We start from the raw sequence: 141,624 nt of genomic DNA, 5'->3' as shown, positions 1-141,624 counted from the left end.
CTTGCAGGGTTGGGTGAACAGGTTCAACTGAGCCGATGGCAAATTAAAAATATATCAGAGGAACTGGATGTTGTGTCAGGTGCTGAGCTGAGCGCGTTATGGCTGGGTCCTGCATGGTCCTGATGCTTTAGTGTGGCTTTGCTGTATGATCAAGCCAAGGGGGGCTGCGGCCACTACTCTCTTTAACTGCGTTGCCAAAGGACTGTGGAGGGGAAAGTGAGAGGTGGGGTCAGTGAGAATCCTGCTCTGAACTTGGTGGCCTAGGCAAAGAGCTTGGGAGAAAGCAGATCCATTTTCTCCTCTGCTACTAATATCCCCCGTGGCTTCGGGCACCTCACCTAATCTTTCTGTGCCTGCCTTGTCCCCATCCTTCTGCCGTGCGAGCTCTGGAGAGGCAGGACCGGCCTCTCCCCGTGTGTTTGTAGGGTGCTTCACACGGTGGTGTCTGTCATGGCGTGGCCTCTGGACTCTATCACAGCCCTACTACTATTAATAATCCAGAGGATTAGAAAGATAAGCCAGTTACAGCAAGACTCAGGCTTGTCAGTGCTGTCCACTGACTTGCGGTATCTTCTAGGTGGGGGAACTGCTCCGGTCTGTTTATTTACAGTCTATAACTTTGCAAATGGTATAATAGCTGCTCAGGTTTTATTTCTTTGCAAACCCCTCGGCGTAGGAGACATCTGTGCTGACAGAATTATCTTTTTCTTTTTCTTTTTTTTTTTTCTTTCCCTTCCCTACAATAGTGCCTTTAACGAGACCTGGGCTTTAATTGGTGGCTCAGATGGATCCCTTCCCCTCAGCTTGGGGGAGATGCCTGACAAGTAGTATAGAAATAATATATGGGCAGATTGAATACATGTATTTCAGCTACGAAGCACAGTATGTCATATATTTAATATATATTTCATCCCAAAGAAGCACAACTATTTTATTTATATATAGGTGAAGCACAATAAAACTCTGCCCTTTTCCACATGCTCAGCTGCCTTATTTTGGCTAAAGGCAGCAGTTGCTCCGCAGTTCAGGTGTCCCACACGGCGGTGGTGTGGGACCCACGGTCAGGCAGGCGTGGGTCCCGGCTCGGCTTGGCTCTGGCCGGGCTGCCTGGTCATCCCTTGCAAGTGGGGGGCTCCGGGCTGCTCCGGTCCGCGTGGGGATGCTGGTGGCTTTGCCACGTAGGCGGGCTGTAGGACTCCCTGGGGTCACAGCAAGGTGAAAATTGTTTATTCCATGGTGGAGGATCTAATTGAAGCTGGGGCGTTGGAACAACCCCGTGCTGACTGATCTCCCTCTAGGGGCACTTTTCCTTTTTTTGTGCAATACTAAGTGGATTTTGTCCCCTGGTTGATACAAGAGGGGTTTTTTTCCCCTCTATGAAGGGTCATGGTCTTCCTTTTGCAGCTGGGGAAAATGAGGCACACAAAAGCAAAGGACAGGGACAGGGGTTTTGAGAGCCAGCCTGATGCTCTGTTCCCTAGGCTGGGTGGTCCCTGTCACTGTGCACCACCTTAGCACGCAAAGCCAAGTGGTAGCACAGGGCTGATGCTCACACAGGCACAGATCAACTCCTGGTCCTTCCTACTACACAGGTAGAGTGTCCCAGTGATGAGGTTTGAATGAAGTCAAGCAGAAAGTTGCTGTCCTCGAGAATCCAAGGATTTATGAGACCATCCAGTTCCTTCCAGCTGCAGGACCTGACTTAGCCCTACCTGGCAGCCAAATTGTAACTCAATCACACATCTCTCTCTCTTTTCTCTTTCCTGCTCTTGTATTTTAGCACAACGGGGATTTAGGAGAGATGCTGTGTGTGGGGAAGAAGGGATGAGGTGTACGTAAAAAGGTTTATATGTGTGACAGATATTACCTGGAAGCAGCACAGCCAGAGTGGGCTTGAGGCTTTTGAGTGCTGGAGACAACCTAAACTTGCCAGCCACACCGGCGGGGCTGGGCTGCCTGTGCCATGGGGAGGGAGAGGAGAAGGAGCTGGCAAGGAGTCCATCTGGGCTTGTCTCGCTGCTGCTGCTGGAGGACTTGGGCTTTTTCTGCTGGGGGAATTTCTCAGCGTGACGTGGCAGCTCTTTGCTCTCCGCAGCAGCAGCAGCCAGCCTGGCTCCCCAGGGCTCTGGCACGGATGACAGCTCTTTGATTGCATGGCAGCGTGCTGCCAAGGCACCTGCTAAATTGTGCATGCCTAGAGCCAGCCCTCTGCGTTGCACTTGATGCTGATGTTTCTGCACCCTCTGCCCAGCCTTTGCCCGTTAGTCCAAGAATGTTCCCTGCCCCACCGGCGAGACCTCGGCTCGCAGCGCCGCTGTGGCTCTCCCAGCCGCTGTGGTCATGCTGCGTGAGGGGTTACCTCACACTCTTGGAGAACAGCTTGACTTGTTGTTCCTCCCTGATAAGCAGAAAGACAACTGTCAGCATGGGCGATGGTGGACCAGCCCATCCGTGGTGTGAGCCCCCTCTCCCCAGAGACCTCCTCTGCAGTAGCAAGTTTGGAAAGGGCAAATGAGTAGTGAAACTTGGTTGCCAAACACATTCTCAGGGAGGGATTCTCTGGTGTCTAGTCCAGTGATCACCTCACTGTGTGCACCACTTCTCTAAAGATGCTCTCGTTTGTGGATTCTCTGGTGTCTGTGGCTGAAGTCACGTGGCTGTCTCTGGGAGGGCACTGACTTTTTCCTCTTCCATGCTGCGTAAGGACTTTGTTTCTGTAAGAGCAATAGCAGGCTGCTAAACGTGGTGGAAATGGGACCGAACATTCAACAACAGTGAACAGAGGCAAGAGAGACAAATGAAGCGAGAGAGACAGGTACACGCATGCAGAGGTCATCTCCTTTCCTTAGGGAAACAGGCCAAGCACTGGGGTCTTGTTCCACGGAGGATCACACCAAGCTGGAGCCCTTGGCAATGACCCCAGGTCTTATGACCTGTAGCGCTGGATGCTGTGACACTAAGCGCATCCCTAAAAGAGAGGACTTCTCACTCACAAAACAACTCCAAGAAGGCTTTATCTAGTTCCTTATTCTGCGAGTTTGCTCCAGGGTAGAGCCCATCACCGCAGCTTTGGAAGAGCCAGAAATGCCTGCTCTGCTCATGGCTGGCAAGGATAGGGAGCGCTGCCCAAGCCATGTTTGCTTGCCGCTGTGCTTGTTGCCTTGAGGTGCTGGTGGGGTCTCTGGAGGGTAGGAGTTGGACTCTGCACAACTTCTGGACCCAGATTTTAGGGATCTTGTGGAGACCCTTCATTGGCATCTCCCCAGACGTGACTTTTCTTCACCCCACAGACCCAGCCTCTCCTTCCTTTCTCCCCAGTGTCTCCAGGCTCTTGCTGCTCTCTTCTTTGACAGCACGGGCACAAGGTAATAAATAAGCTCAGCGCTTCCCCGGTACGATACGCACTTGCCGACACCCAGCCTGACTCTTCGTGCAGCCGGCTGGCAGGCAGACCCCACGGCACACGGGTACTGTGGCTGGCAGAGATAGTCCCCTGCGTTGGGAGCCGTGTGTGGGACTCTTGTGACAGGAGCAGCATTTACATGAAGGGACAGGCACTGAGATTTTCGCGCTGGGATTTGGGAACATCTGCCCCACCCTGTTGCTCCTGAGTAGTTGGTCAGGAATGTTTATCAAGGGCTGGAAAGGAAACCTGTGTGTATAATACCCCAGACCAGAAAGCCAGAAAAAATCTCACTGAAACCACAGGGTCAGCCTGGCAGATTTGCAGTGCTAATTTACCGGTGGCTTAAACAAATAGCGGCAGATTTGCACTCCTACCTCCTCCTCTGCCATCCCACACTGTGCTCCAGAGGGCAGCCAGGGCAGGAGCCACCTTTGCTATGGAATGCCAGGTACGGTGGGGCTGTGTTCCTGGATGGGCCTTCAGGTGGGCGCCGGAAGGTAGCAACGACTCCTGGTCACTACCCTTCCCTCTGAAGGAAAAGGGGACTGAAGACATAGTCTCCTCATTAAGCTGCTGAGTTAATTGTCCCAGTCCGTGCTCTCAGCCTGCGGTCGATGCAGGGGAACAGCGCTTAACTCTGACCCCGTTTCCTTTCTGGTGACGTTAATTCGCTTGACCTTGTGTTTGCCGATCTCACGTTCCCGTGCAGCTGACAGGCGGGTGTGAAGGAGGCAGGCAGGCAGGAGGCTCGGGAAAGGCGCAGGGCACGTGGGCCCACCGTCCCGCTGCTTACTAAGCGTGCACTAAACAAGCGCTGGGCTCCAGAGCGGGAGCGGCAACTTGTTGATCCATGCTGAGGGACCCGTTGTTCAAATTTTAATTTCAAAATGGGAATCCTGATCCCGGATTCCCCTTTGCTATGCTGAAGAGATGGATCCTGTGAGGGGATACCGAGTCTCCTGGGAATTCCCATGTCAGCCTCACCTGGGGCAGACTCGCCTCTGGGTCTAATGTGGGCAGAGGCAATTTGCTGCTGTTTTGGTAGTCAGGAGCTTAATGTTTAACTCAGGTTTATGTTGATGCTTCTGAAAACTTCCTCACTGGGGATCTGTCTGTCTCTTTAGGATCGTAAACCATGTTCCCTGTTGTTCCCTTGGACCTCATTTTCCCATCTACTGTCCCTCACTTGTGTGATACAAAGATGAGTGCGTGAAGGATGAAGAGAGGCTCAGATATTTAAATATGAGGTGTGAGAGGATGAGTAGGTCAGGTCAGTGACCAGCTTTGAGCTGCTCATCAGACTGTGGCAGGTGAGGGCCGAGGTGGTCAAAGCTTCTGCCGGATGTCTTGGGTCTCCCATTGGGAAGGGATGCTGCGGCTTTGTCAGTTATGCTGGTCAAACAGTGGCTGTTTTCCCTTGAAAAACTAGCAAGCCTTGTGGAGACAGCACCGTTGGTATGGATGGCCGTGTTACGTCTCCCAAGGTGCCACGGCGTGCTGTGGGAACGGATCGGTCTTTACGGAGTTGGAGCAGGGAGCAGCATTGCCGTTGTTTCCAATGGGAAGAGTCGACAGCCCGCGTTGTCCTGGGAAGCTCCCCGGCGTGGGGTAGGGCGTGTGGGTCAGACCGCAGCACCGACCTCTGCGAGAAGGTGACTTTGGGCTTACAATGCCCCTCCGCCTCCGAGCTAGCTGTCTTTGCAAGAATTACAGGTCTGTGCCCAGATTATGTTAGCTGCCCGCTGTAGTCTCCTTGAAAGCCAAACAAAAATGAGTCTTTGCTCCGAAGAGAAAAAAATCGTCCTTTCCAGCAGAAGAGCATCTTTGTTCTCCTCTTGTCTTTTCTTTCATTTCTTTTCTTTTCCTGTCTCTTGAAATACAGCCCTTTGCTCCCTGGAAGGTGCTGTCGCTAAGCTCACTTTCCCAATTCCGAATCTCAAGAATGTGATAAACCTTAGCTGATTTTTCCGAACGGCTTGAACTGGTGTCAGGGCCATCTGCTCTCCAGGTCATTAGAAGAATTTGCACCGTAAAGCTTTGCCATGTGTTCTCCGCAGATTACATACACCTTTGGCTGTGCTCTTGTTGTTAGCTGCTCATTATTGGTTGGTTTGAAAAGCTTTTCTTATAAATGCCCTGTGTCCTAACCACACGTGTTGTATCAGTGGTTTTATAATGACCCATTTGGAATTATTTAACCAGGGAACCTTGCAAGTTTTTCCCTTTCAATGTGTCCTTATAAGATGCCCAACTTCTACAGTTAGTCTATGAATGTACCCACACTATTAGATCCACTTGTTTATAATAGCAACCAAATGTCTTCAAATATTCAAGCCTCCTTTTATTTTTTACAGCACTGGCAATAAGCCTTTACATGTTAACTCTTGGCCTCTCTGGGTAACCTCTTATTTAAAAGCAACTTAATTGACTTTACCAGGCCTGGGCTATTTTTCATTTCTTCCTAGAGGACTCATTACTGGAGATGGATGTTTATAAACTGGATCTGGATCCTTCTCTCTCTCTCTCTCTCTCTCTCTCACACACACACACACACACACAATCTCTTTTACCCCTTCCTGCCTGTTTACATTAGCAGGCCATAATCATATTCATGGCTTCACATAGTTTGGCTAAGATTTTTGTAGTGGTGAGCCAGCGTCAAAAGAAAAAAGCAAACAGTTAAATGGCAAGTGCTGAAAGGGAAGGAGAAAATGTTAAAATACTCAGGTTTTTAAGGATTTGTATGTCAATGAGATGGTCAGGATTAGAATAGAGGTTTGATTCTTTGAAACAGGTAGGTTTTATACTGGTAGTAGTCCTTTTGTGTGTGTGATACAAAACAGGTGTAACACAAAGGTAAGCTGGGTCCAGTGTTGTGTTGGATTTTTTTTCTTTTTGCCTTTTGGAAGTGGTATCATTACTGGGGGGGGAGTGGGACAACTGGAAACAGATTTGAATCAAGCTCCAGTCCTTGGCATAACAGATCCTCAGAAGTTAAGTGCCCAATAACCTGTAAAAGCTTGAGGTAGGAGTACGTTGTCCATGTCAGCCTGCCTGTCTCTGCAAGCAGGGAACACACTTAAATCCACAGCCTTTGAGTATATAATGCACCGGATCCGCAGCCCATCCTATGTTGCTACAGGTTTCCTGCTGTCACTGGATCCACTCTGATTTCCAGCAGTGGAACATCTGGTACTTTGTGCTCACGTGTTGTCCCTGGTTCAGTTTAAATCCGCAGACCTGGCCTGACAGAGGGGCTCCGAATACCCAGTACATTTGTTTGGTATCTAAGCTCTTCTGCTAACGTGTGTGTAACTGCTCGGAAAGCCCATGTTGCTTCTTGCTTTGCATCCATCTCCACATCCTGAAATGGCTATCAGAGGTGAGAGAGGTAGAAACACCTATTAGGACATATTGTTCATCCTTTTTTTTTTTTTCTCCTCCCCCCACCCCATTTCCACTTTGTACCAGATCAATTCACTTTTTGTTCATGCGCTTCTGTCTCATTTTAAGCCTCTTATCAGTGGAAAACCGCAACATCTTCCGCCCTTAGCCCCGGCAGAGCTTGTGGGGAGGATTTTCCTGCTTATTCATTTTAAATTTGCTCGTGCTTCATGGTATCTTCTCATCTTTCCTGGGCTGCTTTCTGCGGGACTACGTGCTCGGTCCCTGCCAAGGGGTGGGCAACGGCCACGGGATCCCAGATGTTCGCTGAGGAAGAGCAAGTGCCTTTTCTCTGCGTGCATCATCCTTACACTCATCCTCACAGACCCCTCGTGGTGAGGAAGAGTTATTTTCAGATGCTCCGCAAGATGCCCGTGACAGGGCTGAGAGGGAAAGGTGGGCAGTCAACGTCCAAGATTATCAGCCTCTATCCTCTCTACTGTGCTCTGCTCTCTCCTGCGTCGCTCTCACAAACTATAAGTGATCCAGCCGTAACGGATCGATTTGACGATGCGCGGCAGAAGCACAGGGTACCCCAAAAGATGTGGGGTAGCAGCTGATGATTCCTGCCCTCAGAACCAAGGCTCCTTTCTGCCCTTTGCAGCATGGGCATTTATTTTTGTTCTCCTTAAACTTTCTCTGCGTTTTTTTGGCGTTTGCCCAGCGATAGGGTGCATGTCCCTTGTATCCCACCTCCGTGTGTGAGCAGAGCTCCTGCTACGGTACCTGCCCTCCCGGCACTCCTTACTGCAAACCTCAGGCTAACCTTCTGCCCCACGCTCTCTCTGGGACTCATAATTTATTTTTACTGGATTTTGGATAAAACCACAATTGAAGAATCTGGATTTCTGAATAATCGTCCAGCCACCTTTCCCTGAATTTAATCCTCACAAATAATTTTGTACTCTTTCTCTGTCCTTTCTTTCTGCTTTTCTCTGTCCTCTTTCCCCTCCCTTTTTCATCCTCTCTTGCCTTTCATGAGTTCCTTTAACTGGGTAGCATCTGCCATTTTTATTAATGGGCTGTGTAATCCATTTACAGGGTCATTAATGAAAATATTAAATAAGGCCAGACCTAACAAAAGATCCTTGGAGTACTCTGCAAGATACCTCCCACAAGTGTAATACTTGGCTTACTGCCTTTCTGGCAGGTTTGAATCCACAAAGCAGTGTTCATATTATTATTATTATTGTTATTATTATTGGCACTAGGTGATAACTGGAAATCCAAGCCAAACCTTGGGTTTTGTGGTGATAGGCATGGTGCACATATGCTCTGATTATTTATTAGAAAACAGCGGAGTCATAGTGCGATGGGGGTCCTGGTTTTGTCCAAGAGCTCCGTGAAGAAGAGACAGCTCCTGGTCCCAGGGTGGTTACAGTATGAAAAGAGCGACCTAAATGAAGGATGGGAAGGGTGACGGCGAGATCAAGGGCGCTGCCAAAGGCTTCGCCCTCTGACAGTAGCCATATGCAACAGTCCACGCTGCCTCTCAGTCAGATAGCACTTGTCTCCATCTGCTTGATTTTACCTTCCCCGTTAAAGTGTGCGAGCGCTGGATACCTCGCGACCAGCTTCCCGTGCCCCAAATTGCCATTTTCGTAAAATTCAGTACCTTAGGAGGAAAAATAAAAAAAAAAAAGAAAACGTATAAACCAGCCTGTGTCTTCTGGGTGGCTGCTGCTCGGCAGGCAAGCTGAGTGCCTGATCCTAAAACATAAGCAGAGGGGATTCAGCTGACCCCCCCGGCACTTTGCATCGGTGCTTGTTTCTGCTGACCTGTTGTTCGAATGAATATTCGGGTTGATTTTAGGATTTCTGAGTAGATCTCCAGTTGCTACCCAAATGAAGGGGATGAAGAGGTGAGCACGGCGTACAGTAGATGGTAGCACAAAGCCATAGGTAAGCTGGAGAGAGAGCAGAGGGACAATAGAGCGTAACACCGCATGAAAAAAGATTTTGGTGGGTGATTTTCTGTAAGGTAAGTGTGAACTTGCAGAGCTACTTACAGCACTGGGCTACCCAGCTCCCAGTCAAACCCCCACTTTTCAGTCTTTTAAGAACTAAAGCTAATTAAGATAAATGCCCATATATGTAAAGTGTGGATCCGATGTGTAAAGAGGTATTTGTGTGCGCATACCCACAGATGTTTACTGCGGATTATTTTCATACCAGCACGTATATCAAACCTCCCAGATGCTGCAGGTTTAAGGCCTTCGCTCGCATTTCGGCAGCCCTACCCTAGTGCCTGCGTGTAAGATACTTTTATATAGTCTCCTTTCCAGGTGCATTTTCCACAATGTATATGCATATATATACCAGAACCCCTACGTGACTGTATAGGGCAAACAAAGTCTTTTTGTTACTTTGCAGCTCTGTCTGAGCAGCATTCGGGACTCCCAGCCTTGCGGTGCTCCTTGCAGACCCTTATGTCCAGGCAAAAACCAAACAGAAAGGCTTAGGGGTTGGAGCAGGGGAGAGGGAGATGTTTCTATTGAAAAGAAGAAATTTCTGACCACGTTAGTTTTATTGGCCTAGAGGAACCCTATAGATTAACAACCAGCAACCCCCCCACCAACACACGCACACACGCACACTCCTTCACTGCCACCCACCCCCACTCCAACCCGGAGACCTTAAACAATCCGGTAGAAGGTGTGACTTCAAACTTGGTGGTAGGGATAAAGAGAAAGGAAGCCGGAATGTAAGCACTTGTGTGATGTGATTATTCCCAGAAATGCCTCGACATCTCCCCGCTGTCCCGGCACGGCTGCCAGCGGTGCCGTGGAGCTCCGAGCTAAGGTGCTGACCACCGACTGCAGAGACACTGTGATACCTTATCGAGGAGAGGCATTGCGTCCCCTCGTAGTTACAAGCGGAAATAGGGCCGGTAGCCAGCTGAGCCTGCTGCCAGGGGCACTGCGGCCTCGGCATCCATGAGACCTCTGCCGAGCCCCTGCCTGCCGCCAAGGTAAAGGGGGGCTCCCCCGGCTGCCCCCCCTTTGGGCTCCCCTGGTCCGGGCTGCAGGGCCGTGCCTGGGGTTGGTACCAATGGGGTGGACACGAGCGGGGGCAGTTGTGATGGGGGAACGCGTGGGGATACCCGGGTGGGTGGGTGGGTGGGTGTGCGTGGGGCTGGCCTGACATCTGTGGGGCGGACCCGACGGGGTGGACACGTGGTGGCTGGGGCGGGGGGGGTGTTGGGGCCCCACCCGTGGGTGCGGAGGGTTTGGGGTGCGCTGGCTGGGGCTGTGAGTGTTTGGCGGTTGCCTCTAGGCTCGTTGCCCTCCGGGTGTCTGTACCTGGCAGAGGAGTTTGGGGGTAGGTCTGGGGCTGCCTCTGCCTCCGTGGGGTTTTGGATGCGAATGTGCCTAAAGATGCTCTGGTAGAATTTGCCTGGTTGGTTCCCAAATGCTTTATTATTAATTTATTCACCTGAAGTGATGCCCAGTTCTTCAGCTCTGATCCCATATGTCAGGGCAGAAAAACAATACGCTTATTCTCTCTTATATTTTTTCTTTTTTTTTTTTTTTATTTAAATGATTTCATTTACAGGGGAGGTGGAAGTAGGAGAGGGCTAATGTATAACAGGTGTTTTGATTTCATGTTACTCTTTGAAAAGCAAATCTTGCCATTTGGACCCCGTATTCACCCTTGGTTGGTGAAGAAAGTAATAATAGGAATTGTTTAGGAATTCATCAAAGAAAAACCCACCCCCTTTCCCCGCCTCCCCTTTCCTGCGCTGTCGGTGGGATCTGGCACCCCTTGATTATAGGTGGCACAAAGCTTCGGGTTTGGGGTAATTTTTAATTTTTTTTTTTTTGTCCGTTTTGTTTTTTAAGACGTTGTTCGGCGATGTGCGTTAGCAGCTTGTCGCGGAGGGTGAGGAGCTGGCTCTCCCCTCCCGGTGGCTGCGAGGGAGGATGGGGCGGGCGGGGAGATGCAGCCCCGGGAGGGCGGCTGCGGCTCCGCGGGTGCGGAGGGCGACTCTCCCGTGGAGAGCGCGCAACCTCCGCGGGTGGCAGGGTGAAGGGCAGGCAGGACCGCGGCTCGGGGAGCCGGGGGACACCCGCGTCTGTTTTGGAAAGCTGCTCCCGAGCATCGCCCGACCATTTCGGGGCTCTTTCCTGCATCTGCGCCTTTGCCGCTGCTCATGTCCAAGAAGTAGCTCAACATGAATATATATATTTCTTTCCTATTTCCGTCTCCCACCTCGAAAATAATGAACCCCGCGATTCATATAACCCAGGGCCCGGCCGCTCCGTCCTCCTTCTGCCAATCAAGGGGGGCACGAACGGGGACGGGGGTCCGCGGGGTGCGGCCCCCACGGCTGTGCGCCTCCGGCCCCCAGAAATAAACCCCGGGGACACGGGGACGAATAAAGAGTATTTTTTTCCCCCATTTTAGTAAAGGTATTTTCTACCGGGAAAAGCGCGTTTCGATGATTTTCTTGTTGTCCGAGAGCCGAAGGTGCCTCCCCGCTCGTTCACGAATTCGTAAAAACTTAAAAGTGGCGGTAGGGCTGAGACAGATCGTTACACGGGCCGAAAGGACGTCTTGGCTTTGTGTTAATTTGGGGTAAAAACGGTGATTAGAGAATTAACAGCGAGTTGGTTGCGCGACGGTAACGACTCCGTCACGCCGGGGTTTTCTGGGCTGGTTTTAGGTCGGAGTTTTAAATTCGAGTAAAATACGAGTTTCTTCTGGTTTATATTCTTCAATGTCAGGATAAAATGGGATCAGCATCCTAAAGGATCCTAAATCCGCTCCTTAGCCCAAGAAAATGAACCAGATATGTGGCAATTCACACCCCCCCCCACCCACCCCCCCCCCGCTCTTGCAATCGATTTCACGGCTTGTTCTGACGCTTTGGGACACCCGTGGGTAATCGCTTCTCCGCGCACATTTGTTTGCAAAATTTTACTTCTCCTGCCTGATCCCGCCGTAGATGCTTGTGCACAAATGAACTCCTGGCTGCAATGCTGCCTGCTCCAAGAAAATATATTTTCCTGGAGCCCTGCGCTATTTCCTCCATCCTTTTCTTTGCGAGGCTGCTCCATCCTGCAGAAACCCTGGCTAATTTGTCCGGCCAATCTTAATATTCACCACGATGCCGAAGGAATGAACGGGCACATTCTTCCTTCGGCTTTAAAGCTTGTTTCAAAGCTTTGATTTGAGCTCAGGGGTGGTGGGAGGGGGCTCCCCGCACCCCTTTTGAAGAGGCAGGGAGGAAATCAGAAATGAAACATCTTCCCTCCGAGATGGAGAAAGTCCTGCGAAAACTCTCCAGACACTCACGCCCGCCCGGGAGCTCTCCCTGGCAAAAATCACGGCCGTGTTTTTCTCCAGCAAGTGCATTGCGAGAGCTCTCTGGAGCGGGAGATCTTCGTGTTTTAAATTATGGGGAAAGGAAAAAAAAAGAAGTGTTTTCTGTCGGGAAAACAGGGAATTCGCCTCCTTTTCCGAAGGAAAAAAAAAAAAAAAAAAAAAAGGTGCTTTTTTGCTCTTGTGTGGAAGACGTTGTAATTTATCATTCGAAGGGCTCTGGTTTCGTAGCGATCGCGATGATGGTTTTTAATCCCGAGCCTAACGGTAGCCGGGCTTTGCCCGAGGCCAGGCAGCTCCTTCTCCTCGCAGCCCGGCCCCGCATGTGCCAAGAAAACGGGTGCCTCGCTAACGTTACCCACAAACCGCTTTAATTTCCCCCCCCAAACCCCAAAGGTTCAGTGATTCTCTTTAATGCTCCCCCACCCGAATCACCGCATCAAACCCACCCCGGCGCCACCGTTAAACCTGGATATGCTGGGATATCACTTCGGGCGCGATTTTGGGGCATTTTCTCACTTTTACAGATTTTTAGAGGAAATCCTTTTCTCTCCTATTAAACACACAGAGACACCCCTGAATTTCTCACCCCCTCCCCGGTTTGGCTGGGGAGAACAGTGTCATTTAAAAGCCGCCGTGCGCAGCCCGAACAATAGGAGCCGTAAACCGAGACTATAAGAAAGTTGTCGGCAGGGACGTAGGAACCACAAACACATTTTTTTTTTTCCCCCTAACCATACAATGTGGAAACTCTTAAAGGGCGCTATCTGTAGACATCTTGCAATCACTGGTCTTCCTTGTCATCTGAAGGAGAAAGGGGAAAATATATTAAGTGAAGACACACTTTAAAATTACTTATACATTTTAAACATGCTGGCAAAGGGAACTGTCTGATAAACTCTTGCCCAGATTTCCTTTTTCTGGGGTAAATTATTTCAAGTTGTTACACAAATATCTTCCTCCTTCCTCCCCCCGCATCGGATTTAATTCAAACGAAACCAAGCTCCTGCAGCCCCGCAAACAGCCCGGGCTTGGGGCAAGGGCACGGCCAGTCCTGTAGCCCCGAGTGGGTGCAAACACCCACCTCAGCTGGTTTTAGAGAGGGGAGAAAATAAGAGTGATTGTTTAAATTAATTAAAATCCTTAATAACAAGCCGGCACACCGCCTGGTTTGGCATCCAGGTGGGAGCAGAGCTGGTCCCGGCTGTGTTTGGGCCGGTTCCCCTGAGCCAAAAATCATCCAGGAGCGGTCAGGGCAGCAAATTATTTCCCTCCTAACGAATTTCCTAGCCCAGATTCCTGTGCCTGACGGCGAGGGCTTCAGCCAAGAGCGCGTTGCCGCCTGTACAGCCGCCAGCTCCCAACAACTCAAGCGGCGGAGGTTTGGCCCCGGAATAAGCGGCGCAATTTTCCCAGGGTGCGAACGCGCTCCCTGGCTTTAGAAATGGGATTTATCCGGGAGAGAAGAGAGATGTTAAAAGGAAGAAAGGCTCTGGCCATTTATTTGCCCTCCCCCCCTTTTTTTTTTCGTTTATCTGGGGTAACAGTGGCCTTTTTTTGTTGTTGGTTTTCTTTTTGGTTTCCCCCCCCCTCGTTAATAAAAATGGGGAAAGGCCCGGGATTGGGGATAGAAAGGGGGCAGGGGGCTGCGCTGCCTGCTCGGGATTATATCTTTTTGGAGGGGGGGGGGGGGGAAATCGGGCGGGCAGGGGGGATGGAGGCAGTGCTGCGGCTCCTCACCGGCGGCGGGAGGAAGGATCCGGCCCCGATCCGCGGCTCGGCCCCGCGGGGGGATGCCCCGCTGGCAGGACGGGCCGCCCGACCCGGCACAGCCCGGCCACACGCTCGGGGCGGGGGGGGGGTGGAGGCTGGGCTCTGCTCCGGCTCGAAAACCCTGCGGCAGGATCGGGCCCTCCTTTGCCAGCGGGGTCTCCTGCCGCCCCCACCGCGCTGCCAGCATCTTCAAACGGCGTCCATCGCACAACCTGAGGGTGACGGGGGGGGGGAAGGCTTTTTTCTTTTTTTCTCCTAAGTCTCTTTCAAGCGGAATTTATGTTTGTGTGATGAAATGCCCCTCTGTGTTTAACATTCCCAATGATCATTTGTTTCCTTAGCTCCATTACTCCTTTATGAGAGCGCCTTTCGCCCGGGCGTGTTTAATCATAACCGCTTACGCAATATTTTCTTTGGGATAGATTCACTCAGCCTTATTACATATCAATTATTTCCTTACAACTTCGTTCCACACCAGCTGCTTTGTTATCTGGGCCTGCCACCCCTTGCAACCCCCCCCACCCCCGGTGTGTGGTGGGAAGGGAGGGAGACGTTTGTTTTTCCTAGGATAAAATACTGCTAATAATAATGCAGATTGAGTGGAAGGAGAAGGGGGAAGGGGCGGGGGAGAAGCCCCGCAGCCGGCCGGGCTGGGGATGCTCCGCAATGCCAGGGGCTGCGTGTCCCGGCCACAGGCAGGACCGCTGTGGGTCGGGGGTCCCCTTCCGCACCCCAAGAGCTCCCTCCCTGCAGCGGAGCGTGGGGTGGGGGTGTCTCCCCGTTTCCTAAGGCTCTGGGGCGCTGCGCTTTTGCTCCCTACTTTGGAGCTGCTCCACCGTGTCTGCGCCTCCCAAGCTTCGTGCTGGCGCAGAGGAGAGACTTTCTGCTTTACAGTTCCCCGGGGGACCTTTACCCCCCCTCCCGCCGTCTCCTCCGGCAGCCACCTGCCTGGAAAGGACATTTCGAGTCAATTCGAGCTCCCCCCACCCGGGCTTGGTTGTGAAATAATTTCAATGTAAGTTTTATCGTAATTTTACATCGTAAATACACTGCCAGACTTGACTTCTCTCTTTTGTTCTTCTTTCCGATGCCGGCTTCCCCGGGGTGTCCCGGGACAGGCTCTACCCACGCACCCACGGGACGGGCAGCGGGGCTGCCTCGGTGTGCCCGGCCCCCGGGGGGGCTTTTCCCTTCGCCCTGGTCCCGGCTGGCGGGGGCAGGAGGGAATAACCCCCCGCAGGAGGGGAGAGCCGGGGCTCTCGGGATCCCACATCCCTCGGTTCTCCTTCCTCGCTCTCCGCTTTTTACCCTTCCTGCCCCAAAACTCGAGCGGCAGCGTCTTGTTTCCCATTTAGGGAGCCCGGCCTGCAGCACAGCCCAGTTTTTGAGGTTTTTTTGTCCTTTTTCGTTTGTTTTTTTTTTTCTATTCCCCCTGATGCTGAAGAGCCCGAGATCCTATGGTTAAGCCGTGTCTTTATAGGGGAAATATATATATTCCTTTATGTGGGCTATAAAGCTGCGCTGGGGAAGCGAGAGGGGCCGGTGTGCGTTGCAGAGTGTTCCCGGTTCACAGACGATCGTGACTCGCCGTGACAGGGACCCTGAGCCGTGCCAACACCACGACACGAGTGAAATGGGGAGACATGCAGGTTTGGAGGGTGTCAGGAGTCCGGGCAGGATACGTTGGGGAGTTGGGAGGGGGGGGGGGGGGGGCGGTTAATGCTGAATTTCCTGGCTCTGGCGAGCTGGTCTCTCCATCATCTTTACACGAGCATACGTATACGTGAACAGATGATTTGGCACCAGCAAAACACACTTAAAATAATGCCTCTGCCTCTGGCCAGGCCTGTGTAAATATCTCACTCTCCCACATGCCCGCCTAGCTTTTCCTGATGCTGCGTTACTTGATCACAAATACATAATTTGCGCGAGTGTGTGTATACACAGAGCCGCTTTGATCTCGGTGCAGAAGTGCCCCCCCCTCGCCTTCGGAGGGGCTGCAGCCCCGAGAACAAAAGCAGAGAATAAAAATGGTCAAATAACACATTTTCAAATGGGAAGCGTGTGTCGGCTTCCTCGAGTGGTTCTGGCACTTGGAAGGGGGGGGGGAAGGGACTTTATTGAACATATAAATTTAAACTTAGTTACCGCTAACAGTTGCCTTATAAAAGGGGTCCATATAACCCACATCAATTTTTTTTTTTTTTCCTGGAGTCCCCAGGCGCGTTTCCCAGCGCACCCGATCTCTTGGCAGCGCCGGCCTGCGAGGAGCGGGGCTGGCTGCGGACTTTTGCAGGGGGAGATGTTTATTTTTCAGTCATTGTTGGCTCCCTCCCCTGGATTATTTTACTGCTGCAGATTTAAGCCCTCTACTTATTTCTTGATTCTCTGGCAGCGCTTTCCGTGAGCGCTCCCAGCTCTGTGCTTTCTCCCTTCACCGTGTCTCGGGGTGGTGAAATTACAGGGTATGAGGGAAATGTGTAAATTATAGGGTTTATTAAAATGTAGGCGAGCGTGGCTCTCTAGGCGAAACAGATGCAGGATGGCTTGAAGTCAGCCGGCCTGACAAACTGCAGAGCAGGGAGGCAGGGGAATCATTAGAGGGGCATTTCCCGCAGGGAGAGAGGAAGCGGCCCCGGGGTGGGCGGAGAGGCTCTGCCAAGCGGCCTGGGGCTGCCGAAGGCTTGGGTCCCTCCGGGAGCCCCCCAAAAGCAGGGCAGATTTCTCCTGGTAGCACCGAGGAGGTTGGTCCAAGTGAGCCGGATGAGTCCTCTGGGTGCTCAGCCCCTGCATACAGCATCTCTTTGCTCCCCAGCCCCCCGAGGGGCTGGGGGGGCCTGGTGCTCCCTGGAGCCTTCCCCACCCGGCCTCAAAGGCAGTGATTTATTTAGGGTAAAGTATAATTCTCAGTTTATAGTTTGGCTTCTCCGATTATTAACCTCAGTCGCTTTTATGTTAATCTTAGGGACGATGAAGGGACTTTCTGCGGCAGGAGAAAGCTCTCAGAAGGACCTCGGGATTTGGGCAGTGAGAATCCCTTTTCCTCCTTTCCTTCCCTGTAGGGAGGAACAAACTGGCAAGAAACAGGGCTGCGGTGGAAATACAAAGTGAGGAGAGGGAGGAAAAAAGCCCCAGATGAGTTGGTCTCGGTACTATCCCAGCTCCCTGGCAGTGCGCCCCGCAGCAGGGGCTCTGAGCCCCACCGGTCCTCAGGAGCTGGAGGTGGGCAAAGCCTGAGGGTAAAGCAGGCTGAGATGCCACCAGGAAGGTGAGGGCTCATGGCAGGAGACTGTCCAGCTTTCCCCAAGGTCAGGTGGAGAGCGGGCATCTTCTCTCTGGTAGGGCTGAGATACATCCTGCATCTAGCACACCGCTGTGCTCTCAGGAGCTGTTGTCATCCTGCAAGAAGGCAGACAAATATCCAGTGGTCCCTGTCTCCTCTTATCGCAGGGCCTGGGAGCTGGCCCACGCTCATACCATCACCCTTTTGACCATTCTTCTGGCCGCTGCTTCTCCGCTAACCCACAATTTAATGGGGAAGGTCATCTTGAAGGACAACTTCTCAGCCGTGGGTGACCTCACACACCATCTCCTTCCACACCTGAGGCCTTGATGTCCCTACAGAAGTATTTGCTTTCACAAAAAAGACATTAGGAAAGCAGGCTATGCTGTTTTAGCTGCCTGGATTGAACATTTCAGTGTATGGCAGCAAGGCTTTAAAACAAGGTAGCAAGCCAGGCAACCCTACTCAGACTAGTAGGACGTCCTCTGTGGATCCCAAATGGTCCAAGGTAAATAGTTTGAGCATTGCTAGCAGCATTACGCTTACAGTCCCTCTGGGAGTTTTATCAGCCCTGCCGTACCGCAAGAAGCAGGGCACAGCCTCTGAGCTGCAGAATATCGTACAAAAACACACGTGGAAAGACCTTGCAACTCAGTCCCACAGTATCGATTGCTACCATCAAAGATCTTGTAACGGGAATTCTGGGGATCTTCTCTTCTGTCCATCAAACTACCACTACCGAGCCTTTCTGCACGGCTCTTGTTTCAACACCTCGTGCGGCTGACGAAGTCGTTACTTATTCACGTATTTTCTGTTTGTTTTGGAGGGTGTCAGGTCTTGGCAGAGCAGCAAAAAGCAGACAGAAAGGTTAACAAAGGAAAGGGTTATTTACTAATCCCTTCGCACACTCTATTTGAGGTAACGAAAACAGGGTAATAGAGTAATTAAGAAGGGCATTGAAGTATTTATTCAACTCTTGTCTCCAAGAGCCCGGTTTGGGGATCTCAACCAGCCTGTTACGTTCACCATGATGTGGTCATCATCCCCTTCTGCTCCTTGGTCTGCAAAGCAGTGAGAAAAGCTGCCCACCTCTTCCTCAGCCTTTCTCAGTTTTACAGCATTGCTTATCAGTCTTGGCTTTAATTTATGGCCCAAGAGCTCGTTTGCCATTCTTCCTCCCCCACCGCCACCTTTTTTTTTGGTTCTCGCTACTACGTTAATTTAAGAGGAACACGTGGAATAGGAAACGGTCCCTACGCAGCTCTGGGAGAAGCCCTCTGTGAGTGGAAGAGGAGACAGGTCTGAGTAGTAGAGACTGGAAGAGCAGCTGGATTTTGAATAATAAGGATGTGGAAGAGCTCAGACTGAATAGTGGGAAAGGGAAAAGAGGGCATGTCAGCGGGGAACAGGAGGAGAGAGCCTCCTCAACGAGCTCGGTTCTTCCTCTGGGGAAGTCCTTGCTCTAGACAGATGCAGGAATTGGTGAAGGCTTTGTTTTCTCCTTCGGTGAAGTTTTTCAGCTAAAATGCCTCTGAAAGACAAGCAGATTTGCAAATAAAGGACTGTCAAAACCAGCTCCTCGGTTCAGATTTCTCTCTTTTTTTCAAATAGGAATGGGAGTTGTAAGAGGCTGGTTGCTGAATGGAAATGTGCCTAATGCGATGTGGAGAGAGCTTATGCACTCAACAGTTGTATTCTCAGTGCAAATAGGGGGCTTTCGTGCTGTTTGATATTTCAGCAAAAGCTTAAGAGGAAATGAAGCAAACCCATCTGCGTTTCCAGAGGGAGTTCTGAAGCGCGCATGTTAGAAACATCTCCCTCTTTTTCCTTGGACTTTGTGGCTATTTTTATGTTACCTTAAGTCGGGATCCTGGGTTCTTTGATTGCTACTTCTGGGGTGCTATTATTATTCCTAACAGTATTTGCTTTCTATTTTTGACTACTACTTTTTTCTTTTAGTGATTTTTTTGAGACATCAAGGTTGCCCTCTCCTCTTTTGCTGGTGGCTTAGCCTGGGGGGAAGGAGACCTTTGCATAAATGTCTATACTTTGCCTCTGTGCTTATCTCAACCATACGTAATTCTTCCATGCTCTCCTGATTTCTGACACACACGCAATGTGGCGAGTGCAATGTTCATTCCTCAGTGTAGAGGATGAGGGGAGTGGGTTCATGTGTTTGGAAACATCAGGCCAGCTGGCCAGGCAGTAGCTATCAAGTGTGAGGGTGATTAACTGAATGGAGACCTGCAGGCTGGAGCAGCAGAAGTACCGGGCTGTGAAGATGGAAGAAGGCAAGTGTCAAGTGTTGACTCTCAGCTGCACACAGAGCTCGTGTTATTCCATGATCTAATGCCCAGGCCAATCACCCCCCCTAGTACCGAGCTTAGATGTTCCCCAACTAGTGAACTAAACAAAGCAAAAGTGCCAGCTGAAGAGTCTCTGGTTAAAATTGTCCTGCTAGAGCTTTGGCTGTGTTCGTAGGACATGTAGGCAATGTTTCTGACTGATGTAACCGTTGATAAAAGAGTGCAAAAGGCTAGTTGTGCGCAGGAGGCAGCGATAAAACAGGCGTTATTCAGCAGGAAAGAGATCCTACCTTGCTACTGAGCAGGTCTGAGCTTCTGCTGAAGTCTTGGACAGTTGCCTATGCTCTTTGCTTCCCTGGGCTGCTCCTTCTGCTGCAGACTGATCCATCAGACTCTGACTCTATTTCCGCTCCTGTGCTAGCCTTCCCCATCCGTGTTGTGTTCCAGAAGGAGAAAAAGGTCACATACTCATGGTTTCTCCCTTGTGCTATCTGCCTTTGAAGTTACTGCATTTTGATGGCCAAGTCCACTTCCGCTGCAATGGTCTGTGGATTCAAAGCGTCTCCGGAGCAGATCTATTGTCACAACAATTTTTCGCTTCCACGGGGCAGAAACAGTTGGCCCTGTCTGGGTAGCTCTTGCCAAACTGTGTCTCTCGCCTGGTTGAGGTGGGCTTGGAGGGATGTGAGGTTTGCCATCTCAGAGCAAAACCAGCGTGACAGCTGACACGCAAACTGGGCACCAGGCACGAGTGTCTATATGCCAATATGGGTATTCACCGTATACTTTATGCCTAAAAATGCCTTAGTCCGTTGTAACCGTCCCCGTTGAAACGAGCAACACGTCTCTCTTCTGTCTACTGCTGTGCCTTCAGTTCCTCTTACGGCCGCTTGGGACTTGAGATCTATTTTATACGCATAGACAGAAAAGACTAAAGGATTTTATTGTGCGATACAGGGAGGACGGATTGAGATGGGAATCCTGAGAATTCCCAGCCAAGGCTCAGCGCAGTAGGCGCAAATGAAGCAAAACTGAAGCGGGCTCCTCGGGGAGAGAGATTGGTGCTGGTGGGATAGCAGCAAAAGCAATACTGGCTTTTCCATTTGAAAGGAAGAGCAAGGATGTGGGAAGGGAAGAGGTATACAAGTCCACTGTGGGAGAGCAGAGGCTGAAAAGAGGCCCCAGCATGAATTCTTCCCTTCCCGCTAACTTAGAGCATTTTCTCTATTCTGTACAGAACGTGATACTCTCTTAGGAGTGACCCCGCTGACCTCCCGCCTCCTGATAGGATGGCGAGTAAGTGAGTGCAAAATAAATGGCACCGAATAGACCTTTTCAAAGAGAACAAGGGAAATAAATCAGGTTATTCTGGTGCGGCATTGACAGCATGTCAAAACAACTCCCCAAAGCGTGAAACTTGGCTGGGGAATGGTAATTCCACTGCCATGATACTTACGTGCCAGATGTATGGCTTATCATCATGTCTGTCTGTCTGTCTACCTGTCTGCCTACCTGCTGTTACTGTAGTATCAATTCTTTAGGCGCACGTACGCTATTTATGATCTTATCGCCAGTTCTGGAGCAGGAAGTGGGATCTAAACATATGAGAACTACTCAGGGAGGAAAGTCTGCTAGATTGTAGTAGTTGGTGACTCAATGTAGCAAAATAACCTGCTAGTCAATGCTGTATGAGGTTGATGGTTATATTTTATTTACTACAGAAGCTCTATGGTGTTACTGAGACGCATGGGTGCTAAGGTAGGTGGATGATAACAGAGCCCAATGGATGCTGCAGACCCAGGCTGGTATTCAAAGCTGGTATTACCCAGCCCACCTTCCTAAAGACCAGTGACAAACAGATCTAGAGCTTGTCCTGCCAGAAAAAAATGCATTGCGTTGTATTCTGCTGAGACCAAGCCTTCATAACGCACACAGAAAATCACTGCCCAGTAATTCCACCAGGAAACTGAGAAACGAAATCCAAACACGATGAACACCTCCAAAGCCCTCAACATTGATCTGTGCTGATCAGTAAGAGCTGATGAACGAGGTGTAAGAAATCGGGCTAGAGAGCTCCACACCCTTCTCCTATGTGGTTCCCTGGACACACATCGCTGGACTTGCTGCGTACAGGAGTCTTTGAGAGGGAATGCAGTTGTGGATTTCATGGCTGTGAGCTTCATGGTTACCCCAGCACGAGCAGAATAAAGACGGCTTAGAAATGCTGATGAAGTTAGTTAGTATACTGGAACATTCCTGTAGATTTCTCTAAGTTCCGAAAAACTGTAGAAAATTATACTCCCTAGTAATTTCCAGGGCTAAAGTCTGAGCTCACTTCCAGTAGTGCAGCTGCTGTAAACTTACACTAATTAGCAGTAGTCTGAGTAATTTGGGGAGTAGTTAATGTTTTGGCATTTGTGTGCTTGTTTGTTTTTCTCTTCGGATGATTGGGGGGAAATGTATCTGTGCTGCACATTGGATCTGGTAGCAGGAGGGGGTGTTTCTGTTACCAGTTTCAGACCAGATTTCCCGGCTGTGCAGAGCGCGTTTGTAGAAGTGGAGCTCAGTTCATGGCCAAGGACTAGAGCACACAGACACACACCCCCCCCCCCCTTGATCCTAAACAAGCCCTGTAGCTTAGTACCAGCAATTCTGTCCACTGGGCGTTTTCTGTTTCTGGAGGCAATCTTGAAGCTGTTCTGTGTGCTCTCTAGGTGGGGAAGTGCAGGGGTCTAAAGGAGCATGATGTGCTTTAAACAAAATCACCGCTGTCTGTGAGAGGCGGATGAGACATGAGTAGCAGAAGCACCCAGTTATGAGCTTTAGGATGATGCCTCATCTGTAAAGTATTCCTGATCCACAGGCATCGTTTATTGCCTAGGCTGAAATTTAGCAGTTTAGGACTGAGTTGCTATGTAGGGTGTCTTATGTTTGTTACCTTTCACTCCTGGAAACGACCAGGGCAACAGCAGCATTTGTCCTACTCCATCTGCATGGAGACCTTAGTAGTATAACCAAGGGTGAAACACGTACCCAAATACATACCCCTGTGTCACAGAGTGGGAGGCATCGTGCTGTACCACTTCACACCTTGTTTGGTTTCCAAGGTCTTGTACTTAACATGGATGGATCTGTCCTGGTCACCTGTTCTGTAGGAGACCCGGCTAAGATCAGACTCGCAGCCCTAAGCTCATCACATGTCTTCATCAGGGCTGAGAGATCTAAAGAGCAGATCCTTCATTTAGGCTGGTCGTTGAGTCTCTCTTTGTTATCAGTGGATGGGTAGGAGCAAGTCATCCCCACTGTTGCAGGGAGGTATGAGGACTAGATAAAACACCTTTCTTTTGACCTCAGTGGGAGTGTGGGGCAACCAGCATGGTCTAAATATCTAATGGAAGGGGTGTGAAGGAGGGGAAGGGTCCTACACAATCAGTTAGTAGCAAGACGGGAGCAGAGCCCGGGTTTCATAATTTCCCAGTCCCGGGACTTCCACCTTGTTTATTATCCTAATATCCCCTATCACCTTGGTTTATAAGCATCACACTTCAAATAAAAGAAAGGGGAGATGTCACACGTGACCACGCTGGGGATGTAATTGCCTGGTAGTTGGATGTTAGACTCCTGCTACTGTAAGATAAGGGAGGGGTGACAGAGCAGGAGGAGGGACCACCTGCCTCATCGAGTACAGGCGCTCACAATTACAGGTGACCATGTAATAGCCGCTTAATCCAGAGGGGTCCCCAGAACATCCACTGCATACGCTGCAGGCCGTAAAACACTTCCCAACACCCTATAACAAATTTAAGACCATTAGTACAAAAGACCAAAAGCCACAAAAACTTGAACATGCAGGAGAGATCAAGGGCATTGCCAGTGTCCCGGGTCCCGGCAGTAGCAGGGAAATTGTTAGGTGAAAATGTCCAGATGATCTTAGGAAGTGGACCATGGCCCACCCTACAGAGGAAAGCAAGAAAACCTTACCAGTCCCTGCCAAATCTGGCCCGAGGGGAAATTCTTTCCTGAATACAGGCCAAAACCCAAAGTAATTGCACATGTACTCTTTAAAAATGGATTTTATTTAGGAGAAACACATTGTCATCATCATCCTGTAAACTACGCCAAATGTGTGCTAAGGACTTCCCGTAGAAGGAGAAATGGAAGGGCTATAGTTTTTTGCAGAAATGCTGCGATGAGTGAGGTACCTCCATCCCACCGCAACCTGGCTGGTGCTAGATGGAGGACCCTCTGTAGATACCCCAGGTTTCTTGGGGAAAGAGGCATTACTTAGCTGGAGCTGCTTTTTTTGCTTTTTTTTTTCTTTTTTCTTGCCAGACTCCCTAGACAGCTGTGGTATATTTGATTTATGGCTTAAAATCAATCTCGGTCTTTTGAAAGCAAGACAAAGTTTTTTGGAGGCTTTACTCGAGGTCCTTGCCTGAGGAACCTTGCTCAGGGTTGGTACATCCATGGTGGCTGATTTAGCATAACGCAGCTACTCTCTGCCTCCGATGAAATTCTCCTTGATGCACAGGGCTTGTAAAAAACCCTAAGTACCACTTCAATCTGACTAACGGATACCGAAGGACTTGTTCTCAAGGCAAATTTGCTTCTGTTTCTTGCAGTCCCAACCCAGTTTGTCTCTTTTCTATTTCTGTTCCTTTTGATTCGACTTTCTGTTCTCGGTTATGGCAGCAATTGCAGTGAGAGCGATCTAGGCTGCAGTTTAACTGTGTCTGTAGAAGCAGATGGATTTTAGAGCGCTTGCCAGTAAGACTTACCCGAATTAGAGGGCTGCTGAGTTTCCATCCTTACTAATGCAGCCAGCTCTATGCTCTGGATAGAATTAAGAGTGGAACTGGGAGTGAATAAATAGAATAGACGCTCACTTGTTCTCTTCCATCCTTTTGCGAAGTTGTGCGGTGCTGAAGCCCCCCCTTCCCACAGTGGATGAGCCCACCGCGGGAGCTCAAAGTACTTGTCCTACCCAAGACCTTAGTACTGACGTCATGAAAGACATTGAACTACTCCACTATTTTACAGATAGGTCCACAATTGCTCAAAAAATGATCTTGAACTTTGCATGCTCCTGCCCAGTGTCTGAGAACCAGAGATGTTGCTTTTACTGGGTGGGGGGGATCAGGGCTGACATGACCAGTCTCCCCAAGGTACTGCTCTGGGACCGTCTGTGAGTGTGGGACGTGCTGCTGGCCCTGAGACCGCACGGTGTAATAAGGACACTCCTGCACTAGGGACTGTACAGGCACCACCGAACCAGCTCAGAAGCTACTGAACGGGATGAGCAACAACTCTTACTCCCAGGGTTTCAAAAAGCTGTCAGAAACGTAGGTATTTGCATCCCACTGAAACTGAAGCGGACGCCTAACTCTCTTGATTCCATTGTGACAACGATGATGCGCTCGGGGATCTAATATTTCCAGCTCCATGGGCGCTGCAGAGCACTCCTGGGTGCAGCCATGGGAGAACCAGTTGGGGCAGGGAGGACCCCAGCTGGGGACTTCCTTAGGGTGAGGTCTTAGCCCTGCAAGCACGGTGTTTGCCGTCGGTGGATCTGTCCTCCCTGCTCCGTCCCGGTGACCTTGTCTCTGTTTTGGCTGTGCTGAGGAGCCTCTCTGGCCCCAGGAGGGTGGCTCACAGGCAGCCTGGGCAGCGGCTGCTGGTTGGAATCCAGCAGCATGCTGCTCCTCTGAAATCTGGTGGCAGAAAAGCTTTGGCAGAAGGAGCGGCAGCAGTGTTTCCAGCATGCCTGGCTGACCAGCAGTGATGATCCAAGACGGGGCAACCGGTTCAAGCAGCCACAATTTCACGCTTCTTCCTGGCCTGGAATCTGCTCTGGGTGGACATCCAGGGCCAGTCTCCCTCTGAATTCACTCTTGGGAATCTCAGGCTGATTTCTGAGCATGCCGAGCTTTCTGGCAGCTCGGGTTTGATGGCAGCCTTGCCGCAGGCTCCCTTCTCACCCCTGGTGAGGAGGAGCGCGGTCCATGCTTGCTCAGAGCTGAGTGTCAGTCAGCCCTCCCACCCGCCAGACCCCTGCCCAGCTCCCACCAGCGTTTCCCACACAAGCCCTTGCTCATCCAGTTGTCACTGCAAAAAATAAAATTTAATGACAGCTAACCTGTTAAAATTGAAGAGCCAAGTGTTGCTGAGAGTGTGTTGGCATCTTTTTTTTTTTTTTTTAATAGGAGGATTTAATTTATATATATTTGGAAAGAGCAGGTTAAAAGCAAAAAAGTCGATGTTAAGTTAAAGCGTGCATGAAAGATAAAAATAGCCCAGGTAGGACTAGGTGGGGAGAAGAGAAGGTTGCACTATTTCCCTTAAAAATGACATTTAAATGAAGGGTGAGCTTGAAACTTTGACAAGACCACGTACGTCCGCTCCAGAGGCTGCTCCTGCAGAGCCAGGGCTGCACAGCTTTCCCTCCTGATGGTCACTGGTTAGTGTGTGTGCCCCTTCTGGGTGTGGGAAAACTTCACTGAAAAGAAGAGGGATCACGGGATATTTTCTGAAATACTCGTATCAGAATCAGCTCCTACAGACAAACCTGCTGGAGATTAGATTTGGGAACTGACGTGCTCCTGTTTATTCTTCTCTGTGAGGAAAGGAAATATTAAAGGACATGCTCAGGTGCCACCCCTGTTTCTGAAGATCCCTGAACGGAGCATGGGGCTTTTGTCTGGTCTTTAACAAATCTCAGTTCCTCCATGCTTCAGCACCTGCTGAGCCTCAAGGCAAGGGCTGGAGCACATTCGCTGGGATGTGGGTCCCAAATCACTGCACGGTGGGGTTGGGACTTTGCCTCTTCCCACGGGGCTTGGCCTTGCCCCGCAGTCCCGGCTGCAGAGGCTCCAATGGGATGTGAACAGCTGCTTCTCCTTCCAAAACCACTCAAGGGAAATCATTACCAAAAGAGTCATGGAGAGGCAAAAGCATGCATGAGCACGAGGAAAAAAATACAAACTAAACCAAACCAAAACAAACCTCCGTAAACCCGCCCGCCTTCTCTCCGTGACTTTGAGTGGAAGGTTTAAAGCAGTGAGACCCATTTTGACCCAACCAAGCAGGCCCACCCTGCCGGTGTTGCCGTAGCGGGACAGAGCCAGGTCCATCCCCACGGGCTCCACGCCGTGGGGCAGCTGTGGTGGCTGTAACCCCAACCCAACGGGCCGGGCAGAGCCTTCACGAGCATTAATAACCCGGCGGAAGGTTCATGCTGCTCTGGCCAGAACAGGCTTCGCTGTGCACCCAGCCCCGAGCCAGTCATAGGGGTCAAGCCAACGCTGACACTGGGGCCTTTGATTGTCTTTGATTCATGTGCGTACACCACTGGTAGGTCAGATGGGCCGTTAATCCCCGAGTCCCTTCCCCCTTCCCCAGGAAAAAAAAAAGGAAAATGAAGAATAAGTTTAGTGGGTGACTGCCCGGCTTGCTTCAGGGCAAGCTGGCTGAGAGGTCCGGGTGTTCAGAAATGTGTTTTCTCCATGCTTTGGTGATTATATATTTTTTTTTTTTTTGGTAGCCTGGTGACTAAAACACATCGGAGGGGAAAAAAATCTCAGCTGATGCGTGGAGCAGAGCCGGGGCTGGCAGCAAGATGGTTGTAGTGTGTTTTGGGGGGACCTGGGCTCCCTGGGAAGCCATGGGAGAAAAGGGGGTGACCCTGCTTTGCTGTTTGTATTTAATCCTGGGGATTAAATTTCCATTTTATCTCAGCACCCGGTGGGTTGCCGGAGGCAGGGTCAGTGCAAAACCGTGTACATCTCCGCCCGTTACCCGTCCGTAGGAGAGAGCTTTTGCCGTGCTTGAAGGTGTGTTTGTATGTGATAGGGAGGTTTTCTTCCAGTTGATAAAATGTATTTGGGGGGGCGCAAAAAAACCCTAATATGCAGTTTGTGGGTGCTCTCCGCCAAGACATAGAGGGAGGTTAGTGGGACTGGGCTCCGAGGACAAGCCCTCCTCGGTGGGTAATCCCGAGGGAGTGATTCCTGCGGGAAAGCTGGGCCTGGAAAAGTCTCCCCGGAGGCCCTAATCCACCCGGCGGCTGCCCCGGAGGGTCCCCCCGGGGTGTGCGGGGGGCCGTGCCGGCAGCTCTGCCCTTGTCCGGGGGTGCGGAGCTTCCCCGTCTGCTCCAGCCTCAGCGCGGGGGAATGAGGAGAAGCGATCTCGGAGGATTTGGGAAGGGAACAGGCCGGGGAGCAGCAGCCGAGCCGGGAGCCCGGCGGGGGGGGGGGGGGGGGGGCACGACACCCCCTTTGGAGGCTGAAAATAGCGTCTGCCGGGCCCCGGGCTGGGGAGGCTGCTGTGGGCAAATGACCAATTAGGGAATCTTTGTCAGATTCGGGAAAGCCGAGATAAGTCTCTTTTATCAGCCTATAAAAATACCACTTTCACTTATCTGGAGCTACCTACGCCGCCCAGCTGCGGGAGCCGGGAGGGGGGAGAGGAGCCGCTCCGCAGACAGAGGAGGAGTTACGGATGTGCTTGACAGCGAGGGGGCTTTTGGAAAACCATTTTCTGCTGGAAAACGAGCCCTCTCCCTCCTTTCCCCCCCCCTCCCCGCAGCCCACCCGCTCCCTTGCCGCAGCCTGCCCGGGGCGGGGGGGCCCCTCTGTGTCCCAAAATCTTGCCTTTCCCTCTTATTTTCCACCCTTTTCCCCAGCATCTTGCCGGGGTGTGTGTGTGTGTGTCGGGGCCGGCCAGGTGACAGAGAAGCAGATGAATTATTAGAGCGTGGAAGTAGCACCCGCGGGCATGGGTGGGTGCTGTGCCCACGGGTCTGTTAGCATGAACCCACGGGGTGCAGACAAATACAACGATCCGAGTGGGTAGAAGTTGGCTCTGTGCCTGTTTGTGCACATATCTTCCCGTGTTTATATCGAAATACTCAGATCCACGCAGCTATCCTCACCTGTAGCTGCATCCCGAGGCCGTGGGCTCCCACGTCCGTGGGTCCGGGTGTTTTCTGGACACTCAAACGCGTTCCGCATCTGTGCAGGATGCGCCCTGAATGCATCTCCGTATGGATACCCACACGCAAACAGAGGATCAAGACGTGGAGAGAGTGCTAACATGCATTCCTACTGTGGGAAAACATGCCGCACTTTGATTATTTTCCCTGTGGTTTCCAGTCTATTTGGGCTGTAGGAAAGCGATCAGATAGAGCGTGGAGGGGAAAAAAAAAAAAAAAAAAAAATTAGGCAACCCAAACCATCTTAATGCTTTCTAGGTTCTTTGGGGGGGTGGGGGTAGGGAATGCGGGGAAAACGACGTTTTTCGTTAAAATACCCCTAGCAGGTTTGCCCAGGTAGGGCCGTGGGGTGGGAGCAGCCCGGAGAGGTGCCGGCTCTCCTTTGCCCCTCATCCCCCCAAGGCTGGAGCCCGCAGGACACACACACACACATACCCCCTGCTAGTTTATTTTATTTTTTTTTTTTTTTAGGCAGAACAAACAATCTGGCTGGCGGAGCAAAGTTAGAGCCTTTCCACGAAGCCTTACCCCACGGGGCGGGGTGGGGGGGGGCGTTTGCTTACACCTTGGCCATCGTGGCTGGGGGTAGACGGGGGTGAAGTGCCTCTCAGCTTTGAGCAGGCGAAGGTTTGCACCGGAGTTTTTCTTGCGTCGTTTCTCTTTCGAGGAATAAACACGCGGGTGGGGAGTAGGATGCTGCCACCGGGGCCGGCCCCGGAGCGTGGGGCGGCCCTGGGGGGGGGGGCTCAAGGGAAAGGGCAGCCCCCGGGGAAGCTTCTCCCATCGGGCCGGTACCTTTCGCACAGATTTGCTGGAAGGGTTTCCAAATTCTTTTCCAAATATAGCCCCGGGGCGGCCGCCCGCCTCCCCCGTGTGCCCTTCACGGCTCTGAGCCGCAGCCGAGGGACAATCGCGACACACGTATACTCCCCCCCCCGCCCCCAGCCGTGCCCGGAACTCGGGAGGAAACCTGGGGAGTTGTGCTCCCACGCAAAACACGCGTGGAACCCGCGAGTCCGAGCCCGGTTGCCTCCCGCGGCTGCGCGGAGCCGATGCCCGCCGCGCTCCGCTTTTCCCGGGTTTCTAGCAGACTTTTTGGGGAGGGAGTGGGATGTTCAGGTGACTTGTCCCCTGCTGTCACCTCCGGACCCTTCCCGGCGGACGGGACCTTCCCGCCTGCCCTGTCACGGGGACGACGAGAAGGGCCAAGGATTTCTTCTCCTACCCACGCGGCCTAACCCAAACCTGGGCATTCCCACCCAAAATTTCCGCCTTGGCAGAAAAGGGGGCACGCTGCCGGTGGGTCGGGAAGTGCCCGGAGAGAGAGAGACGTACACAGCCCCCCCCCCCCCCCCCCCCCCCCCCCCCCCCCCCCCCCCCCCCGCGAATTCCCGTCCCCGAGTGGAACTTGGGCTGGGGGAAAGGAGGCAGAGGCCGGGGGGCTGGATACCCCGACCGGTATCTGGGGTGGGGGGACCCCTCCCCAATGGGCTCTTACCCCAGGAGCCTTCAAAGATCATTTTAACAGCGATAAATGTGATTTCCCTCCCCCCTTTTCCATTATAAAAGGCTCCGCCTGGGATATTTCTCCCCCATCACGTTTTTATAGTGAGATCAAGGACAAGCTCGTTGCGTTGCTGTGGCGGGTGTTTGGGACTTTTTTTTCTTTTTTTTTTTTTTTCCTAATTAATTTTTTTTTTCTTTCTAAATGCTCTTCGGAGTAAAGCTCGGAGAAGTTTGCAGTTTTCCCGCTGCAATTAAGAGGGAAAGGGAGCGAGATCTTGATTGCTTCTGCTCGTTCTGATCGCTTCGGAGGTGGGGAAGCGGAGGGGGGGGGGACGGGCGGGAATTGATTTTAGATTTCTCTTTTATGTCGGGTCTGGTTTCTGGTGATTAAATTTCTCTCTTATGTGGACTGAACCTAGGGATAACTGATTAATAACATGCCACTTGGCGCCAACACGGGGTCTTGAGGCCTTTAATCGGCAAGATGCACAAGAGAACAGAGAGAAACACAGAGCAGGACAAAACTCCACCAACGATTTTAGCCTGCTGGTCTCTGCCTCGGCGGAGGGTTGTTGGGGTTTTTTTTGGGTTTTTTTTTTTTTTCTTCATCTTTTCAGTATTTCCTGCTAAACTCGTAAACTTTATTTGATTTACAGCTATTTCATGAACCTGCTTAAACTAACATGTGTTCCGTCTTGTCCAACTGAATCATAAAAAACAATCTTGGATCCAAACGAGATTTTTTTTTCTTTTTTTTTTTTTTTTTTAAATAAACGAGTTATTAATGACAGAAAATAGGCATTGTCTTCAACGGCGGCTACTCCGGCCCCCGGAGCGGGGATGTTGGCGGCTCCTGCGCCCGGCAGCCGGGGGGGGGGAACCGGGCTCGGCTCCGCAGGTACCGCCCGGGCTCCATCGAGGGAGGGTTACGCACGGAGATTCGTGTTTTGGTTTTCGGGGTTTTTTTGGTTCCCCCCCCCCCCCCCCCTAAAAATAATTATCCGTTGGAAAAGAACGATTTCCAAGCGTACAGTATCCAAAAATATGCTCGCAAAGGCATTACCCCACAGCCCCAGCGCTGGCAGCCTGCAGACACGCAGAGCAGCAGGTAACACGCAGGTTTGTCTAAAAAACCAACCAACCAACCCCCAAACCCCAACAGTCAGGCACGAAATGAGCTCCTAGTAATTTCTCAAACGCGTGAAAGCAGGATTTTCTATCCCCACAACCGCTTCTCCACCTAGATCAGAACAGACAAGCACGTACCCTGCATGAACGCTTAATGTACACGGAACAGGTATAAACCTACAGCGATTTATAGATGGAGGCGCACACAGAAAATCGGCTTCACCAAACCCAGTGCCAACACCAGCATCTATCCGCACCCAAATACTCAGCCCCGTTCCGCACCTCTGTTTGCGTGGAAAAAGCTACCTGCGAGGCTCAGGATGAGAGCTCTGCGCTGCGGGCAGCAGGATACGGCCGAGGCCCGCTGCTGGCAAATATCGCTGGTACTTCCCCGCACACCCGTGGGTCTCTGCCCCTCGGAAACCGATTTCTCTTCTGCGTTGGTTGCCGCGGAGCCACCCGCGACCGCGCAGCGCACTGGGCCCTAAGATTTCCAGCTTGCGGGGCCTCATCCAGCCCTGGCACAGGGGGCAAGTCCCTATAGGGGGAAAATGCTCTTTTTTCCTTTTCTTCCTGTGGATATTTTTTTTTTCTTTTTTGCACTGAACAATTTTTGAAGACAACAGCAACAAAAAAGCCTCAGGAGCTGTTTAGGTGATTCCCATAATCTGTATTTTCCCCGCTCGGATAAAAGATGTTTTTTTTAGGATGCCCGTGACACCCACGCGAATCCAGGTTCACGCGGTTCCCGTCCACGGAGCGGGGCTGGGGGTATCCTGTTAATATAAAGGATAATGTGGTCACAACAGATCGGCCGGGCTCGGCTGGGCTCTCGCTCCGCGTTATTTAGGGCAGGGGAAAGAAAAGAGAACGGGGGCGAGCAAAGGGGAGAAAACGGGGGGGGGGAAGGAAGGCAGAAGGCAAGATGGATTGGGAAGGAGGAAAGAGAGAAAGAAAAATGAGCTGGAAAGAAAGGGAGGAAGGAAGTTTGTCGGGCCGAGGAGCTGTGGGGGTGCCCGGGGCAGAAGCGGGGCCGCGGGCCGGTCCTGCCCGCCGCGGGGGACGGAGGGACCGGTTACAGGTGTCACTCGTGCGGGCTGTGCTCCGGCACTGCCGTTCGGTTCGGGCTGCTCTCCCCATCCCGCCCCCCAGCCCCCCCTTCAAGGTCATTGCAAGATCACTTTCAGGGGAAGGCGCGGGGCGCTGAAGACTTTCCCCCTCTTGCCCCCATTAGCTTTCTTCCCAGGGCGAGAGCGAAGGCCTTATCTGCTTTTATTTTCTCCTTCGGCCCGAGATACCGCCCTGATTGACACCCTGTTTGGCAAGAGCAGATTAGCCTTTCCATTCTGGCATCGATAACGCGCCCCGCTCCATCGGGAGCATCGGGCGTTGATCGGGGCGGGGGAGCCGATGGGCACCCCGTGTCAAAAAATCACCCGAACCGGGGCCCTGAGAGGGTGGGGGGGAACAGAAAAGCAACCTAATTCCCTCTTGCCCCAGGCAGCACTGGGTCCGCGGGAAAATTTGGGGAGGGGGACGAGCCTTAGCTCCCCTCCGGGCTGCAGTTAATTCCGAGGGAGATGTCTTTTTGGAGGCAGAGAGGGGAGAGAGAATAGATCCCTTTTGCTCCAGGGATGCTCCTAGCTTGGCTTTGGGACCATCTCTCCCCCTCCCCGTTTGCCATCTGGGAGAAAACAAGGGACGTCCGCCCCACGGGCACGCGTGGGAGGCTCCGAAGGACAGCGCTATGCCCACGCCACGCGGGGCTCTGCAGCTCTGCTTCTGCCCGGCTGCTTATTTTTCATTTTCGTCACCGTTTTAAAGCCTGGAGTTCGCCTGAGAAATTAATGGGCTGAAGGGAGTGGGGAACGGGTTTTAATTGCAAACTTTTTTTTTTTTTTTTTTAAAGCAGCCAGAAGGGCGGGAAAAAAAAAAGGACCCGAAACCACAAACTTTAAAAGAAAAATGCTGTTCACCTGTAATTGAAAAAAAAAAACCAAAACCAAACAAAAAAAGAATAAAAAGCTCGACCCAGGTATCTATCCCCGAAGGCTCGTCTAAGCGTACAAATTTTAGACCACTAAATGTAAGGTTTTGTAATGGAAATACTGACACGAGGAGAACGGGATTGGCGTCTCTTTGACACAAACATTTTGCTGATAAACCTTCAAATAAATGCAGTCAGTCGCTGCTACAGCAACTTAGGGAGAAGGAAAAAAAAAAAAAGTGAATGGACCAAAATACTTCCAGAGAGGATGATTATTTTAAATAGTTGTTTTCTCCCAGGTGCGTATTTCGCCAAAGCGGGTATGCGGCCAACAAAAGGGAGTTACAAGAGAGACCTGCTCGGAGAGGAGAAGTAAATTACCTAAAACTGGAAGGGGGGAAAAAAAAAAAATCCCTGCTATGGGGGGAGCTAAATCTCTAGAGGAAAAGAAAAAAATAAAAAAAATTAGAAAGCCCCAAATCCTGCAGTATATGTGTTCTCTGAGCTGGGGCGGCCAGCGGCACGTCCCTGGGCAGGGGGGCTGCCGAGGAGCCGCCGGCTGCGGGCGGAAAGCAAAAGGCTTTTCGGTTTGGTTAAGCCGCCCCAAGACGTGATTTTAAAGGGTGCGCGGGGGGGGAGTGAGTTCACGCTCGGCACTATTTCTTACTGCTGACACCTCGACCCCACTGCAAGCCAGCACCCCGGCCACCCCCCCCCTCCCGCCTCCTTCCACCTCTCCAGGGTAAAAGCCGAAAGGAGAAACCTCCAGGGTGAGTGACACCCTCCAAAGGTAGTAAAAGGGCAGAGTGGCTGCGCAGGGCTCCGGCCATGCGGTCCCCAAAACCGGGGGCTCCCCGCGGCCTGAGGCCCCCGGGACGGACGGTGGGGCCGGGGCTGTGCGGGCCTGATCCTGCGGCGAGGAGCTGAGCGACAGGGAGCGAGGCCGGGGCGGGGAGTTGCAGAGGACTCAGGGTCCCCCCTGCCCAGCCACGCACCCCCACACCCACGTAGGTAAGTGTCCACGGTGTGGGTGTTCGGGTCCGTGGCTGCTGAGGGACGCTCTGGTATTTCCACGCATGCGGGAGCTTATATATCTATAGGCAGAGATGGAGTGCGGTGTATAGGCGGTGTGCACACATTTATCCACTCGCCTGGGTTTTGGGTGTGCGCAGATTTACACTCGCACTGAGCTGTGCGGAGGGTGGGGGCAGATTGATGCTTGTGCGCACCCCAAACCTGTGATGAAATGTAAATATTCACGCGTATGTATAATGGATGGGGCACGGATGGCTTGCACTTGCACAGACGTTGTGCGAGTGTGCATAACGATTTCATCATCCGCAGATCCACGCGCATACGATTTTGTGATGTGCCTGTGCGTCTGTGCGTGTACACATATATACAGACACGTATATTGCACGCGTATCTATATATCTCTGCACTTAGGCGCGTATGATGCACGTTCAGCTTACTGAGATAAAATTTACTCCAACACTTGAGCAAGGAGAAGGCATCGTGTGTGTGTTTGCAAACTGCGCGTGTCCAGACTCATATGTACGCACAGCTTTACTTTACTTTTTTATATATATACACGTATATCTGCTTACAGACGGGTGCTAGCTTTCCTGCTGCTTATCTTTCCCCCGTACCCGGCGGGGTTTGGGGTCCAGCAGCCGCAGGACCCCGGCGGTTCTGGGCTGGGCTCGGAGGCCGAGAGCCGGCGGTTCCCGGGCCGGATCCCGAGCGGGGCCGGCGGGGGGGAAGCGGTTCCCCGTCCCGCGGCTGCAGCCGCCTCGGGGGGACCTCAGGCGGCATTGTGGGGTGTGTGTGTTTGTCGGGTGCGGGGAGTGGCTTTTATTTCTGATTTGGGGTAAGAAGCCTTCAGCAGGAAGGTGCTGTCCTGCTCTGGCAGCGAGGCCAGCCTGGCTCCCCGCAGGAGGCGGCGTTGCAAAGTGCACGATCATCCCCCGCGGAGTTTTCCCCCACATCCCGGTTATTTGGGGGGACCCCGAGCTGAGGAGCGCGGCCAAATCCAGCGCTGCACTGGGGCAAATCGGGGCGAGGGGAGGGGGGGGGGGGGCTTTTCCTCCACGACCCCTCCCTCCCCCGCTTTTTTTTTTTTTTTTTCCCCATCCTTGCTGATGCCTTTTGCTAAGGGCCTGGCTTCCCCCGGGCGTCTGCAGAGCTTGGCGGTGGTGGGGAGAGCTCAGCCCGGGGAAAGCGGGTAAACGCAGGCAGGGTTTGCCGGCCGGGAGGGGAAGGCTGCCTGCAGCCCCCTCGGCCGGAGCAGGGCTGGAGGTCCCTGCCTGGGAACACTCACCCTCCGCGGTGTCCAGCTCCTGCAGGAACTTCTCGCTCTTCCTTAGGTGTTGCTCTTTATTTTCTCTCTCCCTATTTCTCCTCCTCCTCTTCCTCCTCCTCTCTTTTTCTGTTGGAGGAAACAACGTTTTAGCATCCTTTTTTTTTTTTTTTTTTTTTTTTTTTGGTGAAATCTTTCTGCAGCGGCCGTGAGTGCATCCCAAGATCCCTCCAGGTTGAGGGAGAGCTGGGACACTGGGAAGCGCCGGTGGCTTCTCTGCAGCCACTGGCTGACCTTGGAGGGATTTTGGGGGCTTTGGGTGGGTTGGTTTTGGTGGTTTGGGTTTTTTTTCCTTCTTTCCCTGTCAATCTCATTTGGCAAATAATCGCCTCGATTTACTACTTTTTTTTTTTCTTTCTTTCTTTTTTTTTTTAATCAGAGGAAATAATTGGTTCCCGAAGCACACTTGAATCTGTGCAAATAACCAGGTTATCATTTACTATATATAGCCCGGCGTGCTTGCTTCCAGAGGCGCCGGAGCATTCATTTGACAAGTTTCCTGTTCACTCTATTAGCTGTATATTTTTTTTTTTAAATAAATTCAGCTGAATAATGCCAATACCATTGAGTGAACTGGGCTGCTTCTAGTGAAGCGGAAGCTTTGCTACTGGTTTCCTTCTTTTCATTTCCAGGAAAGAGTGGGTTTTCCTGGAATTTCCAGCGACTCCGTGTCTGCTTGGGTGATGCACACTCATATATGATATATACCCCCTCACACTCGCATATATACACGTGCATTGTACGTCTCGCCGCGTGAATATACATATTTATGTGTGTATATGCACACAGGCTTCTATATAGAGACGGTGCACACACAGAACCTCGCTGTATTTTGCATTGCACCGAGTGGATTTCTTGGGGGGGGGGGGGGGGGGGAAAAAAAAAGCAGGAATCTCACTGATAGGGCTTTAAAAAGAGGAGAATAATACAAATTAACCTTCCATTACTGCTGCAGTCAACCATGACAGAATAGGCCAGTTGCGTGGTTGGTGACGTCTCCGTGTCCTATAGGAGCAAAGCTCGTGAGATAGCAGCTATCGCCTTGAACTCTCTTTATTTTATTGGAGTATGGCTGGTAATAAACAGTAATATTTAATTTGTCTGAGACCACAAATCGGCTTCTAGCTGGAAGGCTCCTTCGCCTTGACATTACAGTCCTAGAGAGCCTGGACTTGGTCCTTTTTTTTTTTTTTCCCCCTCCTTCTTCACCTCCCCCCCAACCTGCAGACGGAAATAAATTCGATTTATTTGCATCGTTTTCAACTTGTCTTCAAGGTGTTTGAGAGCTAGTTTGGCATTGGAGAGGTGAGTGCTTTCCCAGGCAGCGGCCGTGCTCGGGTTCGCTCTTACAAACTTCAGAGATTTTCACTTTTGCCTTTCTTTCCGGCGAGGGGAGGGAAGCTCGTGTTTTCTCTCACTAGCAGCTGCGAGAAACCTTTCTCCTAGCTGCTTTAATTTATTTTATTTTTTTTTTTAAGAGAAAAACCTCTTCTTTCGGGCGAACTGAATGCCTTGAAGGATATTCCCCACCACACGTGCGGTGCGGAGCGGCTCCATCCACCCCGGCCGCGCTCGGCGGTGCCTCCCCGGCTTATCCCGCAGCACGCTGATCGCCCCCTTCATTTTTTTCCTTCCATTTTTTTTTTTTAATTTTTTTTTTTGTTTAATCCCCAGCCCCCCCCCCCCCCCCATTTGCACCTTTCAAAGCAGCGGCCGTGCGATGGGAAGGGTTTTGCGGGAGACGCACGCTGCCCGCTCGCCCCAAGGCCGGAGCCGGGGCTGCTCCTGCCGCCGCCCGCCTTCCCCGCGGGGGGGAAGAACCGCCCGGTTTGCTCGCTCGTTTGTTTGTGTTTGGAAGGGCTCCACGGCTCCTTTCCTCTCTAAAAATAATGAAATATGGCACAAGCTTTGCTCTGTTTGTTTAAGTAGCGTTCTCTGGCTTATTCTCTGCAGCTACAAGTGCAGTTATTTTATTATTCTTATTTGCAACCGTTTACTGTTGGCTGTTTCTTCTCAAGTGGCTGTTTGAACTGGCGTGCACGTGGAGGGGGTTTGGGAGATGCCAAACTACACCCACACACGCACCCCCCCCCCCCCAAATAGCCGCTCACCCCCAGACTTTTCGCTTCCTCACCTCAAACTTTCAGAGGGCTCCGGTGTTATCGCGCCCTGCGAGAGCTGGGAGCACGCGTGGATTTGCTGAAAACTTCCGCGAAATGCAAAAAGAAATGACCGAGAGGCAGAAAAAAAGCGAAAGACTTGAGGGGGGTGGGGGGGGGGGGACGGGGGGACACCACGACACCGACGAGAAGAGGGTGGGGGCAGGAGGAGGAGGAGGGTGGGCAGAGCAGATCTAAACCATGCCATTTATTCCGAGTCTTATCAAAAATCCGCCTCGCCAATCTGGTTCTCTTCAGCCTGCAGAATGCGACAGGGAGGCTGTTTACCCTGCGCTGACCTATTCAACTTTACCCTCCAAATAATACATTAAAAAAAGGGAGCGAGAGGGAGCGAAGGAAGATGCAGATAAACCCACATCCCCGCTCCTCGCTGACGGTTTGATTATTTGAGCACGGCAAAGAGCTCCGGGGGGCTGCGGCCCTCGGCCGTGGCGGCGGGGCCGTGGGGCAGCCGAGCCGCCGGCCGGGCAGCGCTGCGAGGGGTGAGGAAGAGGATGAGGAAGGGGCAGGGGAAGGATCCTGGATGCTTTCAGAAGCGGGGACAAGGGCCACAACCCGACGCACACACCCTGGGGTCCACCTTCGCTGGGTTTCAGTCCCACTGCGCTGCGTTTCGTACCTTTTTTTTTTTTTTCCCCCCCCCAGGTTATACCCATTAGGCGAGTCCATTTGGGGGGGATTCCCCCCCCCCTCGATAAAAGGTCTCTGTGAGCACTAGCAAGTATAGAGCTGGGTTTAAATCCACACCTCTAGGCTGCCTTTGAGGGCGGGGGGGGGGGCCGGGGGTGGTGTGAGGTTAGCGGAGCCAGCGATTTATTTAAGGGGTGAGGGAGGGGAGGGGTGGGGGGATATTCCCAGGCGCTGAATTTTCTCTTTGGTTGGGAGAGATGGATGGAGGAGGGAGGGAGCGAGCGAGCGAGCGAGCGGGGAAGGAGGTAAGGGAGAGGGGGAGGGTTGCTGGGGAGTTTGATGATTGTCTTTGTGCCTTGTTCGTGTTTGCCGGCCAGAAAAATAGGCTGGAAAAGGAGGTTTGGGGGGGAGGGGGGAGGGAGGAGGGCTGTGTGAGAGTGAGTCTCTCCGGAGCAGGATCCCAGCTGGTTGGGCAGTGGGTCCCGGCACTTGGCGAACGGAGCTGGACGAGCCCACGTCACCTCCGCGCTCCGCGCCCGGCTCCGCGCCCGGCTCCGCGCAGCCACGGCGGCAGCGCCGCGAACCTGCCCGGAGGAGCGGCGGCTGCCAGCCCGCCCGAAACTTTTTTTTTTTCCTTCTTCTTCTTTTTTTTTTTGTCTTTTTTTTTTTTTTTTCCTCCAAAGGGGTACTGTTTTCTTTTTCCTCTCTTTCGTCCTCTCCCTATTTTTTATTATTATTTTTTTAATTATTATTTTTAGATGTGGAGTAGAAAGCGTGGGGTGGGGAAAACTGTATCTTCCAGATCAGGCTGAGAAAGAGCTGGGGGTGGGGGCTTTATCTTGGTCTCAGGATCCTTTCTGGTGCGTCTGACAACCTGGAAGTGTTTGGGGAAAGCAGGAGAGAGAGGGAGAGAGAGAGAGAGAGAAGCAGGCAAGCAGGCTCGCATTGGATAGATTTTTTTCTTCCAGGCTGGGTTTTCACATGCTGATCCGCAAATAAATAAATAAAAGGAAATATGCACACGAGAAGCCTGATCCCATTGTAATTTCCATTGCAAAGGGGGAAAATATACACATACATTATATATATGGAGATGCATTGATTGCATGGAATTCAACAAGCAAGGTAACAGCTCTTCCATTGCCATGTATGTCCGTCGGTGTCTGTAATCTGTGTCTGCGTGTGTGTGACCGAGGGAGAGCGAAAGTGGCTGGCCGGGGGCATTGTTAGACACAAATTGTCTTTGCCGAGGAGCTGCGAGGCCTCGGGAGACGTGGGGTGCAGGGGAAGGGGGGGAGCTGCTCTGCCCAGGGCTCCCGCGGCGGTGTGTGGGGCTGGGGGGGGCCGGGGAGAAGCTGGAACAAAAGCAGAGGGGTGGGTATTTTTTTTTTTTTTTCTTTCCTCCTTTTTTTCCTCCCGCAAACCCACTTGGTGCTACTTTAGCAAGGCAAGATGCATTTTTCATACAGCCACCGCGGCCTGGTTCTGTCAAGCTCCATTTCTTCTCAGAAGCTCTTTAAAGGGGAAAAAAAACCCATTAGAAGCCACGGATCGCCAACTGCTCTTAGTTATTGCGTTATTTTTTGCTGCCACTCTCCTCTCTTTTTTTATTATTAGTATTGTTTTTATATCTGCTTAATTATGCCTCGATGCGGAGAGCATCGGGGAGGCTCGCTGGAGGCAGGCTGCCCTGCGCTGCCATAGCCGGGTCCCTCTTTGTTTTAATAAACGTGCTTTATCTTTTTTTTTCTTTTTTTTTTTTTTTCTCTCGCCCTCCCCCCCCCCCCCCCCCTTAAATTTGCCAGCTCAGGGGGAATAATAGCTCCAAGCTGGAGGGAAATCGATTAAAAAAATGGATAACCGGCACTTCCCAAGCTGCAGCAAGAAAAAAAAAAACCCCACAACCCAACAATCCAGGGAAAAAAAAAAAAAAAAAAAAAAAAAGAAGAGGAGGAGGGGAAGAGAAAAGCCTTAAATGGTCCCTGGAGCTGCGGCTCTGCCCCCGCAGGCTGGGCCCGGGCCCGGGCCAGCGGCTCCCGCAGCACCCCTCGGCCCCCCTCGGCCCCGCTCCCCTCCGCGCACTTTCCGCGCCCGTAGCGGTTTCGCTTCGCCCTTCAGTCACTGACTGGAGGCGCCCGCTGGTGCGCGGTGGGAAAAGAGCGATTGGGGAGGGAGGGAGAGGGGGGGCCCGGGCCGTTTCTGTACAGGAGCTTTAGCTCCAGAGCTGTGGACCCGGAGTCCCTTCGCTTTTTGTCCTTTTAAATTATATATACGCGTATGTATATATTACCCACCACTAGCAGGGAAGATCATTTTCTCCCCCCTCCTTTCCACTCCCAATTTTCCTCTGCATTTAAAGGAGAATTGCCTTTTTTTCCCCTCATTTTTTTTTTTTTAAAACGGCTTTTAAATATTGTTGCAGGGAGAAGGAGAACTCATTTCAAAACATTCTCATGTACTTAAAAACAATATTGCCTCCATATGGTTGGCCTTTCAAAAATGAATCCTCTTCTTTGAAACATGCAAGAGATGTTTTTTTTTAAAGCTGCTAAAACTCTAAACTCCGTAAGAACAAAAAACTAACAGATAATTCAATTGCTTTTATCTTTTTTTTTTTTTTTTTGGTGCCGCTTTGAAACTTTTACCATTCCTGATAGAGCCTTTAAAGCTACGTCAAAATACGGCTTTTAAAATTCACTGTGGTTACTCGCATCAGATGTAAATCTTGTATTTTTTAAGCTCGTTTTCTCTGCTGGTGCAGTTTTACTGTAAATGTTATTGCTTAGTTCGCTTCAGCCCTAATTCCACTCCCTGTTTACCAGCCCGAGTGTGCGTTACCTTGCACAGTGTCTCGACCGACTGATTTATTTGCACTTTTATATTTTAATTATTTCGTCCATCCTTTGCTTTACCTTCAGCTGTCGGGCGTGGGGGGAGAAAAGGCTTTTTTTTTTTTTTTTTTCTTTTCTCCTTTCTTTCCGTAGGGGTGCGAGAAGTTGAATTTTCTTTGAAAACTGGGGGTATATAAGTGGCCTCGCGTGTCGGTGACATTTGGCTGGTCGAAACCGGGATGGGGTGAAAGCTCCCACTTCCCTGGGAGGAAAGTGGGGGGGTTTAAGCCCCCCCGGCCGCAGCGAGCCCGGGGGGAATTGAAGGTGTCCAGGGCTCGGGGGAGGCTCTGTCCCTCCCCTACCTCCAGAGCCACTTGTGTGATGAGTTGGCCGGTCCACGGCCCCCCGGTGCCTTTCTCCCTGTGTCCTGCCAGACAGACCTAAATTACCTTTTCCAAAAGATGCATTTAATAATACCGCCTCCTCCTTCCCCGCCCTCACCCCCCCCCCGCCCCCCCCCCCCCAAATCCTATCATCCCTTGCGGGCTGCGATAATAAATAAAAGTCTTTATTTCTCCCTCTCCCAAAGTTAAAGGGCCTTGTTCCCTCCCCGGGTAGCTGGAAGTGAGTTGCGGGCAGCGCGGGTTTGCCGGGCAGCCCTGCCTAGCGCTCCGGCTTCTCTCCCCATTGCATAAGTGTGTATATATATATATTTTATTAAACGTCAGCATTGACTTATGCGTCTCTTATCTCTGCTCTCTCCCCGATGTGTGCCTGCAGTGGGGGATTCAGCGAAGGAAGCTCGTAACATGGCGGATAGCGAGGAAGGCTTTGGGCTCCCGACCACGCCGGCTGATTCGGAGGCCAAAGAGCTCCAGGCTGAAGCCAAGCAGGACACTCAGCTGGGGGCCACCAGCAAGTCCCCCACCTCGCCCCAGGCAGCCTTCACCCAGCAGGTAAGGACCCACGGTCCTCTTTCTCCCCCCCTCGCGCTCCCCCCCCCCCCCCCTTTTCTCTGCGTTTTTCCCCCCAAATATCAGCTCAGCTGGGTGGTTGCCGCAGCTCTGGGCGGCGATGAGTCATTTTAGGCCCCACGGGAGTGAAAAGTCTCACCTGATGGCGGGCCTTATCCCTCCGTGGTGTTATTTGGGGTCGTGTTCAAGCGCTAGACGTGTGGGGAAGTGCACGTGTGAATATTGGGGTGCGTGGAGGGACACCCGTGGAAAAAGCACCCAAAATACCGGAGAGAGGCACCCGCTGATGCGGCGGCAGACGCACAATCGCAGGCGTCCACGCGTGAGTGTACAAACGCACACGTGAACACGCATGCTGGCAGCTGCGTGCGCGTGTGTATGTTTGCTACGCCCGTGCCTATTTGTGTAAGGTACAAACATACAGGTATATGCACCTATCGTACACCCGGGCGTCCGCACGCACACGCAGATACAGCCGCACTCGCACGCGTACAGCCCTGCCCGCACCCACGCCACGGGCTCTGAGGGCAGGACGGGGGTGTCACGCGTGGGCACCCCCCGTAGCGACCCCGGGGCCAGGCAGACCCTGGGGTGCCCCTCATACCCTCCATCAGCCCTCGTCCGCCGGGCACCGTGTGTTGCCGGGACACGCGTGGGCTCCCACGCGGGACCCGCCGGCCGTAGCTCTCGGCGGACCTCCACGCTTCCGAGGAGAGCAGGCCGAAGCGGCAGCGGGCCGGGTCAGGCCACCCCTCGGCTTCTCCTTCCCCGCTGCCGAGGCCTTCCCCGCCCGGGCCGGGCGGTGCTGGGAGCCGTCCCCGGGCGCTCGGCCCCAGCCGGCTCGGGGCAGCCCGGGGAGGGGGGGGGGGGGGGGGGAAGGCGGGGAAGAGGGGCTTTTCCACCGCCATCGCCTCGTCTTCAGCGGCTGCGGAGCCCCTCCGGAGAGCCCCGCTTGTCCCCTGGCAGGTAAACCCTGGGGGGGGGGGAAACCTCCGCCTGCTGCGGCTGCCGCCCACGGGGGTACGGGCACGGGTACCGGTCCCGGGCTTGCTCTGCCTGTCGTGGGGCTCGGGGCCACCGTGGGTATTCGGAAACCGACCCCTGGGGCGCTTCGGCCCCATTTTCAGCGGGGGAGGAATATGTGTTTGGCTTGCGGGGGGTCCACTGTACCTCCAGCCCCACGGCGGGAGGATGTATCGGCCCCGCGGTGGCATCTGCGGTGCCAGGCGTGGGGCTCTTGGGGCCCCGCTGCCAGCGGCCCGTGTGGGCTGGGGGGGGCCGAATAAAAGGAGCAGAGATGACACCCCAACATCCCTCCAGCCTGTAGAAGCGGGAGCCGGTGGGTGTAAATCACTCATCGGAGGGGTGTAAATCTCCTGAGAGCAGCTGGGCCGCAGCGCTGGGGTTATTTCTTCCAGCGACGGGCTGGGCTGGGGCTGGCTCGGGGTGCTCCCTGCCCTGCCCCCCCCAATCCCCGGGAGCACCGAGGCCCGCAGGATCCTGCCCCAGCCCCCCCCCCCCCCCCCGCCTTGACCAGCATCCCCGAGCTCCGGCCTGAAATCCCATTTTCTCCCCGACTTTGCAGCCACACGAGCGGCCGGATTTTCCCGGGAATGTCCCGAACTCCGGCCCCCATCGCCCGGCCTTTTCCCTCCGAGCCTCCCGCTGGAGCCGTGCGGGGCCCCGCCGCCCCCTCCCCGGCTGCCCCCGGCGGGGGTCTTCCCCGCACGGCTCGGGCCTGACGGTTTGTGCCTTCCTCCCTCGCAGGGCATGGAGGGGATCAAAGTGTTTTTGCACGAGAGGGAACTGTGGCTGAAATTTCACGAAGTGGGGACCGAGATGATCATAACAAAGGCCGGGAGGTAAGAGGCGGGGGGGGTCCCCGCGTCCCACTGCGTGGCTGAATCTGCCTTCGTTTGCGCGTGTTTGCGGGGGGGGAGGACGGGACCGTTTGCCTACGGTTTGGGGGTGGGGGGGGGAGCACGCGTGTCCGCACCGCCGCGTGGGTGGGGGTGCGTGTCCACGGCCGCAGCCCCGCTCTCCCTGACATCGATACGGTCGCGTTTCTGGTGTGCGAGCCCCCCTCGCGTGTGTGTGCGTGTGCGTGTGCTTGTGCCACGGCCGCGGGAGCGCCCGCAGAGCCCTTGCCCGGCGATGCCCGGGCGGAACCGAGCTCCCCGGGGCGGCCGTGCGGAGAACCCTCCCTGCGAGGATATATTCAGAAGAAATTGTTTCTTCTGGCTCCTTTCTTAACCAGAACAGTTGGATCGTTAATCCCAATTTCAGGCCTCTGGAAGCTTTCCAGGCGAACGCGAGTTGCAACCACTTGGCCAAAAGCTAACCTTGTTTAGAGCAGCTCGCTGGGCGATTTCGTTATTATTATTATTTTTAATTAAAGGAGCAGCTCGGCCCTTCTGCGATATTGCAATGCTGCTTACGCTGCTTACCAGAAGTTTCTCATTTATTTTACACGCACTGTGGCGAATATATCCAGAACACCCACGCCACCCCATTTAAAAGTATATGTTGTCTTAAGCTACTGTTTATATACTGATAGCAAAGCGGTTTAGATGCATAGATAGGTGCGTCCGCGAATAAATAGCATGCGGATCTAACTGCATCCAGATACACATTTCTATATGTGTGCGTTTGCGTGGGTGTGTAGAAAAATATACAGCCTCGCAAAGCCAACTTTATTGGGACTGCGCGTAATCGATTCCATGACCGGCTTAGTAAACCTTGTCCGTAGATATTTATATGTGTACGCGTGTGTGTTTGAGTGTGTTTGAGGCGCTTTAACGTTATCTTTAATATTAATATGTTGGAGGACTGTTAAATGGAAGAGTGCCTAAGCCAGCGAGACCCAGTAAAATAGTCTCTCCGATCGCAGCAGTAAACTGGGAGCAGACCGAGAGAGGCTCTCTTCGTTGTGGTTTTAAATTAAAATCCTCGGAGAAAGGGGGAAAAAAAACCCCCAACCCTTCACGCTTAGAAATAGTAGTAGCTTTAGATTGCAGAGGCACAATAAACAACGCAGAGTCAAACTTTCATTTTGCTCTGTCATCTGGTATTTCTTGTGGTCTTCCAAAATTTGCCTGAAGAGGGAGGAAAAAAAAAATAAAAATACCGAACTGGTTGTATAAAGTTTTAGCGAGTAGTTGTGTCTCACGGGTCGCCTTCCCCTCGAACCTCGCTGCTGCTGGAAAAATCGGGTTTAAAGAAGGGTCTTGTGGCCGAGGGGATGCGGTACAAAGAGGGGTGGGGGGGATGCACGGGGGGAAGGTGCTGGGGGCCGGGGTCCTGCCGACCCCCCGCAGCCTGATGCCGGGACACGGGCTGGGCTCTGGCCCCGCTCGGGGCTGGGGGAGCGGAGGGACCTCCCGAAAAAAAAAAAAAACCCAAAAAAACCCCAAACCCAGCCCGAGTTCACAGGAGGGAAAAAAGAAAAAAGAAAAAAAAAAAAAAACCAGCACACGGAAAGAGACATAAACCACCTTGCAGAAATTTCAAACAAATATCGCAGTGGACAGAAAGCTCATCTGGAGAGCAATAAAATAGACATTTACGGTGCAGGGGCTTTAGGGGAGATATCAGATAGGGAATTACATAAATAAGAAAACCTATGTTTATTGTTGGAGAAGTCCGTGTTCTTGCTGGTCAGGTGTTTTCCTTCTTCAGGTGGAATTTGGTTTCTTCTCCCTTAAAACGTTAAAGCTAAATATTCGCTTTCTTCGTTGGTAGCTTCCCCCCCTCCAGCTTTTTACAACCGAATTAAAACCCAGCCCAGATGCCCTATGGCAGAGATAAGAGCGCCGTATTTTTAGAGGTGTGGGGTTTTTTTGTTCATGCGCATTTTAAGTCCAGGGATACATTTTCATCTGCTTTATTTTTAAATATTTGGAAAGCTCAAACTAAAATAACATCAGTGTTTTAAGTCCCTGCCTTGCAGTAATGGAAAATATTTCGAAAAGCCCCTGTCCTCAGTGTGTATCCGAGTGTTTCCAAGTATTTGTCAGGTGTGTTTCCTGATGTCTCGGTACGCGTGTATGGCTGCACATAGATTTGGTGTCACACCTGAACATGTGTGGGGCTTTTCTTTTTTTCCCATAGCTGCACATAGAACCCTTGATACTCATGGGGGGTGGTGGTGGTTGAAATGAATCTATTTTAAATATATATTTAAAGAAATATATATATATTTTTTTTACTCTTTTTGGCAAATCTCCCCTCCTGTTCCAGCGGTTTATGTATAGAGGGAAATAACTTGCTTCCAAAAGTTCTCACGACCAGATTTATTCAAACAAGTCGGAGTCTTGGCGAAACAATTAATAAAAATACGAATAGACGAGCAGGCACACGACTAGGTGAATAAATAAACCGGCCAACCTCGTAATTACCATTCTGCCTTGATAAATCGCCTGTTTTGCTTCAGCTGGGACCCGGAGCGGTACCCAACTATCTCCCACACCCCAGGGGAAGGGTGCACCCATCCTCTGCCCGAGCCTTTCGGGATGGTCCGTCTGAGGGTGTGGCGTTGCCCCCCACCCCGTCTCCTCCTGGCAAACACGAAACCACCTTGGAAAATTTTCCCTTCTTTACCTTTATACTTACAGTTGGTTTTTTTTTTTCTTTTTCTTTTCTTTTTTTTTTTTTTTTTTTTTTTTAATAGGCGTATGTTCCCCAGTTACAAAGTGAAGGTCACTGGACTTAATCCAAAAACTAAGTACATACTGTTGATGGATATTGTACCAGCGGATGACCACAGATACAAATTTGCAGATAATAAATGGTATGCACGCGTGGGGGAAAGGGGAGGGAGGAGACTTCTGTGTCGGGCTTTCTGGACTGGCCAAACCTGGGTAGCACAGGTTGGGGGATACCCTTAAATCAGCCGCTCATCCTTCGTTTTTCCTTGCGAAGGAGAGAGTTGGGCTGTAGGGGCTTCACCTGAGCCTTTCGGGATGCTCCCGCAGTCCTTGGGAGAGAAAAAATGCATCCGAAAAAAAAAAAAGAGAAAAATCTGTGGCAATTAGCTAAGGATAACCGCAGTTCTGTGCGGCGAGGAGATTACTGGCTGTTGTAGAGCTAATAGTTTAATTATATCAAGGAAGGGAATATCTCCGGGCAGGAAAATCTTTGCGGATTGGTACGCGATCCGTCCTCTGCTCCTGGCTCGGGTGCGGGTAATCGGGGAGCGGGGGCAGGATGGGGTTAAACCGGGAAACAGCGAGACCCGTCTCCGAGGGGAAAGGTGCCAACGAGCTCAATTAATTCCCCGAGCCGGGTTGGTAAATGACTCTTCTCCCCCCCGCACGGCGTGACAGTCCGGCACCTCGCCGCGTGTGGTGGATACCTGAGCGGGAGGAACCCCACGGGAGGGGATGGGTGGGGGAGCAGGACCCCACGGGAGGCACCCAACTAGAGGTGTGGAAGGGGCGCAGGAGCCCACGGGAGGGCCCCTCCGCCCGGAGCTCAAGTGCTTGTGTCCCCACGCAGGTCCGTGACGGGGAAGGCAGAGCCGGCCATGCCCGGGCGGCTGTACGTGCACCCTGACTCCCCGGCCACCGGCGCCCACTGGATGAGGCAGCTGGTTTCCTTCCAGAAGCTCAAACTCACCAACAACCACCTCGACCCCTTCGGACATGTAAGTACCGGGGGGGGGGGGGGGGGGAGAAGGGCACCGCGCCCGCGGAGGGCTATCGGGGCCCCCACGCGTGCTCACGGCCCTCTCCCACGGCGTGTCCCTCACCCACGCGTGTCCTCCCCCACCACTGCCAGCGCCACCAAGGTCACGGCAATGTCACCCATCCCCAAACCCGTTGTGTTGGTGGGGCGTTACCGTCTTCCCTGAGAGGCTGGGATGAAACCCAGTGAAGGAGAACCCCCAAAATGGAAGCATAAACCTTAAAAAAAGGGCTATTTCGCAGCACTGCGTGGGAATTGATTACAGACCCCGGGGGCTGGAGTCCACGAGTGGGTGAAAGTCGCCCGGCCTAATTGAGTATTTAGCTACCTGGTTTTAATCTCATGGGGAGTCTCGGAGCATCAAAATCTGCTCCCTGCCTCCGTGAATTTGCCTAACAGGTAAAATCAATCAGGCATAGTTATTCGAGGAAATGGGACCTAAAACCATGTGGATCCCTCGATGCAAAAAAACCTCCCCGCAACAATAATTAAAGACAATTAAAAAAAAAAGAATTGAAATCCCGCAAGAGCTTCTTGGACATAAAAAGGTCTTTGCTAGACCCGTGGGGCCGTGAAACTTGTGTGAATTCTGCAGCCAGAAACAGCCCTCCTTCGAAGGTCTCCAAAGATGTGTGTTCCTCTGAGCAAATATAAAAGTGCATATATGAATAGTATATATATCTATAAAAATATATATATAATTACTTAAGCGGGTATGCGAATCCAGATCCCGCCATCCCTTTCCAAGAGTGTGTTTTTCTCCAGTCTCATTTCAACACTTCAGTTTCATTTTTTCCAAGTTTTTTTTTTTCTTTTTCTTCGCTTTTTAGTGATAAATCTTGTGCTATTAAATCGCTGCCCACGTGGTCGCCAAGAAACGGGGTGTGTGTGTGGGGGGTGTGGGTGTGGGGGGGGGGGGTGTGGGGGTGTGTGTGTGTTGCAGGGCAGAGCGGCCACGCAAGCCCCCAGCCCGCACCCTCCCCACCCCCCCCCCAATGCTGAGCATCTTTTTTACGACTGCTCCTTTCCCCTTCCAGTTGGAGGGTTGATTTTTTTTTCTTTTTTTCCTTATAATTTCAATTTTATTTTATTTTTGCCTTGAGCTGGGGATGAAGCGGTTTGCAAGTGCTGCTTTCCAGGGATCAGGTCCTTCCCCATTCCCCACCCGGGATGAGGGAGGGGAGAGCAGGGACTCCGCAGCAGCCCAGCCGGGGGGACCTCTCTCACCCCCCCCCGCTCTGGTTTTGGGGAGCAGTCCCTGGGGGGGGGGGGGGGGGGGGGAGAGGGGGGCAAGCATCCCCCGCTGCGAACAGGCGGCTCTAGGGAAAAGTCCCTCTAAACAAACCGAAGGCGCTGAGGGGACAATAAGGACTTCAGAGGAGGAGCTGCACCAGGAGTCTCTCAATTAGAGTCGCTGTAATGAAATTAAACCCCATTAGATCGTTCACCGTTGATGTCTACGACTTTCCTGGATGTCAAAGCAATTTGCTTAAACCCCCGGGACGGGGGAGGCGGCGGCGGGGCGCGCTGCGTCTCGCTGTCGCCAGGGTCCGACAGTCATTATCGTGACCGAGCGGCCCCCTGCCACCTTCCCCCGAGATTAACCCGGTACCGAGCAGGGACCGCTTTTTATCTTGAACACAGCGCGTCCCCCCGCCACCCTCCTCTCCCATCCTCTGCGGGGGGGGGGGCACACTAAATCCCTCCAGCCCCCTGCTTCCATCCCTCCTGCTTGCCTCTCTGCCCTCCTGGGGGTGCTTGAGATGCCCGGGCCATCGTGGTGATGAGCTGGGAGGTTTTGGGGGCTGTGAAGGGCCTAGAAAGGCGGAGAGACCCCACCGGCTGCAGATTCAGGGTGCCGGGGGGGTGAGGGGACAGTGGCACAACCCGGTGTGGGGGGGGGGGGCAGCGGGTAAGGAGCCACCTTTCACAGCATCATCCTGCCCTGATGGGCTCCTTGGTTGTGGGGGGTGGTGGTGTTCCTGAGAGAGATGTCCCCCGCACCCCAGCACCTGTCAGCCCTTCTGGGGGAGCCCTGAAGAGGGGTGGAGGAGCCAGCCAGAGGTCTCCTCCTCTTCCTCCTCTCCCCCTCCCTGGGCAGTGTGTGTGGGGGGGTGTGCGCCGCGCTGTGCCCCCTCCATTCCCACGGAATGTCCTCTCCTTCTCCCCTTGCCCAGATCATCCTGAACTCCATGCACAAATACCAGCCTCGGCTCCACATCGTGAAAGCGGACGAGAACAACGGCTTCGGCTCCAAGAACACCGCCTTCTGCACCCACGTCTTCCCGGAGACCGCCTTCATCGCCGTCACCTCCTACCAAAACCACAAGGTGAGGGGCTGGGCCGGCCGCACCGGCAAACCGCGTCCCCTCTCCCTCCCTACTCCTCCTGAGGGCCCCTGCTTCTTCTTCTTCTACCCCCCCCCCCCCCGCTTCTTCTTCTTCTTCTACCCCCCCCCGCTTCTTCTTCTTCTTCTACCCCCCCCCGCTTCTTCTTCTTCTTCTACCCCCCCCGCTTCTTCTTCTTCTTCTACCCCCCCCTCTTCTTCTTCTTCTTCTTCTACCCCCCCCCTCTTCTTCTTCTTCTTCTTCTACCCCCCCCTCTTCTTCTTCTTCTTCTTCTACCCCCCCCTTCTTCTTCTTCTTCTTCTACCCCCCCTTCTTCTTCTCCTACCCCCCTTTCTTCTTCTTTCCTTCTTCTTCCTTTTTATCCCTCCTTCTTTTTTCCCCCTCCCTTCTCCTCACCTTCCCCCCCCCTTTCCTTTCTTCCCCTTTCCCCTCACCGCACCCCCATCCCATCCCATCCCATCCCCTCTGTTATTCCTGGCCACACAGGCAAAGCATCTAAAGCCGGGGCTTAGGGCGAGCCGAGGGGGAATTAGCTCAACAGGATGGTTTGCTCAGAGAGGAGACGACCAACCGAGGAAGTTCACTTTATCTTCTCCCCCCCTCCCCACCCCCGCATCGGTCAAAGCCTTGTAATCTGGAGCAGGGAGCCCGGCGCTCCCCTCCGCGGCCGGGGCGCTGATAACCGGGGCTGGCCGAGCTCCGGGCCTTTGTTTGGGGAAGGGCTCCTTCCCCGGCCGCTGCCCGGGCAGCCCTGCGGGGAGGGAGGTCGGCGGGGGGCTGCGGGATTGGCGGTGAGGAGGCCCTGGAAGGAAAGGGAGGCTCTGCGCCTGAAATCAGCTCCTCGCCTGCCCAAGCAAAACAAAGCAGGGGAAAAAAAAAAAAAATCAAATATATCAAGTCAGGTTTTCTCGGGGTGCCGCCGGGCGGACACGCGTGGGTTCCCGCTGTTGCCCCCCCCCCCCCCCCCGGCTGCTCCCCCGGGGGGACCCCACCGCGGGGCTGCTGCCCCCCAGCGAGGAAGGAGGCGGAGGAAGGTGCAGGGCTGAGGAGGAAGGCTCAGGGCTGGGGTAGGTCTCCACAGATGCATTAGGGATGCCCTTCACCAACCGCCCCTCACCGCTGCCTGCAGAGCCCGATAGAGCTGCTCTAGGGCAGAGCCCCATGAAAAGCCAGATTTCCTTTGGAAAAAAAGCAAATTCCTCCCCAAATCGCATAGAAAGCCATTACTACAAGCTTTTACTGGTACTTACGGGCAGGTAGGATAGCTCCTTCGCACTTGACAGAGTGAAATTGTGTGCTTGTTTTTTTCAAATGGAGAAAGGTCATTTAACACCCCGGATAAATCCTGGATGCTTTCCTGGAGATGTAAGTAGGAAGCTCCTAAACCTGTGTGTAATGATTGCGTTTCCTCCGTCCATCAGTTGGCAAGGGAGACGCAGAGAGCAGAGGTAGGCTGGAGAAGAAGGAGTGTTTCACTGTAACTAGGGAGAAAAGAAAATACTTCCCTGCCCTTTAAAATAGGAGCTGTTGGCACAACCAGGACAAGCAAACTGAATCCAAATTGAGTCCTCGCCAAATTATGCCTTAAATTATAACTCCGCTGTGGACGCTATAAAATCAAGTTTAACTTCTGCTTGATGGATTCGGAGAAAGAATATAATATTAATAGAACTGGGAGTTAATAAAACAGGACGCACTGCTCGCTTTAAAGGCATTTCCCTATGAGAAAACAGACCTGAATTTAACTGCTTTCCTTTGAAGAAAAATAGGACTGTTTTATAGAAAAAAAAAATTATCATGCAAATGAAACAAAAAGCAAAGCAGAAACATGTAAGTACAGTAGTTTGGGAAAACTGCCATATTAGGAGGAGCAGGAATATTTGATTGTAAATCAACAACATCTGGTTGATAAGAAATGACATCTGCGTATCCGTCTCTGTCAAAACATACGCACTGACAAATGCATGAATCCCTACAGACACACATGCGCTCGCATCCCAGCAGACACATGCACACGCACACAGACACCACTACATATTTTACACACTCCCCTACACATTTTACATACATTTACATCCCTCTCTCCCCCCCCGACACACACATTCCTCTTCTTGCTGCACTGAATCATTGGGGGAACAAATAAAGAGTGGCTGTAGCCCCAAGATAAAGACCCAATTGAGAAAGATAGAGCCATAAAAATAAACCAGGGAATGATCTACCCTAAATGGCATCTCCCTCCAGGGAAGGGAATAAAATTTGAGGCTTGCCCCAGTGCAGATGGAGAATAATATGGGGGCTGAGGCAGTGCGCAGCTGATGCTGTGGCTGATGCCGGCTCTGTGGAAGGGGTATCATCCTCCAGCTGAGTCGAGCGGCAAGTGGGCTCTTTTCCACAGGCAGAAACCCGAGTTCGGTTTTCACAGCTGAGATGTTGCTTGACAAAATATATTTTCATGCTGGAATGCAGACTGCGTTTCCCATTGCCATAAGCGACGGCAGTCCCACCGCTCTGTGTCTGTCTGCATCGAGCTCCCCGAGGAGGGTCTGCCTGTCCATCCCCATGTCTCTTTGTCAGGGCACTACCTATTTTTTTCCCATTTACAGCCATCTCCCTCCCACCTATCACCCGTAGCGCATCCTCCATGCAAACTTTCCTATCCATACCATCACATAGTTTGTATACACCAACATATTTTACACATAGTTTTATACACCCATGTATTTTACTCGCACACGCATATACACAAACAAATTTATACGTGCGTGTGTTTTAGGTTTCAAGAGCTGCGTTATAGGTGAGTTATATTACAGTATTAATTGTATGACTTGCCCATAAATGCATTTTAGTCTATGCTTACACAGCTTAGAGAAATACCTGCCTGATTTCAGATCCGTCAATTTATTTCAATAGCACAGCTGCAATCCCAATGTAGAGCTTGTGCTTATTTCCCCTGATATTTTAGACAGCCTGAAAAGATATTTAAGCACACTGGGATCTCCTCCTCCCCAGCCCTACTCCCCAAAAGGGGGCTTAAGCTACGAAGAAAGTTTTGGTAAAGTTTTCAGTGTGGTTGTCAGCGGCTCGGTCGACCACCTCCCCCTTCTCTGCAACCTTGAAAAAATACCCCAGAAATATTGAGGTGTTAAAATAGGTCACATGCACATTTCATTTCCTTGCCATTTACACAATGGGTGCTTGCAATCGGGTTGATTCCCAAATATTAACTTCCCCTGCAGTTAAGTACCATTTTGCTGTAGCTTAAATCATTGTGTTACTAGCTCGTATTTATTAGGTACTAGCTCTCTGCTTAGGACCAGGAAATGAACCCTAATAGACAGAAATAATTAAGGTTCTGCCCTCATGAGGGTTCTTTCAAAAGCAAGAATTCACAACAATTATTCTCATTAATTTTTACAACCTACTTTCCCCGTTAGCTGGACTTGGGCTTTATATTGGTTTTTCCCCCTCAGGATATCCGGTTTTATGCTGATTTTTTTTTTTTTTCTTTCCCCCTAAGTTATTTAACATTCTTGGTAGCCCAAATTCTTTCAAGGAAACGTTAGCCCTAGCTGGGATGCTACAGGCACCCAGAAGTGCTACATGCACTACAGCAAAGCAGAGGACCAGGGAAGGGCCTGGCTGAAGACTAATCTGATGCACTCCCAGAGAGCCAGTGGACATAGAGAAACGTGCCGGTGGGCTTTCTGAATATATAGGGTCATCCCACCCCCAGAAAGACCCCAGGGTTGTGTAGGTGTAGCTGCTGCTGGAGGCAGGCAGGTCCTTGGGCTCAGGATGTTTTGCCATGAGTGCCCAGTTCTTTTTGTCTTTGGTTGCAGGTAGACGCTTCCATCACTTCAGTAGAGGCTACCAATGTGGTGGCCCAGCTGGCATCCCATGGAGTGTCTCTGTGCAGAGGTTGGACCTGGTCCAGTCCCCCGAAGAAGCCCTGCAGGGCTTTGTCCTCCAAACTCTTCCTGCCCAGCCTGGGCCATTGGCCCCGTGTCTTCCCCCGCCATGGCAGGAAGGGACGGCCCCTCTCCCTACTCAGGGCAGGCTCTGCTCCGAAGGGGGGTCTCCCAAGGGCTGATGGAGGCAGGGCTCCCTGGGGTTAAGCGAGGTGAGACTACGTGGCTCCTCTTTGTCTCCAGGACTGGTGGCTTCTGTGCACCCTCGGTCACTCAGGGACCGCAGTAAGCTCTTCTCCTCTCACTGACCCTCTCTGGGGCTCCTCACGTCTCTATACTCTCAAATGCTAAGTCTTGTTCCAGGCTTCAGTGGGAGAGTGCTTCCTTCAAGAGGTCTCGTGTCCTTTACAACCTGTGTCTGAACCAGTCCCGTCTCCCTTCGTCCTCAACCTTGTCCCTGCCTCCCTGCCAGTCCTGGGACAGGGTGCTCAGCCAGCCCTGAGCCCCTGGCCCCCTTTGACCCTCAATCCAGACCCCCTCCCCAAGCTCTGCAAAGGCACCCTATCTCTCTCCAGCCTCACTCCTGACCCATCTCCTTCCCCCCAGCCCAGCACTGTGCAAGGTCTGTCTCTTCTCATCCTCTGTTCTTGTCTCCCAGTTCAGCCAACAGCCTCCTCAATGGGCCCCTCTGTCTCGCACCAGTACCTCCAACCAGCCACTGGCTCTCAATCCCTCCCATTTCCTTCACTGGCTTCGGCATCTTCTCCCCCTCCACGAGCAGCCCCCCCCTTCCCCTGGACTTTACCTTGGGCTCCAAGTCCCAGCTGCCCATCCAGCTCATCTGTTTGGCCCAGCCAGATGTATGTAGTCTCAGCAGGCACCTTGTCTTCATCTATTTCTTTCCTTCCCACTTCTCTGGTTTGGCTTCCTCCTCCACGCTGACTTGGTTTCCACCTGGGGTACGTGAGAGTGCAAAAGAAAGAGGCTCTGTGCTTTCAAGCCTGAAGCCCAGCCTCCCAGTTGGTCCCAGCACAGCTGCAGCAGTGGCAGGGATGGTCCACGCGTGCTCAGCTCAAGGGTAATCACCTCGACCTCTTCATCACTAAATGGGTCAACCCGAATGGTGATTTTTTTCTCCCACTCAGTCTTTTGAATTGTCCAAGCGGGGCTGATGTTGACAAGAAGAGAGCTCAGAAACTAGGGAACCCCATCCCTTGCAGAACATGAAGTCCCTTTTCCAGAAGGCTTGGCCTTTAGGACAGTTTCAGAAGAGCCCAGGAGGGTCAGGGTGGTGTGTTTTTTCCCTTAGCTGAAGTGCTCAAAAAATGTGGGACCAGTTGATAGTAAAATAAGTAAATAAAAAAGAAGTCCAGGGCAGACAACTGGTGCGGAACACCTCAGCCCTGACAAAGTTTTGTAAAGTTAGAAGCAATTGAGAAAAATCTAATTATTTTGTCAAGCAAATGCTTGACAAAAAGTAATACGAAGTGGTAGTTTCGATCCTGGTTGTAACAATATTCATGAGCCTGTGGACACAAATACCTGTATAAAACATGCCTGGGTAAAAACAAACAAACAAAGCAAAGCCTCTTTCCTCAACCTAACTAGATGCAAAGCTAAATTTTAATATGCTGGAGCTAAAGATGCCTTTGGAAATGTCTCAGCAGAAGTGCTTTGTGGTCAGTTAGCCCAGAGAAAGGAGTGCAGAGGAGCGGCGCTGAGATTTCATTGGGAACTGTCGCTTCCCGTTAAAGTGAAGATGAACCCATAGGTCAGACAAGCCCTGAAAAGTGTAAATCTGGGAGGCTTCACCCTGGAAAGCTCTCATCTCGGAAGGGTCTGCAGCAGCTTTAGAAATCAGTGGTCAGAAGCGAACTTTGCCATCAGTTTCTTTCAGTAACAAATACATAAACAAAGCCCTACAGTTTTATGGAATCTGTGCTATATAATTTAGCCCTGGGCACTCTGTCTTAATGACTTTGCAGGACGTTGTATTTTTTTTATTTTTCATGATGTAATTGTCATTTGACTTTCTGACAGCTTTTTCTCCCCCCTCCCTAATGAGTTACAGTCAATTAAACAGAGTTTTGCTATGGCAAAGTTGATCCAGAAGAAGGTTATTTCCACCCATTTGTTTGCTTTTCCACCTCTGAAATACTTTGTAAGTCAGACAAAACCTGGCCAAACAAAATATCTTCCACAGGCTGTTTTGTAAAGCAGGGGTTCACCAACTTTTTCTCTGTTTTCTATTTTGTTGTGTACGGTTTTGTTAAATCTGGCTTGGACTCGCCTGGCTTAGTGCTAGGGCTGATGCCATGAGCTACCAGCTAGGGAAACTGTTCTGAAAGCTCCTGCTAAAATCCAGTCAAGAGCTAATTTAAAACCTTCTGTAGTCCCTGGTTTCTAGATGCCTTCAGCCTACCAGATCTCTAATTTTAAGGAGGCTGAAGCTAGCCGTGCTTCACTTGGGGCTTTCTGCCACCAACACGTATGTTAATACCTGTGCTTGTACGAGTGTTCCCAATGAAGGTTAGAGGACTCCTCTACTCATAAAGCAACACATTTGCAAGATCAAGGTCCCATACGATATTTTGTCCGACATTTTATGGGTGATTAAAGGCTTGTTTCATCAAACAGGGCATTCATCTGAGCTCTTTAAATTAGGAGCTACAGTGTTGACGGCTCCTTCTCCGGTGAACGGAGAGCGTTGGGGACCTGTGAAGGCAATGCTACCCACCTCAGAGCCCCAGTGCCCTCTGGCAGTCCCCATCTCCTTCCATTGATTCCAGCAGGAACGCTGGGAGACGAGGTTCCCGGTGCAGGCGCCTTGGTTAAAATGCCTTCGGTTACGTTGGGATGAATCCGGCCCTTTGTACGTTTGTGTGCCGGTGCCAATGCTGTAAATCCTCGCTCAGTGAAGGACTTCACTTATGCAAGCAAATATTGCCATTGGGTTCGGCAAGTGAGGACAACTCGTACATTTAGCGTGCTTCAGAATGCAAATTGCATAGAAACATTCAAAAAGTTGAATAATGCCTATTATTCATTATAGAATTGCCACCACGTCTCCAGTGGGAACTGATGGGCAGTTTCTTTGCGAAATTCACAGCTGGTTGTCCAATTATTCAGGGCTTTTAATTATAAAACGTGCCTCTGTTTTACTAGAGAACAGCTCAAATGGCAAATTAGACCAAATAGATTGTTTGTTCACCTTTCTCTTTGAAATCTGAAATGCATGACCAAAAAAAAAGCAATGCCCTGTTTATGTCCTAAATTAGGTCCTGAGTTAATGGAAATGCCCATGGGGACAAGCATAGGGGTGATGGGGTCTTTGTGTGAGATTTGGGGCCGAATTGGGCAAAACCGGCAAATAAATATATGGCCTTCGGAAAAAAAAAATGCTATAAAATGAGAGAACAGCAAAATAATCTGGTTGTGCAGACACCTGGCAGGGTTTGCTATTGACACTGGCCGAGCCAGATTTTTCTCTTTGAATTTTGGCAAAAAGATGGGTCTAGTTATGTGTGCTTGACTTGGTGAACACGAACCTCTCTCTGTTCTCCCGCCATTACTCTCTGCTCCTTCCTTCCTGTTGACCAACTTTCAACGGGAAGGAAGGACAGTGTTTCCATAAAATGCGATGAGCGCATGAAATTCCTCCAATGGCAAACACAAGGTTGTCTCTCCTCCTGGGCAATGCAAGTGGCTCTCCCAACTCCTGGCCAAGGACTTGGACTGCTGGGCAGCGATGGAGAAAGAGAAGAAGAGGAACTGCTGCCTCTTCTTGCCTGAATGTTAGGGCATCGCAGGTAGATCACACCTGATCCAGACTCAAGCCTGCTCTGCAAAGACACCAAAGCATTTGCATCAAATTTGGCATGGCCGAGTGAGTTTGTACAAGATCAGCAGGGAATCTGAGGGTGCTGCTGGTCCACAGTTAATATTTGCTTAAATGACAACCCCTGGCTTGAGAAATCCTACTCACCTAGGCCCTCAGGAGAGGGCTCTGAAGGAGAGGATTGCACCTCTCTGAGCAACGCAGTTGCTTTGGATAAGGGTACATTCTGTACAGCAGCTGCTTTAAATGTTAAACTTGGATGTTGTAAGAGGACCAAAGTTAGGAGTCTGAGGGGGCTTCATCCCAGAAAACTTTAGATGCTGAAGGTAGCCAACTGAGCGAGCAAACTCGTCCCTCCTAATCCCTTCTAGAATTAAGGGGGAGAGAAATATTCCTCTGGGCCACGATGGTCAGAGGTGGAGTTGCCCTCCAAGTACCTCTGGTAGTTAGTCCATGCAGTGCTTACAGGTGTGGGGCTGGTTGGGGAAGGGTGTCAGATGCAGAGCACCTGGAGTACATTTAGCTGGTCTGAGACAGGGAACGGGTGAGCCTTACCCGTCTGAGTGAGAGGACCTGGGAGGTAAGGTTTCAGTCATGGCTGCACATTGATGAGAAAATACTTGTTGGGGGTGAGTGGGATTTGTTCAGGCAATGTGATTTTCATTCCTGGTCCTCTGGTCAGTCCCAACAGCAAAAGGAAAGTAACTCTAAGAAAGCAGATTTCCTCCAGAGAGAAATGTGTGTGTGCGTGCAGTCCCACATGTTAGTTATGGGACAAGCCTGAGAGAAGCGAGAGGTTGCTGACAGGAGATATTTTTCCAGTGGAGAGATCTAGAGGAAAGCCCATCTGGAATGGTCAGTGCCTGACGGATGACTTGAGTTCCTGAAAGCTGTGTTTTCCCCCCGCATCCCTATTGGCTTGGGTTTAATAAACAATATCCCCTCTCTCCCAGGCCATGCCTTGGACTTGTGATGAACCCATTGCATTTCCTCCCTTTCAGATCACCCAGCTAAAGATTGAGAACAACCCCTTTGCGAAAGGCTTCCGCGGCAGCGACGACATGGAGCTCCACAGGATGTCCAGGATGCAGAGGTAACGCGTGCCTCCGTCGTGGGGACCCGCTCAGGACCGCGAGAGCCACCTGGGCTTTGCTTTGCATGTCACTTGTGGCTTGAGCTAAGCCAGGACTTAGTGGCAGTCCCTTCTCTGTCCTCTGCATGTGCATTTTACATCAAGCTGTTGAAATATCATCAGGATGTGGGGCCAGGACTTCCCCCTCCGAGGTGAGTGCTTTCACTGCTGCGTTACAGAGGCAGGATCTCACTCGTGGGTTGTCCTCTTGGCTACAGGGACCTTGTATTTCTTCCTGACGTGTCCCCATCCAGAACAACCTCTAGCTTTGTGCTAAACAGATGTTTTTGCGGCTGCATGTGGGCTTAAACCTGTTTAAAACAACAAGGACTAGGTCTGAGAAGCTCTGGTCATCAGGCTACTATGGAAGAGCTGTTGGGTGGTTTTTTTTCCTCGGGTGGCAGTGCTTTAAAGACAAAGCCCCCAGCCTTGTTCTGGGAGCAGGGTTATTAAGGATGCTCCAGGTGCCTCTGGAGATCTTGGTGTGGAGACCTGTGTTGTGCTGGTTTCTGGCTTTCGGAGGGTCTTTGGCAGGAGGGGAGTGTTTGTCTGGTTGGTTCTGGATGTGCAGAGCAGGAGGGTAGATGTAGTGGTTTCAGGTTGAAGAAGGAAGGTATTATAAAATGTTGGGATCTCCAGGCCCAGGTGGCAGAAGAGGTCTTTTTGAATCTGAGTTTTGGATGTAAGTACTTAAGCTGAAAATCAAGCCTAAATCCTGTTTAAAGTCCTTTTCTAAATGTCAGGTCCTGCCGGTAATTAACTTCATGCCTTTCACTTCACTTGGAACTTCGTCCGTGTGTCAAGTTACTTCCTGGTGCAAATGTTTTGCAGGAACAGTGCCATACCCATGATTATACCTAAGACAGATGTAGGTGCTCAGTGCAGCATTTTCCATCCAGGAGGGCAGGAGTGACTCAGGTCCTTTATTCTCTGGGACCAGCGGAGCTGGTTCTCGGTGGAGGGCTGTAGGCACCTGTGACATGACCTTCTGCAGGGAGGGCTCTCTGCACCGCCCGCCCGGGAGCCGGCTGTAGGTGGTCACCGCAGGCTGGAGGGCAGATGCCGGTGTAGCTGCAGGAGTCTCTTCTGGTTGCCATAGTTGGTGGCCTGAGCTTGGCTCTCCGTAGCCGCGCAAATCGCGCCGGCGGGCAACAAATAACGCTTGTAATCGTGCAAACGCTTACACCCGTAACCCGGCTCAAACGGGCAAATGAATTCCTGTGTACAAACATTTTCAGGCTCAGACCCAGGAAAGCCAATATATAAATAAATATATATATTAAAAAAAAATATAACGCTTTTCTCAATCTAAATCATCTCTGTGGTCTTCTGAATGTGCTCTGTGTTCCCTGCCTGTCTGCCCTTTCCAACAACAGCACAGATCCTGGCATATTATCTCAATATTTATTTATTTACGGGTGCACTACCACTTGAAATAGCTTCCCCTCCCTCCCATGCCAGCCTCCCAGCCTCTACTGCAACTTGAGTAACGATGTCCCCTGCACATTTTTGCTGCTAAACTACCCTTTCATTATGGTCAATGGAAAGATTTGAAGGTTTACATTCATCATGGGGTTTTTTGGAGCAGGAGGTAAAACAGTGAGGACTATTAGTAGGGCTTCATGCCATACGAAGAGCATGGCATCTGGCCATGCTGAGCTTGTGCTAAAAATTGCTCGGCATTTTTATGCGGGCCTGTGGTCATAGTCGATGATACAGTGAACAGAAACACTTGGAATATATAAATACACCCGCTCAGACCTGGCAGGGTTGAAAGGGTTAAAATTCACAGCATCGACTTTACAGGATAATTTCTGATGCTCGCTTCCTTAATAACTTATCCTCTGTACTGATAGCATAGAAATGACTCTGTACCTTTACAAAGATGTCATTTTTTTTTTAAGGGAGAGCAGGATAAGATTATTATAGTAAAATAAAGACCCATTCAAGGTTGAAAATATTAGACAAATATGCACCCACCTTTGTGGTTTTTATATACATATGAATATATACACAATTATATATATAAATATATGAAAACATATATAAAATAAATTATATATATATAAAAAAATAAATTGCATGTATAAGATAAAGAACCATTCAGGATTGAGTATGTCAGAGAAGTATGACCTACCTTTGTGGATTTATATAGGTTTAACATATAAATATATATTAAAATATAATTAAATACACATAAAATATATTTTAATATAGAAATATATGTGTGCATATGTAGTGAGGTTGTAGTAAGTGATGGACTCGCTACTCAGTTGGCAGGTATAGGTACCTCTATCTTGGCTTCAGGGGAGTGATGCCTGTTTATGCCCTTGGAGAATATGGTGGGATATGTTTTTAGCGGTGTTCTTTCATTATAGAAAAAAAAAGTAGCTGGAAAAAACCACGTTTTTTTAAACAGTGCACAGCCTTTTGTACCGGAAACTAGTGACCTGACATTCATCAGGTCACTGATCATCTCATTAAGGGGTATAGCCATGGAGAGAATGAATTTTTCATGCTGAGGAAAGCCTCAGCGCTTCTGTGTTTTTCTTTATTTAAATCTCCAATGTTTCTTAATTCCCAGCGTAGGGCTATGGCAGAGGGGCATCTCCTAGCTGAAAGCAGCCCTGGGAGAAGCAAACCCTGGCAGACAAGGCTGAAAGGCAGTGCTGACCCAACTGGATGCGTGACCTGGCTTGTGGTATCCAGTTTTTTGGGGAAGGTTGGCCCCGGCTATGGCCAAAGCGTGTCCCTCTGCTCATCCCTCTACACTCGCACACCTCGGAGCAGCCTTGGAGGCCTGAGCCCTGGTGAAGATGTGCTTCCAGCACTAAACCTTCAGGTCCATCTGTTGTGTGGGGCTTGGATCAGATGGGAGTAGGTGGGTGGTGGTTGAAGATGCTGTCTAGAAGCAGCGTCCCCAGGCTGGGCTGGTGTCTAGGTTCCCTCTGCACAAAGCAGGGCGTGATGGGCACTTTTGGAGAGCAAAGCTGCTTTCCTCTGAGATCCCACCCCACGGATGGTAGTGTGGGTGAGGAGCCCTCCTGCTGCCTGTCTCACCTGTAGAGTCTGAATGATTTGCTCAGAGTAGATGCCTGCCTTTTAAATAGCTAAAGTTACATGAGATAAAGTCCATCCTAATAGAATGATTTGCCATCGGGCCAGCTCTGGTGGTCTCCCTACACCTTTGGCTGTCAGAGGATGGGAGGGAGACCAGTTTGCAGGGTCCAGAATGGTTTCATTCACCTCAGAGCAGGTCTTGGAGTGGGGTGAAGGTGAAGTAGGTCTAGGTGCCGGTGGAGACTTGATCTGATGATTCATCTGTCGAACACCTACCCTTGGCAAAGGGAAGGGACTGGGAGGAAGGAAGAGGAAGCAGGGAAGACAGACAACTTCCAGCACCAGGAGTGAGTTCAGAGTGAGGTCTCGGGTGCCTTGTCGAGGACTCTCCCTCTGTCTCTGTGTGCTCTGGCCAGCCAAGAGCAACGCGTTGGCCGGAGTGGTCGCTGGGGACGGGAGCTTTGCAGGGTGGATGGGGATGTCTTTGTGAGTCCATCCCTCTCTGTGGCTTTCTCCTTCGCAAGGCCTCCGTGTTCGTTTGTTTTCTCCTCTGATTTCCCGGAAGAAAAGTTAATAAGTCTGTCCAGGTAGGACACTTCATTCAGTAGTGATATTAAGCCTTTCAGCAGCAGATGATTTCATTGAAAAAGAATAGCCACGAGCTCCAGAGAGATCCAAATTCCTGTGAACCCAGACTTCTGATACACGTTCATCTTCCCCCCCACTGCCTTTCTTTCCTGAGACACATGGGACTCCTTTAGCAGTTTCTATGACAGGATGAGTGCTCTGAGGCAGCAGGGTTTTTTTAAGTTTTCAAGTTTCTGAGCATGAGACCAACTTTGTAATTTCCTTGATTAAAAAAATATAATAAAAAAAAACAAACAAAGAAAAAGGAAAACATGCTAGAGGAAAACGTGTAGAGGGATGTGAGTTATACTGTGTCTGTATCCTGTGGTCATGCTGCAATTGAAAAACATAAATCAGGTAAAAAATATGTAGCTGTGATGCTGGGAGTTTTAGGCAAAGTATTCCTTTCAGATCTCTTGCCCCACTGTACTGTAAAAATTCCTTTTGTCTCCACTTAGAACTTCTGCCTGTGCCAAGGGGAATTTGGTGTGGAGAGCAAGAGCAAAACATGCAGCAGAAATCCACCGAGAGTGAAGCTTATGCAGAGAGACGATGAGATCTGCATTGCAGATGCCAGTGTAGGACTTTGCTCTTAAAATTCCCCACACATGAGAGTCAACGAACCATAGCTATAGGGTGATTTGGGGGGCTGCATACAAGTTGTAGCTTTCACTTTTTTTTTTTTTTTTTTTTTTAAATCTGTGACTGCCCAAAGACAGCAGGGGAGATGTGTTTGTGAGTCTGGGGCTAGAGCACTGTAAAAGAGCAGTTCTGTTAAACCCTTTAACCAATTTTTGCTGATCATCTGCAACTCCCATTGTCTGCAGTGGTTATTATGGGTGCTGAAGAGCTTCTGGAAGTCTCAGGCCCTAGTTACTGTTAACTTAAATTAATGCAATTTGGTCCTTGAAGCTTCTTATTGGGAAAGCTTTTGAGGGGAAAGATGATTATGTGAAAGGGTGGCTCTTGGCTCCCTTGGTGGGTATCCTGGGCCCTTTCAAAGTGAAACAAAGATCCAGAATGATCCACTTGACCGAGTGCTGTGGTTTAACCCGGCAGGCAGCTAAAACAACCACACAGCTGTTTGCTCAGTCCCTCCCCTGCAGTGGGATAGGGGACAGAATTGGAAGAAAAAAACCTCAAAAAGCTTGTGGGTTGAGATAAAGACAGTTTAATATGATAGAAGAGAAAAAGAATAATGATAAAAGAATATACAAAACAAGTGATGCACTGGGCAGTTGCCCACCACCCTCAGACTACCAGTGCCCAACTGGTTCCCAAGCTGTGGTCTAAACCCCCGGCCAGCTTCCCCCCAGTTATATATGGAGCATGACATCATATGGTATGGAATATCCCTTTGGCCAGTTGGGGTCAGCTGTCCTGGCCGTGTCCCCTCCCAGCTTCTTGTGCACCCCCAGCCCCTCGTTGGTGGGGCAGGACGAGAAGCTGAAGAGTCCTTCACTTGGTGTAAACATCACCTGTCGACAACCAAAACGTCAGTGTGTTATCAACATTATTCTCATCCTAAATCCAAACCACAGCACTATACCCGCTGCTAGGAAGAAAATTAACTCTATTCCAGCTGAAAGCAGGATACAAAGAAGAGTGGCAGTGTAGTTCCATGTTATGTATGTATCTTCTCCATCAAAAACCATGAGCCATAGTTTGCTGCCTTTGTCATTAATCCACAGTAATATTCCTGGCTCCAAAGGAATTATTCCAAAGATTTCCTGATGTAACCAAGAACAGAAACTGGGCCAGACATAAAGGACATAAAATCAGTACCGGGATTCAGAGCTGGCATGACAGACAAGACAGTGCATTTTGGGGTGCCGGTAGAATAAATGGATGAGCCTCTAGGCTCCGAAAGGGTGTCTACCCTGTCATGCTAACATCATGTTGGACTGATAGGAACCAGTCGGACTAATGCAAGTAGGTCTTGGTCCACTGCAAACGACCTTGCTCTTCTTGCGTCTTCTCATTGCATCTTTACATCCACTTTCATTTCCTGTCTTCTGTCACTGAAATCTCCAGAGCCACATGCTGTCTGAAACATTTTCAGTGTGAGACTTAGAGTTATAACATCCGTTGGAGAGATGATACTTTCCTCCAGCAAACATCCCTGAGGAAATTTTCCTGGTCAAAGCCCCAGTGGAAGCTGTAGGCTTGAACTGTATTCCATAGAATTTGATGGAATTCAGGTGAAATCCGAAATAAGGCTCCACAGACTTCACTGGATGGTATCTAAAACTCTTTTAAAGTGAGAAAGTCGGCTCGAGAAACACAGGGTAGTTGTGGTTTCCTCCATTGCCCCTTCTTTGCGGGATCTGCCCAGCAGCACCCAATCTGCAGAAGTTCAGCGCAGCACAGAGGGATGCTGATGCTGTCTCTGTAGACCAACATGCATTCTCCATCGCCTCTTGCGTTCCTTTTACTCCAACATGAACAGTGGTATTTGTCTGCAGGAATCTAGCTTTTTATTTGCCTGATAATGACAGCTCTGGATCTCTAGCTGGTTCTTGTCACGGCTGGTTCTTGAGTTTGTTGCAGTGATCCCTTTGGGCTGCACTGCTCAGATGAGCGATGGAAGCGCTGGTTGTTAACGTACCATGCATGGACCCAAAACAGGGTGGTTGGGCGCCTTTGCATTCTGGCAAGAAGGGTCAGGACATTTGATATGTTGGTGGAGAATGCTGCAGTGAACAGCTTCCCGTATTTCTAAGTGAACATTTTGACTTATATTACTAGACATCCAGTAATATGGATGTCTGGTATTATTTTCTGTGGGGCTGGCCTGCAGTCCCCATGCAGAGAGCGCTCGTATTTGATCTGAGGTTAAGACTGAAGGAAGTACTCAGTAGTTCCTCTCCTACCAAGTCCTTTCCTGCTGTAGTTTATCCACTTCAGACTCTCCAGACAGTCTCTTGAGAGTGGTTCAATTTTATTTCTATATGCTGGAAATAAGCTGAAATGAATGCACACTGACAATTGTTTTCTGGTATATATATTTTTTTTTTTCCTGGGAGAGGGTATATTTATTCCAGTCACTTTTTGTCTCTTTCTATATCTGTTATGGCTGACTTCCATTTCTTCCCTGCTCTTGAGTCTCAGCAGGAAGAACAACAATTGGTGGCCTGGGAAATATAAACCCAAATGCTTTTGAGTTGTATTTGCACGTCTGGAATTGGGGTCTGATTCTTCACCGCTGTATCCACAGGTGCTGGGTGGGCGGAGGGGACAGGACTGATAGGACGGCAAACATTTGTCCTTTCTTAATGACTGACCAAAGAGGAGTTAAAACCTCTGGCGATTTGGAAAGAGTCAAGGGCAATCACTATGTTTGGCTGCTGATATTGGTCAGATTTTTTTAGACTAGGAATTGCCATTGTGAACAAGATCTAGACAGTGACCAGCTCAGGAGCTTCAAAGGATGCTGTGAGAACATGGCAGCAGCTAACCACGGGGAAATCCTCTTCCATATCGTGCCTCATCTTGACCTTGAACAGATATCAGTATGATCCTTGTGACCTGACATTTAATAAAGTCTTTTGAAATCTTGTTATCATGAGCTACAGCAGCTCTGGAAAGCCTTGGTATATAACGCTTTGTTGCAGAAATATCAGAAGCATCTTCTAAAATAATTTGCTCAGAGGCAGTAGGAGGTGGATGCTTCAATGCAGAAGATTCCTAGTTGGAATCTTTAGCTGTGGATCTTTAAAGAGATTTTTAAGAAGGTTTTTGTCTGGCAGCTGCATTCACTATGCATTGGCTGGTACATTAGGAAACTTCAAGTCTGCACATGAAAATACATTGAAAATTATTACTCTCCTACAGCATAGTGATAAGGAAGAAAGTGGACTGGATGTCACTCTGTGAAAGTCTATATTTATAATTTTTCCAGAGTTTTTATTGAACTGGAGAGGCCCACAAGGTTTCCGGCTCTGAGATTACAAAACTTTCTTGAATTTGCTCCTTTGAATTCTTTGCTAGACGTGAAATTGTGGCATAAGTGATCTTATGGAACTCCTGAGTCTGTCATGGTGATGGCATCATTTGGCCAGGGGAGGGACAAGATGTCATGAGGGAAAATGAGAACAAGTTTGCTAATTCCAGCTGGCAGAGGTCTGATTTGGGTGGAAGTGCTCGGGAAATGCAGGAAAGATTCACTTGTAAGGCCTGATGTGTAGGGTCGGGGTTCTGTGATGAACTCTAAAGAGGAATGTGTGTGTTATTTGGAAACGGTTATGCAGAGCCGGTGTCCGATCCTATGGGTCTGGAAAACATCTAGGCAGGTGGGAGCTGAGAACTGAGTCCGGGTTTTAGGACCAAGTGCTTTCACTGTAGACTTGGACCTCATCCTTGATTTCTTCCCCCGAGCTTTAATGAAAATCAGAGTAACATTGTCTCCTGGTGGCCCTTCAGCTGGAAGCCCGGTGGTGCAGAGACTGCACAGCACCTTGCGCAATGCGGCTCCCCCCTTCCTCCCTGTCCCCCTCTGCTATTGTAATACACCATCTATGGTAACCGAATATTCATTATTAGCCTCCAACTGACTTTAAATAGACCAGTGACAGCTTCCTTCCTTGTAAATTCCTTCCCCAACAAACTTCTTTTTTTTTTTCCTTCTAATTTTACAATTTTTAATGCAAAAAATAATGTAGCCCATTAACACTCCCGTGTAAAACTAACTTACATTCTGGCCCAGGAACAACAGTCTCTTCCTTGCTGTGTGGGCAATTTCCTATATTGCCTGTGTAAGTCAAGCTTTAACACTTTTTTCCCCTTCCTACTTTGCTACAATTTTTTTGGACAGCAAAATTTCTGGACACAACATTCAGTTTGTGCCAGCGATTAACAAAACCTTTCATTCCATTAAACTGTCACCCAGGATTACAACCAGCTATTTTGGGAATAGTGACTTTTAGGCACTGAAGGCAAAAAAAAAAACAACAAACAAACAAAAAAAACCCCCCAAAAAACCTGATACATTTTTAATAGACCGAAGGACAAACTAAAATGGTAGCTGTGCACACTGCATCTTGAGTGGGCTCAGGAAACAGTATAAATGTTTCAAGATGACTGTTGCTTTACAAGGTACCAAAGATATCTCTTTATTAGAGCTCAGCTCCTATAAGGAAGAAAAAGGTAGAAATACAGACATAACTGCCTTTGTGTATAGAAAAAAGGCAAAGTGAAAGAAAGAGAATATTTTAGATATTTAGTTAGAAAATACTTTCCTTCCTCAAATAGTTGATTTTTTGGCAAAAATAGCACCCAACATGTTTTGACTGAAATGGAAATATTTCAGTCTGGAGAGAAGTCATTGCAATACCTCCTGGGAACTGCTGTTTGGAAACTTGGTGTTTCCAACGTGTTCCCTCTCCAGCGTGACTCCCTGCTCCTGCCGTGTCTCCCGCAGAACACCACGGTCCTCTCTTATGGCCATGGAGGCTGTCGTGTCCCATGGGAAATGCAATCTGAAAGGAATTTGGTCCCCAGTGCATAATGGGACTGTGTGGGATCCTGACACCACCTATGCTGGCTCTCAGGGTAAAAATATTGCTGTTTCAGGCATACAGCTTCTGCATGGAAAGAAAATATTCTTTTATCAAGAAAATCAGGTTGTTAAATTTTCCCCCTCTCAGCTTTCCATTGAGACAGAAAAAGCAGAGAAAATGTTGATTTGGGTGAGAAGTACCTGGGATGGGGATGGCTTCTAAGTGTTTGTGTGGTGCTTCACACAGTGAGGGTCTGATGTTGATGGGGTCCCTGTGAACTACTGTGAGAATTTGTTGTAAGAAACCCCCATGCAGATCTAATCCCAGGTTCCAAAAGACATCTAATTCTTCCCCCACTGAAGCAGGGAGAAACTGTGAAAGCAGTCATCTCTACATCCTCCAAAAAAGCCACAGAGAACGTGATGTGGTATCATGCCTTGGTATGTCTCTCCTTCTTCTGCACCGTAGCTCACAGGTACCCCATTGAATGAACAAAAAACCCAAAACAAGGCTCTGTCATTTCTTGAGGGATTGGGCGTTGGCGGTGTTGGAGCTGAGGAACAAGGAACCAGCCAATCCATGCAGCAACCTCTCACTAGGGTGGAGACCTAAGGGCAAGGTCCATGTGTCGCCTTCTTGTGGCTTGTCTCCTTGGAAGGGAAACATGGTGATGCAGCTTTGGGGTGTTATGCTGGTACTCTTTCCGTAAGGATCCCTGTGTGAAGGTGGAGCAAGACAGGACCAGGCAGCTCAAAACTGTGACCTGGTTGATCTGGGATACCCCCTAGAACCTAGAAGGTTTGAAGGCCATAGCTCTTGACCTTCCTGAAAAGCCACCAAAGCTGCCTTGCAGCAAGAGCTCCTGGGATGGAAATGCTAGTGCTGGGTGTCCACAGGCAGAGAGGTCCTCTGAAGCCCATCACACACCCTAGTGTTCGTTGCAGTCTTGCATATCTGGAGGATAAGTCTCTGCTTCCTCCCAGTCTATTTCTTTTGTTCCTTGTGCACAGCCTGGACTTCAGTTCTGGGAAAAAGCTGCCTGGTCAGCCAGTCCAAGTGTGTGGAAAGCCATCCTCCTGCCGGCCCCGCGGGGAGGAGCTGCTTGGCTTCCAGGGGAAGAAACCCCACCTTTGGAATAGGCTCGGCTTGGCAAGCCACCAGTGCCCGGGGTTTGGAAAGCTTTTGTGGCACAATGAGAGACACATTTATTTGGTTTTGAGCTCCTGGGTGAGTTTCCCCTCCATTACAGCTTGGTTGCTGATGTTTCTGGCAGCCACCACAGCAGTGGTTTGGATGAAAGCTCCCTGCTGTGAGTAGGTTTATATAATTGGTATTGTCAAATTTTGTAAATAAATTCTGAGTTGCTACAGCGATAGGTCCTCTCTAAGGGGCGTAATTGGAGACGCAGGGCTCCTCCTCCACATGTAAGTGGCCAGGTGAGCCTGTTGATGGGATTTTTCCTTGCTCCAGCATAATGATTTTGGGCAGGTGAATAGGATGCCTCAAAGCCAGCTTGGTCCAATGGTTATAGCCCTGAAGAAGAAAGCTTGTGTTGGAATCTGTGCTGCTCTGAGCCTGGTGGCGCTTTGCGAGGTGCTGCTGTGCTACCTCATCTTTATGCATTTTAGCAAGTCCTTGGGTTCAGGGAGCACTTGGCTGTCTTGGAAACAGCCCAGGAGGAGGCTCGCACCTCATCCGAAGTCTCTGAGACACCCTTCTTAGCTTCAGCTCTCCCCCGCTGCAGAGCAGGAATAATCTTGTCCAGCCACATTGCTGGTGTGCTTGGAGAAAAGTCTCCAAAACACACTGTAGGGTCTTGTAGGAGATGGGATTTCCAGCCAGTGTTGGCAAAGCATCCCTGCTTCAAACCAGATTTCGGAGCTAGGGAACAAAGCAGACTTTCCATCAGTGCTCACCCTCCCAGCCTGGCTCTGCTGAGGCGTGTGGTTCTGGCGTGCATCAGGTCTTGGCGATTTATTTATTTCTCTTTTCCGAGCGCTCTGGAGTGGAGCTTCTTCTCTGGTCCAGGGATCCCCCATCCAGGACAGCCAGACTGGCAGACCCTGGGGAAAAGGAATGGGGACAACTACCGTAAGGGGAAAAGTAGACCTAAATATTTAATCCATCTCCAAGTCAGCTTGGCAGAAACGAAGTTTTTATTTACATGCATGTGCACATCCACATATACAGTATAAATAGTATATAATTTATAAATGCTATCATAATATGTAAATATAAATCTTGTGTATATTTCTATAAGTCCATATATCTATTTGATGTATGGGTGTAAAATAGCAGTTGTGGTAGAAGAGGCACGAATCTAAAGGGAAAGGTATTAAAAGGCAAGTGAAATAGAGAGTGCTGCACTGATAAAGTGTGACGGGACTGCAGCCTCCTGAGAGGGATGCCTCTCTTTCCCTGAAAGTCTAAGCAAACACCATGACACTAATGTGCTGCCTTCATTTATTAATTCACTGATCTATTTATTAATTGATTGTTTTTCTGCCTTGTTTTTGTGTTTCTTTGCTTTTAGTAAAGAGTACCCGGTTGTTCCCAGGAGCACAGTGAGACAAAAAGTGTCCTCGAATCACAGCCCCTTCAGTGGCGAGACCAGGGTCCTTTCTGCCTCCTCCAACCTGGGCTCCCAGTACCAGTGTGAGAACGGGGTGTCGAGCACCTCCCAGGACCTGCTACCGCCTGCCAACCCCTACCCGATCTCCCAGGAGCACAGCCAGATCTACCACTGCACCAAGAGAAAAGGTCAGGCCTTGGCTGCTCCCCGCTCGGTGCTTTCCCCTTCCTACCATGGCTGTCAGCGTTGTTTTCTGATGTTTCCCCTTTGCCCAGGGGCTGGGCAGCCCCAGCCTGCTTTATGGTGACACTTGAGGGTGAGCAAAGGGTGAGGGTTGCGTGCTGGACGTGGGCAGCTCCCCCAGGCTGGGCTGGGAAACTCATCTCACCGGTGTTAGCCTAAAACCCCATCTCTGCCGCTGGGCTGGGAGCGAGCTGTTTGGAGGGGTGGCAGTACCTTTCACCCATGCTGAATCCACATTCAGTAAGATAGCTGGTGCCAGAGATAAAGATGACTTTATCTGTCTCCATAGCCCCTCAGACAGGGTTAATCTCCAAGTGGAGATACCTTGACAGCTTGGATTTTGCAGTTTTCAACTAAGAGTCTCACAGCTGTGAGACAGTTGTCTGTAAGCAGACAGCAATTCCACTTAAATGCTTGGTCTAATGAAGGGGCGTGGGATTGAAAATCATGATATCCATGTTCGTTCCCCTCTGGTGCGACTGACCTGCTTTGACAGAGCTTGAGGGATCAAACTGTGAGGGCTTTACACTGACTGCTCAGCTCGTCCTGGCGTGAAGAGCCCCATGATATGGATGGGATAATTGTTCTCAGGCAGGAGCGAGCGGTTTGCGGTCTCTCCCTTCCTCTCCCAAAGCAATGGAAATGCTCAGGTGCTGAAACACTTGCAGGACGCAGAGAGCAAAAGTCTCAGATCAGCTCTACCCCAGACACTCAGAAGAAAACAGGGAATTTCCAGGGCTGAATACAACCCTATGGGTGGGCAGGAGATGGTTACTGCCTACACCTATCCCCCTTTCTCAGGATTTAGTCTAGTGGGAAAGGCTAACAGGAGTCAGCACGCACCGTGGCATTTGGAGGCACCAAGAATTTCTCCAGCCCCGTAGCCTCTCCCCACAGCAGATCCCTTCCTGCTTCCCCGCACAGTCCTATCAGTCAGCCACATGTCATTATTTTTAGTAACGTAACCCCTGGGGCGCTGGGATGTGCAGTGTAGACGCACAGTCTAAGGTAGCGGATGCTGGGAAGTGCTGGCAGATGAGGCAGGAGGGCAGTGGAAATCTCTCTCACATCCTTGGTGAATCCCCTGAATGTTGTAACATCACGCGTGTTGTGTATAAGTATATACATAAAACAAAAAAAAGTTGAGAAATTTTAATATTTTCCCAATACTGAGCTAAACAGTGGAAAACAGAGGCATCGTTTTCTGACCCCTCCAGCTGACCAGGTGACCCTCGTGCTCATATAGTGTGTTGGAGATGGTGATGCTAGACTTGAGCTAGCCCTAAGGTAGGGAATAAGGAGTTGCAGTGGCCTCCCAGCGTGTCCCCTAAGGTCAGAGATGGGGTGTGTGGCCCTTGGCGTCAGTGTGGGACTGTGGGTGCGAGGTACTGGGACACAACTGGGTTGCTGCAAAGCCCCACTGTTGGTGATGGAAAGGCAGGTCCCGTTCGCCCTTGGCGTCCCTCAGCCTGCGATCTGTCCTCAGTGCTCCTTTGCCCTGGGAGCTGAGCTTTCACCGCTCCTCTTCCCCTTTGCAAAAACTAACCAAAACAAGCTGGCCCAAACGGCAACAAACCCTTTGGACAATCTCTGACTGCTGCGTGTCCCCGCACCGCAGGGCAATTCATCATTCGCCTCCACATTGTAACGTGATAAGGAATCAACAGAGGTTTCCTTCCAGTTTTGGGATTCCCGCTAAGTGGTGTCTCCATGGGTGGTTTCCCTCAATCCCCCAATTATCTCACTTCCTCTTATTGTCACAAAAGAGACGACTATCTGGCCTGTAATAAGCTCTCCGGCCCCTTTTGGCCTGCGTGGCCCTTGCAAAAGTGCAGGAGACTGGCAGAGCAAGTCCTTGTCTGTACGGCTGATGGCCCCTCATTATCTCTACGATGGCTTGAGTGGCACAAGCAGTTAAGGGGCTTTTATCAAAGCCGCCAAATGCTTTAATCAAAGAGAAGCAGTGTCCTGTCCGATACCACCGGCTTCTTCCGTGAAGCCGTACGTCTCAGGAGCCTGAGTCTCTGCTTTCCTCCCTGTGTCTTTTCCCCCCCTGCACTCCCCATGCATCTAGTAAATCGAAAACAGCCACCAGAGCTTAAAGAAAAGAAACACAAAGTTAATGGGAAACAGAGAGCCAACGTAAGCTGCCAAGCAGTTCTTTGCAAAGTGAAATTAATTAAAAAAAAATAAAGTCACTAGAGATGAGCAATTCTGTTCAGATAAATCAGAACGTGATCCACGGTTTCATCTCAAACTCAGACCGAGCGTGCACTTTCTTCTAGGACCGAGCAAGGATCTTTATTAAACTTGGGGAAAATAACCTTACCGATAATATTCCTCTTTTCCAGCCTCTCCTTTCTAAGTGTAATATTAAGCTTTCCCTCACAGCTCTCCTGCTTTCCTACTTTTCTGCATAACTTTTAACAAGCCTTACCATCTAAGAAAGTATGAAAGCAAGAGCGTGTTCACTCCTAATGCACCTCTGTCCATTGTCTGGACTGGAAGTTTTATTGATTTCATTGGATCATCAACTCCCCAAACACTGACTCCTCCTCAGTCACTTTAGGATTTATCTTAAGCGGATTATTTCCTTTTTGCAAGGCTGTGGTTATGGATAAATGCTCGGAGGGGCAAAGGGCAATTCAACTGGGTTTGAGACCAGCTGGTGTCTGTATCTTCTGTAGCAAATACCACCACTGTTTTCCAAGATAGTCTCTCTGATAAAGCTCCTTCTAGCTTTGACATCTCATGATGTTTCTCTGTATCCTTTTTAATCAGGAGGTCAACTCTTGGTTTAGGCTCAGTTAAGAATAGGACTGTATTCGAGCAACTCAAAGGCATCTTATTCAACTTCTACTTCCTTGGTGACCTAGGACAAAGATTTAGCTCTGTGGTTGACAGTGTTGTTCTTAGCTGTCAAGTCAAGATGGATTCACTCTGGAGATCTGATACGGAGTTACATTAGGGGACAGCAGCAGGGCTGCGAGGGGACGTTATCTCTGAAGGCTTCTCTGTTTCAGGGAGCTGATTCTCTTCTGGGTGAGGAAGGAAGGAAGGAAGGACACATCCCAGAGCCCCAAATCTGGCAATTCCTGGTGCACAGGTGGAAGCGTGGGGTCGCAGCATTGGGAATGAGCCCAGCATGGTGCAATGGGGTTGCTGCTCCAGGTGTCTTCTGAACATGCTGAACGCTGGGGAATTGCAGTCCTCAAGGCGAGAATCATAGAATCATAGAATGGTTTGGGTTGGAAGGAGCCTCAAAGATCATCTAGTTCCAACCCCCCTGCTACAGGCAGGGACAGCCTCCACTAGACCATGTTGCCCAAAGCCCCATCCAACCTGGCCTTAAACACTGCCAGGGATGGGGCATCCACAACCTCTCTGGGCAACCTGTGCCAGTGCCTCACCACTCTAACATGCTGCGTTGTATCCCAGCTCCAAACTGAGATTGCTTACGGGATTTCACAAATTCACTGGTCTTGAGAGGATGGATTAATTCCAATCCTGTATCTCACTAAGGAGTTGCCTCAGTTCCTGATGTGGATTTTTAAGCTGCAACAAAGACCAGTTAGAGCTTTGCCTTTTTTCTAGTTGTTCTCCACCTCTCCCTCTCTCATTGTTGTGCTTGGAGAAGCCCAAGAGGACTTACCAGCAGGCAGCTTGCTTTCTGTCTTTCATTTTAGCCCCACGTCCCAATTAGGGTATTGGGGCTTGTTTTCCCTTGAGTTATCCTCTCCTTCAGACTTCCTGTGAACTAAAAAGCCATCTCTCTAAACCTCTGCTCCCTCCCAGCCTTACACAATCTCAACCACTTGGCAGATTTCTGGGATGCTTGTGATGCTGAACAGGAGGTGACTGGAACAGCCTCTCCCTGGGGAGGTTATAAAAGTTGTCATGTTGGCACTCTGAGGGAGAAGAGGGATGTGGCAGAATCCACTGGCTCCAACCAGCAAGGACCGTATCCTTCAGCCCCCCTAGCTTGGACATGACCCTGCCCGTGGGGAAGAATATATTTTTCATCTCCTTCCTGCTCTGCTGAGGTCGGCAGAGATACAGCAATGCCTTTCCCCCTTCTCCTCAAGAACAGGCACTGGTAGGGTGGATAGACCTCTTTGTTGACTGACCTGATTTCTCCCTCATCCCACCCAACTTTTCTTTCACCCAAAGAATCTGTAGGATAAAAGTCATGTACGGGATGTCTTCTTGTAGGACACGCTGCTTGTCCTGCTGATGTTAGATGCAATGAGTTGGTCAAGGCTTGAGCTATGCTGCAGCTAGAGGTGTTTGCAACTTGGGTAGATGTGGTGGAGCCCACACCAAGGTGGCTGCTGGGGCACCAAGGATGAAGAAGAGCCTGTCTGCATGGTGGGGAGTTACTCAGGGGGGCTGGTGTGCACCCAGCTTTCGCTGTGCAGCCACGTTGCTTGTAGTGTTGTGGTTTCAGTGGCTTCACATAAGCATCCCGCTGTCCCATCAGGAGGAGCCTCCTGTCCCTCTGCAGGCAGTGCTGGCAACTCCCTGCCTCTGGAAGAGGTTCCAGCTTTTGGCGTTGGATTGTCTTTGCCCCACAACCCTTTCTGTCTTGTTCCCCTGCCATGCAACACAGCCATACTGCAAACCGCGCGATTGCTGAAATAACTAGCGTGTCTTAGGTTTCATGTCCTAGGATGCACGCCTGCTTTGCCCTTTAGGGATGTGAATTTTGTTTGAATCTGCCTTTTTCTTTTCTTCTTTGACAACCCTTTCCAGTCTTGCACATGGTGATTGGCTATTCGGGCTCATGCTAGAGTCATACTAGAAACCAGACTGGATAAAACAGCAGCGTTAGTGATAATCACCCATTGTGTTTCCCTCACAAAGTCGGGATGAACCTACTGTAATGCCTTGGAAGTGTGGGTGAGCTTTAAAAACTAAAACAATTGGGTCCCGTTCTTTATTGTCTTCTGTCCCGGGGAGCTGATTGTCATGAATTGTAAAGGAGCTCTCCTGATTTACACCAGGGGAAGAGGTGGGCCCAGCGCATCCAAAAGTCCAGAGATTTTACATGTTTGCGTTTCATTCTGGATGGCCCTAATCTTGGAATTGGGAAAATTCCATTTAAAAAGCCATTTGTGTGGGATTTACAACCCAGCTGGAAGTAGTAAATACCTGAAATCTTGGAACTGCTTATGCTCTCGCTCAAGCTCCTTCATTAGATAGATCATGAAATTCCTTGTGAGGGAGCCAGTTTCCACCCCATTCTGCAGGCTCCCTTTTCCTTGTATCCACTTTGGAGCAGCTTCTCCCAACGCTGGCAGCTTCCCCTGCTTGGCAGAACCTTTTGCTTTTTGAGGTTTTCCTGCTATCGAGCGGCTGGTCACAAGAGCCGTTCACCCACCCTTGCCTTCCAAAAATAGCAACAAATGTGGAGGATGGCCAGCATGTCCCAGGATGGTCAGCATCTCCCGAAGGTGCCCAGCACCTCCTAGGGCTCAGTGGCAACAGGAAAAGTACAATGAAGTGCTATCAGGGAACCAGCATTAAAAATCAAACCCAGTTATCTCCTATGTTCTGCTTACACTGATGCTGAGAAGGAGAGAGGACCTTCAAGGAGAGGATTATGGCCTTGGGATGCAGTGACCAGGCTCCAGAGCAGGTGGGGTTGACTTTAAACTGCTGCTTCCAGCACTGCGTGAGAGCTCTGTTTGACTTGTCCTCCTTTTGCCGTTCTCTTACTTGAAGACATCCCCTTCCCAACCCCGGATCTGCTCTGTACACCATGGCGATGCGCTTCACCTGCTCTGTGCTGGCCCTGGTCTCCTCTGTGAGAAGTGGTGGGACAACGTCAGATCAGACTAGAGAGCTTGGACCCGTGTAAATTCACCAGCTGAGGATCTCTGGTCTGCATCATCCCATCTGATGATGAGGATGGACTGTTCTCTTCCCTCTCCAGCACTTTGAGGTTACATAGATGGGAAAATCATCAGGAATAGGGTCTAGAAGGCAGGCAGAAGCTGTCAGGGTAGGCCGTAATCCTTCATTAGCGACTATGTCCTCTTTGGAGATGAGTATGGTGTCCTTACACTTCTTAAGATCTGGAGTGATGGTGCCCTTTCTACATAGGACATCAGTGAGCCTGGCTCTAGAATGGCCAGCTGAGCAATTGCGAGAGCTTACAGAAGGAGAGAGGGCACCTATTGGGTTTCCACTGAAATTCTGGTTGTTTTTGTTTTTCTCTCTTCACCTGTGATGAATTCTGGAAGCGGATCCATAACTGCGGCTCTGGCTGGGCTGTGGCAGGCAGCGAAACGTCTGGGCTAAATGGAAAAATCAGCAACCTCAGGTTGTAAGTCAGGCGCATTTTTACACAACGGAAAACCAGAGTTTGACTATTTTGCGTTGTATATTTAAAAAAAAATAAAAATAAAATAAACAGTCAAACCCCAGCCAATGATTTCTAATGCCAGCGGAGTAATGCGGTTTAATGCTGAAAACTTTATTAGCAGAACAATGCATCATTTTACAAGACATTGTTTTTCCACCCTAGCGTTCTTATTACTCAGTGGAGGGTTAGGGATCCAAAACTTTTGAGCTGCCTGTAAAAGCTCGAGCTGTTCTTCCAGATGTACCTCCGGTGATAGACCCGTGTTCAGGAGGGAGCTTCGGCCCGTGCTTCCAGCTGCTGTCTGCCAGGGGACTACATCCTCTCCGCCGCTCCTATATAAAATGAGCCTCATCAGGATTAAGGAGAGTGATACGCTTTCGCATCTGTCTGCTGACTCTTTCGGCTGTTTTAAAGATGTGATTGCATTGCTCGCTTATCCCATCCTACCTTCTGTCCAGACTTAAGAGAAGGCAGAGGAGGAAGAGAACTTGATTATCAGGGCTCTGCATTGCTGCGACTAGGGAGCCAGGTTTTGCTGTTAGGAAGAAAGCATGAAACGGGACTGTGGCTCACCAGCTGAATTTGCGGGCAGCTGCTATTGCAAAGTCAGAGGACACGAAGGGGAAAGTCCCCACGGTGTGTACCTCAGCACCCCATGTTTTCTGGGGTCGTTGGTCCAAGGAGACCAACAGCAGCGGTTGTTCCAGCTGGACTTGGTGGACACCCGAGTGGGAGTAATGGGTTATTTTACAAGCAGGGTGGGTGCACCTTCCAGGACAAAGCACGTGGCTGTTTATAGTAATAAGGGTACGCGCATGTGCGTGTTTACAAGAAACAAAAGGTGCCTGCGCTGCCCGTCTGCACCTCCTGAAGGTGAGGTGTGGGCACTCGCGTCGGAGCAGCCCAAAAGCAGCACCTGTGTTTTGTCAAGTCTTTCTTGGGGGGGGCAGATGCATTTAGTCCTCTTTTTGGTGGAACAGGTTTTTTTTCTTCCTTTGTATTTTGGGGGTGAAAAAAATTGCAGCTCAAAATATATTAAGAAAATTTCCAAAGGGCCGTTTCTCGCAGTAGTCTCAAATTTTACCCCTGTTGAAAAGGTGCAGCCAAGAGGGCTTTAAGAGAAGTGGGATGTTTTTCTGCCTGCACCAGGTATTTTGTTCTTGAAGCAGCAGCAGCAAAGTTAATCTGGGTCAGAACAAGCTCCCCTTCCCTTGCCTCACTGTCCTTAAAATCTCTTGGTGAAGTGCTCGTTCCTGGGAACTTTGCCATCCATTCCAGCAGAGCTGGATTTCATTTGATGACCCTGTGAATGAATAAATAAGTGCATATTCATTTATTCATTTTGCTTCCCCCTAGAGATTTCACCTAAATTGTTTATCTTCTTCCCTCTGTTGGCGCGGGATGCTGCAGGAAACAAAGGGCTCCGCAAGCTGTGCCTTGTTGTTTCTAGCTGTGAAATTTACTTTTCTTTTTTTGTCACGCTTGGCTCCAGCACACAGCCCTGCGTGGATTTATGTGCCCAGCTCCCTTGGCACAGCTAAAGACCGGGGCTTCAAATCTGATTGTTTCAACTGTGCCATTGCTGATGCTCTCCTGGGGGGGATTTTTATTGTGATCGCCATTTTTGTCTCATTTATTGTGAAAATATGTAATTGTAAAGGCTTTTAGTTAACAGCATCAGCTCTGAGCCTCTCAGCTGGGAGTGGGGAATCTGTTAGGTGCACTGTATGCGCAGGCAGACGTTACTCCTCTGGCAGCAGAAAGGAGACGAGGAGCTTGGTGGTGCGGGGGTGTGCGTGGGGTATCCCCAAGCAAACTAAGCTCTCAGGATCCCTCCAGCATCTTTCAGCCTTGATTTTCCTCCCAGAGCTCCCAGCTGATCCTTTCCCCAGTCCAGCAGACAGGGCCAAGTGCAAGGCTTGGTTTCAGCAGGATAGATTCAGATCGATTCCGAGGAAGGGATCTGGATTTACGCTGAGGTAGCTGAGAGCAGTGTCTGGATCACCGCTGCGCAGACTGTGCCCTTGGTAAAACAAGGATTGTGGAGAGGGGGGGTTCAGCCGAGGGCACGGTATTGTTGTTCGCTACCACTTTTCTCTCCTTATATTATATATAATAACAGATGAGGAATGTTCCACCACCGAGCATCCCTACAAGAAGCCCTACATGGAAACTTCTCCGGCAGAAGAGGATCCTTTCTACAGGTCCAGTTACCCCCAGCAGCAGGGACTGAACACTTCATACAGGACTGAATCAGCCCAGCGCCAAGCATGTATGTATGCCAGCTCTGCGCCCCCCACGGACCCCGTGCCCAGCCTAGAAGACATCAGCTGTAACACGTGGCCGAGCGTGCCATCCTACAGCAGTTGCACAGTGTCTGCCATGCAGCCGATGGACAGGTTACCCTACCAGCATTTCTCTGCCCACTTCACCTCGGGGCCGCTGATGCCGCGGCTCAGCAGCGTGGCCAACCATACCTCTCCCCAAATAGGAGATACCCATAGCATGTTTCAGCACCAAACCTCGGTTTCTCACCAACCCATCGTCCGGCAGTGTGGACCTCAAACCGGTATCCAGTCTCCCCCCAGCAGCTTACAGCCCGCAGAGTTCCTGTATTCCCACGGCGTGCCTCGAACCCTTTCGCCCCACCAGTACCACTCGGTCCACGGCGTGGGTATGGTGCCAGAGTGGAGTGAGAACAGCTAACAAGGCGGTCAGGAAAGTGCAAGAGCATTGGCCATGGGAGAAAAAAAAAAAAAAAAAAGGGAAAAGGAAAAAAAAATACTCTGTCGATAATAAAAACGAGAGTATTTTGCAAGACTCCTTTTAACTGAATGTTCACCGATAGCACTCGAGAGGGACGGACACTGATTGAAACCACAGATGAAATGGTCATCGGCCTTGGTGTGACTTGCTCCCCGCCCCCCCCTTTTTTTTTCTTTTGTTTCGAAAGAAAAATCAACAGATCAGCACACTTCTCCCCCCGCCACGGTCCCCACCCAGTTTGTGTTGCTGCCACCGCCAGCCCTGTGCCCTTGTCGTCCCCCTCCCGCCCTCCTGCTCTTTTTGTTCTTCAAGGGACACCAAACTCCTGCTGCCTTTCTCAACACAGTCAGAGTGCTTGAACGAAAACAACTAGGATGTTACTTTTTTTTTTTTTTTGTGGTGTTGATGTTGACGATGTTATATAATAAATAATAATATATATATATATTTTCTTTCAATTTTCTCAAAAAAAGACACCGGCCCTTTTTACCAAGGGTGGATTTTGGAGTGGTGTTTCTTTTTTTTTTTCTTTTATTTTTTTTCCCCCATTAGTATTATTGTTACTTTTCAACAGAAAGAGGTTTTATGAACCGACAAATAAGAAAAGCAGGTACCTACCTCGCCCGGGGCGTTGTACCACGAGTGAAGTCAGTCCCTGCAGGGTGCCGCGTTTCCTTACAAACGCCCCAAATCACGTCTCTGCAGGAACCGGCCCCGTAAACTCATCTCCTTTCCCACTTGTGTGTAATTCTTTCGCTCTTCTTTCCTTCCCATCTCCCGGTCTTTCCCGGTCCATCAGCTGTGTCTGACGGAAGCATGGGGTATCTTTCAAACTTGAAAACATCCATGGCTTGTGTCCTGCCGAATTTTTACCGGCATGCGGAAGGCGAGGCTCTGAGCCAGCTGCGAGGGGGAGGAAAAGGAGGGGGGGGGGACAGCGAGAGGAAAAACTTTGCTCATAAAAATGATGATGACGCTTGTTTGCAATCCTGGACTTTCATTTTATTGTGCATTCTTTTTCTTCCTCTCCAAAGGAAAAAAAAAAAAGAAAAAAGAAAAAGAGATACTGGTCTGGGTATGTTAAATGAGATATTAAATAAATGTGTTTAAAAGGAGCAGAAAATGATCATGAGAGGCTGGGAGTGGGGGAGGCAAGAAGAGAAGAAAAAGCAAGTGTGTGTAAGTAAAACTGTCTACTGCAGCATTTTTCAGGTGTAAAATTTCCTGGTACTATTTATTTATACATGGGACTTCAAATAACTCATGGTATGTCACAAACCTAGGAAGCAGCTGATTCACAGGGGTTAAAATTTTTATTGAAACAGAAGTTTGCTTTCTTTTCTTTTTTTTTTTCTCTCCAAGCTGTGCACACTCTATATAATTTACATATATTTTTAATTAAAAGTAATTCTAATTAACGAAAGAGGTATACCTGTGTGTCAGCAACTGAGAATGTGGGTGTGAATGCGTGGGAATGCCGGTATGGGCGTGGGAGGGATTGTAGACAGGTATCCAAAGCCATGTAGCTAAGAAGAAAAAAATAATCCCCACCTAAGCTACGCTTTCCTATTCTTGTGTGCCGATTTATGTCTAATAAATACCACATGCTCTCAACAGCAAGGGACCTGCCCACCTATTTTTAATTTTTTTTGTTTTGTTTTGGTGTGGGTTTTTTTGGTTCTTTCTGCTCGATGCCCCTAAGTTTGAGTTTTATTTGTTTCCGGTGTACCACAGGAGGTACAGCATCCCAATGGGGATGGGCTGAGCTTGAGACTGCTGTGTTCGGGTGTGTGTGTTTGTCCCCCTACAGAACTGCCTGGGTCCCCCAGGTCCTTCCCACCCAACCTGTCCCCAAGGGACTCTGGGTTCCCAAGGGACATGCTCTCCTGGGATCACTTTCCCATCGAGGCAGATTTAGAAGCGACTTTGGGAATCCAGGTGGGTGCTGGGGTGGCACCAGGAAGCCCTCGTGGAGATGGAGCTGCCCCCCTGTTCCCATGCAGAAGGGATCGGTGAGGGACATCTGGCCCAGGGGAGGTGTGGGGCCGTGTCCCAGCCTCAGCGAAGGAGGGGAGGATGCTGGATGCTTCACAGATTGGAAATAAGATGGGAAAATCAGCTCCAGAGAAATAAAGAGATTGAGGCCAAGAAGCCCAGCAGAAAGGTCCCCTCCGTGTGGCTGGTAAGCCATGGCCGCCCCAGGGAGCAGCATGGCCAGGTCCTGGGACTGAACCGAGGAGGTGTCCCCAGCCTGTCCCACCGGCAGCAGCTCATCTGGCTGCAGCAGCGGCACTGCCAACGCATGGCCTGCAGCCTTGGTGGCCTCCTGTGCACCTGAGATCTAGGGACACCTTGCAAAGGGATAGCAAGTGAGTAGGATTAGCAGAGCCCCTTCACAGGTGGTGCTCCCACCCAGCTGTCCCATGGCAGGTAGGACCTGGGGGATGGCGTCTGCTGGGCCTATCCCAGCCTTCGGCTGTCTCTGCTTGCAACAACTGGGTTTCATAAATGTTGGGCTAGATGCAGTCAAAATGCCATGCTGGGAGCTCGGTCTGGGTATTAGCCACGTTTGCAGGCAGAAGGAGATGTAGGCATCATGTAACCTTTCTGCGGGCATGGCTGGGACCTCAAGTAATAGGCAAAGCTGTTTGTCTTCATGGAGCCACCCCCAGGGAAACACTCAAACGTTGCATTGCTCGGTAAATCACATGCTGTTCCTCCAGAACATGCAGTTGTCCAAGATTAATGACTGAGTAAATTGCATTTTGAGTTAAGGAATGAAAAATTACACTGTATTTAGCTGTCAATTACATTGTACTTTCCAGACTTCGTTATCCCACTGCTAATCTTGTAATCATCTTATCACTATATGGTAATTTACATGTAATTAAATGGCCAGTGGTTACTCTGTAAGTAAAGAGGTCTTACCAGAAATGTGTGCCATGCATCTCAAAGAGTATTAAGAAAACTAAACCCACATGGTAAATTATTTCTCAAGCGTCGGAAGGAAAGCCTCAAGCTTTCAATTGCCTCTGAGTTCCTCGCATTATTTTTTTGGCTCTTCATGGAAATGCCGAGGCTCATTGGTGGAGTCTGCAATGCCGTGATGGGCTCTGATCGCTGGGTTTTGGCTGCTGAAAAGCCAGGTAGCTCCCCGAGGATGCAGCCTTGTGGAGCCACGTTGGCATGAGGAGCATCAGTGGCAGGAGGATGGACCTGTCACAGCAGCAACACCTGAGATGAAGGCAAAGGTGGGTGGGAGGATGCGATACAGCCTTCTCCTCCTCTTCTTCAAGAGTTTGTTACTGGCTACTGCTTCAACATGGCATTTCTAGGCTTTAGCCTTGATGGAGCCCAGTTGTGCCGTACGAGCACAACCTGCTCTTCCATTGAATGAGTAGGACTGTGAGGAGTCACATAGGACGTGAAAGAAAAAAAGGTGATGTGTTCAAAGGCCCATGGGGACTCCCAGCCTGGATGTGAATGTGCCTGGTCTGTGTTGAGCCTTGAGAAACACCTTGAACTTCTTCCCAACTGGTCCGAAACAACACTGGAAGCTGTCAAGGAGGAGGGTGTTCCCTCCCTTTGGTCGTGATTTTATGTTACAAAGAGCCTGAAGTGATTTCCTTAATTTCTCTTCTTACGGACTTATTCCTTAGCAGTGTATGATAATGATCATGATAACAATAAACAAACCAAAAAATTAGGGAAAAAAATATATACATTAAATAGGAGTTACTGTCATTGAAAGAAGTGGACAAAAGAGGTTGCAAAATTCACCTTATTCAGAGCTAAACTGGTAATTTATCCCTAAGAAGCCTTGAAACTTGAGGAAGACCATCCCAGCATGGTACAAGTGACCAAGCATGGCCACCACCAGCCTTTCCCTTCCTGCCTGCAAGTCCCAGGAGCCATAAACCAATCCTCATTAGTGCCTGGTGGCTTCCCAGCACCATAGGCACCATTGAGGGTGCAGCGGGGGTGGGCTGGATCTGGGGTGCTTCTGCCATGGGCTTGGGGACAGGGATGGTGGAAGAGTCCTGAAGAGCTGGACTTGTCAATCCCACTGCCCGGGAAGTGTCCTGGAAGGTGAAGCATGTTCCCAGGCAAGAAGGGAGCTTGGGCACCGAGGGGAGCCTTGCAAAGCTGGTGGAGGAGGAGGGCTGGTGTGGAGGGTGGAGAAGGCAATGGTGGCCCACCATCCTCCTCATGGACAGGGGACCTTCCTCACCACAAACCTCTCCCTTTTGGTGACAGCCTTGGCACAAGCTCACTGCTCTGGCAGCGTGGAAATTAGCCGTGAAACATCACCAGGCAGAAGAAAAACAGGGCTTTGTGTATGAACCATAATAAATAAGTGCAGGCTGCGCAATTCCTTCAAGTGGAGCAGGGGAGAAAGAAACCCAACCTCTGCTAAAAACATCTTTTAAAGAACGAACGCAAATTCCCAGGCTGTGGTCACAATGCTGTTTTTTCAGCTGCCTTCCTGGGCTAAAACACTCCCCGCAGTTACCGTAGCTTGTACCTGGGGAGGCTGCAGATGCCCCGAGCGGGCACACAGAGACCTCTTTGTTTGCCCCATCAGCTCACCTCCACATTACTAGTTTCCACAGCCAGGATGCTGGGTGCTTTCGGGAGGAGCCTTTTCCCCACCGTGGTACCTGCTGGGATCAGCAGCTCTCAAACCTGCATTGGTGAGGTTTTTCCTAGGGACAAGGACACTTGTCACCCCTCTCCTGCTCGGTGCTGCTCCAGGACAGAGCTGTCCTCCCCCCTCCGCTTCCCAGGGCTGAAAACTGCCTTTGTGCCTTGAGGGCTGAGGGAAAAAAAATATCCCAAAGCCTCAGGATTCTTGCTCATAAATCCAGCCCACAATATCATAGATTTTACAGTGCTGCCAACTCTGACAATTTTATGATGAGTCTCCTGCGATTTGCAAAAGTGTTTTTTTCTTTTTTTTTTCCTCTTGAAGTTTCCAGTTCCTGGAGTCCTGTGATTATATGAGACTCTCAAGGGATTCTGAGGGTTTTTTTTCCTCTCTTGTTTTTTCTTCTTTGTTGGGTTTTAAAATATATAATAAAGTTGGAAATATTACTGATGAGGAAAGTGAGGCAGAGAAAAGAAATGACTTGTCTGGAGATGGGAGTAGAACTTATCACCAGACAAAATATACTTAGTTTTTTGGGGGAGAGGGGTTCTTGCTGGAAAAGTGAATGCCTTTTCTGGAGTTTTTAAGTAATAAAAATTTCCAAGTTTTAAGTGAATGGAAAATGTTCAGAAAGTGGCTTGAATAAATTCCCACCCCCAAAAAGGGGAAATATTTTGTTTACATTTAGAAGATTTTTCTCTTTCGAAATTTCAAAGGAAATTTTTCAACCTGAAGTCATTTCAGAACGAAATACTGATGTGTTTCACTTGGAACCCACCGCACCCGGCGGCTCCAACGTCTTCTACTTCCTTTGATTGGTTGAAACAAATCCTACAGCCTCAGCAGCTGGTTCTGACTGTGCTTTGCTGTGGGTTCTGCAGGCTTTGCCCTGCACCTGGGAGGACTCAGCTACAGCAAAGTATAGTTAGAAGTCAACAAGTCTCTGCCATGGTTCCCCTATGAGATAAATACATGCATTTAGGTGCCACGGCTCCTACTGTCAATCAGAAGGGTTGTTGGTGGGGCAATGCTGCTTGTTTGAGCATCCTGTGCTGTTAGCATCGCCCCTCTCCTGGGAATTCCAGGGCAATGCCCGTTGCTGCCCGTCAGCAGGAGCAGAGTCCCGTGGGGTCTGCAGGTGCCCTGAGTTAGCCAAGGCTTCCCACCAGCATCATTTCCACCTGGATGAGCCCTCCCACCACAGGGATTAAAGGCAGAGACAAGAGCAGGGTTGGGCTCTGCTGTGGAGGTTTTGCTCCTAGTTGTATTGTCAGCTCAGCAGGACTGCTGCTGTTGGGGCTGTGTTTAAGCACAAGTGAGTAAAAAATGGGGATGTGATGAGGAGATGGAAATTGGTCCCTGTGAATGGGTTTCTATGGAACCTGTGCAGTGCTCTCACTCAGGATATAGTGTGTTGGGGGAATTTGGCCTCTACTTAAGACCTAACAAATGACTTGTAATATGCCTCAAGGTAAAAAAATGTTGCTTGAATTATGAACAGAAAGTCCAGCCCTAAATTGGAGGGGGGAAGGGGCAGGAACCTGCTGCAGTGCATAGTGAGCTCTTTAATAGCAAGGGACTGAGGGCTCTAGTAGTACTTATATCCATAAATGCTGGTGTTGAGATGTGTTTGTTGCATAAGGCCAAACAAGTATATTATTATTTTAGTATCATGTTAATAATATACTGTTGCTCTTCCTCTACTTTATGTGACCTGGCATGTGGAGAATGCCACTACTAATGTGTGTCTGTATCACTGCAGGGCTTTGTGCTGTTGTGATATCCCTATGGCTAGCTCCAGGGATCCTGAAGTCATCAATATTTTATTTCAGCTTTTACTTAGACCTGCGTTGTGATGAATCAGAAATTTGTTTGTTGTCCCTGGGGTTTTCAGGGGAACATTCTCATCAAAAGGTAATGAGGTGGTCAGGATGGAGTACTATTTCCTCTTTTCCTGCTCTTGGTGTCTGGACTTCTAACGCATCCTTTATGATCGCCTCCCTGGACCTGCTGGCTATGTTTCTGCTTGTGCAGCTGACCTTTGCTGCAGGGATGCATGGCTAGCTCCCGTTCAACTTGTTCACCAGGACCCCGGGTCGTTTTCTGCTTTCTAGCCCCAGCCTGTCCTATTCTATGGGGCTGTCCGTGTCAGAGGCAGGGCTTTGTCTTTGAGCCTTTGAATGTCATGAGGTTCCTGCCATCCCACCTCTCTAGCTTGTTGGGATCCCTCTGAGTAACAGCTCTGCCTTCCAGTGTATTGGCTGCTCCTCCAGTTTGGTATCATCTGTGAACTTGATGAGAGTGTGCTCTGTTCCATCATCTTGGTTGTTAATTAATGACTAATAATTAATATTAAAGAAAGAGCATTGGTCAATACTGACCCTTAAAGGATGCTGTAGTAGCCAACCACCAGTTGGACTTTTTGCTGCTAATGATCACCTTTTGCACTTGATGGTCTGGTTACTTTTCCACCCTCCTTGTTGTCTGCTTATCCAGTCCATACCTCATCAATTTGGACATGGAGAACACTGTGGGAGACTGTCAAAGGTCTTGATGCAGGTCCTGATGTTCATCAGAAACTTAGGTTGGGGAGTCCCCCAACATTTTCCATCTCAAGATCAGTGTAGACCTGAGGATGTCTGCATGCACCTTCTTCATCAGAGCTTTTAGTTAGAAATGCTGCAGTCCACTAAAACACAGTATGGTTTTTGTGGGGCACATATCTGGGGAAAGCAAGCCTAGATGGAGCCTGGCCGAAAAGCTAGGTTAGGATGATGTATTTGCTGCTGTTCAAATCATGTTGGCTACCCTGCCTGAGCTTGGCGTTTGGGGTGCCCAGGCAGGGAAGGAGAGGTAATTCCAGACTTGGAGAGGTTTTAATTTAAGGGAGAGGGCCAATGGACCACGGATGGTCCACAATGCTGTAAGCAGTCTGGAGCTGGTCAGTGAGTTATGAGAGCGTGTGCCCGTACACAGACACTTTAACAGCCTCACTGAGTGACAGGCACCAATATTACTATTGGGTCGATGCCAGCCAAGGTGGTGATGACAAACCCAGCTTGGCAGTGACTGCAGCGCTTGCCTATGTGGGGAGCAAATAATAAAACTGTTTTGGTTCATTTCCAAGTGTCCTAGGCTATAAGATTGCGTAGCAAGGGAAAGAGGCAGCACTGCATAGCCAGGGTCACGGGCCACAGATGAGGCCACCTTGCACTGCTGGGTGACCTTCAATGCCTCCAAAAACACTTTGCAAAGGAAATTAAATACTGATGTGGATAACTGGGGGTTTTTTTTGGGTGTATTTAATCAGCACCAAAACACTACTTATGCTTGAATGACATCATTTGCTTAGCTTAGAAAGAAATCATTATACATTTTCTTCCATTTTTAAACAATTCACCTGAAACAATAAAGTACGTTTCTATGTAAAGCATCTCCTAGAATAGGAAACATCAAAGCTGCTTAAGCTTTGACATAAAACATTGCTGCTGGGATGGGAGGTGAGGGTAGTTCTCATAGCGGTTGCTGAATCCTTTTGTAAGGGCAATTTGATCTCATCTGCCTTTTTTTGTGTGTGTGGGAAAAAGACAATTCTCACCTCATACCACCCCACCATCCCAAAATGTTTCTCAGCTTTAATCAGTATTTAAGAGAAAAATGAAACATGGCAAAGTCAGGACTAGGAACCAAAAGGGCCACCTCATTCCTAGCTGTGCTGTAGCATTAGGAAAAAAATAAATTCTAAAGTCTTAAATACTTTCCTAATGTCTGTCTTCCAGACTTCATGGTTCAGACTATGCCAACATTTGAAGACTCTTGCTCGTAAGGAAGTGAGCTCTTGGTCTGAGCAGGATTATCACTGTCACAGGGTCTTGCTGATCCATATATGGGATTATTTTTAATGTTGGTTTGCTTGGATTTAACTCGTATTTACACAGCTGTTAATAAAGTACAGGAAAGCTGTGTACGATATCTCTTTTCTCATCTGATTGTGGCAGCTTTTAGGACAACTTTAACAACTTGATCAGTTATTGATGGATGGGGCAAGAGCCCCCTCAGTTCATTAGCTGGGTCCAGTCTGTAGCGCCGTCTCCTGTTCCTGCCGGTTGGCAGGCAGCTGCCGCTCTTTCCAGGAGGACTCACTTCCAAGAGCAGGAGAGGTGGCCCTATGCCTGAGAGGTGCAGCTAGCTGAGATGGAATGGTAGCTATATATAACCTAAATTAGGACTTAATCTAAAGCCAGATCTGGAGGCTTTGTGAGCCAGGAAAAGTTTAACGGGTACTGTGTAAAGAGTGAATTAACTTGAAGAACTCTCTTAGCTCAATGTCTTCTTACTGAGGGCCCTCAACAATATTCAACCTGAAGTTTTTAATTCTGTCTTTTTATTGAAGAGGGTTGAGTTTTGCTCATGAAGGTGAAAAGCTCCCAAGAGACAGCTGTAGTGATTTGATGCTCATTTCTTTAGGAAATTAAACTATAACATACTCTCTGGACCAACCAGCCACTAACCAAAAGGCTTTATCCATCAGTCTTGCCTGCAGTGGAGTTGCTATTGGGAATTCTAGTATGAATGTTCCTGTAGGCAGGTTACATATGTGCCCATGTGGGGTTAGGCCATGGAAAAAAGGTCTTGTGGGGTTTTTGAGTTTGAACCATCCTGGTGAAGTTCATTGTAATAGAACTGTATTAATTGAATCCTGTCCTGTTGGGAATCTGTCCTCATGCAGGACAGGTGAGTGGGATAACTGGGGGGATAAGTTATTTGTACATTAACAATAATGGAAAGTACAGCCATTGTCCGGACCTGGCTTGTACAACTCACTGCCTGTACTGCTTGGGAGTCAATCAAGGACATGACAGTTGCCTGGGGAAGAGGGATTAAATGACAGGGTGACAAGAGTAAAGTGGCAAAACCAGGAAACCCCCCCTGCCCCAGACACTGCCGCAGGAAAAGCAAACACTGCTTTATTCTCACGCTTGGGAGTGACCCCAGCAGCCGGTGGGGAGATGCTCCCTTGTATCTCAACCCTTCCAAAATGCTTAGTGCTCCCGTTTGTGGCAAGCAAGCAACTTTCTGGTGACACAACCCTGAGCTGTTCTCTGCTCCCATTGCTCGTGCTAGTGCTGAAGGGCCTCTTTATTAGTGTTGTTGATGACTATGACCTTTCCATTCAGTCTATGCTAGAGTTCACGGTGCTCCCCCATGCTGGGGAGGAATCAGGCTGGGAGACCTGGCAGTGCTTCCTCTCCATCCACCTCCTGGCTTTAGGTGGGATGGAAAAATCTTCAGGCTACCTGCCTCCATTTCTTGAAGCAAAGGAGATGAGGGGAAATGGAGGAAAACCCCTTACATTGCTGTAATTTTTGAGACATAAAAGCTTTTCTTTGAGACCAAATCCTTTTTTTTAACTCCTTGTGGCATTAGGGCTCAAGAAATTCCTTGGAAAATAATTTGTCAAGGCCCTGACTGATCAAAGACATATATAAAAGGACCTTTTTTTTTTAAAGGGGGAAAAAATCCCCCTCCGAGCTCAGAATGAATTGGCAATTCATTTACCAACTGTCAGATAAAGTAGCTCAATCCCTATCACGTCTTTAGCCGGCGCTATGGCCAGAAGGAAGCAATTCTCGGCCCACTGTGCGTACATGTTTGGGGTATGTTAGTGATTAGGGTATTCCTGCCTTGGGGGATGCAGAAAGATATGACTCAGATTCGCAAAAGAGCCATAAATCTCCCTTCTTTTATTCAAAATGTGTGTTTTATAGCCATTTCCTGGCCAATTTCTGCCTCGAATAAATATGTAACATATCTGTGTGTGTGTAGATTTTTAGGTCCAAGTGCTGGGCTCCCTCTCAAGAGTGAACTGTCTGCCCAGGAGAAGTTTGAATGTGGTTCTCTGCTGTTCTTTCACTCCCAGAAAAATCTCTCATTGAGCTTTAATTGGCTGATCAGTGTCCTGGTGGTACCTGCTGCTGTTCTTGTTCATCTCTGGTGGGGTGACCTGGAAATGGATCAGGTGGGAGATATGATTCAAAGGACCCCGAAAGGTCATCCAGGCCTTAAGGCAGGATCAACTAGATTGAAAACTGGAACTTTTGGTCTAAAGGCTCAGACAGGATTTTGGTAATCCCAGCCATGAGTCAGGCCTCACACAGCACTGGATTTGAACGTCAGTGGCAAGTGAAGCTCAAAAGCTCAGTAGGTGCTCTGCTAACACCCATGACTGAGCTGATGGAGCTGAGCTTACTGTTGGAACACACTTGTCTCTGCAGCTGAAATCACATCTAGTTCCCAATACGTAGCTGACGATATGTCTCCAGCCCATGGTACCTGTGGAACTGCCTTTCCCCATGTCAGGAACAGCATCGCTCAAGTAGCTTCCCCCTCCTTAGCCTCCCACCCCACATCCCTTCCAACCAGCTTGTCTCCCAGTTTGCTGCTCCCACAGCTTCTTCTCCACCCCTGTTTCCTGAGTGTCATCTCTGTCTGGGTGATACAGAAAGAACAATGTAGATCTGAAGGAAAAGGCAGGAGGAGATGGACAGCAATGCAAGAGGAAGTAAAGCCAAGGGTATTTCTCTGTTCTAAGGTGTCCATCACAGGCTACACAAGGTAGAGATGCCCAACGTCTTTTAATCGCGTTATCTGTTGGCATTTCTTTTAATCATGTTACCATTTTGGCTGTAATTCTTCATTGAAAAGGGCTGAAGTGGCTGAGAAATGGTCACCAGGAAGAGGCAGAACCATTTCTTCTCTGTTTAGTTGAAGGAAGAACAACAGGAACAGCTCTGTTCTTGGACAGTAATATCACTAAGCTTTGCATCAGCGTCCTGATCTTCCAAGTAACGCAGAAGGCTGATTCCCCTCAGTAAAACAACAGGAAAACCCATCCTCTTTGCAAGGAAAGCAGTAAAAGTTTGGGGTCTGGCATTGCTGGTACTTTATTTTTAGCTCTTCCTTCTAATCCTTTAAGCCTGTAGTTCCTTTCTGTTTCCTTTTTCCCTAAACCAGGAGCTGCAATCATTTGGCCCTGATTCAAAGTCTCAAAGCCAACGGCAGACCTCCCAGATCCCATGCCAGAGAAGTCTGGTAGGGGCCTAAGCTTTATCTCTTAGAAGGCTTGATCTGAAAGCTGCTGAAGTTGGTGGGGAATCTTACCATTAACCCTGAGGAGCTTTTTTTACCACGCCCTTAAACATACCCTGCCTATCTGGCAGTATCCTGAGTGTACATGTTATTTAAAAATAACACGTGTGGTTGCAAGAAACAGCCTCAAAGTTTCCTAAACTTTGGTCCAAGATTAGAATTGATCTCACATATGCAAAAACAATGTGATACTTTGAATAAAGGATAAACCAAGAAAGACATAGCAGAGCAATGGTCAGGGGATCATGGGAATTTCTTCTAAAGGTAGATGGCAGAAGGGGAAATCATTCATGGGGTGAAATAGGTGTGTGTACGTGTGCTTTGGATGCTCTTCAGGGGAAAGGTGCTGTCAGGCTGCCTTTTCTCTGCTGCTCTTTGCTGCTTCTCAGTGATCTCTTTTGGATGAACATGGGCTTCTCATTGCAGGTTTAGACCCTTCCAGGAGCCATTCCCACCGTATGAATAATCTCGTGACTCCCAGTGCCGAGAACTTTATTCCCTTGACTTACCTCTTTACTATTGCTACTACCTCTACATTGGGCACTGCTGTTACTGGTGTCATTTATTAGCAGAGGAAACTACTTCTGGGGAATTCCCAAGTGCTACAGTTATTTATTCTGATTTCAAATCAAGAAATGGCACATGTGAAACCCTCCAGACGAATGTCCTTCAGCTCTGGCTGCAGCTTTTAGCTTAATTTCTTTTTTTTTTTCCCCCCATGGCATCTCCATTTAAGGCCCACTCATATAAACATTTATAAGCACGTGATGGTTTTAACAATGATTCATCCTATTAAAGTCCAAGTGGCTACTCACAGGATAGTTTCCAGAACTAGGCAATAGTTATAAAAAGGGCAGGGACTGTGACTTTTCTGTGCTATCTCAAGTGGCTAACACTTCAGACACAACTGGCTCAATTTCAGAGGAGCTGGTCTCCTTTGGCTATATATTAAAGCTGCTTAGAAAGATGGTTTTTTTTTTTTTTTTTTCCTCTAGGAAATGCTTTGGGTTCAAACTCTTCCCAAATAGGCTGAGATTGTTGGGGCAGCCCGAGGTTTTCAGGCAGCTCCAGTGATGGCTCAGAGTAGGGGTCTCATGTAAATAGTCCTGGGAGAAGGAGGGTGGGATGCAACTTTCTATGCACAGCAAGCTTTTATTAGCAGCCAGGAAAAAAAAAATCAAGCTGAGACATGCCAGCTTTTCATTTTTGACCCAAACAGAGGGCTTCAGGGCAGTAACAGAGATACCACTTTGAAAACCTTTTTTTTCCCCTGACTTGTGACACTTGTTGCATTTTACCCAGCCCTAAAGCGCAGCCAGTGGAAGGGCTGTGGAGGGACACATCTGGTCCCCAGCTCGGCACAGGCGTTTGGGAAGCCGCTCGTGTGCGCGTCGGAAGCAGCGGCTAACAGCGCCGGCAGCTCCCGGCTCTGCACGGGGACCACGTGCTGTCCTGGAGAAGGCACTTAGCTCTCTGGGCTGTGTTCAAGCACTTCAAATACCACTGTGAAGTGGCCTGTGTACCCAGAGTGGCTCGGTGTCCCCTGGTCTGGGAACCCCCGTTCTGGCTGGGAGAGGCAGGTTTAACCAGGTCTGAGCTGCTGCAGACACGCCGACGGTGATGTCCCTACCTGGTGGTGTCACACGGCATCTCCTCCCATTGCAAAAAAAGGCCAGGAGCCTGATGGGAGGTAGGGAAAAGCCATTCAGGATGGAGAAGGGGCAGCCCTGGGTGATTTCTTAGCTCCTGTTTGTGAAAGGCTATCAAAGCTATCTCGGGAATGGGAGCTTTTTTTTGTGCCTCCCTTTGCATTTAGGCAGAGAACCTCAGAGGGATTTCAGGGGACATCTATGCGGTCTCTTGCAAGCAGACGTGACCTTCTCTGCCCATACCCTCAGCTGGCTGGATGTCAGCCAGCTCTGCACTAGAAGGCATGTAGCTCTGTCAGCATGGTGCTAGGCCTGAGCTATTACCAAAAATAGGAATTAAAAATATGTTCAATGTTTTTTTTAAATGATTTTTTAAAATGAAAAGTAGTAAAGGTTTTATTAGCAAACTGTGTTTTTTCATGCAAGACTTAGATGAAAAAGGAAAAAAAAGTCCAAAACTGAAGCTATGGCAAAATTAATCTTTTTCATTACAAAATGATTCAATGCAGAGAAATGTTTCCCTCTTTTAATGATTTATCAACTGTCTTCAAATATATCAGGCAATTTAAGTTAAAAATTAACATTATGTTGAAAAATTGCATTCTCTTTTGAAAAAATGATTCAAGAGAAATGCTTTCTCTGGGTATCAGTGAAGAGCTTCTGGAGATATGTGTGTATACATACATATATATGGTATTTGTAAGGCATCCATAAAATATTTTTGATCTGCTTGATTGATGGGCAACCAAACACTGAGGTAGAGATACCAACATAACATCTTTGTGGGAGTTATGACCTCATCAGACATATGAAGAAAGCATCTGTGGACCACTGAGACTTCTGCAAACAGAAAAGTGGTAGAGCAGGATGTTACCAGAGAGAAAAAACAAAAGCCAAAGACCCTGAGCATGGCCAGGGAGTTGCTTTAGAAAAAAAACCCACAAACCAGAGTTGCCGGGAAGAGCCTCAAGATGATCGTGGTAAGGTTGAGTGAGGGAACACCTGGGGAAGATTGATTAAGAGATGGCCAATGTGTGTGTGTGATTTATGAGGAGTGGTCCTAGCTTTAGTAGGAGTTCTTTGGAGATATTGCTGCTATGGTGCAGGGCAAAAAACTCCTGGATGCAATATAGTTACCAAATTGTCAAACATCACTTGATAAGGTTCCACAAGTGAGATTATTAGCTTAGCGAGGGAGAAACAGAATATGAGGTCACATAAGCTGTGGGGCAGAAACTTGCTTCAAGAAACTGTAATTCTCTCTATGCATCCAACTTAATGTATATATGTGTGTGTGCGTGTATATATATCTATAGATATCTCTCCATCTGTCTGTCTGTCTGCCTATCTAGCTGTTTACTCAGCTCACATCAGTCACTCCTGCTCCTCCTTCCTGGCAGCTGGGAGAAATTCAGTGTGGTGGAGGGATGGTTGCTTCAGCTGGGAGAAGATTATTTCAGGGACTCCCAGCATGCCCCTCTGGACTTGAGTTTTCTCGTGGAAGGAGAGGGACTGCTCTCTTGTGTGCTGGTGGACGGAGCTGAAATCGAGGTGGTAGTGTTTTGAGATACAGCGACTGGTGAGTAGCCCTTTGGGCTCTGGGCAGTGGGCGTGTTGGCTGGGAATCAGGCAGCAGAGTTGGGTACAACCTGGGGGCCTGGACCCCAGTGAGTGTGAGTTCAATGCCTCTCTTCCCTAGTCCACCATGGCTCTGTAGGTCTGTGCCCATCCAGGCTGGTTGCCACTGGAGTGAATGCAATGTCAGAAATTACACTGGAAATGAAAGAAAATACATCTGGGCTGTACTCTCATCTCATCATCTCCACTCCTCTGCATCTTGAGGGGCTTCCACCCCTCTTCCACCTTTTTCTCTTCCACTACCATCGTTTTGATCACTGTCTGTCCAGCATCTCCAAAAAGTTTCCCAATGCAGGGGTGAGCGCAAGCCCACTGGCACCAGCCCTTCCCTTTGAATGTAAGCCACAGAGCCCCCAGAGAATGATGGCCACAAGTGGAGAACCACGGCTCTGATAAATCCATCCCTCCTCTTTCAAGTGCTTACGTTCTGTCCAAGGCACTGGAGCCTCCATGTTAAGGTCTAATGAATAACTAGACCGCGTCTAGTGAAAGATGGCTAAATGAATACACAGTGTTTTCCAGCTGGATAAAGACAGGGGAGCAGATAAGAGAAGTTGGATAGCTTTGGCTTTTGGTGGGAGCAATGACCTCAAGCTATGTCTTATTAATGCTGGCAAAATGAAGGAGTTTGAGCATCCCTGGAGCCTGCAGTGCCCAAGGGTCTGGAATATGCAGTCCTTTATGTATTGTCTTTCAAATGCATCAGTAGAGTTTTCTGTAATGTAATCTTTGAGTTTATTTGTTTTTATGTCATTTTGAATTCTCTAGGGAATCACAATGACTGGGCTGTGTTCCCTGTCCTTTGATAAGGTTGTAGCTTTTGGAATTTCACATTTGGAGGTGAAGCTTTGAAAGATGTGTCTGAAAGGGAGTGAGGCAGAGAGGCAGACAGCTTTATAGACTTTGCTTCTGCTCTTACTCAAGACAAGGTACCAAGCTGCTTCTTTCTGTTCTGCTCTCCAGAGCCTAAATAACAAGATCTCTTTCATTCCTGGTCAATAATCACTCTTCTTGGCACAAAAATGTGCACTTCTGAAACCATAAGATGAGACATCAGAATGCTTTCAAGGTCATATTGAGAAGCCAGGCTATTAGAACAAAAGGGAAAGCAGGAAGGCATAAAGCCTTCTCATAAATCACAGAAATCTTTTGATGCCTTCAGCTCTAAAGCTACAATGGGGTAAAAACCACAGCCAAAAAAAGAATATGGGACACTGAGGTTCCCTTTACCAAGGAATCAGCTGGGAACTTAGACAAGATTCAGTTATGGCATGGCTTTGGGAGGGTGACCATACTTAAAACAATGACTACTTTTGCTTGTGGTCATGCTGCTGCTGCTATCCTATGGACTGATCAGGATGAGTCCAGGTCCAAAGCATACTCTTTGAGGGGGCACCTAAACCCTTAAGCTGAGGTTTTCCAGACCAGGAATGGACTGAGCAGGGTAAATGTCTTGTACTGGTATTGGGGAGGAGGTCCAAAGTCAGTGGGGCCACAGCCTGGCCATCAGTAAAAAGGGAATTCCAGACAAAGGTCTTCCCTGGCAGGGCAGCGAAATGACGGGGGCAGTTGCCAAGAAGGCCACACAGGCCTTGTGTGCCCTTAAGATCCAGTTAGACCTTTTTATAGAAAAAGAACTGTGGGTGGGGAGCTCAGAGGGAAAGGAGTGGCAGTAAATGGGGAGGGGGATGGCATGCAATAAGCTGGACCAGGGATGTGTTCTGGGGCTCTCGGCCCTTTTTGAGAACTCTCTGTACGGCCATCTCCTGTGATCTGTGTCCTGACCTTCCTAATGTTCCCCTGAAAGGGGCTTTACCAGCAAATTCCCACAAACAATTCTGGTTTGTTGTGTATGAGGCTGCCTTGAACCAAGACCTGGGGAGAGCAGCTCCAAGTGGAGCAGAGCCCATAAGCTTTTCTGAAGGAACATGCCTGTTAGCTACATCTTGTATTGGCATCCAGCTGATGCATGTTCCTGCAAGCACTGTGATCATCAACCTGCTGAAAAAAAAAATGAAACCACTAAAATATATTTGGGAGCCTTCACCTTTTAATACCCTGGCAAGTACAGCATCCATCACTCTTCCAGGGAAGAAGGGGATGGCTGACAGTGTAACCCCATCCCCATATAAGCTTTCCTTGTGGGAGAAAACTCTTACCTCCCAGAGATATCAGCTGTTCTTGCAGTTAGAGCTGGGAGTCCTTGTCATCTAATTTAGCAATTTAAAATTGAGGCATCGAATCTAAGCTATCCATCCAGGCTTTTCTTTAAGCAACAGGCGCGTCCTTTGGCTGCTGGAGACACTGCGGCACAGTACCACAGCAAAAGTACAGGTAAAGCGTGTGGCGGTAGGGATGGCCCGGCAGTGCGAGACAGTGTGCTGGCTTTGGGTGAGGACATGGCATTGGCACAGAGTCAGGTTTCTGTTCTGAGCCTCTCATATGCCTAGACAGAAAGATAAACAGAAATGGGAAGCAGTGGCCGGATCAACAGAAATGCAGCTTCTATTCTGATATTTGCTCGTGGTGGTGGTTACATTACTTAAAGCAGTGACAAAGTCAACAACAAACTAGAATAATCACAGCAACAGCATCAAAAAAATCCCCACTAGGCCTGTTCCCTAACTCATGCTTTGGCATGGACTGTCTGCTGCTTGTGTTATAGTGCTGCTTGGAAGTGATAAGAAGCACGCAACCTCCTGTACTTTAAAGTGCACTAGAAATAGAAAGAGAGATACAATGCTACAAAAGGAAACTGACTGGCTTCAGGCTTTCCCTGGGGCTGACTTTGTGGTTCAACACCCAGGAGCCTGATGCAGCACTGCAAATCCAGGACAAATTTTCTGTTCTTTTTGACGGGCAGTAGGTCAATCTGCTAGTCAAAACTGAAACGTCACTGCTTTAACTAAACTTTCTGGGACTGAGGCATGAGAGAGGTAAATGGTACATATACCATTGACACAACCACGCTTTGCCTGAAGCTCTTTGGACCAGGACTTCCTTTTCACTTTAGTTGTAAGGTAGCTGTGGACTTGCCAGTGTTGGAAAAATGATGGATTCTTCAGCAGAAAGTTCCACAGATCACCCAAGTGATGACAATAAAAAAGACAGCCTCTTCCCCTTCCTGTTTGGAGGGGAGGAGCTTTGGGTGGCTTGTAGCTCATCAGATGTGGCCCCTCTTGGGCTTCTATAGTTCTTCATTGAGTCTGTTGCCTTTTTCTTACTGTTCATCCCACAGATGGCAAATCCCTTTCAAATGAACACCTACAGATGCTAGCAAGCATGCCAGGTGATGGAGTGAGGATCTTTCCCAGCAGATGTGGGCTTGGTCTTGCAAGACCAAGGGAGAGTGCCAGACTTTGGTTTCCCTGCTCTTAGTGAGGTGTGCAAGAGAGGCAGATGGCCTCTGTAAAGCCAAGAACTTTGCCCAAAGACCAGCCTTAGGGAGCTCTTGGATTTCACCAAGCCTTAGGCCAGTAAAACCCTCTAATAATTAACATCAAACACTTATTTAGATCCATTGACCTCAAGGGACCATTCAGCCTTTGGCCACAAGCTCAGTGAAGGTGAGATCACTGCACTTGCGCAAACTGCAAACCATATCTGGTGATGGGCGTGTGCTGAGCCCACACTACTGTGTCTTCAATGGCACTATTCTTGTGCTTGATCTAGCACGTGCTCCCCATGCATTTTCATTTTTCTGCAGTGAATTTAGTTAAGCACCTGCTCAACTGCTTCACAGAGGTGGACCCAGGAGATCAATAGCTGTGTGAGAATACTCAACCCCTGTTTTCCACCCCACTGATGCATATGTTCTTCAACCCTCCAAAGTAAACATTTCAGCATGCACAAAGATGAGGACTGCTTTCCATTAATAGTTTTGCTCTGTTCTTAAAGAAGAGACCTTGGAAAATCTGTGGAAACTTTCTTGCTGGCCCAAGTGAATTGAGAGAAAGAAAACATTGCTTCAGAGTCAAAAAGTGAAATGTTTTTGTTTTTTTCTTGCATTCAGAGACGAACATGAAAGGCAACTCATGAGGGAAAGGGCAATGGCTGTCTGTAGAAACCACAAAAAAAAAAACCCCTTTCTAGGACCTGGCTCCAATCTTGCTGTGCTTGGATTAATCACTGGTTTACAACATGGATGTCAACAAGAGTCATGCATGATCAGCTCCTCTGCAAAATGGGCCATATACTGTAGGACAGGGGGAAGAGGGTCTATCAGTGAAAATTCACGGTTGGATGGGCAAAATAATAGGCAACTGGTGTTTGATCAGAGTTAGCTCAGTCTGGATCTAAGCTTGCTAATCTGCTGAAATCCTAGCCTCGTCCTTCCTCTTGCACTCCTCCCCAGCTCAAAGAGGGGGGAATAAAATGAGAGGAAGTGGTTGAAAAAGTCTTTAAAGAGGAAATTCTTGTCTAATTCTAAGTCATGGCAGGGGCTGTGTGTTCTGCAGAGGGAGATGATAGAATCTACCATGGCTGGAAAAGACATTGGCCATTTCCAGTCCAGCACTAAAGACTTCCTCCCATCTGGCCCTGAAAAAGGACAAAAAAAAAGTGTTTTTGTGCATGGAAGGGGTGGCTTGTTACACAGCAGGAATCATGTCCTGGCTGCCTGGGAAGGCAGGATGTCAAGCTCGGAAGGCCAAGCGTTTATTTTGGAAAAGCAAGCTCCAAGTCTCTCATCTGTGTATGGACGTGCTTCACCTCCCTCTCCTCCAGCCCCCTCCTCTTTTGTGCCTCTCCAGCCAGTGTTTCTGGGAGGAAGAGGAGCCGTGCTCCCAGCCCTCCCGGTGGCCTTGTCCCCCCCTCTGGGACACAGTGTCGCTTTGTCACCTGTTGGCAGCAAAGCTCCTGGCAGAGGAGGGTGAAGCTGGAGGCTGGTTTCCTCTTCCCAAACTTGTTGCAGTGCTGCCCTGCTGGGAAGCCTTGGCTCATTCGATTTCCCACACTTCAGCTCGGTCCCTCCTTCCATGAGTTTCCAAAGGCGCTTTGTGAGAAGCCAAAACACCTGCTCTGTGAACTCGGATCCTTGGGGGAAGTTGGCAGAGATGCTCCTCCAGGACTGGTATGATTTTTTTAAAATCTCAGGTAGATATGATTCCTTCTTTCTCTCCTGAAGCATCTGGCACGCTGCCTCATTAGTCATCTCTTCTTTCCCCCTTGCAAACAGCATCTCTCCCCGCTGCCTCTTCCCTTACTGCATTTTAACTGCAGAAGCGGCACTAGGCTACCTGTCGGATGTGTCAACTCGAGCCCTCTGTCCTGGCTCCGTGAGCATGCCATCTCACAGCCAGCAGTCATGTCGTGCCTCCAGGAGGTGCCTGCTCTCTACCAGCCAATGTCACTTCCAGAGCTCTGCTCTTCTCGCTGGATGAATAACGGCATTGCTTGACTGTGCCAGCTTTTATTTCTGCCTAATGCAACTGTCTGAAGTCAGTCCAGGAGTCTGATCTTGAATTAGAGAATGACAGCGAGGACTTAATCTTGTGTACAATTAGTGGTCAAGACTCTAGAGATACAAGCGAAGAGACGCAGCTTCTGCTATTTGCTCTTTCAGCAACAGCCCAATAATTCTCTAAATCCAAACTTTGGATCGCTTGGCTATTATTTTGGAAAGGGGAACAAAAATAACAAAACTAAGCCTGTTGCAGCCCCTTGAAGTGGACTCAAATGGAAATAAAAGCCCTTTGCGGAGTGAGCTTTGGACTGATTTTTCACTTCATGTCCAAAAATTACTTGGAAAGATCATGTCGGCCAAAGGCCAGGGTCTAGTCTGGGTACCTGTGCTGCTGTCCAGATGGAGAAGAAAAAGAACAGATGCATTGAGATGAAGACAAGGATTTCAGAATGTGTTTTCAAAGCCTCCTGTTCGCTGAAAGGGCTGGAAAGCAATTTAGAAAACATATCTAGAGTTTCCTTTGAACATAAGGAAAAAATTGACTTGGACAGTGCTAACATAGTGCCTCTCCAGGCTTACCGCGGTGGGGAAATGTCATTTGCTTGCTAAGAACTCAACCCAAACTCTCCCTTGGGTCAGCTGCCTCTCTGTATTGAACAGGCTGATGTGGGAGGAGACAAGTGCCTGGGAAGTTGAATGAGACTTTTAAAATATTTGGCTGCCTTCTAATGGAGGTTAAAGTTGGCAAATGGTTCAGCATTTTTTTTTCCTGTGACTTTGCCCAAATGTCCGAAGAGATCCGTGATCGTAGCGCTCTCGCAGGTTCATTAGTTATAAGCGAAAAGAAGGAAAATTCTTTGGCTGGCCCAGATTTGGCTATTCGTAGAGAGGGCTGGCTGAGGCTCCCATCCAAACAGGGAGGTTGAGCACTTACACCCACCTTAGGTGGTGCACGTGCTCTGTTAGCTGGTACGAGCGGGCTCTTGCTTTCTAGCCCTTTGGTGAATCTACACCATCTCTACCCAAGCCGTCCTCTGCCAGTAACCTCAGTATCTCTCTTTGGCCATGAGCAGATCTTCCACCATCTGCCACAGAGGACCTGGTTCTGCCTAGATCCCTTGTCTCTGGATTCATGCAAACATGGATGGATAAAGGAAAACTGTGCACTCACTGTCCCAACTTGCACCAGGCAGGCAGGAGGTGCGGGGAACCAGCACCTTCCTGCCCCAGTTGCAGCATCAGTGTGGCTTCATCTTCTGGCAACCAGCTACCTTGGACCCTGGGCATGGAAATCGGACTCCCTCAGTCTTCTCAATCTTTTAGACATATTTGTTTTCCCCTAGAAAGAGAGAAATTTTGAAAACCAGGGATTAACACGTTTGGGTTTTTTTTTCCCCTGCTATGTTAACTGTAGGCACAGAAAAAGAGAAAGCAGACATCTAGACTAGTATCAGCAATTGTATCCATGGAAACCATGTTTTTTTTTTTTTAACAACTCTGGAGACTGGTGGTGATGTATGCTCACTAAAGGTGAAGTTCTGGCAGCTGGAGGTAACGCTGGAATTCGTGGAGCTAACGCTGAAACCAGTGGACGTTGAGCTTGATGGAAAAACATGGTGCTCACAGTGAAATGCTCTAAGGCCAGCCGTACAAATCAGGTAAAGCTAATATGGAAGAAAACATAAAATCTGACCAAGAATAAACAAAGGGAGGGCTAGCGTCCAATCTCAGATATATGGACACCAGACCCTGCTTTCCGTTTATAATAATATTGCTTTACAACCTTCTGGCAGCATTCCTTTCCCTAAAAGTTGTGTTCAATTCCCTTCTCGCTGAAGGCCGATGTATTCTACCACTGTGGACTAAGTTTTGGGAGAACAGAGAACTATGCTTTATGTGTCCAGAAACCACATACAATGAGAAAAGCAGAATTGACAAATGTGAGAAGTCTGTTTTTATAGAGTCCAATGATGTATTTGAGCTGCAGCAAGCTGTCAAATGCAATGCAGACTGAATTGATCCAGACTCTAGCCTTTGTTGTGGGAAAGTATGGAAGTTCCTCACCTCCTTTACAGAGACCCTGAGGAAGAGGCACTGAGGTCTCAGACCCAGGTCTTGCATCATATTTACCCTCTAAGTTTTGCTGTGACTCTTCTATGAATGTGGATTTAGGAACTTCATCCTTCGGTCTCAGCCTACCTAAGATGTGTGAAGTAGTATATGTCATAACCTGTTAACCCACATGTGCACATCATCAGTGATATCATCCAAGAGTGTCTAGGCTTGAACGTCTAATGAGGAAAGACCTATGCCTTGGATGTAAAGCTGGAAGCGACAGCTTAAATGGAAATGGGACTGCGGCTGTGCAGAACACAGGGGAAGAGCAGGAGAGACCTTACTCAACTTGTTTCCCCTCGCCTGTGCTAGGGCAGCCAGACCTTTGCACCTCCTGCACGCTGAGGTTCTTGCTCACTGGGGCTCCTCAGCAGAGCTGTGGACCTGTGAATCAGGGCTTGGGATGGCCATTCCTCTTCTCCATCCCAGGGTTGGCCTTCTCCTGAAGCATTGTCTTGGCAATGCAGGAAAGCTGCCTTCTGGCATTGTTACTGGTGTGTTGATGGGACCTGGAGCTACAGTTCAAACCAGTCTTGCCTCCTGAACTTTCCAGGCTAGCGGTGATCTTGGAGGACCGCGCTTCTATCACCACTGCTCTGGAGAGCCTGGCTTGGATGGGCTCACACTCCACTTACTGTGACGGTCCTAACCAGTAGCCTGTGCTAAAAAGAGGGGCTGGAACAAACCCTGAGTATGATGCATGTCTTTGCATAGAGCAGAGAAAAAATTCCTCAGCTAGATGTATAGTAGTGGCAGACTCATGCATGGTTGATCTGCACCTGAAAAATTGTCTGTCTTCAGCTGTCATCTAGTTTAATAAAGGCAGGATGGAGAGGGAATAGCTGTTCTTACTTCTTTAGACAGTCACTGCTACAACAGCACTACAGCAAAACTGGATCAGTATGCAGAGAGGGAGAAAAAGTTGTCTCTTTAGAGAGACAAGCAGACAGACAAATAGACAGCTAGCCAGATTCTTCTCTGTTATATGCATGTAACTCCAAAACTATTAAAGGAACTATTTGTAACCAGGAACAGAATCAAACTGCTGGCGTAGTTCACTGTAAAAGATTTTCAGTTCAATCTTTGATGGCATTTTAATAGTAACAGCTACTCATCAGCAATGTCAGGGTTAAATACTCCCAGCATGTGTGCAATTGCAGAAATACCCCAAGAAGAACCAAGGAAATATTTCCATCTTAAACTCCGATAAGGAGTGAAAATGTGCAACTCGTTCCATATGGTGGCTGAAAGCCCTGAGCCAAGCGGAAAGCCGCGGAGTCTGCCAATGCGTAAGAACTTGCAAGCCTGATAAATGAGTGCGTTGCTTTGGGAAAGCCAGAGACGAAGTCACACTAGAAAGAAGAAAACAGAAGAAAAGTGAGGAGTCTTTTTTTTTTTTTTTTTTTTTTAAAAAAAAAAAACCAAACCAAAACCAAGTCCTACCCATTTTTCTTGTTGGATGGCAGCAAGAATTTCTGGAAATGTTTTACATGTCAAAGATTTAACCAAGCTGGGATGTTTGTGGACAAGCTGTTATGCAATGAACAAATAAATCAGAAAAAAGCAGGGGGAAGAGTCTATCTTCTCTCCTGCTTTACAAAAATGATCCTGGACTGAGACAGCTGCATTCTTCTGGGATACTCTGCGCAAGCCAGGATGAAAGTGCTCACAAACTGAAGACGGATCGTTCTCGGATTTCTCCAGCATTAACACGGAAGACAACGCTGTGCTTGGTCATGCGGCGAGGAGGGAAAGGGCACCAGGGGAGAGCTGGCAGACAGCTATGGCCAGAGAAACATCCTCCAGCAGCAGGATGCAGGCTCCCAGCTGCTCTCCAGCCCCAGGACCACCCCCAGCACCAGGCATGGGTGCTCGGGGCCAAACAGAAGTGGGGCCGTGTCTGGCACCCGGGGTCAGGGAGCAGGGGAGAGCTGGGCTGTGCTGGAAGGGAGCAGAGGGTCAGAGCAGATTGCGCGTCTCCTGCTCGGTGCCTGAGATTTGACAGGTCTGCATTCTTGGCTGAAGGGATCTGGCTGTACAATCGATTTCTGGAGAGGAGTGGGTAAATTCACAGCTTGGCTGCCTGGCGGAAAGGCTGTTCCTTTGAAAAAGTCTTTTGACGGTTAAGCAAGTCGCCTCCTACAACCTGAAGGTACTCCTATGTTAAGTCAAATCAGAAATAGAGGAGGAAATCAACCATACAAACAAAATCAATTCCCCTGTTCCTTCTCCAAACAGGGATTTTTTTTTAATCTAGGAGCTGCTTTGAAGCTGTGACTATAGAAGCACTTGGGTTCCCTGCAATGGACAGCAATAGGAAATCTTAGCTGGCTCATTTGCCTAAGCAAATTTGTAGTAATGAAATTGTCCTGCTACATAAGCACTTCTACGTGGGCAGAAAGCAGTTTGACCTGTGCCAGCCCGGTGACTTCACCCAAACAAGGCACGCGAAGCCAAGAGCATTTTCTTAGGCTAAAATGAGCAACAAAAAGAGCAAAGCCTGCAGGTTGTAAATTGGTAGGCAAGGTGATAAATGGTACGTGAACTGGCCAATATAATCTGTCTGGAAAGTTGAAAAGAATCCCGCCTTCTCATGAGCTTAAAATATTTCTTTTTCTAGAGTACCTTATTTTCCGACTATGTGCCGCATTCATTCACTTGCCAACGCGTTTGTTCTCTAGTCTGTGCTTCTGTCTTGCAGCTGCTGACAAAACTGGCTTCTCAAAAATCTCCCTGGCAAAAGGGAAACAAAAGTTTCCCATGTTTGTTGTGCTGTGCTAGGGCAGCTGTGTCCTCACAGAGCTGCCTGGCTGTCCAGGTTATACGTGGGTTATAAATAAAGGTGGGTCATTTGCTTGAGGGTGCTGGAGAAGGCAGAAGGAGGAAGGTTTGCTGGAATGGAGGAATCAGTGTGGATCGTTTTGGCTGCAGTGGGCTGGGAGGACCTTTGTGGTGTGGGTGCCCAGCTGAGGTCAGGCTGGAGCAATGTCCTCAGCAGAGGAAAGGTGTCCCAGCCCTGCCTGGACGTGCAGAAGATGCGATGGACCTACAGTGGTGGAGCAGGGATGTGCAGGGGTTTAGGAAACCTGATTTCCTAGTTTAAGGATGGTGTCTCGGACTGTGTAGGGCTTCTCAGGTGTGCGTATTTGTACCAGTGTCTTGAACCTACTTGGCTCTCCTGGGGGGCTGCTGAGGGCTTGACTAAATCAACAGACTACACTGACACTTGTTGATCTGGTTGCTAAACCAGAGGAAGACATTAAACTAGCCTGCTCCTGAGCCTGTCCTGTCCCCTTTTCCAGCTCTTATATCTGCAGCATAACTTGTGTGTCATTGCTCCCTGGCCGAGCTCTGGCAAGACGCTTTGCTTTGGCTGCTGCTGTTGTCCACCCTCCGGTTCAGCCAGCTTCCCCAGCCACTCCGTGCTGTGGCCTCTCCAGGGCTGTCACCTCCCCTTTAGCCTAATGCGATGTGCGTGCTCCCAGGCTTATGTCGGGGAGGTGCTGTGTAATCCCACCCCTCCGTGCCCACAAGCCTGGCATTTATTATTTGCTAAGGCTTTCTTTAGCCAGCCCAAGACACTGCAGGGAAGTCCTCTCTAGGCCTGGGCTGGCCAAAAATTCAGTGGGTGGAAAATCTTCACAGACTGAATGTTGCGACTTCTCAGATGATGGTCCCTTTGATTTCCATTTAAGAACAAGTTAAAGAGCTAATTTTGATTATGACATCTCTCTGTCCTTGCAAAATGTCTCCCCACTAAAAGGCATAGGCCTGAATCTTAGGGCCAGATTTTCCTTTGTATTTTATTTTGTGCTGTCATTTACAGCTCTAAAAAAAATGCTTGTAAATACGCTCAGTTTCACACACCGTTTTCCTATGCAGCCTCTGTGTGCCTGACCAGATCTTGTGAAAGATCTCCAAGGCTTTTAGGCACCTAATTTTCCCCAGTGGGAGTTAGATGCCTAAACACCGTTAGATTTGGGCCCAGCTTGCTTCACTTCAGCCCCTGCTTTTTATTACACAAGAGAGTATCTATAGTGGCTGGAGGAGTCCCTGAGCCGGGGTCTGGGAAATTCCAGATGTGCTGTTCTCCAGCTGCTGCTGAACACTCACCATCGGGTTTGTGCCATGCCAAGAGACCCATGCTACCTCCTGCACCAACGCTAATGCTAATCCAATCAAAAGTGACTGCTGAGAAATCAGCTCATTTTCCAGCTGTTAACGTCAAGTAGATGAAATGCCGCGTTGCTCAAGTACATTTATGGGTTTTTTTAAAGCACCTTTGAGTGTGAAGGACCCATCCGGGACAAAGATAGCTGTCAGCTCAGTCTAAATGCATAACCTTAACGTAAGGTAGATATTCACCCCCTGCCACCCAGCCCCAGCCAGGTGTCATGTTGAGGTTGGTCCCAGCAGATTTCTAGTTGCCATGTGGACGTGTTGCCTTTGTGGGAATGTGGATCCGGTCAAAATGCCCTGTGAAGATTTGAGCTTTTCAAACAGGAGTCTCTTCGACTTAATGAAGTATTATGAACTACTGCTTCACTTTAGGAATAATGCTTAGGTCTTTTCCTTTATTGTCCCTTGGAGTGATTCTTTACTACCCGTGATGGTGCTTTAGATGGCCTGTGATAACCAGGTGACTGGACTCCAGCACCTATCTGGTATCCTCTGCCCCTGCAAAAGCAACTCGAATTCCTGCTGTGCCCTGGGGGTTTGGTAGGTCACTGGAAAACAGGCCTGAAGTTTTGCCCTGTCTAATGTACATCAAAGTGTCGCCAACAGTGGAGATGCTTTGAAATAGGTATTCTAGAAGCAGCTCTTCAACTGGTATGAAAGAGCTTTGTTCCCTTGATTTATTCCTGGCTGTGTCTATTTAGTGCAGCGAAGGGCTCGACTGGATCATTCTTCAGCTACTTTGATTGAAAGTAAAGAGATTTTTCCCCAATGTGAAGTCAATGAGCAACTCTGTCAAACTGGTACCTTCTGACAGCGTGTTTGCCTGGGACAACATAAAAACACCACCACAAGGTAAGACCAAAGGTCCACCAAGTTTCCCCTCAAAGGGGAACTGTTTCATGAATCCTGCAAATGCAGGGGACATGCTCACTTGGGAAGGTTGTTTCCCCAGGCTGAAGCTCATCTCTTGCACTTTGGCTACGCTGACCCCTGCCATCATCACAATTGTGGGAAACTCAGCTGCATGTTTTGTGAACTGGTGTGATGTTTGTGTTCTCCCCTGATATTTAGGGTTTTTTTAAAGCATTGCCAACTTAGGCAATCAGAAAACTGTAGCGCACATTGCAACATTTTTTCCTCCCAGTCATAGAAAATTCCTTTAATGAAAACTCCCTTTTGAAGGACTTCTTGAGACTGAAGCTTGGAAGATGTGCCAATCGCCTGACCTGAAGTTCTGGCTCAGTCTTCTAGATGGAGAAGATACAGCTTTTAAGTCAGGTCTGTATCTTGCAGGCCTAAACCACAATCTAAACTTATTCTGGCCTATTGCCTTTTGGAAAGAGGAGGTCTGTTAGAGGTCACGTTATGTAGACATCGGAATAGACATGTTGGCTCAGATCAAAGATCTAGCCCAATATCCTGTCTCTACCCGTGCCAGCAGCAAATGCTTAGGGCAAGATATAAGACCATGGCAAGCCCCTGGTGATACTTCCTATGGCCCTTCCAACTCATGGCAATTTGCAGCTGAAGGACTTCCTGAGCTATGGGTCGTATCCGCATCCCTCTCTGTAATTGCCCTTGATGGATCTTTCAATGTCTTTAATTGTTATTTGAACCCATTTTGCTTTTGGCTTCTATAATGTCCTATGACAATGAGTTCTACCACTTAATTATGTGCTATTTAAAAACATAACCATAAATCATAATAGCCTTCAATTATATTAAAAGCCTTGAATTTGGATAAGATTGCCAGCACGGATAAAGTCTACATAATTGTATTCATGTATTATGTCTACAGCAATGGGAGCCTCATACCAAAGTGTGGGGAATACATACAACTAGTTTATGGCAAGATCTTCAAGAGGGACTGGTAATTCAGGATCCTTCAGCTCTCAGCTGCCTGATGGCATGTGCTTTGGCAGGGTCTGGTTTATGCAGAGCTGTCCATCTGTTTTCTTTTCCTCAGTGCAGTTAGTAGGAAAGGTTTATCCATCTTTGCAGACTGCTGCGGTCTCTTTTGTTTAAAGAGGAAGGTCAGGGTAGTGGATGCTTTTCCTGTGACTTGTGCTTCCCCATGAATCTGCAAAGGCTTGAGGAGCAATTCTGCTCCGTGCTGCAGTTGTATTTTGAACCTGCCCACAGATTCCCCGCTTATGGCTCAGCCTGAAAGAGTTTCCTTGTGAAAACAAGCATAGGCTTGGGCTTATTACTCATGGGCCACAAAGGAAAGCCTGGCTCGGCTGGAGAACTCCACTGGAACATTAATTGCTGGCTAGATCCTTACGGTAAGGAAAGGGAGAGCTTGTGCATGCTACGAAGACCAACCTCACCCACCACCCATTTGTCTCTGTGCAAACCTGGGCTGACAAGTGCTTGCTGGGAGAAGGGAGCCCAGAGAGGCTGGGATGAGCCCACACTCATTCAGCCACAGCCTGAGGTACCCTGAGGCATGGGAGACTGAGCCTGCCCCTGGTCCTCCATCCTTTAGACGGCTCCCAGTAGGGCTTCCCATCTATCAGAGCAACGTAACTAGAAGACCTGCTCTGAAGCTTGGCCTTCGTATAGTAGAGGCACAAGTCCTATGTCCTCACAGCAGCTCTGAGAGCTGGATCTGATCTCTTTCCTGGCATTTTAACTTTCCCTTCCCAAGAAGTGATTTTTTGGGGACGTGACAGTGGCAAAATGCATGTAATTCTGCAGTGTTTTCTGATGGAGAAAACCCAAACCTTTTGTTTTTCCTTGGGTTGCTGGCAACCTTGGCACCACCAGCTTCTCAGAGTTTCTCTGGGCAGTTTTCTGCCATGAGTTTTGGGGGGAAGAAAGGGGGTCTGATTGCTTAATCCTTCTAGCTAAGTAAAATCATCTGCACTGGTAAATTCTCCAGGAGATGTACAGTTCACTGCTTGTCAGGCCAGGATATTAAATTAAGCAATTTTCATCAGATAACACATCTTCTGGTTCATGTAAAATGTCCAGCAAATCGCTGCACTCATAATTCAGCCTGATTGAAAGTGAGCTGCTAATCCATTTCACTTTGGAGATACGCAAGAGCATGGCAGAGGGGCCATCTCTGCGGGAGACTCCTGTTTGCAGCCGTGCATGTGAAGGTGCTGTCCTTGGGCTCTCCTCCCCTCCCCACATCCCCCTGCAAGGGCAGGCAGATAGCGCTGCTGGTCTTTGCTGACCCTTTCAATGCTACGTAGCGTGGCCTGGATTAGCTGCTACGTGGGGAATACTTTTAAGTGATGAAACCTGCATTTGGGGAAATCATTCTGCTTCGCTGGCAGATGTGGATGGTGGAAATCTCTGGGAAGGCTCATCTCTGGGTTTGTGTCCTGTTGCTTTTCCTGGTGGCCAGGAGCTCCTGCTTCTTCCAGAGCTTTGCTGTCCTTGCCGGCCCATGGGAAAGTCTTGCCCAGAGCTTGTGCCTGTGCTGCCAGCTCCAATTGCGGCTCCCCTTACAGCCAAGCCGGGTACCCAATGTTACAGCGTGAATTTGAACATTCAAAATTTAAAAGCATCTGAAAATGTTCTGGTTGTTATTAGCATAATAATTAAAATAGCGGTAGTAGGGGAACTTTTTATTTGTTGATGCTTTATAGGCTAACCGTGTTCCCGCCTCCCCAAAGAGTAGACTGGGAACCATTCCCCATTTCTTCTATTTCTTTTTTGCTTAAAGCTGAGTTACCCTGTAATTACAGGACTCCAGAAGCTGGGGCTTGAGGAAGAGCAAAAATATCTGCTGTCATGAGATACAGGAGAGGGACATGGGTTCTTTCCCAGGGTCAGTGTGTATCTGAAGGAGCCTTTCTCCTAATAGACAAACAATTTCAGCTACATCAGGTGAATTGGGTGTTTTGCCTTCATGGGTATCCATGACCCACGGGGGACTAGTTGCCATACTACACCTGAGGAGTGGTTGTGCAATATAAAGGATCTAACCCAATTAATTTCCTTTTAGCCAAGATGGAAAACGCCCATCTTCAGAACGAGAGACGTCAGCCAGGGGCAGCTCCGCACCTCTCCAACGCGATTAGCCAACCGGACATGAATCGCTTCATTAAAGCCGAACAACCCTGGGCAACCACATCATTAAAGATCCAGGAAATCCTATAGCCAGGCAGACCAGAGATGTTCCCCCCTCCCCCTGCGAGCAGAGCCTCCCTCTTCAAAACCCGGTGACCTTATGCTCGCTTGCTCCCCAACTCCTGCTGCTTCTCTGCGAGGTGAAAGCCCCGTGTGATGCGCGGAGGGGTTGGGCTTTATTGCCTCCTTCCCCTCCGCGGGGGGCCCCGTTTTCAAAGCCCAGCTCTCCGTATCCAGCCCTACCCTCTCGTAAAAGGACTTGCAGCAAAACAAAATGACAGGTGAACAATCCCACGCGACCGGCTCCTGTCCGGATGGGAGGGTTGGGGCGCGGTGATGAACAGCCAGGGTTTGTGTCTTGGGCAGGCGGTGGGAGGGAGCAGAGGGATGGTGGTGCCCCGGCTGTGGCCAACGAGCTGCAATTAGGCTTGCTATTTTTTTTCTTTGGTGTATATATATTGCAGATAAAAATAGTCTATGTCTATACAAAGTCACTCCCTACGTTGTTACAGCACTGTAATAATGTTATATCTCTCTATGTATTACCAAATTTTGAACGTTTTACATACAAATAATAATAGCAAGGAGTTTTCTTTCCTTACTCAGATCTGAGTGCCCCCTCAGCATTTTCACAGCCATTCTGTCTTGGCTTCTTCCCACTCAGCCTCTTGTTGCATCTCACCAGCGCATCCCTGCTCCCAGTGGTACGAGGATCCTGGCTTTGTGCTCTGCTGCCTGGAAAAATCTGCCCTAAAGTCCTCTTTGGGTCCCAGCTCTTTAAAACCTCTTTGCAAATCCCACAAAATTTCATCTGTAAAAAAACTAGGAGGAGTTCTGCCTTAATAGAGCTGGGTTTAACCTGTTGTTGCCTTTATCAGCTGCTCTGGAAAGGAAATCAGGTTGAAAGAGAGTCAGGTGCTTGGCAAACGTTCCCTTCCTCTCCACGTTTCAGCTCTAACATCAATGACTTTCTGTCTGTTGGTTCAGTCCGTATTAGCTGTACGTGGATTTGCATGCCACTATTAATTGCAGAGCAAATTAACCTTCTCCAGACCATATGCTGCTGCTCTAATGTATGCAAATATGTGATTAGCCACTGTAAAAAATAAAAATAAAAGCACAGTTGGACTTGTACTACTGCCAAGAGATTAAATGCCGACGTTTAAAAAACTGGCAGCATTTCCACAATTGGACTTTTGTTGTGTAATGCTGTATCCACTGGGATTATCCTTTTAAAAAATTGGCAGTGTCCTCAGAAAGCGCAGCCTCTAGCTTATAATTTTTCTTTAATCTTTTTTTTGGCAGCTGCTCGAAGGGGGGAAAAAAAATATCTCTGCCATTTCCAGACTAGAGACCTTTTGTTTTTATACAGCAAAGTACCAGTTCTGTAAGCGACAGATTTCTCCACTCAGCATCTTTGGGACACCCATCGATCAATGACGGGGAATTTAAGTAAGAGGAGGGGTGACTTGGAAAATAAACTCTTCACATTCAACTGACGAAGTGGGAAACATCCGCTGCTGGCCTATCTCCACCGGCTCTGATGGACTTGTGCCAGCACGGAGTTTGGCCCGGCGTCTTTCAAGTCATTATTCTTTCATTGGTTATTTGCTAGAGCATATTGAAAGTCTGAGTTTTACATCTGCTTCCTCATGGACTTTCTTTCCTTCTGCGATGAACACGCTTTGTTTTCATGTTTGGCTTTCACAAAACCCCGGTTTAATGGCGAACAGGTTTTTTTTGGGGGGGGATCGTGGGCTGTGTGCGCACACAGGTATATACGAGGTTTGTTATTCTAGAGACACTCGTCATCAATGAGGTATTTTTATGTAGCTGGAAAAAATTAAGTGCAGAAAAAAATTGTTCTGAAAGAAAACCAGCACGTATAAAAGCTTTTGCTTTTTTTTCTTCTTTTTTTTTTAGTCCTCTATTTAGTCCCATTTTATAGAGTCCCATGTTTAAAGGCAGAAATTAACTACAGAGATGCAGACTGTCTAGTCTGCCTGCAGTTTAGATAACAATTTAGATAATTATAAATTAAACATAAACAATCAATGTTAAGTTAATTAGAATAATTAAGTTAATTATAAAAAGTGATTACAAATTAGTCAATTGCTTAGATAACAATTAATTATCTTGCTGCCCTCCCTCGGGCCCCACTTCCCAACAGCTCTTGAGGACACGCTCAGCCCTGATGACCTGAGCAGAGCTCCCTCCGCTGCTGAGTTCGCCCTCTCCACGGCAGGAGGTGGGATGGTGAGAGCTCAGTGATGGCTGTAAAATCTGAAGATTAAGCAAAGCTGCTGAAAGGTAAGTAATTAAAGAGCCTATAAAATTGCCTTTTTTTTTTTTTAAAAATGCCTTTCAACATTTCAGAAACTAAAATTGTAGCTGGGTGTTTGATGGCTGCCAATCTGTCAAAAGCAGAAGATGAATTTCAGGTGTAAAATTCTTCCTGCCCAATGGTAAGGTCCCGACGAAGCCACAAACTGAGTAGGCGTTTGGGTCCCAGACACGTTTAGTTTTTAGCACGTATGAGGAGGAACCCACAGTGATGCACCTGACCTCCAGCGTGGCTCCTGCAGTGGGACCAGGCTACGGGACCTCGACGTTCCCAGGAACAAAGTGGTTTTGCAGCGTGCAGGCAACAGATGTTTGGCTATGGGCTTCCCAAAGAGGGAGCTTTGGAGAGAGGGGACAAAACCTCCCTTGCCAGCAGTCTTCAGAAAGATGTACGCTCACAGATAATCTCAATTTTGTCAATGCGCTTTCCAAGAGCCCGGCTGAGGGTGTTGCACCTGCAAGGGCAGCGTCGCAGCCCCTTGCTTTGTCCGACGGTTCCACAAAGAGCGGACCCCAGCAGAGCCTTGGTGGCCAGCAATAAAGGTGATCCAAAGCCCCCCTGATCCTCTGATAACAACAGTGGCTTGTAAGCATGTTTGGGGAGGGCTTATCCCTCCTTTGCAACAGGAGGGTGAGTTTGGCTGTAAATTTCTTCCAGCTGTAAAGTCAGAGAAAACACTGATAAGCTCTCCCGTCCCTCCCTGTCCCCCCAGCTGGGAATGATAGATTTACCAGAGGTAACTCAACCTACCAGTTCCTTTCTCCTCCACTGTTGGAGCATATGGAATATATTGTGGTCTGAGGGAAATGCATCTTAAGAATTTCTCCTGCGTCTCTTCAGGAGCGTTCCAGGGTGGATTACAGCAGGTGGCACAAAATCGCACACTTACAGCGAGTTAAGTGACAAGCCACAGTCAGCTACACCCAAAGTCACAGCAGACCTCTGCATCAGGCTCCAGAAGTTTTGCCATTGCTTGGGTTTGGGTGAGACTAGCCATGGAAGCTCCAAAATATTGGAAGAAAAATAGAGACTTCCCAATGAGAGGGGACAACAAGGAAATATCCAAGATCTGCCTGGAAAAACCTGCTCCTGCAAAGTGTCTGATCCTGGGCTGTGATAAGCAGTTTCCATAATGTGCTATTTATTCTCTGCTGCCTGGGGAATAAAACCGAAACACCCTTGTTACTCCTCTGCAGGGATTGCCTGGGAGATGCACTGGTAAGTGTGAATTACAGGAGATCTTCAGTTCTCAAGGAGTCCGCACTCACGTAAATTTTTCTTTGAAGTTAGTAGCAATTTAGGTATTATCAGTGGTAATATTTTCAACTGAAAGCAAAAGGCCTGCGGTTAACCAGCACCTTCTATTAAGGTACCCAGCACCAGAAAGGATAGAGTCATCCCCACAGGATAAAGATGCTATATTTTTCTTTTGTTTCTGCTTTTTTCCCCCACTAGTGGCTACAATTCACTTTGGGTAAAAAGCAGGATCAAGCTTAAAATACCAGCGAAGGCACATCCATTACGGGTAGCCAGAGCTTAAGCTGCCAGGCTGATGGGAACTCAGAGTCGAGATAAAGATCGGTGCATTGACCCATGAGGCTGAATTATCCACTATATGGAAAACCACTGACCTAATCGTCTTCCAGGAAAAGGCACGGCATATTGGAAAGTATACAGAGAGGCTTGGGAAGAAAATTGGGAAAGACAGACCATTTCTCCCACTGGAAGATCTGGGACCTACTGCAGACGTGGGGCGGGTGTTTCCAAAGTGCTTTCACGTGTGGAGGAGTTTTCTCCGGTGAAGTTTTCACCACAGCACTGAGCGGGCCCTGATTTGCTGCCGTCAGAGCGTCCACGACACCAGAATTGCATGTTTCTGTTATTTCTGCCCTAATCAAGTCTGTACCAAACCCAGGTCTGTCCTTTGCGGGGTGCTGTCGTGCATCCGGGCGAGTAGGAAGCTGGACACTGATGGGGATGTCAGCGGGCTCGCCTGAGGTTGGGTTTTGCCCATATCCTTCCTTTTGTCTCCCCATAAACTGTGTCTGAGTGGGGCTTGAGGCTTATAGACATTTGTCTGTGTTTTCCGGATGTCTTGTCAGAGATAAAGTTTGCAGGTTTTTGGCCTGACAAATAATACGAAGTCACATACGTGGCAACAGGGTGTCACCATGGTCTTGGTCAGAGCCTGATGATGAGGAGGAGGCAGGTCAGCCTATGGCCTCTCCGTGGAGTGGTGTGGGCTGATAAACCCCTGCCCTGTGCTTGCATCAGGGGGCACACAGAGTCCAGCCTTCTTGCCCAGTGCCCTCAAAAAAGGGATGACAACATCCCAGAACATGTGGGTAAGGTGCAGGCACAGGAATGGAGCTAGTTCTTTGTGGAAGAAAACATGTCTGAAAGTGTCTGGGCAATTCAGTCCCTCTCTTTCCCTGAAAGGGACCTTCACTGTGACACTCTGCTCTGCAAGGAAAGGCTGTGACATGCAACCCTGTTGTGTGTCCCAATATATTTTGATTGCCAGAGTCTGAGATTATGTCTGGAACCCGTCACTGAGGGATGTGAGATGATGCTAGCCATGCTGGAGGAGAGGGATTCTTCTCAAGTAACTCTCTTCATCTACAAACCAGATTTCCAAGTGTCCAGGCTCTATCCATAGTCAATGGAGAGTGATCAGCAGCCCAAGAGACCATCCTTCAAACCAACAGCCTTTTTTAGGAGGGAAGAAAGACCTTTTGAGGTGTCAGTCCCTTCCCACTATCTGCAGATGTGGCCTGGGGACAGCCAACTTTGGCCAACGCTGGTTAAATGACTCCCAGCCAGAATCAACCCTGGTGAGCCAAGACACAGACTGGAAGGAGTGCTTTCAAACTGGGTTATGAACGAATTCCTCTCACTTGGAGGTTTATGTGAACTTGCTACTAAACAAAGAAAATTTGAAAGCTGAGGAGGTGTTGAACATCTCCAGGCACAAGAGATGTCTAAGGATGTAACAAAGTGCAACTTGAATATCTTACACCTTGCCAGTGAGCCATGCTTAATGGGTCGGGCAGCGGAGGTGTAATGAAATCAATAGAGTTGGAGTGGAGATCTTTGCAGATCCAACAGCTGGGTGGTTTGGGTTTTTTTGTTTTGCCTTTTTTTTGGTCATACTCTTTTTGTTGTATTTTTTTCTTATATTTTGTCACCTTTTTTCCTTCCCTTCTCTCTGTTTTCTGCTCTGTTGTAAATTTTTCAGGTTTAACCCTTGGGAAGGCTATGATTTAAAGGGTAGCTGCAAAAGAATTGAGGTCTAGTAGGACATAAGGTATTTGGCATGATTTGTGCTAAGAAATATCTGTGAGAGTAGAAAATAGGAGCTGTGTCTGATACACCAGAGAAGAAGTTGAGTCTTGCAGACAGAGCTGCAGGCTCCAGCTCTAACCCCGGCCTGACAATTGCTATAGAAAAATCCTGTGACTGCCATATTACAGCACTAACAAGGAACGCGCGTTCTCTTCTGATCAAAAGTCTAAAACACAGCGTGCTCTCCGCTGCTCTGCCTCTGATCTGCAAATACATCGCTGGTTTTTATCACTCATTTTTTCTTTATCTCAGTGGAGCTGGTCTCAAGCGCTACAACCTGATTATCTCTGAGGAGGTTGCCAAAAGCATGTCAGGGATCGTTAAATGTAATAATAAGGGAAGCAGGAGGAATCAAGTGGTTCGAGTAGGAAATCAGAGGGAATTCCTGGCTGAGGTTGCCAGCCTGGTGAAGGCTGGGACTTGCAGCTTGCTGTGAAAGAGGAGGTCACAGCTCGTGACTCCCAAGCCTCCTCAAATTAGTGATATCTTAAATGAAAATGCTAGTATGTGTCCTCTTTCCCAACCCTCCTCAAGAACGTATTTACGTACACGCATATCGTCTACAGGAACATGTAGCATTTAAGGTCGAACTTCAAATCCCCACTTGGGCCACAGGTTTGGCCACACAAAAGTGTGTATTAGACTTTGCTGTTTAGCATGTGGCTTTGAATTTGTTAGCGCTAAGGAAAGAAATGGTGTCGGTTCAGTTTGCAGGAGAATGAACAGCAGCACAGCTACATTTTTTCTGATGAATTAGAAAATAAGCAACGCTATTCTTGAGCCAAAAAAAACTTCTATTCAATTTGAAATGAATTTCATTTTGCATTTAAGAAATCTAAAGAATCATTTTTGAAGAAGATGGAAAGATATTTTTAACTGAAAGTGGAGCGTAATTAAATGCTTTCTTTAAAATAACAATGTGTTTGGGTTTTCTCTGTTTTTGAACTTGCCAAATTATTTGTGTTTAAAAAATGTATTATGAAGTGGTTTGCTCTGATTGAATTTCCACTTATTTTGCTTCAAAATATAACTGTGGCCAAAAAAAAGTCTTTTAGCTCTAGTCAAGATCAAATTAATCAAACTTTGTTTGCTACTGGCTTGTAGCTACTGTATTAGTAGAGGGGATCTTTTCCAGTCAGAGAAATGGGGCTCAAGGTTTTCATTGGTCTTTTAACAACTTTGATAGAAATAGGATAAAACCAGAATTAAAAAAAAAAAAAAATCTTGGCAAGAATTGCTATTAAATCCAAGCCATCCCTAAGTCGGTAGAGTTTCTCAAAGCTTTTTAGCTCCTCAGTCTCATTAAAGTGGATCTTGGCACCTACAATCCTCTCTAGCGCTGGATGGAAATCCTCTTTGTTGTCTTTTAATGTCTTTCTGGTTTAGCAATGTTGTTTGCATTTCCTGGCAGTCCCAAGCCTATCTCTGTTACGGCAGGAGGATGCAGAAGTGCCTGCTCCGGAAGTCTCTGCTTTATGAAAAGCTTTTTGTTGTTTTTTGCTTGGTTTTATTCTTTTTTATTTTCTTTTTTTTTTTAAAGTCGAAGTTGGTCTGCAAGGAGCAGGACTTATGGAGCTTGGTTTCCTGCGGCTCTGTGTCTCGTGGCTGGATTATCGCGTGCCTAATGGTGTGAGCTCTGATCGAAACATTTCCTGAGGTTGGGGCCTTTCAAAGATCTCTCTCCCGTGTGCCTTTTCCAGCATCTAACAGCCCTGCTGAGCTCCAGCCATGGCCCCTCTCCCAGCAAGGGCAGTAATTCAGTGTTTTCTGTCTATCCAGCTGCCTATAGCCATCAAACTGAGCCAATTCTTAATGCTTTTGGGGCTTTTTCTGTCCGAGTTGATTGAAATGGACCCATGGATTTTGAAAGTTATTACTGGAGGGAGCCAAGTGACACACATGGATGGTGCGATTCCTTACGAATGACTGAAAAAATGGGGCTTGGGTGGAGATCAAACCTGGTGTGCTTCATCCCAGAGGGATGCTGGTTAGGAAAGCTCCCACGTGGAGCACAGCCTGGAGGAAAACAGTGAAGAAGTTTCAACTCTAATGGTGTTTAATGGTAAACCTGGGCTTAGTAAGTGAATATTTAGGATCAGGACAGGCTAGGTGGAGCCACGTGAGGGGTGTCAGACCTACCTTAGGACAAGTGTTGTGAGCAGTGTGGTGCAGGGACTGCCCTGGCAGATGCCTAATGCGGAGGCTGCAGTGATGCAAAGGCTGTCTGAGCAATGGGACGTGGGGCTCTCGCCGTACAGGTGCACTGCAGCCCCCGTGCAGCATAGCAGGGGGCAGACGGTCCCACCATGGCAAGACTTAAAAAAAGACCCCACCAAAACCATGCATTTGGAGTCTGATTCGCTATATGGAAAAGGAATTGCCCTGCAGGAGTGGTTTAGGCTTCAGGCAAATTGCTTATTCTGAAGAGTTTGAGGATAAATTAATTAATTCCTGTGGGTAGTGATTCGAGAGAGATTGTGAACATGAACTTGCCATCAGATTTATACCAGCCCAGGCTGTGTGTGTCCCATTTTACACACTGAAAAATGCTCATTTTATAGCAAGGGGGCCTCAAAGCCACCAGGATGCATCAAGGTTTTGGGTGTCTCTAAAACTGAGATGCTATCTGAGTTCCAGGCAGGACCCAACTGAGGTGGGGTCGTGTGTGGTGTGGCCATGTCTTTACTGAAATAATTAATGACTGTTTTAATTTGTCATGGGGTTTTTAGGTGCCTACTAGAAATAAATTGCCTGGAGTTCATTACCTGCCTTCACCTGTCTGCATCCTTTTTCCTGAAACAAAGAAACTATACAAAAATGTTCCTGGTCTTGTTTCAAAACTGTAATGCTTACAAATAATTCTGTAAAGCAGAAGGGGAGAGAATCAGCCCCTCGCTCTCCGCACACTTTGAAATGCGCATGGTGCGAGCCTAAAGTCGTTCCCTTTGCATGCGTCCTGCCCTGAACGGCTTCCCTTCTCCTGCAGACGATGAGGAGGGCCGACGGGAGGAAGGCCAGCACTATCCCCTTTGTGTCTCAAGGAAAGCGGCTCTTGAAGCCAGCACGTGGATGTTGCCTCCTCCCTTTGCTAGCTACAGGGTCATTTTGCTCTTCAGCTGTGACTCCCCAGCGCTGCTGCAGGTTTCGGGATGCGGGCAGGACGGCGGTGCAGGCAGGGGAGGCAGGCAGGCACGCCAGTGTGCTGTCAGCAGCCGCCGGCATTCCCGCGGGGACCGTGGCACCTTGTGTGTTTTGACAGGGGACAGGCTGTTCTCCTGCTAATAGGCTGTTGGACATGGTGTTTGCTGCCTGGCGGGAGGAGAGGGTGGGAATTTACAGACTCCAGGCACAGCTAAAGGTTAGGGATTTAGCGGTGGCACATCCATCCGGAGTGACAAGTGCGAGGATCGATACTCCCGTGCGTTATTGCTCCTGGGGGACTGGAGGTCGGCTTGCACAGTCGCGGCTGCACGGGGCCGGCGCTGTCCTGCCGAGGCATGGGGGGGGCGGGGGGCAGGCTGGAAAATGCAGCTTACGGAGATGCGGGGGTAGGGATACGCTGTTTGGCTGGCATCGGGGAAGGAGACCGCTGGCTTTTTAGGCTGCGTGCCATCGGTACGGCTGTAATTTGGGGACCCTCTCCAAAACAGAAGCTGCCACCTTGGCTTCTGTGCTCGATCTGGGTTTGTTCCAGGAAGGCGAGTTGGTTTCCAGCTTTTTTTAGTTTCAATTTATTTCTTACGTTCGTCTTTCCTGATCAGGGGAGGCAGAGGAGGAAAGCGGCCAGGTTGTTTGTTTATTTACACATGCCGTTTTCTGCACAGCCCAGAATTACAGAGCTTTAACTCCTTCAGTTGATGAGATAACTGAGAGGGGAAAAAATTATCAACGCTTGCCTGCTTAACCGCTCTGAACATCCCGGACAAAAGTTGTCTGTGTGCCTTTCCTTGCACATATGTACGAGGATGCAGCTTTTAATTAGCTCATTCCAGCACACAGTAGGTGCCTTTGCAGCAGTGATCCCAAAGCAAGCTTGATGCTCGCAGGGAAATGTGCTCCCGAGTGCTTCGCTGGACCTCATCAGTTAGACGTTAGACCAGGAGCGATGGACCCAAATGGAGGGATGCAGAACCAGGTGGAGGCAGCCCCCTTAGGAAACCGCGTAAGGTGCTGCGGTTGGGTTGCCAAGCCAGTAAGCCCATTAAAATCCTTGCTAGGGGAACAGAAGAGCTTGTGTTTGGATGTGTCACCTTCAGGCTAAGATAAATAATAATAATGAGGACAATGAGTGATTTAGAGGATTTTTACCAGCATAATTAATGCTGATTTATATCGCAGGGTAGCAGAGAGACAGGCTGTGATAGAATGAGTGGGTGAAGTTTCTGAATGAGACAGGGAAGGGGATGACAGTGGGGAGTGAAAAATGAAATGTGCTTGCTAAAAAAAGCAAGTGGAGCTGGCTCGAGCGCTGCGTGGAGCAAAGCAGGTGACATAAATAATACCAGCATATCTGCCATTCCCCTTAACAGGGATCACTCATTCTGTAATTAGATGGAGTTATTAGTGTCTTCGGTTGCTGTATGAGGGGATATAGGGCTCTATAAGACAGAAAGTAAGAGTATCTCTTCATCCTATGGAGCCAATTAAATGTCAGTGAGGGAGAAAATGAGTTTAGTCTAGGTAAAAAAAATGACTGTGTGAGTTATATGACTTTGAGGGTGGGCTTCATAGGATCCAAATGAAACCACCTAACCTCTGGCTGGAGAACTTGTTCCTCAGACCCTGATCAGTCAGCAGCTCTGCTGGGAGGACCCTTCCCACCCGCAGGGACCTGCTGGAGTCACCAGGGCTCCCTGGGCTGCTCTCTGGTGTCCCAGGGGAGCCAGACAGCCCTGCCACTGCTTGCTTTTACCGTGCCCCCAAGTGAGAGGTCCTGATCCCAACGTCCTGCTTTACAGTCAGGTCTAGCATGGATGGCCGGGCTGATCACACGAAGAGTGTGAAGAGTGTGATGGGACTCTGGACTGACTCTGCCCCAGTGTAGCCATGGGATCTTGGCCATTGACTGCAATTCATTGGCTATGAATTCAAGACGTTGCTGATCAGAATCAGCAATGACATGGTGTGTACCAGAGGTGAAGCAAAGCTGTCACCCTGCTGAATGGGCTGTCAAGGAAGAGGGGATCATTTCTCTGACATTGTGCTAATGCCTGCTCCTTGGAGCAGCGGGAGCTTCAGCACATCTGAACATAACAAATTTTTTTTTTTTTTTAATGTAAACTTCATCTGGCAACAACCCCATTATGGAAACAACAGGTTGGATCAATGCAGAAGTATCTCCCAAACTCCCTCTGCTGGGAAGGAGGGCAGTCAGAAATCAGTGGGGAGCTTATTGGCCTGTGCAGCTGGCTGCCTGGAAGTAATTCCTGTAATGAGCTCTCTCCGTTTCCTTGAGATGGATTGCAGCGTGGCTTTGGGGAACTGGATGCTCGGGGAGCACTCTGCCGATCACCCAGGACATCCCACCTGTCTGGGTAATGGCATGTTGGCTTGCAGGCTCTGGTTCCCTGCCTGGCTCCGTTTATCCTTCTCCCACGCACAGCATCACCAACCAGCGGCTCTCCTGGACTCCTCTCCCAGAGTTGCCGTCTGTCCCACCGCTGCCACCCGAGTGATGGTTTCAGAGGCTTCCTGATGCCTCCTGTGCACCCTCTGAGATGCACAGCCTTGCTGAGGGATGCATGCACAGATATTGCAATGAGACAGGGGCTGATTCTTCCTCCAGACTCAAGGTAGCAGCCACGACCTGACTCCAGGGATGCCCTTCATCTGTCTGCCTCATACAGCATACGAGTGGACCAAGGAGGTTCTCTGACTCTCAGGGACTCAGGCTGCAAAAGTAATTTAACTAAAATGCACTGGGACCGGGGACATATGCAGGACAAAACAGACAGGGAAGGCTAGGGAGGTGATAAGCTGGAAGGACATTAAGTACACGGAAAAACAACAAACGAGCTTTGGGACTGCTAAAATATTGATTGCATTATTCAAGCAAAGCATAACGTATCCTTGCTCCCACTGTGCTGTCTGTATTTAATGTCTTAATCCTCCCTCCACCCTTTTCTGCTAGCACTGGGCAGGATAAGTCCAGGTCTGTTTGAATCCTTTTAAAGAAGGAACAGTTCAGCATTTCAAAGTCTTTGCCCAGGAAAAGAAGGATTTTACCTCCCTGCAAGGCTCATAGCTGCTGGTTTGCAATGAATTCCCTCCAACGCATGCTCCCAGGGCAGAGGGAGACATTGTGCCTGCAAGGCCAGGGACTTCCCCTCCGTCACCTTCCTGCTCCTTCCCCAGACTGCTGCATTTTTGTCCCTTCTGCACCCCAGGCAGGTAGCTAAGGCCACACGGGGCTCTGCATCCCTCGTCCCGGCCACGCCACCCTCCGTGTGTCCCATCACAGCTGTGCGCAGTGATGCTGGGGAGATGGCCAGCAGGCCCACAGCCACACGAGCGGCTGAGCAAACTCCCCGTCACTCCGGAGTGGCTGCACTGGTCTCCCTCCCCCACCTCGGAGTCCAAAAAGACACCATGACTCACTCCTTTTCCACAGGCAGCGTTGCCAACTCTTGAAATACTTGGTGTTTTTCTTAGAGTCCTGGCTCCTGAAGCCATGTAATTACTTGAGTTTTCATTTTCTTTAAACAAAGCCCATCTCTAACACTCGTATTTGCAAAGAATAGCCAGAAAATGTGACCTGTTATGAGCTCAAAAGCCCCATAGCGAGACCCCCACCTTTATTCTTTCTTATTCTTTCTCTTCCTAATTTTCTTTCATGTCATGGTTTTTACAATCTTTTCTTGCAGGTTGGGGGCTGATGGAAATCATCTTTCTCTAACCCTTAAGTCTTGCAATGTTGCAAATGATCTTGACTTTGTGCCTTGGTGGTGGTGTTGACATCTCAGGTCCATTGGCTTCAAGAATTTGCTTTCAATATTTTTATGCCTGGTGACACGCACTTTTGTGCAATGTAAGATAAGTAAAAAGGTAACAAATCCCAACCTACACAACAACCCATTGCTGGTAAGACTTGTCTTGTCTCTACACGTCCTGGATCCATCCCTTGTTTTGAATTCCATCGGAAAACCCTGAGTTTATGCTGATCAAATTTAATTGTCTCCCAGAAGAGCCCAAGTTCTTTACGAGCTCCGTTCTGCTGAGCGATGCTGCATTTCCTATACCCAGGCAAACCACAATCCCACTCTGTGCCGGTCCCTACACAGCAAATGTTCTGCTCCCAACTCTGAAATCTCTTGCCCAACTTGTTTCCCCACTCCTTTTAGCCCCATATAGCAGGGATGAAGATGCCGTTTCGTCTTCCCTGCCCACAGGTGGCATGAGGGTAAAAGTCACAAATAAACCTTGTGCTTTCTGGCCCAGGAAGCGCTCCAAGGTGTCCTGGGTTCTGTGCGGCTATGGACAACACAAGTTTGGCTCCGGACTTTGTGATCCAAGAGTATAATGCATAAATTTGTCTTTTAAGCTTAGAGGAGAAACAGAAGTGCTTTCCTTGGGTGACTCAGTCCATCCCAGCAGCAGACATACCTCAGGTGGGAATGGATGGATGACATACTAGAAGAGTTGCCCTTTTCCTCTTGATTTTAAAGGTGTCTGGACATCTGGCAAGCTGGTTGTCTATCCTCCAGCTTTGATGTGTAGCAGTAGGTGAGATGAAGAAGCTCATTCAATGCTGCCGTGCTGGGATATGCTACGGAGAAGCGACGTTACCTGGTGACAAGGAAGGGACCCCGCCGGTCTCACCCATCAGCATCAGGGATATGTGCAGGATGGACATGCTATAAAATGATTGAATCCCAGGCAACACTACAATTGAAGCTTTTGTTTTGTGGAACATCAGAGATTGCGGCCACGAGACACAAAGACACAGAAAACCATCCTCTGAGTTTTCCTTGCTCTGTTCCTGAGCTTTGAAAATTTGTCTTCTGTCCTCAACCAGAATGGCAGCCAGTGTGCACAGGCCGGGGACCAGGGAATTGCCTTTTGAATAATCCACTTACTTTAATAACAGTGCTCTCCAGCAAGTGAGAAGCTCACTATTAAAAGTAATCCAGAGACATTCCAAAACACATACTTTCCGGAGAAGGGGGCAGTGAGCGTTTTTAGCAACATCAATCAATGCACTGGCCAAAGTCACACATTCAAACTGAGACCTAGAAAATACGGAAAAGTTTAAATAATCCTTGGAAGCAATCCAGGAATTGGTCATTCAGTCTGTGGGACCTTTTATGAATAACACGAGCCTGTAATGGAAGCACCAAGACCCATTGGTTTTCCAGTCAGAGTTTCCCGTTCCAAGATGAATGACTTGGATTTTGGGGAGGGAAAGTAGCAGAACTGGTTTGTCTCCTGGCTGGGAGACCTTGGCTTTGAAGACCTCAGCTTGCAGGAACAGGCAGCAATGTGAACTTTCTCCACTTGAGGTTTCTCTTGGCCTGGATCTACTTTTTATTCTCTATTATTTACACCTTTATTGCATAGTCAGGAAGTTGCCTTCATTCTACTGCAGGAGATACTCTGCTCCCACTGCTGGAGACCTGATTGCCATGTAGTAGCCAAAGCCATGGAGGTCCTGTAGACCTGCACATTTTTCTTCTCTGGCTCTCTCATCTTTCTTCTCTCTCTCTCTCATCCATGCTGACATCAGAAGTTTTTGGTTCCTAAGGCTGTGGAATGGACAAAGAGGAGTGATTTCACTGCAAAGGCCACAAAAGTGACCTCCCTTTAGCATAGGTGTCTTTTCTGTAGCTCTGTGACCCCACTTTCCCAACAGCAGCAGCCAATGGATAGCAGGAGAGGGACTCACTGTCCCGAGAGCTGCTCCTCTGTTTTTAATTAAAGCCGTCTTGCTTCAGATCTTCATAGGAAAAACCCCAGAGTTTTCTCACTTCTGTTTTCCCTATTCCCCAGCAACAACCTTAAGCAGAATCCCCTTTGCTGCTGCTAAAAGAAGGATGAAGAAATAGATGTGGGAGGTTGTGTTTCCCAACCATCTCATGAGTCAAAAGTCTCTGGAAAGGACAGGAGAGGATGGATGGGAGCAGAAAGCACAGACGGTGGGTGAATTCCTGTGTTACAAAGTGCAATGGGCAGCCTTTGGCACAGCAAAGCATCCTGCATCAAAACATCTCCAAACTGGCATCTGGCAGCTGCTGCATGGGGTCTCTCGATGACCCCAGACGTCGGGCCGTAGGCACATCTTCCGCCCACCACGAGGGCACTGATGTAGCACATTAATGCATCTTCCTTCCTGATGTTAGAAAAAAAAAAAAAAAAAAGAGGAGCTTTAATACAGATACGCATTCACTGACCTGCGATTCATGCTGAAGCAGTCAAACACCTTCCACTTGGTTTTTATGTGGTTTTAAATGTTTTTTAGAAGTATCTGTTTATTACAGCTCAATAAAGTTTTATTTTGCGAAAAACCATGATTGATTTCCTCTGCTTTAAACAACAAACAGTCAACTTCCCCAGCTAGCACCTCCTCCTTGATTCATAAAAATGTGTTAACAATTCATTTAAAATTCATATGCAAGCCAAGCACAGTTTATTCATGAAGTTACACAAATTAATACAAAGCAGCACACTGCCTAGGCCTGGCATAAAGTCAAAGCGTGCTCTGAAGGCCTCCCTCTGCTGTACAATACGTCAATGTGTTCTTGGAAATTGCCCTCACGTCTGGCGCTTCGGCAATCTGCAGATAGCGTTTCGAGTTTCCCCCTCCCCTGCCTGCTTCCCTCTGCACGCCTGATGGAAACACGATGCAGAGCAACAATTAAAGTCTCAGGCTCTACGAGACTTTGTGCACCTTCAAAGCCAGGTCATCCTCCAAAAGGTGCATTTGAGAATTGTCTTCCACATGCCATGGTGATTGCTACGTCTTTCCTTTCTGCTGTGTAGGTGCCCAGAACAGAGCGTTGTGGGCTTGGGAAACAGAGGTGGTTTGATGGCCAGGGGACATAACCAGCCTTGTGAGTCTATCAGTTGGGAAGGAGAGCTCCAAGGGAAGACCTCTGCTCTGATGTTCATCTAGGACAGATACAGGTGAAACTTCCTGAGCAATGCACAGGTACGTGTGTAACAGTGAGAAAATACTTTTTTTCCTACGTGGTGTTGAGGGCAGAAATGGCACATCTGTCCCATCTGTCACCATTCAGCAAATCTGCCACATTGGATCCTTCTGTTGGCTCCCCACAAGCCTGACTCGCAGGCCTGGGCAGTGGGACGTGCTCGGGTTCTTCTGTTCTTGGAGATGTTTCCTCAGTGTGATTTTCCAACCTGGAGTCCCTTGAGGTTGTCCCACCAGTCTCTCCCCTGCCATGGCAGACTCCACAGCAGAACCAGGTGCAAGCTGGTAATCTTGAGGCACTAATTGGCCTTAATTGACCTGAGCAGCCTCACTTGAAGCCTCCACCCATCCCTCCTCTTCCCATGGCCCTGGATCTCTATTTAAGGCCAGCCCCGAGCACTTGCTCCCTTCCTGGGCTATGTTGTAGGTATGCCTGTTATGTCCCTGGCCTCCTGGGTGGACTGTGGGCATATGCTGTAGGCAGCTTGTCTCCTGCCCTGCCTCTGGGATGCACCTGACCCATCTGCTGTAGGTGGTTTTTCTCTAACCCTATCTCCTGCATGAACTTTGGACCTGTAAGTAACTTGTCTCTTGTCCTGTAGGTTGTCTGTCTGTATTCCTGTCTTCTGAATAGATTCCCCACCTCTACTCCTGTCCCTGGCTTTGTCTGCTGCTCGGGTGGACTCTGAACCTGATTCAGTACTTGCTTTGTCTGAGACTGTGGATGGCCCCTGCTGTGTTCAGACCCTGCAGGAGAGTATCTCGCTGGTGAGGGCATTGCCTGTTCTGGGGTCACCCTTGGCTCCCAGCTCATGTCCCTCCCCTTGTGGGGGTCCCCAGCAGGCTCACCACCTGGAGCTGAGGTCACCTAGGCCACCTCTGCTGGGCTTTCAGGTGCCCACCATAGTCACGGGAGAAGGACTGGCAGCTCTAGAGGGCTGGTCAACTCATCCAAAGAAAGATTGGCAAGGAACATAAGAGCTCTGTTTCCACCGGCAGTAAATGCAGGTTAACCTCATGTTAGATTGAGCTCCTGTGCCTTGAACCAGGCTAACGAGTAAATGTAATTCCACCCTGAATGAGCAACCCTGAGCTGCTATCCCTGCTGTCCTTTCCTTTGTGGTGCCTCTGCTTCCTTAGCTGCATGTCTAGCTCTGGCTGGTGTCAGTGTCTTTGCTGCAGAAGAGTCTAGGACCTGAGCCATGAAGCATCTGGACTTCTGTTGTAAGACTGCAAACGTGGCACACCACCACGTCTGCCCACGCCGCCATCCACAGCAGCGCTGCAGGAGCTGGAGTGCCTCTGCAACGCTGGCAGCTGCGGGCTGGGCAGAGGGACTGAGAAGCTTTTTGATCTAGGTGGTGTTTAAGAGCACGTAGTTCTGAAATGCCTTCACCCAACGTGTAATGTCTGCGTAATGCGTGAAGAGATCCTTTGAACAAGAGAACAAAACCCGGCTGTGTGATACTGCACGGTCTGTCTGGGGGAAGCTGGGGTTTGGGCTTGTTGGACTGTTCAGGTCAAGCATGCAAAAATGATTCTGAAAGAGTCGAAATGCTTTCAGGATGAATTTTGTATTTGAGATGCTGAAATCTTGGCGAAGAAAATATCGGAAAGCAGATATTTCCACTCAAGAATTTCCTTGTATCTAAGAAAAACAAAGTTGTTCATCCTTTAATTTGTTTCGTTGTTTTACTTTTCAGCTGTGCAAAATAAATGCTGCTGTCTTCCAGCACTGCTAGTGTGAAGGTCAGTTGGTCCAACTGCTCTTAAGGCAAAGCAAACCCAAAACGTGGCTGGGCTCACTCCTTTCTGTGCCCTTGGGATGTCACCAAACGTGTGCGGAGGGTTTCCTGCAAGTTTGTGCTTGGACACCACTGTCAACTGCCTTTCACTGGAGGCATGCAGCATGGGCAGCACAGCTCCTTGACATCAGTTTTCCCTTCCCAAGGGCTGGAATTACGCAGTTTTAACATTACAACAGTGCTCTTTTTGGGGAAAAAAAGATACAATTAAATATTTTGACTAGTGTTAAGGGCTAGATTCTCTATGGTAGCATCCAGCATTGCTCTGCTGATCTGCAGTCTAGACTGATTTATAGCAGTGATTTGATCTACTAAGTGTGTGTGTGTTTAAATACCTACTCAGCTCCATTCCCACTTTCTTCCTTTCCAGCAAGAGATAAGCCAAGAAAGTCAATGTTGAAAGGCTACTTTGTACGCGAAGCCTGGGGTTTCTCCCCCTTGCTGCCTTGTCAGCACAGCACCTGCTCCTGCACCCGAGCAAAGCCCTGAAGTTGTCTCGTTCATCAGCAAGGGGAGGGAGGGCTGGGACACATCGATCATCCTTGATGAAGGAACCTGGAAGTGCCAAGAAGGAAAGTGTGAGGCCAGGTGGGACTTCAGAAAACATCCCTTGTTCCCACCACCTGTGCCCTTCTGAACAGGGAGTGCTCAGGTCCACAGAGAAGCTCAAGTGTTGCTTGATGTTATCAATAAATTGTCAGCCTGAATTTCTCTGCATTGCCGAGGGTCACCGGCTGCGGTGTTGGAGGCATCTTCCCTGGGGAGGGTGTGGAGCAGCCAGTGAGGAGGGTCCTGTGTGTGCAGCCTGGCCACCTGAGCTGAGAGCATTGGCTGTCCTGCCTGGAGGGACAGAGGTGTGGATGTTTGTGGCTCTCTGAACTCCAGCCTCTTCCACAGGGACCCTGTGAGATTTCTGAGTGACAGCATCCAATATCCAGCATGCTTGCTCCTTCCCGCCCCCCCCCCCCCCCCCTTTGCTGGCCTCTTATCTAAAGTGCTTTCTCCTGCCTACAGCAGCTGAGTTTCATCACACCAGGGAGGTCCGGCAGCCTCTAACCCCTTGGTAAAATCCACTGCTCCCAGAGCACATCCACTTGGCCACAAAATGCTGCAGTCACTTTTTGGCTCTGAGCTCGTATTCCTCTTCCCCAACCTCCAGGGGAGTAGCCAGGGTGGCTAAATTGTGTCAAGATGCTATTTTGTGGTGCAATTTCCCTGGGGCTACCAAGATGGGAAGGAATGATCCTTTTCAAGGTGCTTGGTCTTGCCTGTGGTGAAATACAGTCAGAGTTTGGCCCTAACACTGAATCGGCTGCAAAGCCAAGGGAAATCCTTGGCACTGGCTTCAAAAACTCCTGCGCCTCTGGGCAAGGCAGGACCTGAGCACGGCTTGGCTTCGCAGGCTTGCTTGTTCGCTGGAGAGCAGGCTTGTGCTGGAAAGTCCCTGTGGGAACATTTAGATAGTTTCAAGCGAGATAAATCTACTGCGTGTAGGAGAGATGTGGGGATGAGGAGGTAGACATTTCATCAGCTTTGGCTGAGTAAAAAAAGGGGTTTAGTCTAGCTGTTCTCAATCTTTTTTGAGTTGCAGATTCCCCCCCCCAACTCCCCATGAGCTCTGCACAGGCATTTCAAGCTCCTGTTCATAGACTTGCTTTTCCTGGCATCTCTCACGGATCCATTCGTAGCAGTCGGTGGCTCTGTGAGGGTCTGATAATCATTGAGTGAAAACTCTGTCGCGCAGGATGGCACGCTGAGGCCGTACCTCTGCTCTGCCTGAGCCGTTGCTCTACGCACTTGCGACCATCGGCGCCAGTGGTGTGTGTATCTAAAAAAGCTGAAGTTGAGGACATTGCATGGAGGACTGCTTGTTTTACGGGTTCATTACAGAATCTGTTTGTGATGTCAGTACTCTGTAACTGCTGAGGGCAGACAAGAGTGTATTTGAGACCTTTTCATTCTGCTTTTACAGCGAAGAGGCTGGGAAATACTGCGGTGATGGAGCAGAGTCCCGGTTCCCTGTTTGCCAAAGCTGGTACGAGTCCAGAACTGCACTCCAAGGTAAGAAATGATGTGCCATGTGTCTTAGCAAACTGTAGCTCTCTGTAAGATAGATATCCGAGTGCCCTTTATTGCCAACGGAGCGATGCGGTGGGGATCTGTCCCTGTAGATCTACTGTCTGTTGACGGCAGAAGATGGCCACACAGTCAGCATAGATGAGACACTTCACAGCAGATGGTTAAGCTTAAGCAAAATGCATCAATATTACAGTCTCTTGAATTAAATTCCCAATTGTCTTGGGAACCTATTGCATAGAGGAAAAAGTGGCTCACATTTCACCAGACAATGCCTGAGCTGAAAAACTGATGCTGGTTTTCTAGAAGACAGTTGTTTTTTCTCCCAACATTTTTTTTTTTTCTCCTCAGGAGGGGAGAGAGAAATCCTTGCAGATTAGTCCTTGATGGAGAAAGAGAGCGAGGGTGAAGGCCAGAATGAGAGAAGATGGTCACTCCTATCCCTAGCAGCAGTGGGAGAGGGCAAGGAGAGATGCTGCTGCTCTTCCCAGGCTACGAGCCACAGCTGAACCTTGGGAGAAAGGTTGGGAGTATAGAGATAGCTGGTGATCTCCAGGGTAAACACTTCACATCTGCTGGATTCCAGCTGAACATGTGGGTACCCCAGGTTGCTTTTGGTTTGGAGTTTTTATGGGGGATCTGGTATCGATTCAGCACTGGGAGAAGAGAAGCAGGAAAAGGTAGTGCTAGAGCTGAAAATGCAGGCAATGTTTAAGTGGAGGATAAGTGTCAGTCCAGGATGAGCAAGAAAAGGAGAAATTCAGGTGAGAAGATGGCAGGGGCCTGGCTGGTGTGAAAAATGAGTCTTTGACTCATCAGAAAAAAAGAAGGTTTTTTTATCTTCCAATCCCATCCTGAATTGGGAAAAAGCCAGTATCCTAGAATTTCTGCATATTCAATTCCAAAAGGAAAAACCCTCTTAGAGTAGTTGTCAAATTCCATTTTGGTAGAAAAGTTGATCTGCTTTGAGTTGAATGTAGAAAATGAATGTCAAGGAAAAGTCATTTCGAAGCAAGAAAGTCCATCGTTTTCATTGGGGGAAAATGTCAAAAGGGCACGCTGACATTTACATTTTTTTCTCTCTCCACTTTGTTCCTGAACAAAAATTTGCCAAAGCCAACAGGCCGTCTTTTTCTGATGGAAATCTATTTTGACAAAAATTTTCCAACCAGCTTCACTAGCTACGCACAAACATTTCCACTCTCGATTCCAATCTGGATTTGGCAGGGAGTGGGGGTGAGGATGAAGAGGGGCTATTCTTTTCTGTACCCGTCAGTGATGTATCGCCCTGTCAAAGGTCCCAATACCGCTAAAAGCATCCTGCTTCCAGGGAGATCTCAGACCGAGGTTCACACAGGAATTAAAGCACTCCCTTAATGTGAAATACTCACAAGCAAGTTGAATTAGGGCTAGATAGGTGCTGATCCAAAGTTAGGTCCCAGTTAGATTTCAAAAGGGATGGGATAACAGTATTTTTTTCTGCATCTATTTACCACTGCCCCTAGCAATAGAGGATCTCTTGGTGTGCGTTTCATGCTTGGGACCGGTTCTGGTTCGGAAGTTGATCTAGGCTTCATTCAAGCTGTAGTCCATAAGCATCTTCCATCTGGCAACAGGGACTGGAATATCAATAGGAGTGAAGTCCGGCAGAGCTTTTTGTTCAGCTGGGCTGAAGTGCAGTTGTAGCTCACCTGAATGGGCCAACATCAGCAGTACATGCCACTTCTGCCTTTCAGAGGGTTGTTCTGCCAAGATACAGGTTGGTCTAACACTACTATTGTGTTTTTTTTCCTTTATGATGCAGTTCCTGGATCTCTGTAGGGATACCAGAAGATGAGAAGATTTTCTGGCTCTAGCCATAGGCAAGGTGTCTGCTTCAGCTGTTTGTGCTTTTTCTACTGTCATTGGCAAAAGGCTGGTGGCGAGACTCTTCTTGAGGAATCGAGCCATCTTCTCATTATAGTTAGACTAAACATTAGCTTAGACTAGACAGCATTTTTAGATTGCCAATGTTATGTGGGATTAATTCCACCCCAAATGTCTTGCAGGAATGTGTTACAGTGAATACAGGAGGGTGAGCATGTGTAGTTCCTCTCTTCCGACAGAGGGGACCAAGGCATGGGCTGGTAAAGGTTTTCGGGAAGGAGGGAGCAGATTCATACCACTCTGCACTTCTGGGTGACATCATCAGCTTGTCTTTAAGGCGGGAATGTCCTTGACGACCACAGGCTACAGATCACAGCCAGTTCCTACCTGCTGACAAGGTGCGGCTGAGATGTGACAACTGCAGATGGCTATCAGCTCCTGGAGATTGCTTGTCCATGCTCTGCTGCCCCTTCATTTCACTGAGTGGCACCCAGGGAAAGTGATGGCTGGAACACCACCTGACCAGACAACAAAAATACTAGCAAAAATGCACAGTGAGATTTTTTTCAGAAATCTTTTTCCTTCGTTTCTTTTATGACCAGCTCAGATGTGTGGTAGTTGTGATAATACACCATTTCCCCACTGGCTGAGCTGTTCCTTGGTGTTATTCGTTTGGCCAAAAGCTCCAGTGACCAAGTTTAACTCTTCCTGCAGAAGGTGGCTGCTTCCCCCCATCTACTCACCCTGCTTTAAATATGCACCCGAGCTCCCATGGCTCACTGGCTGAGCTTGTGATGATGGCGTAACCTTCTTCACTGACAGCTGCCTCAGCCTGGACCATGTGCTTCTGTGCCAAACAGTGTCAGCAGTTCCCCTGTGTGCACAGGACCTGAGATGCAGAGTAGGGAGCTTGATTTATGGCCAGCTGTGAGAAAACATCTGTTCGCCCCAAAAATCTACAGTGCCAGTCATTTCTGCTTCTCCTCTCCTGAGTGTTCCAGCTGAGTTGGAGGCAAAAGTGGATCATCCTCCCTGTGTCATGGGTGCAGAAACATTTGATATATTTAGCATGTTCTCATGTAGCTCTTCTCAAACCACTAGCCTGGGAACTGGGCATCCCAAATAATACTTTGTAGGTATCCGTGAGGTCCAGTTACCTGCTTATCTTTGGATATTTACAGACCAAAAAAAAGCATATTCTTGCTGTAATTCATCTGTGCAACATTTAAATCCAGTGCATGTGAAAGAAGAGGTTTGCAAGTCTCCCTCATTACCTTGAGGGATGGTGTTGGAGAGAACCATCCTCCTGAGGACTCAGGTGAGGGCCCAAGCCATGCTGATGGCCTCTTTCCAGTGCCTCCTCCTGGGAGGAGGACAGCCCAACTTAGCCTTCAGCTCCCAACACAACAGGCTTGGGGAAAAAAAAAAAAAAAAAATCTGAGCACAAGTGCTTGGACATTACTGGCAGGAAAAAAAAAAAGCCACAGCAGCAATAAAATTAATTTCCTTCTCTAATATATACAAGACTTTCTCCAAGAGAATTATGACCCAAGCTGATCAAAGTCTGTAAGTGGTACTTATGCTATCAGTTTCACCCCCTTAATGCCCTCCTGTCAAAACAAAATCCCTTCGAAAGGCTTTGAGGAAAATCACATGAGCATAATGGCTTTCAAAAAAATGGCCCTAAGTACTCAGTAACATATACAGAGAAGACTATTAGATCGGCTGGTGTAATTGTACTTATATTCCAATGTAAACATTCTTATATGAGCAAGTTACTGCTTACCCACAGAGCAGAGCACAGGCAGATCAGGCTGAAAACGCTTGGGTTATCGAGAGAAAGGAGGGGAGGGGTTGACAGCAGTGGGAACTTTGCCCTAAGACAGGATGGTGACTTTAGGCTGAATTAGATAAAAGGAGAAGGGAAGGGGTGGGGGAAGGATGGGGCTTATTAAAGAACTGTTTTCAGATATACAGAGAGGATGAAATTCAGGCTGGGTGCAATTGTACTGCCGTGTTGCGCTCAGGTAGGAGTCGGAGACATCAAACTATCTGATCCTTTATCTGCTGTAATGTGTTTGTTTGAACATGGTCTTGGTGGATTTAGTGCTGCCCTGACAGCCCTGGGAACCGGAGCCCTCGGTGTATTCCCAGAATAGATGCACCAGGCAGTACTGTGTCCGGAGCGAGGGGTGAAGGGGAGGCTCCATCTGCTCAGACAGGGCCATGACCATTCCAGCCTGGTGGGAACAATAAAGCTGATAATCTCAAATGCCCAGTTTTCAGTACCATTAGCACTGGCAGACTGTGCAGACGCGGCTTCTGTTAAGAGCCACTTTCCATCTTTTGAGGATTTGTTGATACACCTGTAGGGAAGCACATATTTTGGTCCTCATCACCTTCAGAGGGGTACCCCATCACCCTCCGGAGTGATGACAGTCACAGTGCTCGCTCCATGTGCAGCTCCCATGGCCGCAGCCTTTTGCAGGCACCTCCCGATTCGGTGCTGAGCGCTCCTGATATAAGCTCTGCCCTTTTCCCATCGCTGTTTGGGAGTGTAGCAGCTCTTCAGGTCTCCTTTGCTCTGAGCAGCAATGCCCCAGGTGTGTTCAAAGGCTGGGAAAGGATGAACAGCATCAGAGTCTCAATGGTCTGAAATGGGGGTTGTGTTTAGAGAGATACTGGTGTTAGGGCAGCAAAGCTGAACAGCATTGGGGGTTTGGATGCTTCTGAGTGGAAAAGCTACTTCTGAGGGTCAATGCCATTTCTGATTCATCCTGTGCAAACCAAAAACAGGTGTAGAGTCTAGCACTCATTTCTTCAGTCCTTCTTTTTCCTCTTTCTCCTCTCTTTCAAAGACTTAAAAAAAAATAAAATCCAAAGCCACCCAACAAAATAATACCAATAAACCCATATGCTTTCTATTACTTTTTTTTTTTTCTGGTGAGTCGCAATCTTCCCTGGCCATCCTTCTCTGGTGCTGGGGCAGAGGCAAAGTCTGCTGGAGTCAATGAAAAGATATTCATAGATCAAGCTTGACCAGATTCCTAACATCTCATAGAGGTATTTCCCTATCTGTCCCTCTTTCCTGGACTTACTGTCTTGCTCTCCCTTTGGAGGAAATTCCTTTCCTGGTGATAACCATGTTTCTAGCTCATATTTCCTCTTTCTTGTTGACAGTTTTAAACCAATAGATTTATGAACTTTGAAGTAATAGAAATATTTAAGACATACCTACTCTTCCCTTATCTAGAACAGGCTAGGATTATTCCTTTTCTAGACACCGCACTTGTAAAGGGAGACATTTACCTTTCAACCCATCTTCTGGAAAGCCAACCCTAGTTTGCTTAATGAGGACTTTGTTAACCTCTGATTATTCATGTATAGCACCAAGTGTTATTACTGGTTTCATCCCAGTGGGTCCCACAGCTGTTTTGCCAGCTTTTACCATAGCTGGGACCAAAGAGGTGAACTTATATTTCGGGTGGCCACAGCAAACTGCTAATGCCCAGCATCTCCGATGGGTAGGTGAGATGGGGTGGTGGTCAGTGGAGCGGTTTGCAATTACTTTCCATCAAGGCTGGCTGGGACATCAGAGCGAGTTAGCAGGTCTATACCCTGCTCCCCTCTTGCAATCCCTGGCCCGAATGCCCTGGTCTCATCTGGGAACACCACGCTACTTTTCAGCTCCTTTTCTGAGTTTCATCCTTCAGAACGCGACTAAACTCTCTCACAAAGTGACGTAGGCTGGTTGGCAGGGTCAGAGGTAGCCGCAGCAGTGACAGGGGACACGGAGCTGCTCTCATGTCTCGACTAAATCAGGCAAGGAGGGGTGTTGCAGCCTACAGCCCATCCCCAGAGCGTCTGTCCTGGGTGGGGGGGACAGCTCTTACCCCAGTTCTCAGGATGCTGGAGCATCACTCTCCTTTTCAGACCAAGAGCCTGCTGAGTGTAAATTCCTCCTTCAAGGGCTTCACAGATAGGGACGGACTTTCTTCACCTTTTTGCTCGCTCGCTCTGCTGGATCCCTAATTAATGAAAAAGAGTGGAGGGAGGAGACCCTTCCTACAGAAAGTGGTTCTCTGTCATATAGGAGGTGGCTGGAGAGGAGAGAGCTACATCCAAGGCCTGTTAACCCATGTGTGGATTTAATGCAGCAAATCCCACAGGAGCCTGGAGTTAGAGGTAATTACAGAGGTAGCTGCAACTTCCCACGTTAGCGAGTGCTGCGATCTGGGGTGTGTGAAATTACTTGGCACTAATGACTGACACCTCCCGGTACTCCCAAGGGGCAGAGGAGGAATACTGCAGGTAAGACGACTTTGGTCTTAATTAAGATTTTGCATAGCTGTAACCTCCAATGAGCACGATTTGGCAAATCCCCTTGGCAAAAGTATCTCTAGGTATGGCTGGACTTAAGGGAGGTTGTGCCTTAGTTCCAACAGTTCAAGACCCCAAAAATGATGCTGCAAAGATGGCTGTGGACAAAGCAATAATGTCCCTGTGGTGTGCTGGTGTCAGGCGTGAGGTTTTTCTCTTCATGCTGCACATCAAGCAGGCGCTGGGCAGCTTCTCCAGCATGATCCTGAGACCTTATATCCTGCTCCTCGACAGCAGTATCGAAGGCAGGATTTTCTGGTGGGATGGGAGATTATGTGAAGGCATTGGAGGACCCTTGGGCACTGCTCGTGGGTGCGAGAGGTGGGTACTGCATGGTCTGCATTGCTGGTGAGAGGGGAGAGCCAGACTAACCCCAAAACACTGCTTTGCCCAGGTGAAGGAGGCTGGGAAGAGTTATCCTGAAGCATCTGGGACAAGTGCCAGAAGGTGGCTGCTGGTTGTCTGCTGCGGATCCACTCTTGGGATAAGAGGTCTGTAATCCACCCCATCCCCAGCCTGCCTGTGCTCCTATCTGAAGATGTCTCGGTACTGGAAACAGAGCAGATTGGCTGGGTCTGTGCCCAAATGGACGTAGATCTGCATAAACAGTATTTACTGCCATGGTGAGCTGTGGATTTTGTGGCTTTTTTTTTTTTTGTTCGAACATTTCTCCCTGTTCTGTACGGCTGGCGTCTCCGAGATGCAGTGCTTGAGCAAGAGGCAGTACAGGGAAATCGCACACTGGCGTTTCCCCAGCTTTATCAGCTGTGGGCTTAAAAAAATAAATCATTTTCCAAGGCTATAAATCCAGAATCTTTCACCAACTCTTACAGTAACTCACATGTGCAGAACAACAGCAGGCTGTTTATCCAAACTAGTGAAAGCATCTGCAGCGGAGTTAATGATTTTGCAGCGACGTCGGTCACCCCACCGGCTGTGGGGCTGGGAGCTGTGGGGCTGGGAGCTGTGCTGCTGACCCAGAGCATGGGAGAGGAAAGCAGAGGCTTCAGGGTAAGAAAAAACTACATTTCCTCTTCCAAAAACCAAGCTGGGATGTTTTTGAAGGCTATTTTTTTTTTAAGACCCCAACTTTTTTTCTTCCTGCTTTACTCCACGCTGTTTCTTAGCTGTGATTTATCCAGATCAGCTTTCAGAGCTGTAGAAATTGGTACTGTAAGGGTTAACCTGATGTGCTGGGATGTTCCTCTCTCCTCTTGATCCCCAGGTCTTGGCTCTGTTAAACATCTCCCCCTCTCTGTTACATTCAGATCCTCTTTTACAAGGCTTGGCTCGGGAATTTCAGCCCAGCCAAGAGCCATCTTCCCATCCATTAAAGCTTCCTGACAGCAGGTAACAATATCACTTCAAAAGAACAAAGTTGCACCATTTCCCCCCTCCCCAAATGAAACCCTCTGACAAAAGCATCTGAACACACCATAGGAAGAAGCAGCCGCCCTGTTTCTTTGCAAGACCCAAATGGGCCCGTTTTGGGGGGGGGGCGAAGGCAGAGCTGAGCCCAGTGGCCGCTGGTGCTTTTTGGGGACTGCAAGGCTGTTTGCTCAGAGACCTTTGCTGTTGAGTTTTAGCCATCTCACCCCCCGTGAGGAGCTGAAGATACTCCATTTTATCAGCCTGCTGCTGACCTCTTACCCTGCATCAGGCCAGCGAAGGCTGGATCATGTCTTGGCTAATCACTGTGGCTGCAGAGCCCTAAAGGTCTGCATTCACCGTGGGATGCGGTGAGCTCACTTTCTCAGCCTGCCTTGTTTTTTTTTCCCCCACTTCCCCCCCCCATCCCCCCCCCAGCCTCACATCTTTATTTCCACGCCTTGCCATCTCTCACGCATCTTGTGCACCTTTGCCATCTCCCCCGTCTCGCAGGGCGCAGGTTGCTCTCGCGCGGCCGGCCGTGCTCGTGTGTGGTCCTCCACCTGGGGGGAAAAGGGCCGAGCGGTGTAATTTCGTCTCTCCTGCTTGGGCGCTATTTAGTGATAACAATAACAGTCGGAGGAAGGGCTCTTGCAAGGGGAGATCAAACAGGAGGTGGAATGTCGGGCTGGACAGTGCTGGGAGGGCAGCCCGGGAGGTGCCAGCACGCTGCATGGGCAGGGAAGGAGGCACTTCCTTCCTTCCTTTCCAAACATCGATGCTTTCCACAAGAAATATGTGCAGAAATACATAACCCTGGTACCTTTTTAGTTTTCAAAAAGTAGTTTTTAAAAAAAAAATAAATCTGAAAACCTGAGGGAATGCACACAGAGAAGCTCCCAGACCCTACCTAAAATTTCTTTTTAATATTTATTTCTCCCAGCAATATTAATGTAAAAAACTTACCATCTACCTAAGAGTCCTTCCTCCAAAAGTATTTAACTACAGAGCTAGCTTCAGCTGCTGCAGCACCCCCACACAAACCCCTCACCTGAGTTCGGAGCTGCTTATAACTCACACTGCTTTTGCTCTGGCTTTCAAATTGCTAAGCCACGCGATTTCCAGTGAAATCTTCTCTCAGGTGATTATTGGAGGAGCTGCAGTCCTCCTGTGCCTCCCCAGAAATCTGCAGCAAGCCTGCATAGGAGGAGAATATCTCCTCTAATTTGCTAGTGATGAGTGACAGCGTGATTGAACTTGCAGAGTACCAGGTCGTGGTGGTGTATTAATGCACACGGTTGTACAAGTATTGCAGCTTGGACCTGGGCTGTGCCAGTGCTCTTGCTGCAATTAATGGCTGAAGTTTATGGCTTGTTCTTTGGCTTGTAAATCAGCAGCAAACCAGTCCTAAATGTCCAGAGCCCTTCTCAAACCTTGCTCTGAAGAGCAGGAAAGTGTAACGCTAAGGGATGGAGAGGCACTTGCGGTCGTGTCACCGTCCCATCTCCCAGCTGTGTCCCAGCCAGCCACCAAGGACACCTCGTGCTGTGCTTCTTGGGGGGCTCTTGGCTCTGGGGGAGACCTCGTGGCTTCTGGTCTGTGGTCCTTGGCCCTGCTGAAGTCCCCACACCCTAAAGGATACCCGCTGCTGCGGCAGAGATAGCTCCTGTGCCTTCAAAGGCACGGAGCTCCTCTGGCACGATGGCTCTTCGTATGTAAATGCTTACAGATTTTTAAAGGATGAAGTGGATTTGGACCTGTGTAAGCCCTTGGGGAACTCTTCCAGTCTCCTCCCAGGCTTTCTGATATCTTTTTTCTGTGCTTTTAAGGGGAATTATCTAAAGGAGACCACTCTCATTCCAATTTATGGGATTAGTGTTTAAAGTACAACTTGACTGATAATTTGATCAATTTATTCAATTTATGGCTGGTTTGAAAATGGCTCTTTCAGGACTCTCCCCAAACCTGTGATTTCCAGAAGCACGGTCCCCTCTGCCTCCACGACTGATGGTTCTGCACTGAACACCCCAGAACACGGGACACCCCTCCAGCCCTGGGGCCAGGCAGGGCTGCCACGGCTGGGGGCTTGCATGGGCTCCCACCAGCACCCAGGCAAGCGTGGGGTGCTGGCATCTTTTGGCAGGAGGAAAGGTGAGCTGCTTTCCCTGCACCACATCCCTCCCCCAGCACCTCTGGGATCTTTTTCACCCCACTGATCTCCAAACACGTTGTGTGGAAAGTTGGTGTTAGCATCCTCCCCCTGCCCCATATGTTCAGGTGGGGAAACTGAGGCACTTGCAAACTAAGTGAGCCTCCTTAATTGCACCCAGTGGGCAATGCAGACAAAGACTGAATTTAGCTGTTAAAATAACTTAAAGGCTGTAGGACACTTCTACAACATTTGATTTTTTTTTTCCCTAACATCCAGCTTTTTGGGTGCTGGAGAAGACACTGACCGCCCCCCCCCCCCCCCCCAAAAAAAAAACCCCAATGTGCATGAAATGACTTATTTCCTTTGAACTCCTCGTAGCGTCAGCCTCTGTTCCAGCTACTGACCACGACAAATCCAACTTTTTGCAATTAACCCCTCCAAATATTGAATGCTAAGTTGAAAAAAAAAGGTGAAATCAGGGCTTGAATCAGCGCTGAGCCTACTTTTGCACGCTGCCGTCCTTCTCCGGGCTGCCTGCACCGCAGACGGCAGGGGGGAGCATCCCTGTCCGCCTGTCTGTCCGCCCCCGTCTGTCCGCAGGCTGACAGAGACGGATGGCGGTGCTGCCAGGAACGTGCTGTCAGGCTCAGGTTTTCCTCCCAGGAGAAAGCTGCAGGCCTTGAGGGAGCCCCGTGATGAAGATGTAAGAGCAGTGTTTGACACGCCAGCTCCTTTGTTGGGGCAATTGCAGCTCGCGTCAGCCGCCTGCCATCCAGGAGCACGACGGTCCCCCGCCTAAAAGAGTCACCGTGCTCCACGGCCCCTTCTCTGGCTGCAAGAAACGGCTGGGGCATCACGGAGGACATCGCAATAAGAAATCTGCTCGGAGAAAAGCTGCAAGAACTATCTTTTGGGGGGTGGGAAACAGGCTAAAAAGGTCATGCAAACAGCCAGAAAACATTGGAGGGGAGAGAAGTTGTGGGGAGAAACGCTCGGTCCCCCTGCGAAAGGGGAGAAGGATGAGCAAGGAGCAGACAAACCCCTCTGGGGTAGAGCCCCGTGTGCCTGCACCCAGCACCACACCCGAAGGAGTTAATTCCCCCGCCAGTGC

At 49.1% G+C, this 141,624-nt stretch overlaps 1 protein-coding gene and 2 long non-coding RNA genes across 10 annotated transcripts; 2 read left to right on the top strand and 1 right to left on the bottom strand.

The window, feature by feature from the left end:
• Positions 1-31,018: 31,018 nt before the first annotated feature.
• Positions 31,019-37,775, bottom strand: LOC142604233 (uncharacterized). The gene is made up of 3 exons (XR_012838123.1): positions 37,641-37,775; positions 35,468-35,575; positions 31,019-31,936 (listed from the first exon to the last, which is right to left on the bottom strand). It is a non-coding gene; the product is annotated as an uncharacterized LOC142604233 (long non-coding RNA).
• TBX5 (T-box transcription factor 5) lies at positions 34,139-80,608 on the top strand. 8 transcript variants are annotated; one of them, XM_075769461.1, is made up of 10 exons: positions 38,025-38,168; positions 39,285-39,441; positions 41,928-42,103; positions 43,889-43,983; positions 46,791-46,910; positions 47,618-47,765; positions 49,984-50,136; positions 58,902-58,993; positions 70,751-70,977; positions 79,522-80,608. In XM_075769461.1, the coding sequence occupies exons 2-10, from the start codon at positions 39,423-39,425 to the stop codon at positions 80,103-80,105; spliced, it is 1,614 nt and encodes a 537-aa protein (XP_075625576.1). In that variant the 5' UTR covers positions 38,025-38,168; positions 39,285-39,422; the 3' UTR covers positions 80,106-80,608. The 8 variants fall into 8 exon arrangements, with proteins under 8 accessions (XP_075625580.1, XP_075625578.1, XP_075625576.1 ...); XM_075769465.1 differs by lacking the exons at positions 38,025-38,168; positions 39,285-39,441 and adding an exon at positions 34,139-34,158; XM_075769463.1 differs by lacking the exons at positions 38,025-38,168; positions 39,285-39,441 and adding an exon at positions 36,592-36,811.
• A 46,734-nt stretch (positions 80,609-127,342) lies between these two features.
• Positions 127,343-129,139, top strand: LOC142604259 (uncharacterized). The gene is made up of 3 exons (XR_012838137.1): positions 127,343-127,441; positions 128,570-128,615; positions 129,042-129,139. It is a non-coding gene; the product is annotated as an uncharacterized LOC142604259 (long non-coding RNA).
• Positions 129,140-141,624: the final 12,485 nt, after the last annotated feature.

This window comes from Balearica regulorum, chromosome 17, assembly GCF_011004875.1.
Source record: "Balearica regulorum gibbericeps isolate bBalReg1 chromosome 17, bBalReg1.pri, whole genome shotgun sequence".
Classification (NCBI taxonomy): domain Eukaryota; kingdom Metazoa; phylum Chordata; class Aves; order Gruiformes; family Gruidae; genus Balearica; species Balearica regulorum.
This window is presented reverse-complemented; position numbering and strand designations above follow the sequence as displayed.

Excerpts from the sequence above, each read along its gene's own strand:
- TBX5 (XM_075769461.1), top strand. Across the intron at positions 43,984-46,790 it reads ATCATAACAAAGGCCGGGAG|GCGTATGTTCCCCAGTTACA; the intron begins GTAAGAGGCGGG and ends TTTTTTTAATAG. Across the intron at positions 70,978-79,521 it reads CCACTGCACCAAGAGAAAAG|ATGAGGAATGTTCCACCACC; the intron begins GTCAGGCCTTGG and ends ATATAATAACAG.